At 41.2% G+C, this 144,179-nt stretch overlaps 1 protein-coding gene across 1 annotated transcript; it reads left to right on the top strand.

The window, feature by feature from the left end:
* The first annotated feature begins 24,167 nt into the window (after positions 1–24,167).
* On the top strand, positions 24,168–94,050 carry NLRP11 (NLR family pyrin domain containing 11). Its single transcript, XM_049902365.1, has 10 exons — positions 24,168–24,495; positions 24,950–26,487; positions 27,609–27,796; positions 29,975–30,142; positions 33,130–33,300; positions 34,076–34,246; positions 35,649–35,819; positions 36,091–36,261; positions 39,538–39,668; positions 93,968–94,050. Exons 1-10 carry the CDS (start codon positions 24,216–24,218, stop codon positions 94,048–94,050), a joined length of 3,072 nt encoding a protein of 1,023 aa, XP_049758322.1. The 5' UTR covers positions 24,168–24,215.
* Positions 94,051–144,179: the final 50,129 nt, after the last annotated feature.

Consider the following 144,179-nt stretch of genomic DNA (forward strand, 5'->3'; position numbering starts at 1 on the left):
CTCACAGATGAGGTGAGTCCTGGGAGACTGCAGGACCAAAGCAGATCTTCACGCCCTGTAGTGGGCAGGCAGAGGTTTTATAGTGGTGGTGGACAATTGTGGCTACAAACAAGGGGCTTACATAAGAATGGCTCAGCAAATGGTAGTGAACTAGTGGCCCAGGTGGGGGCATTCATGTTCAGACTCACAAAGCCTGTTTCCCGTATACTAGAAGAACAAACAAATAAGTTTTAGAAGAAACACAAGTGGAATGCTCCTTAGAAGCAAGAATGGGGAGACTTTAACTTACTTACTTTGGACATGTCATGAGAAAAGACCAATCACTAGAAAAGGACATCGTGGTTGGTAAAGAGGAGGGTCAGTGAAAATGAGGAAAACCCTCTATGAGATGGATTGACACAATAACCTCAACAATGGGCTCAAACATACCAACGATCATGAAGAATGGTGGAAGACCGGGCAACGTTCTATTCCGTTGTACATAAGGTCACCATGACTCACAGCTGACTCAATGGCAGCTGACAACCATAATGAAGAGAACAGATAGGTCACATTGAAGGTTATAGAAAAGACCATGAATCATGAACTGCATCAAACTAGTCTGAGAATCAACTCTGAGCTGAGTGTCTCCCATGTTATCTTGTTGTTGTTGTTGTTAGGTGCCATTGTGTCAGTTCTGACTCATAGCGACCCTGTGTACAACAAAATGAAGCACTGCCTGGTCCTGCGCCATTCTCACAATCTTTGCTATGTTTGAGTCCATTGTCACAGCCACTGTGTCAATCCATCTCATTGAGGGTCTTCTCCTCTTTAGCTGACCTTCTACTTTACCAAGCATCATGTCCTTCTCCAGGGACTGCACCCTCCTGATAACACGTCCAAAGTGCGTGAGATGAAGTCCTGCCATCTTTGCTTCAAAGAAGCATTCTGGCTGTACTTCCTCCAAGACAGATTTGTCTGTTCTTCTGGCAGTCCATGGTGTATTCAATATTCTTTGCCAACACTATAACAATGCTCAATTTACTCAGTGGAAAGCTCAATTTACTCCAGTGTAGTATGGCTTTTAATTAGAGCTCATCTCTGCCTTCTTTCTGTTAATGACTACCTAGATCTGGAGAAGGGGCTAGAGAGGATATTTAGCAACTGAGTCTGGTTCATTCTCAAATCATCTGGAGTTGTCCTGGAGGAGAGGGGGTGGAAGAGAGCCATGAGCTGGAAGCCCAGAAGCAGAACTGAGAGGAGGTAGAGTCTGATGAGCCAATCACAGTCCAGGACTGGGGGGAAGCAACTACTTCTCTGATGTTTCCTGAACAAACCACATCTGGAGGCTTGAGTAAAATTAGAAGTCTAGTTGGTAAGTGAGGTCTCCTTTTCTGCCCCAAACCTTCCTCTTTCCCTGGCCTCTCTCTCCCTGCTCAGTCCTGCTGGCTTTTTCTTCATCAGGAGCGAGAATTTGTTACATGCCCTTCCTTTTCTCATTAAGAGCTTTTGGTCTCCTACCAAACAATAGTGTAGCTTAACTAATAAAGAATGTCTGCCTTGAGCATTGTGCTGTTTTAAGATATGGGATCAAAAGGAGCCCTGGTTGTGTAGTGGTTAAGCAACTCGGTGGCTAACTGAAAGTTGGCATTTGAACCCACCAGCCACACTGAAGGAAAGAGATGTGACTGTCTACTTACATAAAAATTACAGCCTTGGGAACCCTATGAGGCAGTTCCACTCTGTCCTAAGGGTCACTATGAGTTGAAATCAACTCGAGGCGATGGGATATGGGGTCAAGTTGACAACAGCAAATTGAAACGTTAGCTAGGATGCTTGAGGGGGGCAGTGAGTTCATGTTAATAGGGGAGGAATAACTCGGAAAAGGAGGGTGAGAATGGTTGCACAACTTGAAGAATGTAATCAATGTCACTGAATGGTACATGCAGAAACTTGAATTGGTGCATGTTTTGCTGTGTATATTCTTAACAATGACAAAAAACGTTATAAAAAAAATCACAGTCTCTTGTGGGTAGTGCAAAGAGCTAACGCACTTGGCTGTTAACTGAAAGGATGGAAGTTTGTGTCCGCCCAGAGGAACCTTGGAAGAAAGACCTGGTGAGCTACATCAAAAACATCATCCACTGATAACCCTGTGGAGCACAGTTCTGCTCTGACACACATGGGGTTGCTGTGAGTCAGAGATGACTCCATGGCAACTTTTTTTTTTTTTTTTTTTGGCCTCCTATAACCAGGGAATTTCCCAGTTCCTTGAGATCTTCCAGCTGATTTTCTCCAATCTTGTATTTTCTCCTTCCGTGGCTTTTGCACTTGCTGTATTCACTGACCACTGCCCCTAGTCTTCTTTCCAATTTCCTTGGCTCAACCTGATGCATCCTTTGAATCTCAAGAAGCTGCCTTTCCTTGTGTAACTGACAGAGTTAAACTGTTGCCCCTCCTGGAATATAACGGACAGGATTAAACTGTTCCTCCTCCTTCCATCCACCTCGGGTCTGTGAGTTCCTGATAAGGCATCCTGTATAGCAGCCCAAGGCAGCTTCACTGCCCCCTTCCATTCATCCATGTGCAATAAGCTGCAAAGCTGTCTTTAGATGAGCTTCATGCGTCATACCCTGAAAAAAAAAAACACGCCCCCTAGCGGCCATACGGCACCCCTACTGCACCCCAATACATATTAATTATTTCCTGGAATTGCCTGCCTATTTTCAGGAGCTTCATGAATTACGCGTAAGTTCCCTATCCCAAACCCTATCACTGCCCTAGAATCCCCAACCTCAGGGAGCTTGATTTGAGAGTCTCCAAACTCCTTGCTTAACTGGCTTGCAAAAAAATTTACTTTCTCCTTCTCAAAGGCCTCGTGTCTCTCAATTGAATTGAGGGTCCTGCTGGGCAGGACCCACCCTCATCGAGTTGCAGTTGTCCCCCTTGCTGTGGAATCTCATGGTAACCTGTAGGTCCCCCCTCACACTCCGCACACTTAATGCTAGATACTTTCAACAGCAAAGTGACAGATACCTGTTGAGCATCTCACGTGTGCCACATACCATTCTAGGCCCCAAGAATGGAGAGCTGAACAAGACAGACAAAGACTTTTCTTTCTGTTTGCATTTCTTGTATTATGTTGTTGTTGTTGGTTGCCGTTGAGTTGACTTTGATTCACAGCGACCCCATCTGTGTCAGAGTAGAATTGCTACATAGAGCTTTTAAGGCTCTGACCTTTCAGAAGCAGGTTGACAGGACTTTCTTCCGAGGTGCCTCTGGGTAGGTTTGAACCATCGACCTTTCGGTTTGTAGTTGAACACTTAACTGTTTGCAGCACCCAGGGACTCTTTTGCTTTATTATAGTTACTTTTAAAACACTCTGTAATTCAGCCTTTATGTTAATTCTAATCCTCCTTTATTATTTCTAAAGCAATGTAGTTTTTTCTTTTTTTGGTCATGTATAGTAATTGATTTGGGAGTCCCTGAGTTAATGGTTAACATGTTGACTGCTAACAGAAAGCTTGGATGTTCAAGTCCTCCCCCTGCCAGGTCCCTTGGAAGAAAGGACTGGCAATCTACTTCCAAAAGGCCACAGGCTTGAAAACCCTTTGGAGCGCAATTCTGCTTTGACACACATGGGGGCTCCATGGATCAAAAAATAAGTGGATCCCAGACAGAGCTGGAGAAAAATGTAGAACAAAATTGTAACTCACAAAAAGAGACCAGACTTACTGGTCTGACAGAGACTGCAGAAACCCAAGAGTATGGTCTCCGGACACCCCTGAAGCTCAGAAATGAAGTCATTCCCGAAGATCACCCTTCAGCCAAAGATTAGACAGGCCCATAAAACAAAACGAGACTAAAGGGGCACACCAGCCCAGGGGCAAGGACTAGAAGGCAGGAGGGGACAGGAAAGCTCGAAATAGGGAACCCAAGGTTGGGAAGGGAGTGTATTGACATGTCGTGGGGTTGTTAACCAATGTTATAAAGCAATAGGTGTACTAACTGTTTAATGAGAAACTAGTTTGTTCTGTTAACCTTCAGTTAAAGTACAAAAAAAAAGTAGAGTAGAGGTGTAGACAGGACTATTTCAGAGGATGTGATAGCCATAGTTTATGATTTCAAATCTCTATCCCTTCTCTGCAGGTCTTATTTTTTTCTGTGGACATGACAGGTCTTTAGTGATGCTCAGAATCTTGCATGCTGGGCAAGAGGAGCTCTTTTGTCACTGGCACACCCACGATGGGCTCATGTTTCACCTGGTGGCCCTGAACCAGTATCAGGTGGAGGAATTCAAGCTTTGCCTCTAGTTGGAAGCCTTGCTGCTGAAGAACTTCTGGCAGACCCCCTGGACAGAGATGAAAGCTGTGGATCTCAGGAATCTGCTCTTTCTTCTGAATGCACACTTCCCAGGAGAGCAGGCATGGGAGATGGCCCTCAGCATCTTGGAGAACATGAATCTGTCCCCACTTGGTGAGACAGAGCAGAGATGGTCAGTGGGGCCATAGGGCTGCTGTGCTAGAAAGACAGAGTGAGGGAGGGACGGATGGATGGAGGAAAGAAGGGAGAGCTGCCTGGTGTTCATGAAAGCAAGCAGGTTGTGGCTGGATTTCTTTTTTCTTTCCCAGAGTCCATGGGCAGCTTTTATTTCTTTTTCTTTTCTTTGTTGCATTTTAAAAAAATTGTGGTAAATATATATGTAACTATATATACAAGTAGTCCCTGACTTACGACAGGCTTGGTGCCAAGGGCTCCATCATAAGTCAGCTCTGACATAAGTCGAATACCTCATTTTTTTAAAGTTTTCATTATTATTGCCTTTTATTATCAGTATCTTTATAAATCAAAACACTGAACATCTGTGAGTGAACATCTGAGAATGATAACGTCAGCAAACTACACGCTGCAACGTTGTATGTAGTACATATTACTAACGATAGGACTTGCCAAAGGGGGAAAAAAAGTCGTAAGTCCAGTTGGTCGTAACTCGAATACATGGTAAGTTGGGGACTACCTATGGATATGAAACAGATTTTTTGCTTCTTCAACATTCTTCAAATGTACACTTCAGTGACATTATTTATGTTTATCAAGTTGTTTGGCATCCCTGGGTGGTACAAACAGTTAATGTGCTTGGATGCTAACGGAAAGTTTGGTGGTTTGAGTCCACCCAGAGATGCCTCAGAAGGAAAGCCTGGCAATCTACTTCCAAAAAATCTGCAATGGAAAGCTCAGTGGAGCATAATTCTACTTTGACACACTTTGATTCTACAACAACCAGAAAAAAAAAAAAAAACAAACATGGCATTCAACCATTACCATTATCTCAAGTTTGTCAGAGAAATGGCTCTAGTGGGAGTTGCTGTCAGTATCCCAGTATCCCATCTCACTGTTTATTTCAGAGACTTCGCAGACCTGGGGAGCCTAAGATGCAAGTGAAGAGCCACCAGAGATGCCAACAGAAGAGACAGGTTTGTATAATACTTCACGATGATTGTGGCAAAATGGTTCAATGGGGTGGTTATACCACTGGGTCCCCATTTGCCACTTTCTTGGAAATTTTCTTGTGTTTATCATAGGCAAGACACTAAGAACTCTTCCCAACTGGCTCTTCTAGCCTTACTTATTGAATAGTAAGTCACCATAAATTAGACATTCTCCCTGATTCTGTTCTGAATTCTTAGATACAAGCATCTATTTCTGGACTTTATAATTTTGTTGCATTAATAAGCATCTCCATTTTGTACCAATGTGCTTTATTTTGATAAAATGATACACTGTAATAATTTTATTTTTAAAATATTTTACTTTTAAATATATTAAAATATGAATTTAATAAGTAAAACAAACTTATTTATTAAAATAATTAATATTTATTTTATTATCATTCAATAATATAATAATATGTACATTTAAGTATTATTTTTAGTTGTATCAAAGAAAAACTGTATATCTGTGTAATTCAAAAATACACAGCTAAATGTGACACAGGATCTTGGATTGGATCCTATAGCACAATGAGTAACACTCATGTTTGAGAATTAACCAAAACCAAACCCATTGCTACTGAGCCAATTCCAACTCCGAGTAACCCTGTTGGACAGAGTAGAACTGTCTCATAGGGCTTCCAAGGCTGTAAATCTTTATGAAAGCAGACTGCCACATCTTTCTCCCATGGAGCGGCTGGTGGGTTTAAATCTCCTATCTTTCAGTTAGCAGTCGAGTGCTTAACTCCCCTACACCATGGTGTACTGGGCCTTGTGCTCCTGTCTGAAGCAGCAGAGTGGGAAATGGTGGTATTCAGTTGGATGCTCAAACCATTGCTAGTCTATATGCCTATTTCTCCTCCAACTTGTTTGCAAGAGCAGATGTGAGCTTTGTGAATCCAAGCTGGCTGAAACAGTGGAGGGCCCTCTGCTCTCTGGCTGCAGAGGGGATGTGGTCTTTGACTTTTCCATTTTACAAAGGAGGGCATGCAGCATTGGTGTCTGGACACACCTGTTATCTGGTCTCTTGTCAAGGTGAACGTTCTTCGGAAAGTCTGCAACTGTGAGGCAGCGTCCTGTTCGCTCACCTGAGTTTCCAGGAGTTCTTCGCGGCTATGTTCTACATCCTTGAGGGGTTCCTTGGTGATTCCATGAGGAACCAGGAGATAAGGGCCCTGCTGAGTGCTGTCTTGACTGACATCAACAGCTACTGGGACTAAACGGCTCTTCTTCGGCCTTTTACAGAAAGTCCTAGCAGGAGACCTGGAGGACATTTTGCATTGTAAAACATCTTTCGGGATAAGGGAAGAGATATTGGAGTGGGCAGGAGAGCTAGCTAAGCCTGAAACTGCCTACATCCAATTCGAATGTCTACCATTCTTTCATAACCTCTGTGAGATTCAGGAGAAAGACTTTGCAAAGCGGATGCTGAACTATGTCTTAAAGCTGACCTTAATATTTCCAGGAAAATGGAAGTCCAAGTGGCTTTGCTTTCCCTAAAACATTGTTGAAGGTTAAATAATCTCAGGCTTTCTGTCCGCAATCCCATCTTTCAAAGCGAATTGAGTTCCGACTCAGAAACTCTGGAGCAGTATGAACCCATTTCTTTCCTAAATGCCTCCATTTTCACAGCGTCTGCCCATGTTCTTCCGCGAAGAGCTAGGGATCTGTTGTTATCACTATTGTTGTTGTAATCATTGTCATTATTTTGTCAACATTATGTTTGACCAAATGTTCTGGATAGCTCCAACCTGTGAAAATATGTTTCCTTGAAGTATCATGTGGGGTTCCCTGGCTGAGTTTGACTGATGTACTTACAGGTGAATCTTACATCTTAGGCACTGTATATTGAGGAACTTATGTGCCGGCATTGTGCTAAGACATCTGTTGTTGTTAGTTGCTGTTGAGTCAACTTCTACTCATGGCAACCCCATGTGTGCACAGTAGAACTGTGTTCCACAGATTTTCAAGGCTGTGACATTTCAGAAGCAGATCACCAGGTCTGTCTTCCCAGGAGCCTCTGGGTGTGTCTGAACTGCCAACCTTTCAGTTAGTAGTTCAGCACTTAATCATTTGCGCCACCCAGGGATTCCTCTAAGACGTCTAGTTGCACCTAAATTATGCTTGTCACTGAATGGAGGGGTGACTGTCATCACCCTTCACAGATGAGAAAGCTGAAAGATAAAACAATTTTCTATGTCTCTTAATTATCTAGTGCTGCTATCACAGAAATATCACAAGTGGGTGGCTTTAGCAAACAGACATTTTCTCACAGTTGAGGAGACTAGAAGTCTGACTTCAGGGCACTGGCTCTAGGGGAAGGCTTTTTCTCTTTTGGCTTTGGGGAAAGGTCCTTGTCTCTTTTCTGCTTCTATTCCTTGGCTCCTTGGCAATCTTCATGTGTTGTAGCATCTATCTTCCCCCATCTCTGCTTGATTCTCTATTCCTAATCTCTTTTTATATCTCAAAAGAAATTGACTCAAGACACTCCCTACACTAATACTGCATCATTAACATAACAAAGAAACCACATTACCAAATGGGACTATAACCACAGGTATAGGAGGATTTACAACATATATTTTTGGGGGACACAGTTCAATCCATAACAACAGCCCTAGAAAACTAAGACATGTGTATTCATGTCCAGAACTCCAGGGAACCCCTTCGCCTTTATGTAGAAGATCTTTACATCTTGTGGATCATACTCTGGGTGTTGACTGAGGTACATTATTCTCATCCATCTTCTCTCTCCCTTTCATGAACGACCAACAGTGTCAACTCCAGGCTGTGTCAGTGGCAAGATATTTGCTCTCTGTTTGGCACAAATGGGAACGTGAACCAACTGGACCTGAGTTGAGCATAATGGTTCATCCTTGAAGAGTCTCTGTGTCTAGCTGAGAAATCCAAGGTGCAAACTCCAAAAACTGACGTAAGTGTGAGGCCACTCACAGTTTAATGGAGTTCCAGAAGAGAATAACCTACCTTTCTGGGTGTATCTATTTGCCAGAAGTAAGCTAGGTGTGCAGGAGAATAGAAGAAATAAGCCATACATGGGGTCCCTGTGAGTTGGGGTTGACTCAATGGTAACTGGTACTGGTTCTGATACTAGCATTTTTCTAAAACAGATTTTGAGTAGCACCTTGAATTTGTCAAATCAATCTTGGGAATCTACGAAGGAGTTTAGTTTTTAACAACAGCAAAAAACAAACCCGTTGCCACTGAGTCGATTTTGACTCATAGGGACCCTATAGGACAGAATAGAACTGCCCCATAGGATTTCCAAGGCTGTAAATCTTTATGGAAGCAGACTGCCACACCTTTCTCCTGTGAGGTTGCCGGTGAGTTTGAACCCGTGACCTTTTACTTAGCAGCCAAGCACCACTGGACCTCTTTAAAAAAAAAAAAAAAAAACAAGGACCCCAGAAAATCATGATTTTTTGAGTCAGGCAGTTTCTGTGTCCCTATTGCCAGACATAGGAGTCCCTGGGTGGTGTAAACGTTCATGGCCAAATGAGATTCGAATCCATGTCCACATGGCTTCAGAACATGGGGTTTATCTCCCAGCTGCATTGAGACCATTTCCTTTTTTTTTTTTTTTAAACTAACCACTAACCACTAGCACGGAGGGCAATGGTCGTTCAATGGTAGAATTCTCACCTTCTGTGTATGAGGCCCGGGTTCAATTCCTGACCAATGTGCCTTAAGCACGGCCACCACCATCTGTCAGTGGAGGCTTGTGTGTTGCTGCAATGCTTGATATGGATTGAATTGTGTCCCCCCAAAATACTGTGTTGTAAATCATAACCTCTGTGCCTGTAGTTATGATCCCATTTGGAAATGGACTGTCTTTGTTATGTTAATGAGACAGGATTAGTGTAGGTTGTGTTTTGAGTCAATCTCTTACAAGATCTAAAAGGAGCAGACTAAGAAAGCAGAGATGGGAGAGATAGATGCCAAGCCACGTGGAGATCTCCAAGGTACCAGAAAACAGAGCTGAAGAGACAAGGACTTCCCCCAGAGTCAACAGAGAGAGAGTAGGCCTTCCCCTGGAGCCGTTGCCCTGAATTTGGACTTCTAGCCTCCTAAAAAGTGAAAAAATAAATTTCTCTTTGTTAAAGTTAGCCACCTGTGGTATTTCTGTTATAGCAGCACAAAATAACTAAGACAATGGTGAACAGGTTTCAGCAGAGTTTCCAGGCTAAGATGGACTAGGAAGAAAGGCCTGGTGATCTACTTCCAAAAATCAGCCAGTGAAAGCCCTCTGGAGCACAACCATCTAATCCCATTGTTCATGGGATCACCATGAGTCAGGGGCCCACTCAGTGGCAGCTAAAAACAACAAGGACAACAATGAGCACATTTTTGGTCCTGAAGTTGTATGAATCTGGAGTGGAAAGAGATAAGTGAGCATAGGAATTTAGTATATATAGGATTGGGACCCATAGAGTCCTGGTTTGGAAGGACAGGAGGTGTGGTCTAGGGAGACTTGGGGGGAGACCTGGGGCTCCCATTCTTGGAGCCTCTATTTGGGCACATCCCTGTCTCTGTGGTTGCTACTCCTCGGGCTGTGGTTCTACCAGCTTGGGCCAGCCTGCTGCGAGCACCTGTTGGGCATTCGCCTCCAGAACAAGGGCTTGACACACCTGAACCTGAGTAAGAACAGCCTGGATGATGAAGGGGTAAAGTTTCTGTGTGAGGTCCTGGATAGTATGAATTGCAGACTGGAGACCCTGAAGTGAGTTTGTTGCCTTCAGACTCAATCATAGTGTGAAGATGGTGGATCCTGGGAGGCATGATCTGCGGGATGATGGCATACAATGACTGTGTGAGGCTTGAGAACATTCGAGCTGTGTGCTGACCACACTTGGGTGAGTTGATACTGTTCTTGCAGGAACTACTCTTGGAGTGGGTAAAGTCTAAACACAGGGTCACCTGGGGGCAGGTAGAAGGGAGGAATGGTGAAACACAAAGTTTTCCTTTTGGAAATCTCTCCTGCCGGATGATAAGCTCAAAGTTTACGTAGAGAAGGTGTTTTTACTTTTGTTACGCTTGTCCTTGTCTCATCATAAATTTTCTTTCCCTCCATCAGTACACTAGGTGCTGGTGATGCAGCCTTCTTCCTGCCCTGTGAAGCCTTAACTATTTAAGGGGAAGATGGATTCCAAACACAATGTGATACAAGCTCAGCAAACTAAGTAATAGGATTAGGGTTTTTGGCCAAACGTGGCCTGAATGATAGAAACTTTTCACGTAGACAGTTCTGTTGTTGCTGTTGTTAGGTGCCATGAGTTGGTTCTGAACCATAATGACCCTATAGGACAGAGTAGAACTGCCCCATAGAGCTTCCAAGGAGCACCTGGTGGATTCAAACTGCTGACCTTTTGGTTAGCAGCCATAGCTCTTGACCACTATGCCACCAAGGTTTCCTTCCACAGCTGCGATACTATTTTATATTCCCACCAGCAGTGGAGGAAGGTTCCAGTTTCTCCACAACCTCTTCAACACCTATTGTTTTCCATTTTTTTGATCATTGCCATCCTAATGGGGTTGAGGAGGTATCTCATTGTGGTTTTGATTTGCATTTCCCTAATGGCTAATGAGGAAACTCTGGTGGCATAGCGGTTAAGTGCTGTGGCTGCCAGCCAAAGGGTTGGCAGTTCGAATCTGCCAGGCGCTCCCTGGAAACTCTATGGAGCAGTTCTACTCTTTCCTGTAGGGTCGCTATGAGTTGGAATCAACTCGACGGCACTGGGTTTGGGTTTTTTTGGAATGGCTAAAGAAGGAGCCCTGGTGGTACAATGATTAAGCACTTGGCCGCTAACCAAAAAGGTCATTGGTTCAAACCCACCAGCCACTCCTCGGGAGGAAGATGTAGCAGTCTGCTTTCGTAAAGATATACAGCCTTGGAAACTCTATGGGTAGTTCTACTCTGTCCTGTACAGTTACTATGAGTTGCTGTTGTCAATTTGATCCCATATAGATAGATCTTAAAAGTGTACAATGTTCAAGGCAGACATTTTTTACTAGTTAAGCTAAACTATTGTTTGGCTTTAAGAAGACTTTAGGGAATATTTTTGGTTTAAGGTTTAAAGGTTATCTCCGAGCAACAGTTTCAGGGGTTCATCCAGCCTTAATGGTTCCAGAACGTCTGGATTCCATGAGAATTTAAAATTCTGTTCTGCATCCTCCCCCTTTTGATCAGGATTATTCTACAGAATCTTTGATCAAAATGTTCAGTAATGGTAGCTGGGCACCCTCCAGTTCTTCTGCTGTCATAGCAAAGGAGGCAGCTGTTCATGGAGGCAATTAGCCACACATTTCATTTCCTCCTCCTATTCCTGACTCTCAGAAGGAGCTGTTTTGAATACACAATTATACCAATTAACCTCTAATTCAGTGTATAATCTACGATGAATGTTAATTTTTATTTCTAGGTCCTTCTCAAATGTCTGTTAAGATAATGGGCCAGATCCACAGTTCCTTTGGCACCACTTCATCTTAGAGAGAGGTTCTGACTTGGATGCAAGTTCTCAGCTTAGGGAAAATTATTGATACCATAGATGGAGGTACAATACAGGTTAGGACATGCTACCAAAAAAAAAAAAAAAAAATCAAACCAGTTACCCTCCAGTCAGTTCCAACTCTTGGTGACCCCATATGTGTCAGAGTTGCACTCCATAGGGTTTTCAGTGACTGTGATCTTTCAGAAATAGATTGCCAGGCCTCTATTCTGAGGTTCCTCGTGGTGGATTTAAACTGTCAAGCTTTTGGTTAAAGTGCTTAACCATTTGTGCCATCCAGGGACTTCATAGGACATGCCATCCACCCACATTTTACCACACATAACCACTACATCTAAATTAAACAGTTTCCTATCTTTAAGGATGACATTGTCCCTTAGTACATTCTGGCCCTGCTATACATAGGCGTAGAAGGGTCTATCAAAATGATGACACAATCTTCATTAAAAGAAGCCTTGTCTCCAACCCCCAGACTCACTCACCAGTACTCTCCCGCTTGGTCTTCACACAGAGATCCTTTCTATCAATCTTGTGAAAGATTCTGTAGGTCACATCCCATGCTTGCTGTTCCTGATAATGCTTGATCAGTAGGTTTGCAAGACCTTGCCGTGTTGCTCTCTTTGCTTCAGCCCAGGGAATTTACTCCAGTCCAAGTCACAAAGGCTGTTGCCTAAGGAGCTCCTTAAATCTTCTGAACTCCTCCTTTTTGAGCTCCCCCAGATACCACATAAGGCCAAAGTCAGAAAAGAAAGATGATGCCATCTTGTTCCAGGGCAGAGGTGTATCAATGTTCAGAGAGGGAATTTTGGGGAAGAAGGAATAAATAGAACCTGTGGAAAGTTAATACAACTTAGGAATTAAAATTCAGGTAAATACCAAGTTATTCAAGGAGCCCTGGTGGCCACAACAGTTAAGTGCTCGGCTGCTAACTGAAAGATCAGCAGTTCAAACCCATCCAGAACCTCTCCACAGGAGAAAGAACTCGGTGATCTGCTTTCATAAAGATTCCCGTTCCCATGGAGTTGATTCTGACTCACAGTGATCCTATAGGACAGAGTAGAATTGTCCCATAGGGCCTCCAAGGCTGTGATCTTTACGGAAGCAAACTGCCACATCTTTCTGCTGTGGAGTGGCTAGTAGGTTTGAAATGCTGATCGTAAAGATTATAGCCTAGGAACCCTATTAAAACCTACCAGCCACTCCACAGAACAAAGATGTGGCAGTCTGCTTCCATAAAGATTACAGGCTTGGAAGCCCTATGGGCAGTTCTACTCTGTCATATAAGGTTGCTATGAGTCAGAATCGACAGCACACAAGTGAAAGAAGCCAGTCTGAAAAGGCTACATGCTATATGATTCAATTTACGACATCTGGCAAAGAAAACAACAGAGACAGTAAACAGATCCAAGAGTTCAGGGGCAAGGGAGTTTACATAGGTGAAGCACCAAGGGCTTTTTAGGGCAGTGAAACTATTCTAATACTGTTAGTGCTAAGTGCATGGCACCATTCTTCTGTAAAAATCCATAGAACCCTGCACCGTAAAGAGTGAATCTTAATATATTCAAACCAAAGCAAAACAAACAAAAATTTTAGGAAATCGGGGGGCCCAGGATGGGATACAGACTGGGACAAAAAAAAATTTTTTTTAACTGTATTACAAGTGTATGACATCACCTCAGTGAAGGAGCCAATAGCATAGAAAACATTTTCTCCAATGCAACAAAATTAAGTATCAGTAAAACTTACTTGCAAAAGCCAGGACCTGTGTAAGGCAGAAACTTGTTAGAGAAGGAAAACTCAAATATTTCCCACTAAAATGAGAGAGAGAAAATCGGTAAGACCACACCCTGTCAAAGGTGGAAAACTTGCAAGATCTGGCAAAACTAGGCAGTCCCATCAAGTTCTGGCTCTCATATGTTTCACTGTATCAGTAAGAAAGTCAATAGAAGTCTCAAATTATTCATTGGAAAAGGAAGCTAAATAAAACCACATTATTCATGGGTAGCTAGGGTTTTCTGCATGATAGCAGACTAGGTGATTTGGAGAAAAATGAAAAATAATCTTAATAGCATCAAAAACCTAAGAAAATAGGAAAACTTAGTAAATAGTAAACTGTCTGAAGGAATCCAAGTAGCATAACGGTTCAGTGCTAGGCTGCTAACGAAAGGTTGGTGTTCAAACCCACCAGTGGATCTATGGGAAAAAGATGTGTCAGTCTGCTTCCATAAGGATTTATAGCTTTGGAAACCCTATGGAGCAGTTCTACTCCGGGGTCACCATGAGTACAAAATAGACAATGCATAAAAACAACAAATAGAATAAAAATACAATTACAGAAAGAGGACAATCAATGGCCCTCAGTGACTTCTGCCCTAAGGGTTTTGCCAGTAGTTTTAAAGAGGCTGCTTTTGGTAAAATCTTGAATCGTAGGGCAAATATAGCTGCTTCCCGAGGGCCATCAGAGGAACTGATTCTAAAGCAGTAGTTCTCCAAGAAGGTCTTTAAGCAACATTAGCATCACTGGGAAAATTGTTAGAAATGCAATCCCTAAGCCCCTCCCTGCTGTTGTTGTTAGTTGCGCTGGGGTTGACTCTGACTCACGGGAACTCATGTACAATAGAACAAAGTGTTGCCCAGTCCTGCACTATCCTCACAATTGCCAGCATGCCCAAGTCCATCTTGCAGCTTCTATGCCAACTCATCTCACTGCGGGCCTCCCTCGCCCTCGCTGGCCCTCTGCTTCTTTGAATATGATGTCCTCCCCTAGTGATTGATCCCTCCTGATGAGGTGACCAAAGCAAGTGAGTTTGGCAATGTTCTATTGTGATCCGTAGGGTTTTCATTGGCTAATTTTCGGAAGTAGACATCACCAGGCCCTTCCTTCTAGTCCGTCTTAGTCTGGAAGCTCTGCTGAAACCTGTCCATCATGAGTGACCCTGCTGGTATTTGAAATACTGGTGGTGTAGCTTCCAGCATCACAGCCACACGCAAGCCACCACAGTATGACAAAATGACAGATGGGTTGCATTGGCTGGGAATCGAATCTGGGTCTCCCTTGCGGAAGGTAAGAATTCCACCACTGAACCACCAGTGCCCCCATGAGACTCAAGTACTCCCATCATTTTCACAGGCCTCAGGCTCAACTGTTAGAGCTTATAAGCACATCTGCTCCACTACCCTTAGAATAGCAAAGACCAGGTGGACAGAGTAGAAATGTCCTGGCTATAGAATGTTTTGTATTTTGATATCTAGTGAAAATCAAAACCAGCTGCCTTTGAGTCGACACTGACTCATAGTGACCCCAGGTGTGTCAGAGTAGAACTGTGCTCCACAGAATTTTCAATGGGTGTGATCTTTCAGAAATAGATCGCCAGAGCTGTCTTCTGAGGTGCCTCTGGGTAGACTCTAACCTACAACCTTTTGGTTAGCAGTCGAGCGCATTAACTGTATCACCACTCAAGGACTCCTGGAATTTTAATACAGCATTCCTAAAAGTAGGAACGTTAGACATAGTCATTGCAATAATCTCTAAACTGATACGTAAACTGTTAATCAAATTTCAGGGCTATGGAGAGAGGGTATGCTGAACCCTTTCTGGTTGGTTAAGAAAGGAGGCAGGACAGAGGGGAAAACATAAAGACTCAAAAGAGCAAAGTCAATAAATGCATAAAAGAGAAGCACAGTGACTCACCACTCCAGGTCTTCCTGGTTGGTCCTTAAAAACGGTGGCTGGAACGGGGAGGAAAAAGGCTACGATGCCCTATGATTGGCCAGTGATTACTCCTTTCTCATTGGCTCAGGTGGGCCTTTGATGAACAGATCTAGAGACTATGGGAAACAAACCTTTTTATTTTTTTGGTAATTTTCCCACCTGGGGTGTTGGTCTAGCCCTCTGTCCTGGGTGTCCTACAGAATGGTAAATACTTCTGAGTGAGATTCTGATTTAGGATTCCCGGAGCTTCTGACTGTGAGAAGGCCTCTCCGTTCCCATAGACGTGGAGTTGATTCTGACTCACAGCAACCCCATGTGACAGAGTAGAACTGCTCCATAGGGCTTCCTAGGCTGTAATCTTTATGGGAGCAGAACACCAGGTCTTTTCTCCTTTGGAGTGGCTGGGTGGGTTTGATCCACCAACCTTTCAGTTAGCAGCCAAAGTTTAACCACTGTGCCACTAGGGTTCCCTTGAGGTTCCTACAGTCTTCCCAAAATGACTAATGTAGGGAGTAGGGGTGACTTGCTTCATAATCCAAACGTGGGTTCCTTTCTGCCTTCTAAGCTCCTTGAGGAATGTTAGTTTGTCAAAATCACCTTTTTGTCACCACTATCATTGTTGTTGTTAGCTGCCATCAAGTTGGCCCTGACTCATGACAATCCCATGTATAACAGAACAAAATGTTGCCCAGTCCTGTACCATCTTCAAGACTGTTGGTATCTTTGAGTCCATTATTGTGGCTACTGTGTCAATCTATCTCATTGAGGGTTTCCCTTGTTTTCGTTAACTCTCTACCAAACACGATGTCTTTTCCAAGTGACTGGTCTTTCCTGATGATGTGTCCACTATACCTAGCACTTAAGAGGAGCCCAATGAATATTGGCTAATGTTCTGAGTAGGTAGTACAGGTGTTAGGTTTTTCAGGTGTGAGGTCCATATTTTATCATTGAGCATGGTTTTTACTCTGCCCCTAACTTCCTTTTAACCATTAAAATCATTTCTGAAGTTCACTGAAAATTATAATGTACCAGGAACTGTACTTTCATAATCATGATCTTGTGTCCTTCTTACAAGAATCTTCTAAATTAAGTACTATTATCTTCTTTTCTCCTTGTGAAATATATTATGCATATGAAGGAGTATAGACAACATGATGAAAATTTTAAGGAATAACCATAGTCATAGTACAAACCTCTCTGGTCAGAACCCAGATTTAGAAATAAAAATTACCAGCACCTTGGCCGACTCTGGAAGCCCTGGTGGCGTAGTGGTTAAGTGCTACGGCTGCTAACCAAAAGGTAGGCACTTTGAATCTGCCAGGCTGTCCTTGGAAACTCTATAGGGCAGTTCTACTCTGTCCTCTAGGGTTGCTATGAGTCAGAATCGACTCGACAGCAGTAGGTTTGGTTTTTTTTGGTTGGCCGACTCTGTCTACTGTGCTGCCATCTAATGCCTGTTCTGCCCCCAGCGGTTGTAACTGAAGTAGTTTTGTGTTAACTATTCCTTGACTTTCCTTTTATTTTTCCCACTGATATATGTTCCCCTAAGATATCTTTAAATGAGATGGACTGACACAATATCCACAACAACGGGCTCAAACATACCAAGAATCATGAAGATGGCGCAGGATGGGACAATGCTTTATTCTGTTGTCCATAAGTTCACTGTGACTTGGAACTGACTCAACCACAGCTAATATTCACAACAAGAACCCCCTGGCTGATGCAAATAGTTAACGTGCTCAGCTGCTAATTGAAAGGTTGGAGGTTAAAGTCCACCCAGAGGCATCTTGGAAGGACTGGGGATCAACTGAAAAATCAGCCATTGAAAATCCTGAGGAGCACAGTTCTACTCTGACACGCACGGGGTCATCATGAGTCGGGGTTAACTTGATGGCAACTGGTTACTAGAAGATATATGTCTAGTTTCACTTGTTTTTAAATTATAGTGTATATGTCCTTCTGTGACATGTTTCTTTCAGTAACCATTATGTTTTAGAGATTTGTCAGTGTTAATTTGTTTTAGCTGCATTTCACTTATTCTACTGCCTTACGATATTTAAGAGTATGAATATATCACAATTTAAGTATCCATTTTACCACTAATGCACAGTTGGATTCATTCTCAATTTTTGCTAATATGAACCACTATTTCAAACATCCTTGCACGTGGTTTCTTAGTTTACATGCACAAGACTATTGGATTACCTAAGAGTGGAACTGTTGGGTCATGGAAGACTAAGGTGTGCCTGACCCAAGCCATGATATTTTCAGTCACTTCATATACATGGGAAAGCCAGACAATAAATAAGGAAGACAGAAGAATTGATGCATTTGAATTATGATATTGGCAAAGAATATTGAATATACCATGGACTGTCAGAAGAACAAACAAATCTGTCTTGAAGGAAGTACAGCCAGAATGCTCCTTAGATGTGAGGACTTTGTCTCATGTACTTTGGTCATGTTATCAGGAGGGATCAATCCCTGGAGAAGGACATCCTGCTTGGTAAAGTAGAGGGTCAGTGAAAAAGAAGAAGACTCAGTGAAATGGATTGACACAGTGGCTGCAACAATAGGTTCAAATACAGCAACGATTGTGAGAATGGTGCAGGACTGGGCAGTGTGTCGTTCTGTTGTATATAGGGTTGCTATGAGTTGCAACCTGACAGCACCTAACAACAAAGAGGATACACAAGTTAATTCCTAGGTAATGAGCAGCCTATTCCAAGTGGTTTTACCAAATTATATTACCATCACAAGTAGATGAATATTTCCCTGGCTGCATTTCACTCCCACACTCAGTATGATAAAAACTTGAAAATACTTGCCAAATATTGAGTGAGAAAAGAGATTTCATTGTTGCTTTCATTTACCTTTATATGATTACCAATAAAGTTGACCATTTTTCTCACATTAATGGGCCTTTTTTGACCTATTTTGTGAGACATCTTTTCATTGTTTTGCTCATATTTCTATCAGTTATTTTGATTAATTTGTGTGTAGAAGAGCTTTATGTATTTCGAATACTGTTCCTTTGTCAGTTATGTACAATGCGTATGTCTTCTCCCAGTTTGGTTTGTATTTTTTTTCTCCGTAAGAGTCATTTGCTGAATAGTTTTTATTTCTAATTAAATCAAAGTGATCAAGTTTTACTTTAAGACAACTGACTTGGTTCTTTAATTTTACTGGGTTAAGGAAATTCCTTTCACTCTTAATTCACAAAGTTACATTTAGGATCTTGAATAGATGATGAGTCTTATAGATTTATCTTCCTTTATCTATTAAGATGATCATTTTTCTTTTTTAATCTGTTAAATATGAGGTGTTACATTGATCAGCCATATCCATATCACCTTCCATACCATTACAGCAGAATCCCAGCAGCTGGGAGCCAGTCAGCAGTTAAAGACTTCCCAGTTGATTCCAGTGTGTAGCCAAGCTTGTGTACCACTGGGCTAAGAAAGTATGAAGTGCCTCTACAAAATCTGTCACCTGTTCGACATACTTATGATTGCATTCATCCTACCAATATTTATTGCATCCCTCATATTTGAGTGGATCTGTGCCAGGTGCTGATGTAGACTAAAAGAGTATTCCTATTATGGAATTTATGGTAGAGGTGGTTGCCTGAAGTTGAGATTGTTGTTGGACCACTTCTATTCCTTGGTCACTGACCAAATTAGTTGTTTTGGAGAGCCTATAGGAAGTTTTGGAAACCCTGGTGGCATAGTGGTTAAGTGCTACGGCTACTAATCAAAGATTTGGCAGCTCGAATCTGCCAGACGCTCCTTGGAAACTCTGTGGGGCAGTTCTACTCTGTCCTATAGGGTCGCTATGAGTCGGAATCGACTTGACGGCACTGGGTTTCACTGGATATAGGAAGTTTTAATCACTTCATATGCATGTGAAAGGTGGACAATGAAAAAGGAAGGCGGAAGAAGAATTGATGCTTTAGAACTGTGGTGTTGGCGAAGAATGTTGAATACACTGTGGACCTCAGAAGAATGATCAAATCTGTTTTAGAATAAAACCAGAATGCTCCTTAGAAGCTAGGATGGCAAAACTTCATCTTGCTTACTTTGGACACGTCTTTGGGAGAGACCAATCAATAGAAAAGAACATCATGTTTGGTAAAGTAGAGGGTTGGTGAAAATGAGGGAAACCCTCCATAAGGTGGATTGACACAATAGTCAGAACAATGGGTTCAAACATATCAAAGATCATGGAGGTGGTGCAGGACCAGGCAACTTTTCCTTCTGTTATATATAAGTTTGCCATTAGTTGGAGCCAGCTCCAAGGCAAACTACCAAAAGCAACATAGGAAGTTCTTGACCAAGTGCCTCAAGAGCTCCAACATCAGAAGTTGGGGCTGGACCATCTTCTCATCAGCAGACCCTGTGAAGGGCTGTGTGGAGGATAATTGGGCCACGGGAGCCTGGTGCAGAAAATCTCAGGTGAAGCAGTGTTTCCCTTCCTTTGTGAACTTGGTCATCAAGAACCTACTTTGACCAATAATAAAGAGGGAGGAAGTAATGCTGACCAATCACTGGGTGGGGATGGCCTTTTTCTTCCTGCTTCCTGGCTTGTTTGCTTTAGGAACTGGTTAAGGACACCTGTTGTTAGGATTGGTGAGTTACTTTTCTTGATGACTGAATGCTTTGGTTTTTAAGGTCCCTTTATTTACATTGTTACCTAAATTCTCTAATTTTCTTTCTCATGCTGTTTTTTCTAAACTAGAAAGTCATCATTGTGGCCTTACGATAGGCACTACTCTTTTTTTTGGTGTGCTAAATGTTAGAGAATGAAAGGATATTTTAAACGGTCAGGTATAGAATTCCCTGGTTTAAAAAAAAAAAAAAAAAGTAGTTGGCGTTGAGTAGATTCCAACATGTGGCGATCTCATGTGTATTTCAGAGTAGAACTCTGGTCCATTGTGTTTTCAATGGCTGATTTTTCAGAGGTAAATCACCAGGCCTTTCTCTCCCGGAAGAGTGGACTCCAACCTCTAGCCTTTCCGTTAGCAGCTGAGCACATTACCTCTCTGCACCACCCAGGGACTCCACACTATCATATAACCCATTGCCGTGGAGTTGAATCCGACTCGTTGTGACCCTACAGGACAGAGAAGAGCTGCCCATAGGGTTTCCAAGGCTGTAATTTTTGTGGAAACCAACTGTCCCCTCTTTCTCCCTTGAAGCAGCTAGTGGGTTCAAACTGATGACCTTTTGGTTAGCACCTGAGCAAGCACTTAACCACTCTGCCACCAGGGCTCCTCAGTATTATATAGAACACTTTACTCACTTTACTACTACATAAAATTTTACACCTAGTGGTTCTACTTCATAGATTCCTAAAAGCGAAATGCTGGGTCAGTGTGTTTAAACTTATTAAAAGCTTTGAAGACATTTTACTTTCCCCAAAGGATAAACCATTGTTTTATACCACCATTCTATATACCCATCTGACCACACTGCAAGACTTTTTTTATTGCTTGTTTGAATTTGCTTTTTTCTAAACTGTGAGATGAATTGCTTTGTATGTGCCTGTCTTAGCCGTTTAATATTTGTCTTTTCAACTTCTATATCTAATAGATTGTTGGTATTTCCTCAATGATTAACAGTTCCTGAATTAAGACTCATTTTTTCTTCCTGTGGTGACTATGTACGTAACAAAACATACGCCATCTCAACAATTTCTACATGTTTAATGACATTATGTTCTTCAAGTTGTGCAACCATTTTCCCTATCCTTTTTCAAATTGTTCTACCACCGTTAACATAAGCTCCATGACCCCCTAAGCAAAAACTCTGCCTTTTTAAGACTAATTTTTAGATTGGCCCTTATTTAAGTTTTATTTAAGCTTCTTACCTCTATGCCTACATTATTTTCTTACTTCAAAAGTCAGATATATGTGATGCTATATCTTTACTGTAAAGTCTGGATCATATTTCCTTTAAAGAATACAGCTATCTCATTTATCTGGAATTTGTATGTGGAGTAATGTGAAGCTTGCATTCTCACATCTGAGGAGTTAGTCTATTTTTCTCAGCATCATTTCTAAAATGCTGCTACAACTGTTACCGAAAATCTTCAGCCATGTCTACTCCGCTGTCTTGATGACTCTTCCACTTTTAAAATCTATTAAGAGTTTTAATTGATCTGGAAAGTCAGGTGTCAATTTGAGACCCTGCAATTCCTTTGTTTGGATTCAAATTTGTGATGATACTTTCATCAAGGGCATGATTAGGGTTGCACATGGGCACTTAGCTATACCACACACAGACATCAGTTGCTCTGTGTGTGTGTGTGTGTGTGGACTATTTAATTTGTTGTAACAAGTGTTCTTCATTAAGAGGTATAGTGACTATTTTAAGGAGAATTACTACTTTTGTAGTCAGGTTCTACTCTAAATCTTAGTTTTCAATTTTCCTTGCTATCCTCAGCCACGTAACTTTTTTTTTTGTTACTTATTTTTTTTGTTGTTGAATATACACAGCAGAACATATACCAGTTCAACAGTTCTCTACAGGTCCAATTTAGTGACATTGGTTACGTTCTTTGAGTTGTGCAACCATGCTCACCCTCCCTTTCTGAGTTGTTCCTCCTCCATTAACATAAACTCATTGCGCCCCTAAGCTTCCTATCTAACCTCTTGAGTTGCTGTTGTTAATATGATCCTATACAGATAGATCTTAAAAGAGTATAATGCTTAAGGCTGAGATTCTTTACTAGTTAAGCTAAACTATTGTTTGGTTTTTAAGAAGACTTAAGGGGATATTTTTGGTTTAAGGCTTAAAAGCCATGTAACTCTTCATGGACTTGAAATGTCACTTCCGAGTGAGGGCAGAGAAATCCCATTGAGATAATTAAGGCAATTTTATTAACTGTATAAACATGAAGAGAACTTAACTCTTAGCAAATGTACTATCAATTATGAGCCTAGAGACTCCTAATGTTGGGGAGAAAGAAACGCGTGGCCCTGCTATGATGGAAATTACAAATCAAGAGAACAATCAGAACTTAAAACAAAATTTACAACTAGTAATAAAATAGGAGCCCTATCACACAGTGGTTAAGCACTTAGCTGCTAACCGAAAGGTTGACAGTTCAAACCTACCCAGAGGCTCCATGGGAGAAAGACCTGATGATCTGCTTCCATAAAGATTACAGCCTAGGAGACCCTTACGGGGCAGTTCTACTCTGTCCTGTAGGGTCTCTATGAGTTAGAATTGACTTGATGGCAATGAGTTTAGTAATAAAATGGCAATGGTGCCACCTGCTGCAAAGAACAAGGAGAAGATAATCCAAGAGTTTATGTGGCATTTTTATAAACTAGGCTGTGAGGTTATTTCTTGTTGTCCTGTGTGTCAGGGGGAATCTCTGGGTGGTGCAAACAGTCTATGTGCTCAGCTGCTAACCGAAATGTTGGAGGTGTGAGTCTACCTAGAGGCACATTGGAAGAAAGGCCTGGCCATCTACTTCCCAACCATTAAAAACCCTGTGGAGCATAGTTCTGCTCTGACATACATGGGGTTACCATGAGTTGGAGTCGACTCCAGCAGCAACTGGTTTGCGTTTTGGGGTCCCCAAGATCACCCACAGGTGCAATAATTTTCAAGAGACGCAAAGCTATGATTTATTATAGCAAAGGGAAGCAAAAACAAAATCAGCAAAGGGAAAAGCTATAAAAGTCCAGAGGAATGAGGTTCAAGCTACTGAGAACCTTCTCCCAGGACATGCTTAATTCCTCCAGCAACAATTTGTGACAACGCATGTGAAATGTCCACCAGGGAAGCTGGTAGAAACTCAGGACCCTGAGTTCTTGTTGGGGGTTCTTGTTGCTGGAGCCAGTCACATAGGCACCCTCTGCCTGTCATGTACCAAAATTCCAGACTCCCAGCAGGAAAGCAGGTGTTCAACATAAATCACATTGTTCATACAAACAGTTTAAACTCAGTGAGTCTCTCCAGTCACTTAAAGGATGGTGGGTTCCCCCCAAAATCCCAGTCCCTTGATTGCAGCCCAGGGGAAACCTTGCAAGCAGGACTTTCCATGGAGAACAGTCAAGACTGCTATGTGAACTCCTTTCTGCACACCCTGAATACTGACTTAAACTGAGATGACATCTGTGCATACCTACGTGGAGACGTCTCTCCCATTCATTGCTTTTTCTCAACAGTAGATAATCATCTTTACAGGTCAGCAATTATAAACCCACAGCTGATTGTTATGATTGCATATTCTGCCTTATCCAATTAAAAAATGAGTTTTCTACTATGTCAATTACAAATGAGTAGATGCCACTGTGTAGTTTGATTCTCCAGTTCCATCTTGTGTTAGATTTATGCAACATTCTTTTAAAACAATGTGCTAGTGAATATTCTTGCACCTGTGTCTTTATGATGAATGGCAGTAAGCAGAAATACTAGGTGAGTTTTCCATCATTTATTTTCTAGATCCCACATTCCTTGTTCCTCAAGATCCTTTCCCTCTGAAGTCTGAAGCAAGATGGCAGCATCAAGTTCTACTGACTCCAACCTGCTATGGTACCTAGAGAAACTCAATAATAAGGAATTTCAGAGTGTTAAGGAACATCTTATACAAGCACCTTTGGAGTTTGAGCTGCCAGAGATTCCATGGCTTCAACTAAGGAAAGCCCAACGAGAAGATCTGGATAAGATATTGACAACAAATTATGAGGCACATATTACCTGGAATATGATGTTCAGCATCTTTCAAAAGATCAATCGTCAAGATCTCTGTGAGAAGATTGATGCTAGGCGGAACCGTGAGTGGGGTCATTAAGGAGGGTGGGTGGGGCCAAAGCACAGTTTGCAGGAAGCTCAGTTGCTTTGACAAGGAATTTCTCCAGCCCCCTTTTTTTTTTTAAAGAGCCAGTATTCCGTCCTGGAACCCATCAGTGGTAATGGTTTGGATGTGAGTTGTGTTCTGTCCTATGTCTTGCTGAGTCTACCCTTATTTTATGCCTTCGTGATAATTGGCTGTTATTAAAGTAGCTAGGCAAAAGATTGTTTTTAGTTGCTGTTGAGTCGATCCTGACTCACGGTGACCCTATGTGTTAGATTTATGCAATTTTTTTGAAAACGATGTGATTGTGAATACCCTTGCATCTGTGTCTTTTTGATGACTGGTTGAAAATAGAAAAACTAGGAAAGTTGTTTATGCGTTTTGAACTTTTATCTGTATTTTTCATTTCTTCTGCCCTGTACTCACTGGCTTAGGTAACAAAGAGGCACACAAAGTTCTAGTAAGTAAAAAACCCCTACTCCAATGGAAAGAAGGCATTTACCCAAAAGCTAATGACGAATTCTATAATTCAATTGCACCGGGACTTCTCCATGTATTTGACATGATCTTTGACCCTAGAAACAATCTGTCATCAGATAACTTCAATATGTTCCTGATGGGAGAGAGAGCAACTGGAAAAACGGTGCTTATAAAGACGGCAATGATACTGTGGCTACGTGGAGACATGTGGAAGGATACATTCTCATATGTTGTTCATCTCACGTCTCATGAGATAAACCAGATGGCCCGCAGTAGCTTTGTTGAGCTGCTTTCCAAGGACTGGCCTGACAGCCAGGCTCCTGTGGCAGATATCCTGTCTGATTCCCGGAAGCTCTTGTTCGTCCTTGAGGACTTAGACAACATAAAGTTCACCTTAAACATGGATGAATCTGCTTTGTGTAGTGATAGCAGAAATCAGGTGCCAGTATTGGTACTCCTGGTCAGTTTGTTGAAGAGAAAAATGGCTCCAGGTTCCTCATTCCTCATCTCAGCCAGGCCTGGGCATCAGGATGCCATGGATGTATTATTGAAGGAAACGGATTTCTCCATCATCCTGAATTTCTCTGATGAAATAAGGCAGGCGTATTTCTCTTCATTCTTTAAGGACAGTAGGAGGGCTACGATAGCCTTCAAGTTCATCCATGAGAATGAAATCCTTGTGGATCTGTGCAGCGTGCCCATCTTGTGCTGGGTTGTTTGCACAACCCTGAATCAGCAGATGCACGAGGCAGATGATGTCAGACTCGAGTTCCAAACATCCACTGACATATACTCCCATTTTCTCACCAACGCGTTGACATCTGAGGCTGGTGTGGTTGCTGGTCAGCATCGCCTGGTTCTACTAGAGCGTCTGTGTTGGCTGGCTTTAGAAGGACTGATGCAAGATGTATTAGACTTTAGTGACCAAGACCTCAGAAGTGTTGGGCTTACTGAGGCTGATGTCTCTGTGTTGCAGACCACAAATATTCTTATGCAGAGCAGCAACTGTGAAGACCATCGCACATTCGTACATCTACATGTCCAGGAGTTTTGTGCAGCCATAGCGATTATGAGGCCATTGGTTCAAACCGTGCTCCCCTCAACCTTTAAAGAAAAAGAGAGGAGGGCAGAATACAATGATTTGAGTCCAATAATGGCCTGTGTTTTTGGTCTTCTTAACAAGAAGACGAGAGACATTCTTGAGACATCCTTTGACTGTCCATTACTTTCGGGGATGCACCGGCGGTATTTCCTGGAGCAAATGGAATACTTGGGTGCTAATCCAAGAGTAATGGAACACCACATGCCCTTGTTTTATTGTCTTTTTGAGAACCAGGAGGAAGAATTTGTGAAACAGATAATGGGGTTTTTCGTAGAAGCCACTGTTCTCATCCGAGAAAACAAAGATCTGATGGTTTCATCATACTGTCTGAAGCGCTGCCATCCATTACAGAAACTTAGGTTGTGTGTTCAAGACATCTTTGAAAAAAAGGTCATTGTGGTGAAAACGTCTAGGTGAGCCTCTTTTAAGTTCTATTCTTCCCTGTATTTCTAAAACCCGCCCATAGTTTCACTGCACATTGGCCGTAAAGACTGAAACTGAAGACAACTAGAACTTGGTTTCCAATCTAATCAATACATGGACCAGAGATTTGAAATCTTTCTACTTCAGTTTAATCCAGGGTGTGGGGGTTAAACCGCAGCATTATGGACATTTGGGGTCAGATAATCCTTTGTTGTTGGACTATATTGTGCATTGTAGGATGTTGAGCAACTTCCCTGGCTCTTACTCACTAGATGCCAGTAGCACCTCACCCTCCCACTGGTTATGACAATGAAATGTCTTCAGACATTTCCGAGTGCCCCTTGGGGTCCAAAGTTGCCCCGAGTTGAGAACCACTGGTTCAACCTCATTTCCTTAGACTTGTTGTATGGACATCAAAGGAATCATCCTCAATCAGTTCTATCTGGCCTGACTGCAGAATCACCAACCACTTTCATGGGTCTGGGTGTTGTTTCTCATACCTGATCATACTTTATTTCTTCCCACCTAGTTCTAAGTCATGGCCCCTGTGTGCCGCAAACAGTTAAGCACTTGACTATTAACCTAAAGGTTAGTGGTTCAAAATCACCCAGTGGCACTATGGAAGAAAGGCCTGGGAATTTACTTCCATAAAGATTATAGCCAAGAAAAGCCTACAGAGAGCTCAGGTCTCCTGTGACACTTGTGGTTGCCATGAGTCAGAATCGACTTGATGGCAATGTTTTATTTATGTTTTAGTATTAAATCTGGGAGTTTCTGGGTGGTGTAAATGGTTAAGTGCTCAACTACCTAATCAAAACCTTGGCGGTTCAAGCCCACCCAGAGGTACCTCAGAAGAAAGGCCTGGTGACTAATTTTCAAAAGGTCACGCCCTTGAAAGCCTTATGGAGCAGTTGGTTCTACTCTGACATACATGGGGTTGCCATGAGTCGAAGCTGACTTGACAGCAACTGGCTTGGAATTTTTGGTTTCATGTAAAGTCTGTGTCAGGTAACAGGTCTTTTGAAAGAACACTTTAATATACTCACTGATCTTAAAATTACTAGAGTCAAATGTAAATCCCACTGGAGAATTGCATTTTTCTTCCTCTGTGCAGTCAAATGAGGAGCCTGGACCATTGGAGAGACTTCTGCTCTCTGTTGTACACCAAGAAGAACCTCCGAGAGCTGGAAATTTGTAACAGCAAACTTGACAGCACTTCAGAAAGGATCCTCTGTAAAGCGCTGAGACATCCCAGCTGTCAACTTCGAACACTCAAGTAGGTGTTAAAGATCAGTCTCTACCTGAAAGGTTCCCTCGGGAACAGTATTCCCCTCATCCCTTTCTGAGGAAGGAAAATAGACAAAAAAGTAATGACTACCACAGGGGATAAACGCAATGCTCGATGTGGGAATTAAGTAGGTAAATGTACGTACCACCATTGGGTGGAGGGAGAACCCCAATGTCCCTGATAATGTCTTGAGAAAATAAAAAACTGATTTTTTGTACAAACAAAAGAAAAAATGGTCAGTGAAGTCAATTAGAGTTAACAGGGTTTATAAGAAGCCCTGGTTAAGTGCTTGGCTGCCAACTAAAAGTTGGTGGTTTGAACCCATCTGCCACTCCGTGGAGGAAAGATATGGCAGTCTGCTTCCCTAAAGATTAAAGCCTTGGAAGTCTTATAGGGCATTCTACTTTGTCCTATAGGGTCACTGTGAGTTGGAATCAACTTGATGGCAGTGGATTTGAGTGAGTTGACTATTCACAAACAGAGCACCCAAGCTGAAAACAGCAAGGGGCCGGAGTTTACAGTTATAATGTGGCTTTATAAAGCTTCAGTGAGGAAGTATCTTGCCCTTTTGGGGGGAAGTTGGTCATTGAATGTTGTTGTTGTGTGCCACCAAGTCGATTCCAATTCATAGCGACCTTATAGGACAGAGTAGAACTGTCCCCATAGTTTCAAAGGCTGTAAATCTCTACTGGAACTCTCACAGAGTGCTAACCTTTGGTTAGCAGCTGAGCGTTTAACCGTTGTGCCACCAGTGCTCCTGCACTGAATGTTAAGCTGGTTTATTTTGATTGGATGAGTATTGCTAACTTAATGCTGACAAGTATTGCTAACTCATGGTGTTACAAAAAACTTGTTTAAAGTTTCCATTTTTCGCAGAGTTGTTGTTCCTTGTAAATGGCCTTATGATTAACTTTTGTTTGGCTCTTAGCCCAGGGAAGCCATTTTAACTCTTGCCTCTAAAAATTTTTTAACAATATGCTTATGAATCACAAGCTGTTCAAGTAAAAAGGAGGAAAGAAGATGTATCACTCTGGATTATGTTCAACTATATGTAACAGGATATGTTCCCCTGTCCCAAGAGTGACTTTTAAGTACCTATAGCTTAACTTTGCACTTGTGTGAAGTCTAGAAGGAAGCCTGGTGCAAATATACTCTGAGGTTCATCAAGGACCTGAGTCCCCTCTGCTCAGCCATCTTTCATGCACTCCTAGCTCTTCGCCCTACATGAGAGGCAATGACAAAAGCTATTGTCTTGACATTTCACTTCAGTTCTCCAGGGAATCATGAAAATCTCTGGGCTTTATCTTTGATTTCCATTCTTTCATATTCTACATGCAGTTCTTTAGCAACTCCTAATTAAAAAAAAAAAAAAAATCCATTGTTTTCAGTGAAATAAAGTTCACAAAGCAGTTTTGGTTCCCATTCAATTTCTGTGCAAGTTGTTCAGTGACATTGGTTACATTTCTCACAATATGCATGTTAAGCAATCATGTTTTGAAACATAAAAGCAGGTTAGGCGCAGAAGCAAGGAAGCACAAATGGAGAAAGAGAGATGCCACACAGAGATCACCAAGGAACCGAGGAAATCCAGGGCTAGAAAAGCTGGGACAAGGGCCTTTCCCTAGAACTGACGCCCTGAATTTGGACTTCTACTCTCCTGAAGTGAAAATCTATTCCTGTTCTTAAAGCCGTCCACTTGTGTTTTTTCTGTTACTGCAGCACTAGGTAACTAAGACACCCAGAATCTTTTTCTAAGGCGACAACCTGACATTGGGGCTAGCAGAGGACTGCAAACCTGACTGAACCTAAGGATCTTTGGTGGAGACCAAGTGTGTGAGAATGTGATCAAAGCTCAGAAAATCTGTTCTGGGATGAACAGGGGAAATTGCAGACGAGGCGTTCATACTGTCATGTGATGTTCGCTGTTTACTCTCCTATTTTTTTGTTGGGGAGGCTAGGTTGCACAATAGTTAAGCACTCAACTGCTAGCCAAAAGGGTGGCAGTTCAAACCCACTCAGGCACGTTCGAAAACAGGGCCTGGTGATCTTCCTAAAGGTCACAGCCTTGAAAACCCTATGGAGCTCAGTTCTACTTTACACACATGGGATCGTCATGAATCGGAATTGACTTCTCCAGCAACTAACAACAAATTTTGTGTTCTGCAGGCTGACATATTTTCCTGCTGATACCAGATTTGAAGACTTGTTCAAGGCCGTCGTTCACAGCCAGAATCTGACACACTTGAGTCTGACTTGTATGCCTGCTTCCGGAAGGGTGTTTCCACTTCTGCGTGAGGTTTTGGCCAATCCAATGTGCAACGTACAGCATCTGAGGCATGTTATTGCTGTTTGAATGTTGGGTGTGTCCAAGGCGAAGGGCTGGGTATTGGTGTGTACATGAGTAACCAGGTGCTGTCTAGTTGATTCCAACTCATGGTGCTCCCCATGTGTGCCAGAACTGTGCTTCGTAGGCTTTTTAATGGCTGGTTTTCCAAAAGTAGGTGGCCAAGCCTTTCTCCTTTCTTTCAAGGTGACTCTGGGTGATCTCGAATGTCCAACCTTTCGGTTAGCAGCCGAGCGTGTTAACTGCTTGTAATACCCAGAGACTCCAGTTGGTGTGTAGGGATGATCTTTTAGATAATACTACCTGCTGCCTCTCCTTGGTGCCCCTCATTCCGTGAAAATTTTGAGCACATGGCTTATTTCTCTCTCTCCAACATTATTCTTGTTGTTTTAGGTGGGCCTGGTTTCTATATGGATAATTCTTCCCACAATTTGCCTTATTCCCTTAATCTATAATTCCCTAATAATCTAGTCCCTCTGCTCATGTTCAGGCACAGACTACCCTAGTCAAACCCTAGAGCAATACCACCTAGTAGAAATACGGTATGAGAGACAAAGATAATCAAAAATTTTCCAGTAGCCACATTAAAAAAAGTAAAAAGAAACAGGTGAAATTAATCTTAATACGTAACTCAAATATATCAAAAATTGAATCAATGTTGTAATTGATAGTTGTGGGCGGGAGAGGGGGGACCCAAACTACTAATGCGATTTTAGGAGTCCCTTGGGTCATGCAAATAGTTAATGTGCTCAGCTGCTAACTAAACAGGTTGAAGCTCCAGTCCACCCAAAGGCACCTTGGAAGACAGACCTGGTGACCTACTTCCGAAAAATCAGTCATTGAAAACCCTGTGGAGCACAGTTCTACTCTGACACACATGGGAGTGCCACGAGTTGGAGTCAACTCAACAGCAACTGATTTTTTTTTTGTCTTATTAATGAGATTTTACGTTACTTTTTTTTGATAAGTCTTCAAGATCTACTCTTTATTTTATACTTACAGAGCATCTCCATTCAGATGCTAACTTTTCATCAGAAATACTTGATCTCTATTTTGACTTCATGAATTTTATAATTGAAAGTAAATTCACAGTCAAAATTGTTCTAAATGTACTTAAGTTTTCAATAACCTAATCAAATCAGTATTTTAACTTAAATTTGAATTAATGAAAAGTAAAAATTGAGAATTCATTGCCTCAGTCACACTAGACATTATCTCAAGTACTCAGTAGACACATGTGGCTAGTGCCTTCCATATTGGATAGTGCAGTTCTGGACCTTGTCAAGGAGTCCCTGGGTGGTGCAAATGCTTACACGCTCAACTACTTAGTGGAAAGACTGGTGGCTGTAACCCATCCAGAGTTGCCTTGGAAGACAGGCCTGATGATCTGCTTCCGAAAGGTCATGGCCTTGAAAACCCTATGGAAAAGCTCTATTCTGCACACGTGGGGCTGCCGCGAGTCAGAATCAACTAGATGGTGCTCAACAACAAGACCTTGCCATCTCCAATAATGGCAGACTGCCAGGCGTTACCTTCATTAGAGCCAATGGTGGGTTCGAACTGCTGACCATTTGGTTAGCAGCTGATTGGTTAACCACTGTATTCCCAGGGCTCCTTCCATAAAGATTACAGCCTAGAAAACCCTATTCTAGAAAACCCAGTTCTACTCTGTCACGTGGGGTCGCTATGAGTCTAAATAGACTCTGCAACACTTAAAAAGAAAATATCTTACAGGATCTTTTTTGTTTCTTTCTACATACCTTAAAACATACTCTCCCTTGACTTACCTATCTCTCAGGCTATTGCCCTACTTCTCTGCTTCACAGAGAAACTTGCCCAAAGTCATCCTTCTGTTGAAATCCATTTTCTTTCCTCACCTTTTCTCTTAAATCCAGTTAGACTTTTCTTTGCCAGCATCTTACCAAAATAATGCTCGTCAAGATTTGCAGATGCCCTCAATTAGCCAAATCCTGGTGGTCTACATGTTATTAGACTTTTCCCCAGTGCTCACTCCTTCCTGTCTTAAGTTATTTTTTTTTTAATACTGTGTTTTCAGTGAAGGTTTACACAGCAGTTTGGGTTCTCATTCAACAATTTGTATGCAAATTGTTCAGTGACATTGACCACATTCTTCACAATATGTGAACATTCTCATTTCTATTCTGGTTCTGTTTTACCTTAAATTATTCTTAAATTTACATCTACCAAAGTTCATTCTCTTTGGTATACAATTCAATGGGTTTTGATAAAGGCATAGAGTCACTTAACCACCACAACAAACCAACAACTTTACCCAAACTTGACCTTTGAGTACTGGTATAGGGCAAGATCAAAGTTCTGGGTGGCACAAATGGTTAAACACACCACTACTAACCGAAAAGTCGGTAGCTCAAATCCACCCAGAGGCGCCTGAAAAGAAAAGTCCTGGTGATCTGCTTTTGAAAGGTCACAGCCATGAAAACCGTATGTGCGCTGTTGTACTCTGCACGCATGAAGTTGCCATGAATTGGGATCAACTCAAAAGCAACTAGTCTGGTTTGGTTTAGGTTTATAGGGCAAGATTCGAAAAAGGATGCCTTTACTTCCCATTTGAAGTGTCAGCTTAACTTGGTTGGGGCTGATTTTATTTAAAAGAATGGTTTGACCAAACAATAGTTCAGCTTAATTAGTAAAGAATGTCTGCCTTAAGTATTGTATTCTTCTAAAGAACTATCTATATAAGATCCAATTGACAATGGCAACTGCAAAGATTACATAGGAAACTTGGGGGGCAGTGAGTTTATGTCAACGGGGGGAGAATCGTTGCACAACTTGAAGGATGTAGTCAATGTCACTGAATAGTACGTGCAGAAACTGTTGAATTGGTATGTTTTGCTATGTATGTTTTCAACAATAACAAAATAAAATAAATTATTGAGAAAAAGGTTGGTTTATAGAACCGGTCAGTCTCACTTTATCTGTATGGATTCCTTTATAGCTTGATGAAATGTGATCTGAAAATTAGCACGTGTGAAGAAATCTCTTTGCTCCTCACCAACAGCAAGAACCTGAAAAAACTGACCTTATCCAACAACCCACTGAGTAACGAGGGGATGAAAATCCTATGCGATGCCTTGCTCCACCCAGGCTGTGCTCTCGAGTCACTAGTGTAAGTTGGCGTGGGCAAGCCCACTACATAGTCACTTGGGCACAGGTTTGAGCATCTTAGGCATATGGTCAAAAGAAAACAACATAGGGGAAAAGTACAGCAAAGCATAGCAGCTGAAGGCATGGTCTTTAGAATTAGGCCTGGGTTAAAGATTCTGGAATGACAACTGATTGGCAGTATAGCACTAACAATTTATTTAGCTTTTCTCAACTTCCATTTTACAATCTGAAGAATGGGGTCATTATACAACCAACTTCACAGATTTGAAGAGAATTAAAGGTGGTGCTAAGAAGTTTCCATGGAGTCACTGGATGGTGCAAACGGTTAAACAGTCGAACACTAGTTGAAAGTTTGGCTTCCAAAAGGTCACAGCCTTGAAAACCCCATGGAACATAGTTCTACTGACACATATGAGTTGATTCTGACTCATGGCGACCCCAATAGCAACTAACAACAAGGAGGTTCCAAACAGCACCTGGGCCATAGCAACTGCCTTAATACAATTAGGGGACTGATATCACTACAAAATGAAAATAAGCAGCAATGCTCTGTGTTGTATGGAATGTGATATGATGGAGAGGACAAAGAAGAAAGCGAAGAGGTTGCCTTGAGTTGGAGTTGACCAGTACTGGTAGATATCTCTATCTACCAGTAGGAGAGTCACGGGGAGAGAGTCTGGGCTTTGGCAGCAGCATAAAACACTTGTAGATTTGGGATGGGTGTGAGTAAACTGTTATTGACTTCGTATTTTTTCTGTATTTGTGATCCCATGCAGGTTATTCCTCTGTTGCCTCACTGAAAGCTCTTGCAACTCCGTTGGGAGAGTTGCTATGCTCAGTAGAACTCTAAAACATCTAGATGTGAGTGTGAATTACCTACAAAATCATGGAGCATTGGTCTTAATTTTGTCCTTGATGGTGCCATCCTGTCACTTAGAGGAGCTAGAGTAAGTCCTGCTATTTTCTTGGATGACTGTGTCTTTACTGTGTTGGGTGGTAGAGTTGGCAACAGAAATGAGGAAAGACTTTAATGATGGTGTCCAGGTGAAAATTAGTGTGTAAAGGGTATAGAAACATGTGTTTCCAACAACACGTAGTGAAGGGGTCACCATTGCCACTACCACCAGTTGCCATCAAGTTGATTCCAACTCATGGAGACCCCATGTGTGTCAGAGTAGAACTGTGCTCTATAGGGTTTTCAATGTTTGTGATCTTTCAGAAGTAGATTTCCAGGACTTTCTTCTAAGGCACCTCTAGGTGGGTTTGAATCACCCTTTCAGTTAATAGCTGAGCACTTAATGGTTTGTGCCACCCAGGGATTCCCAGCATAGGAACAGTAAGTTTTTTTGGGGGGGGGAAGGGCAAATGTTCTAGTAGAGAAGCAAGTTTACAAAGTTCTGTGCTCTTACCAGTCCCAGCTGGACATTCAGCAGAAAAGTTCTGTAGGAGAGACCCTAAAGATTCCACTCTGGCCTGGATTACATGTTTATGGGGAAGGGAACATCTCCAGAGACAGGCATCTTTGTTGGGAAATGGTCTTGTTGGAAAAGGGGCAAGTTAGGAGCACAGCTGAGAAGAGATAGCATTATCAAAGCCACTTGTATGAATCCAAGGTCCTGTACCTCTGGTAAGCTAGCTTAATCATGATGGGATGGCCCTTAACAAAAATTCTAGGAAGAAATAAGTAAAATCAGGACAGTAACCAGCCTTGAGACTATACCCAGCAAGAGCCTGGAATATACGTGTATGCCAGTGTTCACTGCAGTGCTGTTCACAATAGCCAAAAGGTAGAAACAATCTAAATGCCCATTAACAGATGAATAGATAAACAAAACGTGATACATGCAAGAAATGAAGTCCTGATACATGCCACAACACAGACAAACCTAGAAAATATTATGCTGAGTCAAATAAGTCAGTCACAAAAGGACAAAAACTATATGATCTCATTTACATGAAATAAGAATAAGCAAATGTATAGAGACCAAAGTGTATTAGTGGTTACCAGGGAGTAGGAGGAAGGGAGAAAGGGGAGCCATTATTTAGGAAGCAGCGAGCTCCTGTTTATGGTGATGGGGAAATTTGGCAATGAGTATGGGTTGTGGTTACACATGACTGATACAATTGAAGCACTAAACTGTACACCTGAAAGAAAAAAAAAAAGAGTTTAGGATAGTGCCAGGCATATTATAGGCATTCTATAATGTTAGTAATCCTGTTCTTGTGTCCATGATGAATCCCATCTGTATGGACATCACAAGAAGAGAGGTCCAAGAACATTCACTGCTTCATGATATGAGATACTTGAACAAGGTTGTCTTGACTTTATCTCATGTTTATCTTTTGCAGGCTGTCGGGTTGTTTTTTTACTATTAATATCTGTCGAGACATTGCAACTGCTATTATTACTAATAAAAGGCTGAAGAGCCTAGAGCTTGGGAGCAATAATATAGGGGACGCAGGAGTGGAGCTGTTGTGTGACGCCTTGGAACACCCAACCTGCATTTTAGAGAATCTTGGGTAGGTACCTCGTGGGGAGGGTTCTTTTTTTTTTTTTTGAGTTTGGGAAAGCTCAAGAAGGGACAAATATAAAATGAAAGTAGGTTGGGAAATGGAACTGTTAGGCACAATGATCTGGTGTTTCAAATGCTTCTCTCTTGGGCTGTAAGTTCTTTCATCCAGAATTGGTGAGGTAGCCTTTTGGTAGCTATCTAGTTCATGCCCATCTACTCTGCCTGCCATTTTCTCCAAGGATGGGGTCCTGTGTCACCTGTGCACGTCCTTGTTGCAGGCTAGAAGAGTGTATGCTGACCAATGCCTGCTGTGAGACTCTTGCCTCTGTTCTTATCAACAACAAAACACTGAAAAAACTCAATCTGCTGGGAAACGACTTTGGTGAGGAAGGAATAGTGCAACTCCTTCGGGGCTTGGGGCACCCTGACTGTATACTTAAGGCAATTGGGTAAGTTGGATGCTATTTTATATGATGATGAGTCCCTGGGTGTTGGAAATGGTTAAGCACTTGGCTACAAACAGAAAGGCTGGTGGTTTGAGTCTACTCAGAGGTGCCTTGAAAGAAAGGCCTGGAGATCTATTTTTGAAACGTCTTTGAGAACCCTGTGGAATACAGTTATACCCTGAAACACATGGGGTCACCATGAGTCAGAATTGACTCGAGGGCAACTGTTAAGGTAAGAAGGAAATTCTGTGCTAAGATGGTTTAGGGTGTACGAGATGATAACAGACCACACTGCTGGCTTTAGCTCTCTAAAAATGAGAATACTCTTCCCTGTTGGGAGATTGAAAATGTGTGTAAAGGACTTAAAACAGAGTACATAGTCAATGCTGAGTAAATGGCGGCAATTGGTACATAATGCCAATTATCCTGTATTAAAGAATTTTCTATCTTACTTTCTACCTTCCTCCATTTGAATGTGTCCATCTTATACTACAGTAGAAAAAAAGGCCAATTCTCAGTCTACCATTTTGTGGTTCCCAACCCAGGGCCATTAAATTCCTTCTTGTAAAGCAAAGTTTCTCTTCCTTTCAGTTAACTGTTAGGTATCTAACAGATTAGGTATCTGTTGTCCATTGCTGTGTAATAAATTACCACAAATTTAGGACTTAAAACAACACATCTATTTCACAGTTGATGCCAGGGGTCCTGTCACAGCTGAGCTGGTTTTCTTCTTCAAGAGTCTCTGACAAGGCTGTGATCATGGTATCATCCAGGGTGGGGTCTTATCTGAAAGTTGCATTGGGAAAGGAACAGCTTCTGAGCTCATGTGGTTGTCAGCAGAATTCAGCTCCTGGAGGGCTGTTGGACTGAGGGACTTAGTCCTAGAAAGTTACTGGCCGGAGGCCACTCTCAGTTCCTTGCCATGTGGACCTCTCCAACACAGCAGCTCACATAATCAAAATGTGCAAGTCAAGAAGGCAATAGTCTATTAGCAAAGCAGAAGTGACACTCTTATGTAAATGACCATGGAAATAATATCCTATCCTTCTTGCCTATTGGTTAGAAGCAAATCACAGGCCATACTTACAGTCAAAGGGAGGGAGGGTTACCCAAGGGTGTGACCACCACAAGAGGAAATCACTGGACCATCTTAGAAACTGCCTAACACAATTCCCATTTTCATCTTGTCCACATATCTAGAAATCTCTGGCCATATTTAACATTTTCTTTCTACCTGCTTTATTTTCTTAAAGCCAAACAATATCTAGGTTAGTGATTATTTGTTTAGACTCAATGTACAAACATCTTGAATTTATCCACTGGTCATATATAAAAAAATAAAAATAAATTTTTTTTTCTTTATTCTCTGCCTTCAGTTTTCTCAAATGGAAAATGTGCATATTTATCTCAGAACTGTTAGAAAGATTGAATTAGATCACAAAGTCAATGTGCTTGGTACCCCACTATGAATTCTTTTCCCTTTTCTTTTCTATCCTCTGCTTTTCATGAATGTGGATATTGAGTTAAACTTTTAGATGCCTAAACCAAAACAAAACCCCTTGCTGTTGAGTCGATTCTGACATAGGGTTTCCAAGGAGCAGCTGGTGGATTCAAACTGCCGACCTTTTGGTTAACAGCCGAGCTCTTAACCACAGCGTAGAAAGACGCATTCAAACACTGCAAACTTTCCTGTATCTCTTCTCTTAATTCTTTCCCTATAGCTCTTCTCATCTTCTAATATACCATGTAGCACATTTATTGTGTTTATTGTCCATCTCCTTCCACTAGAACATGAGCTCCGAGATGGCAGCAATTTTTTTGAGTGTGGTAAAAATACACGTAACAAAACATATGCCAATTCAACAATGTCTACATGTGCAAATGAGTGGCATTGATTACATTCTTCAGTTTGTGTAAGTGTTTTTGCTATCCTCTTCTAAAAAAAAAAAAAGAAAAGAAAAAAATTTTTTCTTTTTTTTCTAATCATTCCACCACAATTAACATAAACTCAAGGTTCCCTAGTCAAAAACTCCATTTTTTCCCCCTCCCTCCCTACTACCCCTAGTAGTTGTTGTTGTTAGGTGTCGTGGATTCAGTTTCGACTCATAATGACCCCGTGTATAATAGAATGAAATGCTGCCCCTGGTAACTACTACTCCTCTTTGGTTTCTATGTATCTGCTTATTTCATATAAGTGAGATCATATAGTATTCTTTTGCGATTGACTTATTTTGCTCAGCTTGATGTTTTCAAGGTTCATCCATGTTGTGACATGCATCAGGACTTCATTTCTCTTTATGGCTGAGTAGTACTACATCGTATGTATGTATGGACCATATTTTGTTTATCCATTCATCTGTTGATGGACATTTTAATTGGTTCCATCTTCTGGCTGCTGTGAAAAGTACTGCAATGAGCATTGGTATACAGGGTTCTGTTTGTGTTCTGCCTTTACTTCTCCTGGGTAGATATACCTAGGATTGGGATTGCTGGGTTATAAGATAGTTCTGTGTTCAACTTTTTGAGTAACTGTTTCCACAGTGGCTGCACCATTTTACATTCCCACGAGCAGTGGATGAGGGTTTCCGTTTCTTCACAACCTTGCCAACACTTACTGTTTTCTGTGTTTTTTTTATTATAATGCCAGGGATTTTTTTCAATTTTGTATCCTAGTATCTAGGTGCTCAATAAAAGTAGATTAGAGATAAATACATTTTAGATTATAAAGGTATTTTTACCTAGATGCTAATGGAGGCACTCATATACAAAGAGGGCACAGGAGAAATCAAAGTGACTATGAACTCTCTTCCTTGATTTGAAGTTGTATCTAATGTTATGAACACAGGCTCTGGCATAAATGGCCCTCTGTTCTCTGGCCACATAAATGTATTTATGCTAAATTTTGACCCTCAGTCTTCTGTTCTATAAAATCATGGTATTAATGGTATCATCTGTAATAAGGATCTAATGATTTATGGATGTAAAATACTGAGTGGTTACTACTAATGTAGTACATGTAGTGGTTACTACTAATTTAAGGTCAGTCTGTTCTCCCAATAGAGTTTTTGGCTTATGCTCCAATGCTTAATGGGGAGTTTTCTATCTACTACAAGAATGAAGGTTTTTAGTCTAGAACAGACTTCCCTTTTTCATCAGATGCAGAACAAGAAATGCCCAGGAATGCCCAAAGAAGGGTGCATAAGGAAAGGGCCATCGATGCAGTGAAATAGAAATGTAACATGTAGAATTAACAGAATTTCCCCCTCTGTGCTTCCTCAGTCTTCAAACAAGTGATGTAGGTCCAGAGACCCTGGAGTTGCTGAGGACTATAAGTGAGAAAAATACTGAACTGATCTTCATGGACCAATCCTGGGCAATGAAGGAAGGCAGAAAACTCGATGAGAAGATTGGTCAACGACATTCTTCCTCTTTTGATGAAATTAGGCGTAACATAGCTTGGCATTTTATCACTTTACAAATGCCAAGAGTGTATAGGTCCAGGAGATGATGAACTACAGGTTCTTGACAATCCCTTTGATCATGCTCTACCTAAAATATGATCATGTTCTACCTAAAATGTATTCGATACAAACTACTGCCATGGCTGGGATGCAGGAAAACCAGGGTTATGGTTTCTCAATTTTTGTCTTTGTATTTGGTTTGTCATTTTGGCAAGTCAGCCACTTTCTCTGTAAAATTCCCATACTGTTACATAAGACTGTTGAAAGGATTGTGTCACGTATTAAAGGTGAAAATGCATTGGTGAAAAGTATAAAGCACGATTCCTTTATCAACGGGCTTTGCGGAATAACTGCTTGGATGGAGGGAGCCACAAACCTTTTATCATCCCTGTATAGGGAGAGATATCAGAAGGCTGATACCCATATCTCTCTCCTCCTTGATTCTTACTCTCATTCCAGCAGTATTCCAGCTGTGGTTGTGTGCTGTCTAGTTGATTCTAACACAGTAATTTTTATGGGAGCAGATTGTCAGGTCTTTTCTTCCATGGTGCTGCTAGCGGGTTCAGACCACTGACCCTGGTGGTTAGCAGCTGAGTGCTTAACTGTTGTGCCACTAGGGCTCATTCCAGCCACAGCTCCCCTTCACCAATCACTGTCTCAAGCTATGTACTCAAACTTAAGTCCAGTTCTTTCCGATGCTTGACTTATACATCAAACTCAACCAAGACTTGGCTGTGACCCTTACCTTAACCCTCCCTTGTCCTAATCTTCAGCTACAAACATAAGGTCTAACTCAATCCCAACCATAATTTTGCCAATCCATTCAGGAACATAGGTAGTCTAACAATACCTAAAAACCAGCCTTGAATGAAAGAGCTAGCTACAAGTCATTACTCCTGTAATGGAAGATGAGCCTAAAGGTTGGAAGGCACTCAGATATACAATGGTGGCAAGAAAATTTCAGAAATAATTTCTGAGGGGTTTGTGAGTAATAATCTGAGCACAGCCACTCTAGAGAACAGTTAAACAGTTTCTTATAAAACTAAACATGTTTAACCATATAACCCAGCAATTATACTCCTGGGCATTCATTCCAGAAAAATGAAAACATATTCAGACAAAAACCACATGCCTATTCATAGCAGCTCTATCTTTTATTGTGCTTTAAGTGAAAGTTTACAAATCAAGTCAGTCTTTCATACATAAGTTTATATACACTTTGCTGTGTACTCCTAGTTGCTCTCCCCAAAATGAGACAGCATGCTCTTCTCCACCCTGTATTTCCCCTGTCCATTCAGCCAGATGCTGTCCCCCTCTGCCTTTTCATCTCACCTCCAGACAGGAGCTGTCCATATAGTCTCATGTTTCTACTTGAGCCAAGAAGCTCACTCCTCACCAGTATCATTTCCTATCCCATAAAAAAACCACTGCTGTCGAGTCAATCCCATAGTCCAGTGCAATCCTTGTCTGAAGAGTTGACTTTGGGAATGGTTCCAGTCTTGGGCCCACAGAAGGTCTGAGAACCATGACCACTGGGGTCCTTCTAGTCACAGACCATTTAGTCTGGTCTTTTCATGAGAATTTGAGGTCTGCATCCCATTGTTCTCCTGCTTCATCAGGGATTCTCTGTTGTGTTCCCTATCAGGGCAGTCATCGGTTGTAGCCAGGCACTATATAGTTCTTCTGGTCTCAGGCTGATGTAATTTGATTGATGTGGCCCTTTCTGTCTCTTGGGCTCATAATTACCTTGTGTTTTTAGTGTTCTTCATTCTTCTTTGCTCCAGGTGGGTTGAGACCAATTGATGCTCTTAGATGGCTGCTTGCTAATGTTTAAGACCTCAGATGCCACTCACCAAAGTGGAATGCAGAATGTTTTCTTAATATATTTTGTATGCCAATTGACCTAGATGTCCCCTGAAACCGTGGTCCCCAGACCCTACCCCTGCTACTCTGGCCTTTGAAGCATTCGGTTGTACTTGGGAAACTGCTTTGCTTTTGGTTTGGTCCAGTTGTGCTGACCTCTCCTGTATCATGTGTTGTCCTTCGCTTACCTAAAATAGTTCTTGTCTATGACCTAATGACCTAGTTAGTGAACACCCCTCTCCCTCCCTCCCTCCCCATCGTTGTAACCATCAAAGAATATTTTCTTCTCTGTTTAAACTATTTCTTGAGTTCTTATAATAGTGGTCTTATACAATATTTGTCCTTTTGTAACTGACTAATTTCACTCGGCATAATGCCTTCCAGATTCCTCCATGTTATACTTCATGGGTTCAACATTGTTCTTTATCATTGTGTAGTATTCCATTGTGTGGATATACTATAATTTGTTTACCCATTCATCCGTTGACGGGCACCTTGGTTGCTTCCATCTTTTTGCTATTGTAAACAGTGCTGCAAAGAACATGGGTGTGTATATATCTGTTTGTGTGAAGGCTCTTATTTCTCTAGGATATATTCCAAGGAGTGGGATTGCTGGATTGTATGGTAGTTCTATTTCTAGCTTTTTAAGGAAGTGCCAAATGGATTTCCAAAGTGGTTATACCATTTTACATTCCCACCAGCAGTGTGCAAGTGTTCCAGTCTCTCCACAACCTCTCCAGCATTTATTATTTTGTGTTTTTTGGATTAATGCCAGTCTTGTTGGAGTGAGATGGTATCTCATTGTAGTTTTGATTTGCATTTCTCTAATGGCTAATGATCGGGAGCAATTCCTCATGTATGTATTAGCTGCCTGAATGTCTTCTTTGGTGAAATAACTGTTCATATCCTTTGCCCATTCTTTAATTGGGTTATTTGTCTTTTTGTTGTTGAATTTTTGCAGTATCATGTAGATTTTAGAGGTCAGAGACTGATCAGAAATGTCATAGCTAAAAACTTTTTCCCAGTCTGTATGCAATCTTTTTACTCCTTTGGTGAAGTCTTTGGATGAGCATAGGTGTTTGATTTTTAGGAGCTCCCAGTTATTTAGTTTCTCTTCTGGTGTTTGTGCATTGTTAGTAACGTTTTGTATACTGTTTTTGCCATGTATCAATGCTCCTAGCATTGTCCCTATTTCTTCTTCCATGATCTTTTTCATTTTAGATTTTGTATTTAGGTCTTTGATCCATCTTGATTTAGTTTTTGTGCATGCTGTGAGGTATAGGTCTTGTTTCATTTTTTTGCAGGTGGCTATCCAGTTATGCCAGCACCATTTGTTAAAGAAACTGTCTTTTCCCCGTTTAACAGACTTCTGGCCTTTGTCAAATATCAGCTGCTCATATGTGGATGGATTTATGTCTGGATTCTCAATTCTGTTCCATTGGTCTATGTATTTGTCGTTGTACCAGTACCAGGCTGTTTTGACTTCTGTGGCAGTATAATACGTTCTAAACTCAGGTAGAGTGAGGCCTCCCACTTTGTTCCTGTTTTTCAGTAATGCTTTTATCCGGGGCCTCTTTCCCTTCCATATGATGTTGGTGACTTGTTTCTCCATCTCATTAAAAGATGTCATTGGAATTTGGATTGGAATTACATTGTATCTGTAGAGCGCTTTGGGTAGAATAAACGTTTTTACAATGTTGAGTCTTCCTAACCATGAGCAAGGTGTGTTTTTCTACCTATGTGGGTCTCTTTTGGTTTCTTGCAGCAGTGTCTTGTAGTTTTCTTTGTCTAGGTCTTTCACATCTCTGGTAAGATTTATTCCTAAGCATTTTATCTTCTTGGGGGCTGTCGTAAGTGGTATTGATTTGGTGATTTCCTCTTGATGTTATCTTTGTTGGTGCAGAGGAATCCAACTGATTTTTGTATGTTTATCTTGTATCCTGATACTCTGCTGAACTCTTCTATTAGTTTCAGTAGTTTTCTTGAGGATTCTTTAGGGTTTTCTGTGCAGCTTTATTTTTAATAGCCTCAAACTGAAAGGATCCCAAAGGCCCATCAACAGGTGAATGGTTAAACTGTGATATATCCATACCACAAGGAAGGGACTATTGCTGTATGAAACAAGGATGAATATCAAGATCATTATGCTGAATGAAAAGTCAGCCTCAAAAGGTTGTATGCTTTCTGATTCCATCCATGTAACATTCTCAAAACAACAAAAGTCAAGAGATGAATAACAGATTAGTGGTTGTGAAGGGCTAAGGATGGGGAGGATCTGCATGGGCCAGGGGTGTGGTTATCAAGGGGTAGCACAAGGGACTCCAGTTGTGGTGGTGAAACAGTTCTGACTCTTGACTGTGATGGTGGCCTGCATGTTGCTGTGATGCTGGAAGCTATGCCACTGGTATTTCAAATACCAGCAGGGTCACCCATGGTAGAATTTCCAGACTAAAACATACTAGGAAGAAAGGCCTGGTGATCTACTTGTGAAAATTATTCAGTGAAATCCCTATAGATTACAACAGAATATTGTCTTATATAGTGCTGGAAGATGAGCCACCTAGGTTGGAAGACACTCAAAACACACATGGACATTTCAGTTGTTTTCTACCTTTTAGCTATTGTGAAAAGGAGCTGTGTGGTGCAGTGGTTAGGTCCTCGGCTGCTAACCAAAAGGTCAGCAGTTTGAACCCACTGGCCTCTCCTTGGGAGAAAGAGTGGCAGTCTGCTTCCATAAATATTACAGCCTTGGAAACCCTATGGGGACAGTTCTACTCTGTCCTATAGGGTCAGTATGAGTTGGAATTGATTCAATGGCAGTGAGCTTTTAGCTATTATGAAAAGTGCTGCAGTAAACATTGGTGAGCATGTGTCCGTTCATGTTGGTGCTTTCAAATCTCTAGGATCTATACCTAAGAGTGGAATAGCTGGATCATATGTAGCTGGAATTCTATGTCCAACTTTTTGAGGAACTGTCAAACTGTTTTCCACAGCAGCTACGCCATTTTACATTCCCACCTACAATGGATTATTCTGTTGGTTCTTAACTGCTACACACATTTGCTCCTGAGATAAAGTTGTTTTGGGGGGGGCGGGGGGAACATCAGAGGAGCTATAGATGCAAGGACATAACAGAGGAAAATTCAGGGGGTTGTTTCCCAGTGGAAAACAGACTATGTGCTTTTAGTGTCAAGTCACCCTGGAAGTAATTGAAGCAAAGACTCCTGACACTTAGGGGTAATGTCTCCATTGATTGTGAACCTTCCCAAGGCAAGGCAGTGGGATTGATCTATTGTCTTAAAGTCAAAGATGCCTGGAAAAGGGTGAGTAACCACTTCTGAGCTTCCGAAGCACCCCATTCTGTGGGTAGTTAGGAATCCCCAGGCTTGAATACAGGATCTTAAAGAGCAATCAAGTCAAAAAGGTGGATTCATCACAACCCTTTTGTTGGAGGTCTCCTTAGACTTTGCATGAGACAATATCAGTGAGGGTCCAATCAGAAAACAGAAACAATATCATGATTTAAAAACAGGAAGTTTGATATGAAAAAAATGATTAATTATTAAAGTCTTTTTATCATTTTTTAAATAATTTTTATTGTGCTTTAAGTGAAAGTTTACAAATCAAGTCAGTCTCTCACACAAAAACCCATATACACCTTGCTACACACTCCCAATTACTCTCCCCCTAATGAGAGAGCCCGCTGTCTCCCTCCACTCTCTCTTTCCGTGTCTCTTTCGCCAGCTTCTAACCCCCTCCACCCTCTCATCTCCCCTCCAGGCAGGAGATGCCAACATAGTCTCATGTGTCCACCTGATCCAAGAAGCTCACTCCTCGCCAGCATCCCTCTCCAACCCATTGTCCAGTCTAATCCATGTCTGAAGAGTTGGCTTTGGGAATGGTTCCTGTCCTGGGGCAACAGAAGATCTGGGGGCCATGACCACCGTGGTCCTTCTAGTCTCAGTCAAACCATTAAGTCTGGTCTTATGAGAATTTGGGGTCTGCATCCCACTGCTCTCCTGCTCTCTCAGGGGTTCTCTGTTGTGTTCCCTGTCAGGGCAGTCATCGGTTGTAGCCGGGCACCATCTAGTTCTTCTGGTCTCAGGATGATGTAGTCGCTGGTTCATGTGGCCCTTTCTGTCTCTTGGGTTCGTAATCGCCTTCTGTCCTTGGTGTTCTTCATTCTCCTTTGATCCAGGTAGGTTGAGACCAACTGATGCGTCTTAGATGGCTGCTTGCTAGTGTTTAAGACCCCAGACGCCACTCTTCAAAGTGGGATGCAGAATGTTTTCTTAATAGATTTTATTATGCCAATTGACTTAGATGTCCCCTGAAACCATGGTCCCCAGACCCCTGCTCCTGCTACGCTGGCCTTCAAAGCATTCGGTTTATTCAGGAAACTTCTTTGCTTTTGGCTTAGTCCAATTGTGCTGACCTCCCCTGTATTGTGTGCTGTCTTTCCCTTCACCTAAAGTAGTTTTTATCTACTATCTAATTAGTGAAAGTCCCTCTCCCACCCTCCCTCTCTCCCTCCCCCCTCTCATAACCACAAAAGAATGTTTTCTTCTTAGTTTAAATGATTTCTCAAGTTCTTATAATAGTGGTCTTATACAATATTTGTCCTTTTGTAACTGACTAATTTCACTCAGCATAATTCTTCCAGGTTCCTCCATGTTATGAAATGTTTCACAGATTCCTCACTGTTCTTTATCAATGCATAGTATTCCATTGTGTGAATATACCATAATTTATTTATCCATTCATCCATTGATGGGCACCTTGGTTGCTTCCATGTTTTTGCTATTGTAAACAGTGCTGCAATAAACACGGGTGTGCAAGTATCTGTTCGTGTAAAGGCTCTTATTTCTCTAGGATAGATTCCAAGAAGTGGGATTGCTGGATCCTATGGTAGTTCTATTTCTAGCTTTTGAAGGAAGTACCAAATCGATTTCCAAAGTGGTTGTACCATTTTGCATTCCCACCAGCAGTGTACAAGTGTTCCAATCTCTCCACAGCCTCTCCAGCATTTATTCTTTAGTGTTTTTTAGATTAATGCCAGCCTTGTTAGAGTGAGATGAAATCTCACTGTAGTTTTGATCTGCATTTCTCTCATGGCTAATGATCATGAACATTTCCTTATATATCTGTTAGCTACCTGAATGTCTTCTTTAGTGAAGTGTCTATTCATATCTTTTGCCCATTTTTTAATTGGGTTATTTGTCTCTTTGTTGTTGAGTTTTTGCAGTATCATGTAGATTTTAGAGGTCAGAGACTGACCAGAAATGTCATAGCTAAAAACTTTTTCCCAGTCTGTAGGTAGTCTTTTTACTCTTTTGGTGAAGTCTTTGGATGACCATAGGTGTTTGATTTTTTAGGAGGTCCCAGTTATCTAGTTTTTCTTCTATATTCTTTATAATGTTTTTTATACTGTTTATGCCATGTATAAAAAAAATTTTTTTTTTTATTAGAGCTACTAACGTCCCTGTTTTTTCTTCCATGATCTTTATCATTTTAGATTTTATATTTAGGTCTTTGATCCATTTTGAGTTAGTGTTTGTGCATGGAGTGAGGTATGGGTCTTGTTTCACTTTTTTGCAGATGGATATCCAGTTATGCGAGCACCATTTGTTAAAAAGACTGTCTTTTCCCCAGTTAACTGTTTTGGGGCCTTTGTCAAATATCAGCTGCTCATGTGTGGATGGATTTATGTCTGGATTCTCAATTCTGTTCCATTGGTCCATGTGTCTGTTGTACCAGTACCAGCCTGTTTTGACTACTGTGGCGGTATAATAGGTTCTAAAATCAGGTAAAGTAAGGCCTCCCACTTTGTTCTCCTTTTTCAGTAATGCCTTATTTATCTGGGGCCTCTTTCCCTTCCATATGAAGTTGGTGATTTGTTTCTCCATCTCCTTAAAGAATGTCCTTGGGATTTTGATCGGAATTGCATTAAATGTATAGATCGCTTTTGGTAGAATAGACATTTTTATAATGTTAAGGCTTCCTATCCACAAGCAAGGTATGTTCTTCCACTTATGTTAAGTCTCTTTTGGTTTCTTGCGGAAGTGTACTGTAGTTTTCTTTGTATAAGTCTTTTAGATGTCTGGTAAGATTTATTCCTAAGTATTTTATCTTCTTGGGGGCTACAGTAAATGGCATTGATTTGGTGATTTCCTCTTCGATGTTCTTTTTGTTGGTGTAGAGGAATCCAACTGATTTTTGTGTGTTTATCTTGTATCCTGATACTCTGCTGAACTCTTCTATTAGTTTCAGTAGTTTTCCTGAGGATTCCTTAGGGTTTCCTGTGTATAAGATCATGTCATCCGCAAATAGAGATACTTTTACTTCTTCCTTGCCAATCTGGATCCCCTTTATTTCTTTATCTAGCCTAATTGCTCTGGCTAGGACTTCCAGCACGATGTTGAATAAGAGTGGTGATAAAGGGCATCCTTGTCTGGTTCCCGATCTCAATGGGACTTTTTCAGGCTCTCTCCATTTAGGGTAGTGTTGGCTGTTGGCTTTGTATTAAAAAAAAATTTTTTTTTTTGTATAGATGCCCTTTATTATGTTGAGAAATTTTCCTTCTTTTCCTGTTTTGCTGAGAGTTTTTATCATGAATGAGTGCTGAACTTTGTCAAATGCCTTTTCTGCATCAATTGATAAAATCATGTGATTCTTGTCTTTTGTTTTATTTATGCGGAGGATTACATTAACTGTTTTTCTATTGTTGAACCATCCCTGCATAGCTGGTATGAATCCCAGTTGGTCATGGTGAATTATTTTTTTGATATGTTGTTGAATTCTATTGGCTAGAATTTTGTTGAGGATTTTTGCATCTACATTCATGAGGGATATACCCAGTGCCGTCAAGTGTAGATAAAGGTCTATAATTTTCTTTTCTTGTGGTGTCTTTACTTGGTTTTGGTATCAGGGATATGGTGGCTTCAAAGAATGAGTTTGGTAGTATTCCATCCTTTTCTATGGTCTGAAATACGTTTAGTAGTAGTGGTGTTAACTCTTCTCTGAAAGTTTGGTAGAACTCTGCAGTGAAGCCATCCAGACCAGGGCTTTTTTTGGGGGGGAGTTTTTTGATTACCTTTTCAATCTCTTCTTTTGTTATGGGTCTATTTAATTGTTCTACCTCTGTTTGTGTTAGTGTAGGTAGGTGGTGTGTTTCTGGGAATTCATCCATTTCTTCTAGGTTTTCAAATTTGAGTATAGTTTTTCATAGTAATCTGATACGGTCCTTTTAATTTCAGTTGGTTCTATTGTAATATCACCCATCTCATTTCTTATTCAGGTTATTTGCTTCCTGTTCTGTTTTTCTTTTGTCAGTTTGGCCAGTGGTTTATCAATTTTGTTGATTTTTTTCAAAAAACCAGCTTTTGGTCTTATTAATTCTTTCAATTGTTTTTCTGTTTTCTATTTCATTTAGTTCAGCTCTAATTTTTATTATTTGTTGTCTTCTGGTGCCTGTGGGTTTCTTTTGTTGTTCTCTTTCTATTTGTTCAAATTGTAGGGATAATTCTTTGATTTTGGCCCTTTCTTCTTTTCGGATATGTGCATTTATTGATATAAATTGGCCTCTGAGCCCTGCTTTTGCTGTGTACCAAAAGTTCTGATAAGAAGTGTTTTCATTCTCATTAGATTCTATGAATTCTTTATTCCATCCTTAATGTCTTGTATAATCCAGTCTTTTTTGAGCAGAGTATTGTTCAGTTTCCAAGTGTTTGATTTCTTTTCCCTGCTTTTCCTGTTATTGATTTCCACTTCTATGGCCTTATGGTCAGAGAAGATGCTTTATAACATTTCAGTGTTTTGGATTCTGCTAAGACTTGCTTTATGACCTAATATGTGGTCTATTCTAGAGAATGTTCCATGTGCACTAGAAAAGAAAGTATACTTGGTTGCTCTTGGGTGTAGTGTTCTGTGTATGCCCACGAGGTCAAGTTGGTTGATTGTGGCATTTAGATCTTCCGTGTCTTTATTGAGCTTCTTTCTGGATGTCCTGTCCTTCACCGAAAGTGGTGTGTTGAAGTCTCCTACTATTTTTGTGGAGCCGTCTATCTCACTTTTCAACGCTGCTAGAGTTTGTTTTATGTATCTTGCAGCCCTGTCCTTGGGTGCATAAATATTTAATATGGTTATATCTTCTTGGTGTATTGTCCCTTTAATCATCATATAGTGTCCTTCCTTATCCTTTCTGATGGATTTAACTTTAAAGTCTATTTTGTCAGAAATTAGTATTGCCACTCCTGCTCTTTTTTGATTGTTGTTTGCTTAATATATTTTTTTCCATCCTTTGAGTTTTAGTTTGTTTGTGTCTCTAAGTCTAAAGTGTGTCTCTTGTAGGCAGCATATAGATGGATCTTGTTTTTTAATCCACTCTGCCACTGTCTGTCTCTTTATTGGTGCATTTAGTCCATTTACATTCAGGGTAATTATGGATAGGTATGACCTTAGTGCTATCATTTTGATGTCTTTTTTTGTGTGCTGACAGTTTCTTTTTCCCACTTGATTTTATGTGCTGAGTAGATTTTCTTTATATATTGTCCTTTCCTCATATTTGTTGTTGTTGATTTTGTTTCTGCTGATCTTGTATTTTTCCCTTGTATTTTATTTTGATGAGTAGGATAGTTTGTCTCCTTTGTGGTTACCTTATTATTTACCCCTATTTTTCTAAATTTAAAACTAACTTTTATTTCTTTGTATCACCATATCTTCCTCTCCAGATGGGAGATGTATGATTACATTTCTTGGTCCCTCTTTATTATTTTAATGTTGTCTTCTTTTATATAATAACATCGCCGTTACCCTGTGTTGGGTTGTTTTTTTTTTTTAATCTTGCTTTGTGTTTTTGGATTTCCCTGTCCGGGTTGACTTCTGGCTACTCTGCCCAGTGTTCTAGTCTTGGTTTGATACCTGATATTATTGATTTTCTAACCAAAGAACTCCCTTTAGTATTTCTTGTAGTTTTGGTTTGGTTTTTACGAATTCCCTCAACTTGTGTTTATCTGCAAATGTCTTAATTTCACCTTCGTATTTAAGAGACAGTTTTGATGGATATATGATTCTTGGCAGGCAATTGTTTTCCTTCAATTTTTTAAATATGTCATCCTATTGCCTTCTTGCCTGCATGGTTTCTGCCGAGTAGTCCGAGCTTATTCTTATTGGCTGGCTTGCCTTTGTAGGTGACTTCTCTTTTATCCCTCGCTGCTCTTATAATTGTCTCTTTGGTTTTGGCAAGCTTGATTATAATACGTCTTGGTGACTTTCTTTTCAGATCTACCTTATGTGGAGTTCGATGAGCATCTTGGGTAGATATCTTCTCATCTTTCACAATATCAGGGAAATTTTCTGCCAACAAATCCTCAACATTTTTCTCTGTATTTTCTGTTATCCCTCCCTGTTCTGGTACTCCAATCACTCGTAGGTTATTTCTCTTTATAGAGTCCCACATGATTCTTAAGGTTTCTTCATTTTTTAAAAATTCTTCTATCTAATTTTTCTTCAAATGTATTAGTGCCAAGTGATTTACCTTCGAGTTCAGAAATTCTAGGTTCTACTTGCTCAATTCTGCTCCTCTGACTTTCTGTTGAGTTATCTAATTTTGTAATTTTATTGTTAATCTTCTGAATTTCTGATGGCTGTCTGTCTATGGATTTTTCCAGCTTATTAAACTTTTCATTATGTTCCGGAATAATCTTTCTAATTTCTTCAGTTACTTTATCTGTTGTTCCTTGGCTTGTTCTGCGTATTGCCTCATTTCCTTCCTGATGTCTTGAAGGGTTCTGTATATTAAACTTTTGTATTCTGCATCTGGTAATTCTAGGAATGTACTTTCATCTAGAAGATCCCTGGATTCTTTGTTTTGAGAGCCTGTTGAGGTGATCATGGTCCGTTCCTGTATGTGACTTGATATTGACTGTTGTCTCAGAGCCATATAGAAGTTATTGTATTAGTTTATACTTGCTTAGTGTGTCATAGCTGCTTGCTTTGTTTTGTTTTGGTATACCTCTATGGGTTGCTTGAGTGAGGTAGCTTGATTATTTTCACCTTTGGAGCTCTGGTGTCCTGTCCCTAGCTGGCTAGAGCTGTTATCAGGTATATATCAGTCCAGAAGTCCATTCAGTTTTCTTGTATGAATTCAGCTCAGATTTCCAGGTAGCTGATATCAAGTGTATGGTACAGGCTCTGTTGTACAGTCTTAGAGGGGCAGGGGTGATTGGCGTATATACCAGTATCTGATTACAGCAGGGGGTCACTCTCTGAACAAGGCAGGGGGCTGAGAACCGACCCCCAAGTGTCTCTGAGGAAAATGCATCTCTGTTCCCTCGAGAGTGCTGGTGCGTGGGCTCTGCAGAGGGACCATGGACCCCCAAAGTTTTTGGTTGTAAGGACTGGGAGGCACCAGTTATCTTTGGACAGCTGTCGCAGGTGCCTGGGTGACCTGAATGGGGCCACCAGTCCTTAGGTCCCTGATGTGAGTAGGTAAGGACCTGGTTTAATAGGTAAAGCAATGTCAAATGTCAAACACCCACCTCTCCAACGCACAGCTGAAATGGTTGGAGTTTGCCAACAAGGGCCTATTCTCCCGAAATGGGCCCATACAGGTCCATGCAGAAGGGAGAGGTGCTCAAGGTCCACGGACAGTTTATGCCTGGACAGGAGCTGCTTCTGTCCTGAGCTCCCCCAGTTAATGGAGCTAGCAAATTATCTTTTCCCCCCAGTTGCAAATTTTTTCCTTCCCCAAGGCCGGGAGGATGGCTATAGGTGCTCACCAGGGTCTATTTCAGGCCCAGGCATTCAGCCACTGAAGCCGGCTTGGGGGTGGGGGTGGGGGGGGCATGGTAAAATATACGCAAGTACTTAGCTTTTTTCCGAGAGCACTGTTCTCCTCAGGTTCCAGAGGTGTGAGTGGGCTGTGTGGCTGCTGCTTCTCCCTGAGGAAACTGCGGCCGAACGCTAGGACCAGCCTGCCGCCGCTCCCACCACTCCGGGAATGGTGCCTGAGGGCTCCCCGTGATTCAGGGCTGGTAACTCCTCTCCACTTCTGAATGGCCTCTTCCTCCCCCTGGTCCTCAGTTCATTGTCTAAGCTTACCTTTGATGCTCAGGGCTCCCAGCTTGTGACAAATATACTCATTTCACTTGTTTTTTTCAGGTCTTTGTTGTAAAGAGGGCTTGACGGAAGAGTCTGTCTATTCCGCCATCTTGGCTCCGCCTCCTTATCATTTTTTTAAAGCCCTGTCACACCCCCTTGTTGGCACAGAAACCAACATCATGTGGTAAGACAAATATCAAAGTCTAAATTTGGAAATTACACACTTAAGAACTGATAGAATGCATAGAATTTAGGAACACCTTACCAACTTATTTCTGTTACATTTTCATTTTGAAAATCTTAATGGTAATTATGAGTTATGTCATAGTTGTTTCTCAGCACATGGAAAAGCGTATCTTGGATTTGCTGATTTGCATAATCATTTTATCATAATCTTCTAGAAAGAGGCCACCATATGTCTGTCAGTTTGTCATACTGTGGTGGCTTGCATGTTGCTGTGATATTGGAAACTTTGCCAGGGGTATTTCAAATACCAGGAAGGTTACCCTTTGTGGACAGTTTTCAGTGGACTAAGACTAGGAAGAAGGACCTGGCAGTCTACTTCTGAAAAAATTGGCCAGCGAAAACCTTATGAATAGTAGCAAAACATTGTCTGATATAGTGCTGGAAGATGAGCCCCTCAGGTTAGAAGGCGCTCAAAATATGACTGAGGAAGAGATGCCTCCTCAAATCAGAGTGGACCTTAATGACACAGATGGAGTCAAGCTTTTAGGACCTTCATTTGCTGATGTGGCACTAACCAAAATGAGAAAAAACAGCTGCAAACATCCGTTAATAATCGAAATATGAAATGTACAAAATGTGAATCTAGGAAAATAGGAAGTTGTCAAAAATGAAATGGAATGCATAAAGATTGATATCCTAGGCATTAGTGAACTGAAATGAACTTGTATTGGCTATTTTGAATCAGACAATCATATGGCCTACTATGCCAGGAATGACAAATTGAAGAGGAATGGTGTACTTCTCATCATCAAAAAGACCATTTCAAACTCATTGCTGTTGAGTCAATTCTGACTCATGCCAACCTCATGTGTTACAGAGTAGAGCTGCCCCATTGGGTTTTCTTGGCTGCCGTCTTTATAGAAACAGGTCTGTCTTTCTCAGCCCTGCTGCATGAGTTCCAACTGCCAGCATTTAGGTTAGTAGTTGAGCACAAACCACTGGGACCACTCAGGAACATTTACCCCAGTGAGACCTACTGCAAGCTTCTGACCTCCAAAACTGTAAGAAAGGAGTATTAAGCCACTAAAAAAAATAATAAAATTCAAGTTCTAGCCTGAAATACAATGCTATCAGTGATAGGATAAGATCCATACACCTACAAGGAAGAGCAGTTAATATGATTATTATTCAAATATACACGCCAACGACAAAAATGAAGGATGAAGACACTGAAGATTTTTACTAACTTCTGCAGTCTGAAATTATCAAACATGCAATCAGGATGCATTGACAATTACTGGTGATTGGAATGCAAAAGTTGGAAACAAAGAAGAAGGATCAGTAGTTAGAAAATATAGCCTTGATGATAGAAATGATGCCAGAGATCACATGATAGAATTTTGGAAGACCAACAACTTCTTCAATGCAAGTACCTTTTTTCAACAACCTAAACAGTGACTGTACACATGAACCTCACCAGATGGAATACACAGGAATCACATCGACTACATCTGTGGAAATAGGTGATGGAAAAGCTCAATATCATCGGTCAGAACAAGACCAGGGACCAACTGAGGAACAGACCATCAATTGCTCATATGCAAGTTCAAGTTGAAGCTGAAGAAAATTAGAATGAATCCACTAGAGCCAAAGTATGACCTTGAGTACATCCCACCTGAATTTAGAGACTATCTCAAGAATAGATTTGACGCACTGAACCGAAGACAGACAAGTTGTGGAAAGACATCAAGGACATCATACACAAAGAAAGCAAAAGGTTGTTAAAAAGACAGGAAAGAAATAAAAGACCAGAATTGATGTCAGAAGAGACTTTGAAAGTTGCCCTTGAACATACAGTACCTGAAGTGAAAGGAAGAAATGATGAAGTAAAAGAGCTGACCAGAATATTTCAAAGGGTGGCTCAAGAAAACAAATTAGACTATTATAATGGCATGTACAAAAACTTGCGATTAGAAAACCAAAAGGGAAGAACACACTCAGCATTTCTCAAGCTGAAAGAAATGAAAAAATTCAAGCCTTGAGTTGCAATATTGAAGAATTCTATGAGGAAAATATTAAAATGAAACAGGAAGCATCAAAAGAAGATGTAAGGAATACACAGATTCACTGTACCAAAAAGAATTGGTCAATGCTCAACCATTTCAGGAGGTAGCATATGATCAGGAAATAGTGGTACTGAAGGAAGAGGTTTATACTGCACTGAAGGCATTGGTGACAAACAAGACTTCAGGAATTGATGGAATACCAATTGAGATCTTTCAACAAATGGATGCAGCTCTAGAAGCACTCAGTTTTCTATGCCAAGAAATTTGGAAGACAGCTACCTGCCCAAGCAACTGGGAAAAAATCCATATTTGTACCCATTCCAAAGAAAAGTGATCCAACAGAGTGCAGAAATTATCAAACAATATCATTAATTTCACATACAAGCAAGATCGTTCAGAAGGGGTTGCAGCAGTACATCAACAAGGAACTGCCAGAAATGTAAGCTGAATTCAGAAGAGGATGTGGGACCAGGGGTATCATTGCTGATGTCAGATGGATGTTGGCTGAAAGCAAAGAATACCAGAAAGATGTTTACCTGTAGTGGTTAAGTGCTACAGCTGCTAACCCAAAGGGTCAGCAGTTCAAATCCACCAGGCACTCCTTGGAAACTCTATGGGGCAGTTCTACTCTGTCCTATAGGGTCGCTACAAGTTGGAATTGACTCGACGGCACTGGGTTCTGTTTTGTTTTGGTATTGGCTATACAAGGGCACTTGACTGGATGGGTCATACAAGTTATGGATAACACTGTGAAGAGTAAGAATTCCAGAACACTTAATTGTGCTAATGAAGAACCTGTACTTAGACTAAGAGGCAGTCGTTTTGTCAGAACAAGGGCATGCTCCGTGGTTTAAAGTCAAGAAAGGTGTGTGTCAGAGTTGTGTCCTTTCACCATACTTATTAAACCTGTATGCTAAGCAAGAAATCTGAGAAGTTGGACTATATGAAGAGGAACATGGCATCAGGACTAGAGGAAGACTCATTAACAATCTTCAATATACAGATGACAAAACTTTGCTTGCTGAAAGTAAAGAGGGCTTGAAGCACTTACTGATGAAGATCAAAGACCACAGCCTTCAGTTTGGATTACACCTCAAAATAAAACAAAAATCCTCACAACTGGACCAATAAGCAACATCATGGTCAATGGAGAAAAGATTGAAGTTGTCAAGGATTTTGTTTTACTTGGATCCACAATCAACACCCAAGGAAGTGGCAGTCAAGACATCAAATGACGCATTGGGCAAATCTGCTGCAAAAGACCTCTTTAAAGGGTTAAAAAGAAAACATGTCACTTTAAGGACTAAGGTGCTTTCAATTGCCTTGTATGCATTTGAAAGCTCGGCAATGAATAAGGAAGACTGAAGAAGAACTGATGCCTTTGAATTATGGCGTTGGCAAAGAATATTGGATACACTGTGGGACTTACAGAAGAACGAAAAAATCTATCTTGGAAGAAGTGCAGCCAGAATGCTCCTTAGAAGGAATAATGGTCATACTTCTTCACACATACTTTGGACATGTCATCAGGAAGGATCAATCCCTGGAGAAGGACATCATGCTTGGTAAAGTAGAGGGTCAATGAAAAAGAGGAAGACCTTCAATGAGATGGATTGACACCATGGCTGCAATAATGGGCTCAAGCATAACAATTGTGAGGATGGTGCAGGACCAGGCATTGTTTCGTTCTGTTGTACATAGGGTCTGGTTTCTGTGAGTCAAAATGGACTTGATGGCACATAACAAGAGAAAGAGGAGCTAGTTCTCTTTCCCTGTATCACCAGTTGTTGTCGATTGAGTCAACTCTGACTCATGGAGACCCCATGTGTGCAGAGTAGAACTGTACTCCATAGGGTTTTTAATGGCTAGTTTTTCAGAAGTACATCACCAGGCCTTTTGTAGAAGGCACCTCTGGGTGGACTCGAGTCACCAACCTTTCTATTAGCAGCCAAAAGCTTAACTATTTGCACCGGTATATGCTTTAAAAAACAAACAAACCTGTGGCCATGGAGTCAATTCCAACTCAAGGCTACCCCTTAAAAAAAAAATTAGCACATGGAAATTGTTTATTTACACACAAAGCTGACTCCATCCTGACAACCCCCACATCTCAGCAACCTGAAGGCACCAATAATCAAACCCAACACGGGGACTGTCTTAGTTATCTGATGCTACTGTAACAGAAGTACCACAAGTGGGTGGCTTTAACAAAGAGAAATTTATTCTCTCACAGTCTAGGAGGCTAGGAGTCCCAATTCAGGGTGCCAGCTCCAGGGGAAGGCTTTTTCTGTCTGTCAGATCTGGGGGAAGGTCCTTGTCCTCAATCTTCCCATCTAGGACCTCCTCAGTGCAGGAACCCTGGGTCCAAAGGATGCCCTTTGCTCCCAGTGCTGCTTTCTTGGTGGTATGAGGTCCCCATTCTCCATGTGGCATCTGAGTGGCAAAGCCACCCTTTGAGGCTGAGGCAGCTTTTCTTCCTGTAGTCCTTGTCTCTTCATCTTCTGCTTCGTGGTTCCTTGATTTTTCAGCCCCTCAGACGCCTCCACCCACATCTGCCTTGCTGGGGCAGGTGTTCCCAAACTCTGTAATTCCACTGATAAGTGCCTGGAGGCTCCCAATTCTGCTAGGAAGCCTTCTCCACAAAGGCATTCCATCATTAAATGGAAGTGGTGTATACAGTTGGGCCTGAGCAGGACCCGAAGGCATAAGTAAGTTGCATGAGGAAGTGGTACAAATGCCCATGGTCTCCACTCCTGTCACATTACCTTTCATCTCCCAGTCTGAGCCTATGGCCTCATGGGGAGTTCTTTATGATCAGTTGTCTGAGGAAAAAAAACTTGTGCCTGGTTTACAGATGGTTCTGTGCAATATGCAGGCACCACTTGAAAGTAGACAGCAGCAACACTACAGCCCCTTTCTGGGACCTCTCTGCAGGACAGTGGTGAAGGAAATCCTCCCAGTGGGCAGAATTTCTAGCAGTACACCAGGTTGTGCACTTTGCTTGGGAGGAGAAATTGTCAGATTTGTGATTGTATACTGATTCATGGGCTGTGGCCAATTGTTTGCCTGGATAGTCAGGGACTTGGAAGGAACATAATTGGAAAATTGGAGACAGGAAGGTGTGGGGAAGAGGTATGTGGATAGACCTCTCTGAATGGGCCCAAGAAGTGAAGATATTTGTGTCCCATGTGAATGTTCACCAAATGGTGACCTTAGCAGAGGAGGATTTTAACAAGTGGATAGAATGGCATGTTGTGTGGACACTGGTCATCATCTTTCCCTCGCCACTCCCATCATTGCTCAATGGACTCATGAATAAAGTGGCCATGGTGGCAGGAATGGAGGTTGTGCATGGGCTCAGCAACATGGACTTCCACTCACCAAAACTGACTTGGCTACAGTCACTGCTGAGTGTCCAATCTGCAAGTAGCAGAGACCAACACTGAGTCGCCAATATAGCACCATCCCTCGAGGTGATCAGCCAGCAACCTGGTGGCAAGTTGATTACATTGGATCACTTTCATCATGGAGAGGGCAACATTTTATTCTTACTGGGATAGACACTTACTCTGAATATGGATTTGCCTTCACTGCATGCAATGCTTCTGCCAGAACTACCATTGGTGGTATCATGGATTGAATTTTGTCCCCCCAAAATGTGTGTCAACTTGGTTAGTCCATGAATCCCAGTATTGTGTGGTTGTCCTCCATTTTGTGATTGATGTGTGATTTTCCTACATGTTGTAAATCCTGATCTGTGCCTGTGGTTAATGGGGCAAGATCAGACTATGTTAAAGAGGATTAGAGCAGGATGTAAAAACCTTATTCAGGTCACATCCCTAGCCCAGTGTAAAGGGAGTTTCCCTGGAGTGTGGCCTGCATCATCTTTTATCTTACAAGAGATAAAAGGAAAGGGAAACGAGCAGATAGCGGGGAACCTCATACCACCAAGAAAGAAGCGCCAGGAGCAGAGCACGTCCTTTAGACTCGGGGTCCCTGCGTGTAGAAGCTCCTTGTCCCTGGGAGCATTGATGAAAAGGCCAACAGAGAGAGAAAGCCTCCCCCTGGAGCCAACACCCTTAATTTGGACTTGTAACCTACTAGACTGTGAGAAAATAAATTTGTCTTTGTTAAAGCCGTCTACTTGTGGTATTTCTGTTATGGCAGCACTAGATGACTGAGACAGAATTTGGTACTGAGGCAGTGGGGTGCTACTCTAACAAATACCTAAAATGTGGAAGCGATTTTGAAACTATGAATGAATAGAGTTGCGATAGCAGCAGAGGACCAGCACAGCAGAGAACCGGCAGTGGCAAAGAAGTGATAACGGCAGAGAACCAACAGCAGCAGAACCAGGAGGCCAGCGCGAGATGGTGCTGGAGGCCACCCATGGAGCAAGAGAGCTGAGTGCCTGTGCACAGGGCTTCCTGGCGGGGTGGGGTGCCTCTGGGCACTTATTGGTAGAGCTAGGCTTGCTGATCCACGGAGCCAGAGAACTAAGTGCCTGTGTGCAGGAGGCTTCCTGGCGGAGTGGGGTGCCTCCAGGCACTTATCAGTGGAGCTACAGAGCTTTGGAACACTTACCGCAGCAGGGCAGATGTGGGTGTGAAGCCCGAGGAGCTTCGAGAGGCCAAGAAACCAGGAAGTAGAAGCTGAAGAGAGAACACAAGAAGCAGAGCTGCCTCAGTCTCAAAAGGTATGGCCATGACCTCAGGGGTTACAAAGGGTGGAGCCATGGCCTCTGGTGTTTCTAAGGGTGGAATTGCCACTCAGATGGACTAGAAGAATTGTGCACCTAAAGCTGAGGGAGCAGAGTTGTGGGTCTGAGGGAGCCTGGAAGGCAGATCTGAAGCCCAGGGCTGGGAGGCCTCCACTCAGAATCCAGAGAGTGTGACCAATACCTAGAGGCTGGGAGGCAGGGTTATTGTGTAAATCATCTGAGAACAGAGGACTGTTTTCAGAGTTTTCAGGGCTAATGTATTCTGCTGACTTGCTTTATGCCTGTTACACCTTCTTTCCCTTCAGTTTCTCCCATCTGTAGTGGAAATGTCTAGTTTGTGCATGTCCTGCCATTTTACCCTTGGAAGCAGATACTTGTATTTTAGATTCCACAGATGAAGAGGAATTTTTGGATTTGGAGTTAAGACTCTTGCTACGATATGATGGGGTGAATATGTTTTGCATGTTGCAAGCCTGTGATTTTGGGGGGGCCAAAGGGTGGAAAGTTATGGATTGAATTATGTCCCCCCAAAAATGTGTGTATCAACTTGGTTAGGCCATGCTTCCCAGTATTGAGTGGTTGTCCTCCATTTTGTGATTGTAATTTTATGTTACAAGGATTAGGGTGGGATTGTAACACCACTTTGACTCAGGTCGCCTTCCTGATTCAAGGTAAAGGGAGTTTCCCTGGGGTGTGGCCTGTACCACCTTTTATCTCTCAAGAGATAAAAGGAAAGGGAAGCAAGCAGAGAGTGGGGGACCTCATACCACCAAGAAAGTAGCACCAGGAGCAGACTGTGTCCTTTGGACACGGGGTCCCTGCGCCTGAGAAGCTCCTCAACCAGGGGAAGATTGAGGACAAGGACCTTCCTCCAGAGCTAACAAAGACAGGAAGCTGACACCCTGAATTTGGACTTGTAACCTACTAGACTGTGAGAGAATAAATTTCTCTTTGTTAAAGCCATCCACTTGTGGTATTTCTGTTAAAGCAGCACTAGATGACAGACAGTGGCACAAAGATTAAGCATTTGACTCATAACTGAAGGGTGGCAGTTCAAACCCACCAGAGGCTCCTTGAAAGCAAGGCCTGGTGATCTGCTTTGAAAAGGTCACAGCCTTAGAAGACCTGCAGGGAGCACAGTTCTACTCTGCACATTCGAGATCTCCATGTGTTACTGGGTGGAAATCCCAGGTTCTTGCCTGGCATGACTCATATTGGCCAATAAGTAAGAGACCAAGGTGGGAGAAGAGGAAAGATACCTTTATTTTGTTGCATAAGGAAAAGGAGTCAGTCGGAGCTGCTGCTGCCAAGACTGCTTCCTAAAGGTGAGCAGACAGGTTGCTTTTAAAGGGTTTACAAGTGGTAAGTTTATACAAGTTATGTCAGCAACATGCTTAATCATACTAGACAGGTGCAATGGGGTTTACATATTAACCTCCAAAAGCAGGCTTCAAATGCAAAGCTGGGGGAGGAGGAAGCCAATCAGAGGAAACAGGATTTTTCATGCAACACTGTGAGGGAGGAAGACAAGCAAAGAAGGCAGGATTTTTCATGCAACACTGTGTGGGCTCTGTCTCACATGAGTTGGAATCGACTCTGCTGCAACTGGTTTGGTTTTGGTATACTTCCCTGATCCTCTAGGATCATCTAACACAATCATATACTGTAATAGAAGAGAACAAAATTGATCATGAATCATACGAAGAAGGAAACAAAATTTATCTGTGTTGTGGTCTGGCATTGAGAAGGGAAAATATTAAGATTATGTACAAATTATTCTTGATTTATTTTCCCAGATATAGAGATTGTAATTTTCATTATGCAAATTATACTTGTGTAATTTCAAATGTTTCCAAACTGGAGATAAGCAAATGAAAGAAAATATGAAACATAAAGTGCTAATAACCATTGGCAGTGGTTACATCTACCTGTGTAGTTTATCCTCCAATCTGCTGTAAAGGCACAAGGTTTATACTTTTGTCAAAGCACTAAAGGACTCTAAATGAATATACTCTACTAGGATAACAGAGAATGAAAATAATCAGTAAATTTAGCTTCTAGGTAAGAATTTTTATGTATCTGTGAGTTTAGGGCTTGGATAAAACATACAGTGGTGCAGTAGTTAAGACCTATGGCTGCTAAACAAAAGGTCTGCAGTTCGAATCCACCAGGAGCTCCTTGGAACCCATACGGGGCAGTTTTACTCTGTCCTATAGGGTTGCTATGAGTTGGGATAGACTCAATGGCAATGGGTTTTTTTTTTTTTTTGGCTTGTGATTAATTGCAATTTTGATGTTTTTACTTTTGTTATACATTTAGCAAAAAGGGTTTTTTTCTTATTGTACTTTAGATGAAAGTTTACAGAACAAACTAGTTTCTCATCATCTTTGACATTGGTTAACAACCCCATGACAGGTCAACACTCTCTCTTCTCAACCCTGGGTTCCCTGTTACCGGCTTTCCTGTTCCTTCCTGCCTTCTAGTCCCTGCCCCAGGGCTGGTGTGCCCCTTTAGTCTTGTTTTGTTACATTGGCCTGTTCAATCTTTGGCTGAAGGGTGAACCTCAAGAGTGACCTTGTTACTGAACTGAAAGGGTGTTGGGGGGCCATACTCTCAGGGTTTCTCCAGTCTCTGTCAGGCCAGCAAGTCTGCTCTTTCTTTTTGAGTTAGAATTTTGTTCTACATTTTTCTCCAGCTGTCTGGGACTCTCTATTGTGATCCCTGTCAGAGCAGTCAGTGGTGGTAGCCGGGTACCATCTAGTTTTACCGGACTCAGTCTGGTGGAGGCTGTGGTAGATGTGGTTTATTAGTCCTTTAGACTAACCTTTCCTTTGTATCTTTAGTTTTCTTCATTCTTCCTTATTCCTGAAGGGGTGAGACCAGTGGAGTATCCTAGATGGCAACTCACAGACTTTTAAGAACCCAGACGCTACTCACCAAAGTAGAATGTAGAACGTGTTCTTTATAAACTATGTTACGCCAATTGAGCTAGATGTTGCCTGAGACCATGGTCCCCACAGCCCTCAGCCCAGCAATTTTGTCCCTCAGGGAGTTTGGATGTGTCTTCGGAGCTACCATGACCTTGCCTTGTACAGGTTGTGCTGGCTTCCCCAGTGTTGTGTACTGTCTTGCCCTTCACCAAAGTTTCCACTTATCTATTGTCTATTAAGTGTTTTTCCAGCCCCACCACTCCCCTCCCTCTTAACCATCAAAGACTGTTTCTTTGTGTATGTGAACCTTTTCATGAGTTTTACAGTAGTAGTCTTATACAACATTTGTCCTTTTGTGATTCACTTATTTCACTCAGCATAATACCCTCCAGATTCATCCATGTTGTAAGATGCTTCACAGATTCATCCCTGCTCTTTATTATTGTGTAATACATTTAGCAAAAATTTTAAAAAAGAAAGGTGATTTCAGCCTCAGGTGGTCTCAAGATCAGTTCTAGTTTGTTTAACAAACCTATAAAACCATATCTTTTTATTGGGGAACTAGAATAAAAAACCAAAACTTACTTTTAACCCTGAAAAAACTCTCCACAAAAATATAAGAGATATAAATTTTTATGAGTAAATAAGCATTAACCCAGAAAGTGATGCATCACAGGCAATTCATTAAAGAGATGGCAGAGATAAAAAGGAATCTGATCCTTTCTATACCAGAGTAGATACAACCCATTACATTTGAGTTTTCAAGATAAAATTGCTACTTTTCTAGTAGTTTATTTTGGGATGCCTGAGTTTATGCTGATCACCTTCTGGGAAACTGGGAGGCAGGGGAGCATGACCTAAAGTTACTCTTTAAAAAGTTGGCTGCCAGATTCTTGAGTTAACACCTTAGCCTTGCATACTTTTCAAAGAGACAGACAAAGAATTTAAAATGGCAAGTTACCTAAAGTGAATTTTGAAAGAACAAAATTCCCTTATTTTCACACAAAGAATGGAAACCTCTTCCTTTCAATGTGTATTTGTCCTTCCATTTGCCATCATAGCCAAAAAAATATTTTGAGAGAGATGACTGTGTCCACTGAATAAGTTTTGATAGGTTTCACAGAAAGTATCATTTCTTTTTCTGATCTAAAAAAAGAAAAGATTTGTATTCCTTTTTCACCAACAGATTCTGTGACTACATTGTATATGGAGAGATATTGATTGTTAGTATTGGGTTGAACGAGACCAGAAGGAATCCCTATTTCTCCTAAATACACCTAATAGGCATGTTGTCAGCTAGGGTTTCTGAAGCTGGACATTCTTGACATTTTGGACAAGATGATCTTGTTGTTAAAACAAAAGCCATATTAAGCCAATAATTGAAGTTTTTTAATATACGATTTGCAATTTGGGGAAGTATTTTGACTAGGGAGTCAAAAATGTTCCAAAAAGGAAAGAATTTCAAAAAATTCTTATATACCACCTTATTCACATTGCCATGGAAAAGGGCCAGAACAATGTTTTCATAATAACAATTTACTGTAAAACACAGATTTCAGTCTGACCGTAGAGTTCCTGTTTCCTAAAGCTGACTGAACTCTCCAAAACACAATGCCCAAGGCAGAAGTGTCTTTATTAACGAGGAAAACTACTGTTTGACTTAGGTGACTTTTAGGAAGTTTGTTCTTGGCTAAAGGTTCTAAAGACCATCTCAGGGCAATGGACTCCAGAAATCTGTATTCAAAGAGAATTAAAACTGATTCTTATTGTGCAAGTCTGTCCTTTGCCTTGTAAGATGCTTAGAGGATCCCTGGCCACTCATTAACATCTTTTTTTTTAATATACAGATGACACAGCCTTGCTTGCCGAAAGAGAAGAGGACTTGAAGTACTTATTGATGATGATCAAAGACTACAACCTTCATTATGAATCACACCTCAACATAAAGAACAAAAATCCTCACAAATGGACCAATAAACAACATCACGATAAATGGAGAAAAGATTAAAATTGTCAAGGATTTCATTTTACTTGAATCCATAATCAACACCCATGGAAGCAGCAGTCATGAAAACAAATGATGTATTGCATTGGGCAAATCTGCTGCAAAAGACCTTTCAGAGTGTTAAAAAGCAAAGATGTTACTTTGAGGACTAATGTGCGCCAGACCCAACCATGGTATTTTCGATCACCTTATATGCATTGTGAAAGCTGGACAACGAATAAGGAAGACCAAAGAAGAATTAATGCCTGCAAATTAAGGTATTGGCAAAGAATATTAAATATACCATGGACTGCTAGAAGAATGATTAAATCTGTTTTGGAAGAAATACGGCCAGACTGCTCCTTACATGCAAGGGTGTAAGACTTCCTCTCACGTACTTTGGACATGTAGTAGAAGGGTATCATGCTTGGTAAAAGAGAGGGTCAGCAAAAGAAAGGAGACTCAACGAGATCTTTTGATGCAGTGGCTGCAATAATGGGCTCAAACACAGCAACGACTGTGAGGATGGCACAGGACTGGGCAGTGTTTTGCTCTGTTTACCTAGGATTGCTGTGAGTCTGAACAAACTAAATGGCACCAAATAACAACAACATCCCTGGCCTCCAGCCACTAGATGGCAGTAGCATCCAACTCACTTAGTGTAAACAAGTGAAAAAGTCTCCAGACGTTGTCAATTATGTCTTCTGTAGGGCAAAATGATCCCTGGTTGAGAACACCTTGAAGCCACATAATGTGTTCCAGTTACCTAAAAATGTTATTCCATGGTATGACATTTTACTTTGTGCTCTATTTAAAATAATATTGTATTAAAGAGGTATGGCAGGATGAGAGGAGAAAAACTGTCCAATGAAAGTTCATTGTGGGGTCATTTTGCACCAGAACTGAGCTGTGTGTCTTAGGCTGGGTTCTCTAGAGAAGCAAAACCAGTAAAGCGTATAAACATCTATATGGAGAGATTTATATAAAGGAAATGGCTCACACAGTTGTAGAGGCTGGAACATCCCATATTTGTGGGTCAGGCTGGAAGCTTCTGATTCACATAGGCACGTGGGCTGTTGAACCCAAGATTGGCAGGTCAGACAGCAGGGCTCTTGCTCACAGGCTGCAAAAACCAACGGATCCCAAGATTGCAGGCAATATGGTAGGTAAGCCCCTAGATCAAGTCTCAAGAACCAGAGGTGAGAAGAACCAGGAGCCAGCTGCAGGATCCAAGCTGGCAATGCCAGAATGTCCACTTTTATTCTATGCAATCCACACACCCAAAGAAACTCCCTTTCAATTGATTGGCTACTCACAACAGATCCCATCATGGAGGTGATGGCATTATATCAAATCTCATCATGGGAGTGATCACATCAGCATGTGATTGCCAATCTATGTCATAACTGCCAAACCACTGAGAATCCTGGCCCAGCCAAATTGACACACAACTGTAACCATCTCATTGTGTAAGCACCAGGGAGGCCAGAGATGATACAAAAAAAGGAGAGGTGAGTCCTCAATAGATTTATTATAAAAGGAATATCAAGTTCTAGAAAGTATGGCTAGGAGATAGGAGGATGGAGACTATAGACCTCCATAACTAGATACTGAGTACCAACTGTATGCCTGGGAATATGTATGTAAATTGTCACACATTGACTCTGCATTTCGGAGTAACAGGCATAAGATGTGATTTTCAATACCCTGCCCGAGGAAGTGGAATATTTTATTATTTTCATCAATCAGACTATTGATTAATGAAAGCCTGTCATATCCTGAATAGCACTGTCCGGTGGAAAGTTCCGTGATGGAAATAATCTATATCTGTGCTGTCTTATGTGGCTACTGGGCATGCGAAATGTGACTGATGCCATATGCAGAAATTATGATGTTAAATATAAATATTACTAAGATTTGTATGTTTTTTATTTTTCTAATGTGTTTATTAGAAAATTCAAAATGACGTATATTCCTTGCATTACACTATTATTGGAACATGTGGTTCAAGAAGATGGCAAACTGTGCCCCCCCGGACTCCTTAAGTGCTCAGCTGCTAAGAAAAGGTTGGAGATTCAAATTTACCCTGACACACAGGAAAAAATGCTTTGCTATCTCATTCTGAAAAACCAGCCTTGAAAACACTATGGAGCACACGGGTGTACTCTGCATCGCATGGGGTTGCCATGAGTTGAAATCCACTCAAAGTCTGCTTTATATTTTAAAAGGAATCTTAATTTTTTAATCTTATTATGTTAAATAGTTGAATTTATTTTATAACTACTTTTATAACATTTTTGCATTTTTTGTATGTTTTCTTCCGTTTGTAGTTTCATTGATTCTTTCTCATGGAAGATTTGATCCCAATGTATTTTCCACTGATTTTATTCTCTTTGGTACCACCAGGTGGCCTTGGTTGTGGAAAAGACCAACCCCAGTAGTTTGATTATGCCTCTACTAAAAAATTTATTGCCATCGAGTTGATTCTGACTCATAGCCGCCCTATAGGACAGAGTAGAACTGCCCCATAGTGTTTCCAAGGTGTGGCTGGCAGATTTGAACGGCTGAATTTTTGGTTAGCAGCCAAGCTTTTCGCCACTGAGCCACCAGGTCTCCTAAAAGGCCCCTGAAGAGTGCAAATTATTAGGTACTCAGCTTGGAAAGTTTGGAGGTTTGAGTCCACCCAGAAGTACCTTGGACGACAGGTCTAGTGATCTCCTTTGAAAAACTGGCCATTGAAATGTTGTAGAGTAGTTTTACTCTGACACACATGGGGGTTCCGTGGGTTTGAGTCCACTCAGTGGCAATTTGTGGTATGATCCTTATGTAGTAGAGTGTCTTTGTTGTATGAAAAATCACACTGGAGAAGTTAGGAATGGTGTGCACCATGTCAAATGGCTTGCTCTAAAGTAGCTTAGAAAAAGACTAATGATAATGGGATAGTATATAGAGAACAAAGGTGATGGACCGTATTAGGTTTCATGTTAATACCTGGAGCTTTTTAGTCAGGGGGCTATAGAACTTTTTGTACTACTCTTGCAATATTTCTATATACTTGGAATTACTTCATGTCAGTTATTTTAAACATTAATGATGATTTGTTGTCATTACTTTTCTTTGATTTTTAAAATGAAGTGGAAATACCTAAATAAAATTTTATAATTTGCTGTTCCTAAATGAATTTACACCATCTGCTTATAATCTTCACCCAATTTTCTATTGCATTCTGGCTCTTTTAATTACATCATATTACCAATAAAAAAAGAAAGATCTTTTGTCCAATTTGTTAGAAAAAAGGCAAGTGACGGTAAACAATTTTAAGATAAATAAGAGCTGAGAGAATTCAACAACAGAGGGCCTGCAGTGCAAGAAAAGCAAAAGGAAATCCTACTGAAGGTAAATGATGCCAAAGGTCAGCTTTTTACAGTAAATATTAATTAACAAGCCTTAGAAATGACAAACATGTGAGTAAAGGCGTAATCTACAATTTTGTCTCATTTCTAAGCGTCTGTAAAGGACACCTGACTCGTGAAAGTAAAACTAATAGTATTTATTATGAGCTAGATCACATATAGATTTAAAATATATAAAAACAATAGCATAAATCACTGGAGAAAGAATATGGAATTACACTATTCACAGGTTCTGATATATTCTGTCAAGTGGTTAATAGCAATGATCCATAGAATGGAATGTGTTAGGATGTATACTATATGACTACAACTGATAAAAAGACATTATACCTTAAAGCTATTAAATAAAAATAAAAGGAATAAAAAATATCAAACTCACCTAAAGGAAGGCAAAAGGAGATAGAGGGAAAAAAAGCAGATAGGAGAAATAGAAACCAAAGTCCCAGGTTTTTGTTCTTTAACGATGAAAAGTAAAAATCCAAGTGAGAAATGCATGAACGACAATTTCTCCAAACTTATTCATCTAATCAAGCATATTGACTGAGGGTTAACCAGTTAAAGTAAATCTGCAAGGTTCCTGGAGGAGGATCCCTTGGACACCATCTTCCAGGTATCTACATCTATGAAATAAAATCTCCACCCACTCTGGAGTAAAAATTATCTGGATCAATATTGAATTCTGCACTGATGTATGCTAAGCATTAGCCATACCCACATTGAGATAAAGAATATGGAAAATCTTCACAAGGATACCCTTGTAAGAAAGGAGATTTTTTCTCTACAGTGGTACTGGTAGAGGGGAAACTACTTTCCCCAAGAAGGTTGTGGATCCTTTTTATGAGCTTATAATTTGTCAATAGACTGTCAGGTACCCAATCCAGTGCAGATACCAAATTGACCTCCTGTCTTAGTTATCTAGTGCTGCTATAACAGGAATAACACAAGTGGGTGGCTTTAACAAATAGAAATTTATTTTCTCACAGTTTAGGAGGTAGAAGTACAAATTCATGGTTTCGGATCTAGGGGAAGGCCTTCTCTTTCTGCCTGCTCTGGAGGAAGGTACTTGTTCCTTGGCTCCTTGGTGATCTTTATGTGGTATGGTAACTACCTTCCCCCATCTCTGCTTGGTGGTTAAGAGCTAGGTTGCTAACCAAAAGGCAGCAGCTCAAATCCACCATCTGCTCCTCAGAAAGCCTATGGGGCAGTTCTTCTAGGTCCTGTAGGGTCTCTATGAGTCAGAATCGACTCGACGGCAATTTTTTTTTTTTTTTTTTTTGGTATGTCTCAAAAGAGATAGACTGAAGACACACTAATTAATCCTACATTAATCCTGCCTCATAAACATAACAAAGACAACCCATTCCCAAATGGGATTCTAACCACAGGCATAGAGGCCAGGATTTACAACACATAGTTTGGGGGAACACAATTCAAACCATAACAGCTCCTAAGATCATTGAGGAATTTTAAGTTGAAAATTGGCACTCAGTAAATTGTTGCTGAATACAATAATTGTGGATAAATAGAAACAGTGATATACAAAAATTCAAGAGCAGAACCTAGGAACTCTAGGATCCCTGATGATTAGCAGAAAGGGGCTGACTGTGGGAAAACATAAATCCAAAATATGAGCAGCATGTATGAAATACAGACGTAAATCTAGAAAAAGAGTTACGAAAAAGATACAAATAGAATCCAGTGTATAGAAGATGACAAAGGTGACCACCAGTATCTGAATGGTGTGGGTGGCGGTGGTCTCAGGGACACATTTCTGGGAGTGATTGGGGGTGTGTATATGCCGCACTTTCTTGTGGTGTCTGCGCAGGAGAAGCACCATGGAGCCACTGGCCCAGACCACGAGGCCAATAAACATGACATCCATGGCTGATAAAAAGGCGATAATACCTGCAGTGGGACCCAAGGATGAGCAGAACCAATTGTTGTGGGTGTAAGTATCATTGTGCATCTCCCGTGGACCAGAGATTTCCTTGGGAATGTAGCTATTTATCAAGACACTGAACATCCAGCAAGTGCAACAAGAAGGACCAATTGCCTTGGAGACTCTCCTTCGGATCGTCACCCACCCTGATCTCATGGAAATGAGAATTACAAGCTGATAGGTGCTCAGGACACAAATGGAGCACAGGCTGGTGCTGCGAGCCATTCGGTGGATGAAATAGGCAAGTTTACACCCAAGACTTGACAGGGGGTTCTTAAAACCAAAAGCTGCCATCGTGTAGGGAATCCCAGTGGAGAGAAGAACCAAGGAGTTGGCTACAGCCATGTGGACAAGAATCGTGTGTGTGAGCATCTGTATGGGGCCAAACAAGATTGGAGAGACATTATGGAAGAAGAGAAAGACATTGGCCAGAGTGCCAACCCCGATCAAGCAAACAGAGATGGTTTTCAGAGCCACTTTCCCACTGGTTCTTAGGGCACAATTCTGAAAAGATGTGGGAAGGATGCCAGAGTGGCCTGGAGGAAAAAGCTGGGCTATTGCAGTGCAGGGATCAGCAGACTTCCTGGTTACCCAACCTTGGGAATGTAATCTCAGCCTTTTCTTCTTCTGAAGAGGAAGACACAGTCATTTTGCAAAGGAGGGCTTCAACCTAGGGAACACAACACTGACATCAGTTTCACATTTCACAGTTATTATTTAGAATTTTTAAATTTATCTTAAATTTTGACCCCCCTCTAGAATGTTTTTTCTAGAATGTTGGGTCCATGCCCTCATTAACTATGTCTGTCTTGTTCCACAATATGGTTGACACAGAACAGGTGCTAAATAAACACGTACTGAATCAATGAATAAGTGAAAGACAAGGATTTGTTGTACCATGTTAAAATTCACAATCATCTGCCTGTCATCATAATTCATTAACTGAAGAAAATGAAATGGAAAAATCCCAAATAATATACAAATTAGAAGATCACGTAATTTAATAAAATTGCAAAATAATTAATTGCCAATCTTGGCAAATTCATTACGCATCAGAAAGATTAGATAAAAAAATACTCCAAAACGCCATAGCCCTCTGTATACACAAAGTAACCCTGAAATGTCCTAGATGTTCTGTTCAGTGTACAAAAGGGCCCCAGTCAAAACTTTTATAATTCATCATAACTTGTATTGCTGAGAAGTCATATCCCGGGCTCCAGCCCTCCTCAGTCCACACCAAAAATTAAACATCCCGATCATTAGACCCAGTATATAGTCAGATTGCTTTAATTCCTCGTTAGGTTTTGAGTGCCTACATTTTGTCTGAGTCTTTGCTTGATTCTTAGTCTTAAGAACAAGAATCAGGTTAGGTCTCTGAACTCAAAGGCACCCATAGCACACATGGAGTCACAGTGAAGTTTGATCAGAATCCTTATGCATGAGAAACAAGGTTCTGTGGGTACAGCACAAAGATTGACTTACCCTGCCTGGTAAGGTGTGACGTCTCTCAGGTGCCAAGGTTCTTAATTATTGCTGAGGATTCAAAACGCATTGTGAGGTAAAGAAGGAAGAAATGATTTCAAAAACACAGTTCACAGTTAACAAAATACTTTCTTCTTCAGGAAAATTGGGCCCAACTTATAAACTAATATGTAGACAACACAGGAAGCAGCACCGTAATGGATTCAGCTTTGAATTCACCAGATCTGAATCCCCATTCTGTGTCAATGAATCTTGTTTTATGTTTGGGATACTTGAGTCCTACCCCAAACACTGCACAAAATTTGTTCTCTTCATACCCAAGCCTCAATATGTTAGGTCTGAGACAATTAGCAGACTCTTTATTATACAAGTGAAGAGCTCAGTGTCTTTGGTGCCTAAAGCCGACAAAGATTCCAAAGAAACCACCTCTGTCTCTCTGTCTCAGAGGTAGGGCCTAGGGAACAGGGATGTGCAGGGATCCCCCACATTTCATCCCACCTGAGAGATTCTTTATCACAACCCACCCCTCCCAGGCTCAGCCAGAGCATGGATGCAGTTGATCATAATGAGGCAGGTTAGCCTCCCTCTGGCCCAATGTTTCACACAATCTCCACTCTGCCTTCCTCTCCTGTTTAACACCCCTCTGACCTGTTCTTACCCTGAGCTTAAACCTAAGGAAACACTCACCTGGCTACCTTTCACTCCAGAGCTCCATGCAGGGATATGTCATTCAGGATGAGCCCAGGACACCTGAGGCCATAGTTATAGGGACAGAGCTCCTAGACCTCAGCTCCTCACAGAGGTTCCATTATCATGTCACCTGTAGGACAAGTGACAGTGTCTGCATGAGGAGTCTGGGGCATCTCAAGTGAGGAGCAATTTTTATGCCAGTCAAGTCAGCATTAGCCAGCACTGGTGATTAAGTTCAACTCTTGGCCACTAATGAGAAGATTTTAATGAGCCACCCAACAGCTGGGACAGAAAGTTTTCTGTGTTCCCTATGGAAGATCCAAGTTCAGACTCAAAGTTCCATCAAGGGTGGAATGGTAGCTTGAAGGGGGGTTAAGGGCTCCTTTTACTTTAATTCCAGTTGGGTGTAATTTTCAACGCTCTTTCACATTTCCAACATCACATTGACCCCATGACTGATGCCTTCTGAGCATCACCTTTTATCTGGACCCTGACCTCTGCCAGGACTTTCAATGCACAAGTCTTGAGCTTGTGGAAGCAGGCCTTTAATTCCATGTATATTTTTACTCTTATTTTTTTTCCTAATTACTTTGAAAAGCAAGTAATATGTTGGGTAAATCCAAAGATTTATTTTGTTTATTACCTTTGTGTCACATTATGCTGGTTTTACAGGAGATAAAAAGGAAAATATTTGCAAATTGAACCGAAAGTTGAGGAGATATTTTTTAGAACATAAACTTCAGGTCCAAAGAAGTCAACCAGAGTATGTAATAATTGTCATTTGTTCTAATTAATCTCCTTCATTTATGTTCATAACTCCTGAAATGTTCCATATTTTTTGCTGTAACACTGTACCATGTGTGTACCAAGAGAACATTCTTAAGCTATGAGCACAAACGAATTTTCTAGAAATGTTTTTGGGGTCACATGTTTCTTCGCCTTGTTCAGAAAACACTGGAGGACCGGCAGTGGTGGATTCATCACAACTGAGACGCTCAGGAAGTTTTGATCATCACTAATTGGACTGCAACAACAAAAAATAGACTCAGGGCTCTGCAGCAGAAATTTCGATGAATGTAAAGATATGGAATCTATTGCTAATGTCACAAAAGAAAAAAATCTATATCCAGGAAAATTAACACAGAGCGTAGTCAGCGGCATTGTGCTGGCTGAATAAACCTCTCCATTCCTCACATCCATGGACTAGAAGCCAAGTTTCGAAGACAGAACTGTCCCTTGCCCACAAATTAGATCCTCTGAAAACTCACAGATTCCATTCTTTGCTTGTTCCCTTGTCCATCTCCTAGTAATGATGGCCAGAGGTGAACTTTGGGGAGCCCAGGACACAGATTGAGTAGTTGAATCTCTCAGTAAGTTGTTTCTGATTCTGTTTGAAATATCCACATTCAGAAAATGGGAAGGTCATAACATCCATTCATAAATTTTACATATACAAAATGTCTGCATTACAGAATGCTCAACAAAATTTGAGATTTTTTTGGGTAAATATTTTCAAAAATAATAAGGCTAGGTTTTAGTTTTTAAGTTACTATTGTAGACATAATGAATATATTTAACAACATTTGATTCTTGAAGTAATAATAAAAGTGCCTGTGTCATCTCACAGCCATAACAACCAGGGGGCTTTATGTTGATGTTTGCAAATGTCTGATCCGGATTTCCCGCCTCCATTTTACTTTCTGAAATGCCATCAGTGGCATTTCTAGGACTGCTTTTATCCTGTCCCTGCTCAGTTTCTGTCTCTTAATACCTAAGAAAATCCTAACTACCAGTAACTTACAGATTATTAAAATTTATAGCAGTTTAAATTCATAGGTAAATGTTCAGCCCTTCCTTCTGCCTGGAAACCTTTAAGCCTGATTGACCTTGCCTTGTACAAGTTGTGCTGGCTTCCCCAGGATTGTGTACTGTCTTACCCTTCATCAGAGTTTCCACCTATCTATTGTCTACTTAGTGTTTTTCCATCCCCACCATCCCCCTCCCTCATAACCATCAAAGATTTTTCTTTTTGTGCATGAATATTTTCATGAGTTTTACAGCAGTGGTCTCATACAATATTTGTCCTTTTGTGATTGACTTATTTCACTCAGCATAATGTCCTCCAGATTCATCCATGTTATGAGATGCTTTGCAGATTCGTCATTGTTCTTTAATCGTTGCATAATACTCTATTGTATGTACCATAGTTTGTTTATCCATTCATCTGTTGATGGGCATCTAGATTGTTTCTGTCTTTTTGCTATTGTAAACAATGCTGCAATGAACATGGGTATGCATATGTCTATTTGTGTGACAACTCCTATTTCTCTAAGATATATTACTAGGAGTAGGATTGCTGGATCATATGGTATTTCTATTTCTAGCTTTCTAAGGAAGCGCCATATCGTTTTCCAAAATGGCTGTATCATTTTGCATTCCCACCAGCAGGGCATAAGGGTTCCAATCTCCCTGCAGTCTCTCCAACATCTGTTATTTCCTGTTTTTTTGATTAGTGCCAGTAATGCCGGGGTGAGATGGTATCTCATTGTAGTTTTGATTTGCATTTCTCTAGTGTACAGTGTCACTATGAGTCGGAATCAACTTGATGGCAACGGTTTTTGTTTTTTTTTTTAGTGGCTAGTGGAAATCCTGGTGGTGTGGTGGTTAAGTGCTATGGTTGCTAACCAAAAGGTCAGCAGTTCAAATCCACCAGACCCTCCTTGGAAACTCTATGGGGCAGTTCTATTCTGCCCTATAGGTTTGCTGAGTCAGAATTGACTAATCGGTGCAACGGGGTTTTTTTTTGTTTGTTTGTTTTGAATGGCTAGACATTGCGGGCATTTCCTCGTGTGTCTGTTGGCTTCTTTAATATCTTCTTTGGTGAAGTGTCTGTTCATTTCCTTTGCCCATTTTTTAATTGGATTATATGTTTTTTTGTTGTAGAGGTGTTGGATTTTCCTGTAGATTTTAGAGATCAGACCATTGTCAGATTTGTAATAGCCAAAAATTTTTTCCCCAGTCTGTAGGTTCTTTTTTAACTCTTTTGGTGAAGTCTTTTGATGAGCATAATTGTTTAATTTTTAGAAGATCCCAGTTATCTAGCTTATCTTCTGGTGTTTGTGTGTTGTTGATTATGGTTTGTGTTCTGTTAATGTGGTGTATTATAGCCTTTTAGCATTGATCCTGTTTTTTCTTCTATGAACTTCATAGTTTTTGGCTTTATATTTAGGCCTTTGATCCATTTTGAGCTAGTTTTTGTGAATGGCGTGAGGTATGGGTCCTATTTCTTTTTTTTTTTTGCAGATGGACATCCAGCTTTGCCAACACCATTTGTTAAAAAGACAGTCTTTTCCCCATTTGATGGACTTTGGGTCCTTGTGGAATTTCATGTGACCATAGGTGGATGGATTTACATCTGGGCTCTCAATTTTGTTCCATTGGTCAATGTGTCAGTTGTTGCACCAGTACCAGGCTATTTTGAATACCAAGCTATATAGTAAGTCCTGAGGTCAGGTTGTGCAAGTCCTCCTACTTTATTCTTCTTCTTCAATAGTGCTTTACTTACTTGGGGGTTCATCCTTTTCCATGTAAAGTTAATGACTAGGTTTTCCTTCTCTTTAAAGAATGTTGTTGGTACTTGGATTGGACTTGCGTTGTATTTGTAAATTGCTGTGAGTAGAATTGTTATTTTCACAATGTTGATTCTACCTATCCATGGACATGGTATGCTTTTCCGTTTATGTAGATCTCTTTTGGTTTCTTGCAGTAGTGTTTTGTAGTTTTACATCCCTGGTTAGATTTATTCCTGTTTTACTTTTTTAGTGGCTATTATAAATTGCATTATTTTCTTGATTTCCTTTTTATCTTTCTCTTTATTGATGTATAGGAATCCAACTGATTTTTGTATGTTTATCTTGTATCCTGCTAGTCTGCCGAATCTTTCTATTAGTTCCAGTAGTTTTCTCGTGAAGTCTTTTGAGTTTTCTATGTATAATATAGCATCCACAAATAGGGACAGTTTTACTTCTTCATTACCAGTTTGGATGCCCTTTATTCCTTTTTCTTGCCTTATTGCTCTAGCTAGGACTTCCAGCACAATGTTAAATAGGAGTGGTGATAAAAGGCATCCTTGTGTTTTTCCTATTCTCAAGGGGAATGTTTTCAGCCTCTCTCCTTTAACAATGATTTTTGCATAAAAATGCCCTTTATTATATAGAGAAATTTCCCTTCAATACCTATTGAGAATTTTTATCAGGAATGGGTGTTGGACTTTGTTGAATGCCTTTTCTGCATCAATTGAAATGATCATGTGATTCTTTTCTTTCATTTTATTTATGTGGTGGATTACGTTGATTGATTTTCTAATGTCGAACCATTCTTACATACCTGGTATGAATCCTACTTGGTCATGGTGTATTATTTTTTTGATATGATGCTGAATTCTATCGGCTGGAATTTTGTTGAGAATTTTTGCCTCTATATTCATGAGAGATATTGGCCTGTAATTTTCTATTTTTGTGGTGTCTTTGCTGGCTTCATGGAGTGAATTTGAACGTATCACTTCCTTTTCTATGTTCTGAAATAGTTTGAGTGTATTGGTGTAAACTCTTCTCTGAATGTTTGGTAGAATTCTCCAGTGAAGCCATCTGGGCTAGGGCTTTTTTTTTATTGGGAGGTTTTTAAATTTCCTTTTCAATTTCTTCTCTCGTTATGAGTCTTTTCAGATTTTCAACATCATTTTGTGTTAGTTTGGGTAGGTAGTGTGTTTCTAGAAATTTGTCCATTTCCTCTAGGTTTTCAAATTTGTTGGAGTATAGTTCTTCATAATACTGTGTTATGATCCTTCTTATTTCAGTTGGGTCTGTTGTAATGTCCTCCATTTCGTTTCTTGGGTTATTTGGATCCTCTCCTGTATTTCTTTTGTCTGTTTGGCCAGTGTTTTGTTGATTTCGTTGATCCTTTCAAAGAACCAGCTATTGGTTTTGTTAACTCTATTGCTTCTCTATTTCATTTATTTCTGCTCTGATCTTCATTATTTCCTTTCTTCTGGTTGCTGTGGGCTTTTTTTTTTTTTTTTTTTTTTGCTGTTTTTCTATTGATTCGAGTTGTGTAGCTGATGTTTTGATTTTGTCCTTTCTTTTTTGATGTGTGCATCTATTGCTATAAATTGATCTCTGAGGACTGCCTTCGCTGTGTCCCAAAGGTTTTGGTATGATGTTTTCATTCTCTTTTGATTCTAGGAATTTTTTTTATTCCATCTCTGATGTCTTCTATTACCCAGTGGTTTTTAAGTAGGATGTTATTTGGTTTCCATGTAATTGTTTTTTTTTTCCTTCCTCTTCCTGTTGTTAATTTCTACTTTGACGGCATAGTAGTCAGAGAAGATACTTTGTATTATCTCCGTGTTTTGGATTTTGCTGAGGGTTGCTCTGTGGCCTAAGATGTGATCTATTGTGGAGAACATTCCATATGCATTGGAAAAGAATATGTACTTAGCAGCTGTTGAGTGTTCTATATATGTCTATGAGATCAAGTTGGCTAATTGTGCCCCTTAGCTCTTCTGTATCTTCACTGAGTATCCTTCTAGATGTTCTGTCCTTTACCAAGAGTGCTGTGTTGAAGTCTTCTACTATTATTGTGGAACTGTCAGTTTCTCTTTTTGGTGCTGTTAGAGTTTGTTTTATGTATTTTGGAGCACTGTCATTCAGTGCGTAGATGTTTATTATGGTTAAGTCTTCTTGATGGATCATTATATAGTGCCCTTCTTTGTCTTTTATGATAGATTTTGTTTTAAAGTCCATTTTATCTGAGATTAGTATTGCCACCCCTGCTCTTTTTTGGTAGCTGTTTGCTTGATATATTTTTTTCCATCATTTGATTTTTAATAAATTTACATCTTTGTTTTAAGGTGTGTCTCCTGTAGACAGCATATTGATGAATCCTGTTTTTTATCCATTCTGCCACTCTATCTCCTTACTGATCCCTTTAGGCCATTTACATTCAGTGTAATTATTGATAGGTGTGAGTTTATTGCTGTAATTTTGTAGTGCTTTTTTGTGTGTGTGTGCTGACTTTTTCTTCATTCCTCTTACTCTCCTGTGCTGAATTCCTTTTGTTTGTGGTTTTTTTTTTTCCATTTCTTTTGTTTTTTGTAGTTTTTTTTTTTTTTTTCACTGAGACTTTATGTTTTTCTCCGTTATTTTGATGTGTAGGTTTGTTACTTTCTTTGTGGTTACCTTGAAATTTACCCTTATCTTCCTAGGTTTGAACCAGTCATTACTTGGTATTACCTTGCCTTCCTCTCCATTAGGCAGTTCTATACCTATACCATTTATTCCCTCTTTTACTGTTCTGACATGGTTGTTTACAGATTAACCTCTCTGGTTCCCTGTTGTAATTCTTTAGGTTTTGGATGGTCCTTGACCGTTCATTTCCTAGGTTGGTATCTGGCTGGTACAATCTTGTGTCCTATATTCAGGCTGTAGTGATGTTGTTTGTTCTCAAATTTAAGGACTCCCTTTAATAATTCTTGTTAAATTTGGTTTGGTTTTCACATATTCCCTTAATTTCTGTTTATCCACAAGTGTCCTAATTTCACCACCATATCTGAATGAGAGTTTTGCAGGTTATATTATTCTTGTTTTACAATTTTTTTTCTTTCAAGGTTTTATGTATGTCATCCCTTTCCCTTCTTGCCAGCATGGTTTCTGCCTAATAGAGGTTAGTCTTATTGTTTTCCCTCTGTATGTGACTTTTCATTTTTCTCCAGCTGCTCTCAGGATTCTTTCTCTTTCTTTGGTTTTAATGAGTGTGATTTTCTTTTGGGGTCTATCCTATATGGGGTTTGTTGAGCTTCTTGGATGGTCAGCTTTTCCTCTTTCATGGTATTAGGGAAGTTTTCTGTCAGTGGTTCTTCAATGATCCTCTTTTCTGTTTTCTCCCCCTGTTCTGGAACTCTGAACACTCACAAATTTTTGCTTTTGATTGTATCCCACATAATTCTCTGGGTTTCTTCATTTTTCTTCATTCTTTTTTCTGGCTTTTCCTCAAAGTTGTAGCCAAGTGTTTGTCTTCAATTTCACTGATCTTATCTTCCATTGTTTCAGACTCACTCCTCAGCCCTTCTGTGACAGTGTCCAGTTCTGAAATCTTGCTCTTTATCTTTTGAATCTCTAATTGTTACTTTTGTATGATTTATAGTTGTGAATTTATTTTGGCGTTTTGTTCCTGAATTATTTATTTCTTTTTTCTGTATTTTCCATGAATTTGTCTGCCTTTTCCATGAATTTGTCTATTTTTTCCTCATTTTTGTCTGACTTTTGCTTCAGCTCTTGGATAGCTCTGAATATTAGAGATTTGGATTCCCTATCAGGTAGTTCTGGTGCCTTTTTTTCTACTGGAAAGTCATTTGATGTTTTATTTTGGATGCCTACTGGACCGCCCTGTCTCTTTTTTTTTTTTTTTTTTTTTTGGTATGTTTTGATATTGTCTGCTGTCTTTGGGACATTCAGTAATTGTTTTCTCATTTATTGATTGTAGATTTGTTTGTTTCATCCTGCTTTTTTATTTTATTTGGTTGTGTCTGAACAGGCAGGCTATGCATTCTTTGTTGTTTGGTTGTCTGTGAGAACAATACTTTTCACCTCCTTGTCCAATGGGCAGGGCCAATCACTCAGCTATGGTACAGCAGGACAGGTCCTGCTGAAGGGGAGGGGCTAGGATGGGTTGTTTGTGGCACATGCAAGGGCTGACAGGGCAGGCTGGGAGTCAGTGCAGGGCAGGTTCTGGTAGGCCATGCCTCTGCTGCTTCAGGGTGTGATGTTTAAGGCACAGTGGAGGTAGGCAGGAAGGAGGGGGGAGCCAGGGTGTGTATGAGAAAGTAAGAGAGAGAGGAGAAACAGGAGCAAAAAACAAACAAAAAAGAGTGCTAAGAGACTTGCCTTTGGAGTGTAGAAACAAGAAACTGAGAAATCTAGAAAAACAAAGAGGAAAAAAGAAAAAGAGAAGAAAAATAAATAAATAAAAATTAGGAAAGGAAAAAAAAAAAAGCCCCCAGGGATCCCACTGGTTCAGCTGCACAGACTGGGTAAGTGGCTACCAAGCTATATGGTACAACCCAGCTAGAAGCGGCTCCTAAGCCAAGAAAATAAATGAGCAAAACAAAACAAAACAAAATCCTCCGGGTTCCAACCAACATGTTGGCTCAGACCAGGGAACTAGTTCCCCAGCCGAGTGGCGCTTCACAGCCTATCAAGAAGAAGCAAAGGTGACACACAAAGCCAGGTGTTCAAGAGAAAGGAAGGGGAGGAGAGGCAAGGAAGAAACCAAAAGAAGCAGAAAAAAACAACACTGGCAACAAAGAAATGGCACTGAAGGAGTTGGCCAGTGTGGGCAGGGCAAATTCAAGTGGCAGAGAGCCAGAGCTGGTGCCTCCAGGCTAAGAGACTGTAGCTGGCAGGAAGCAGCAGAGGCCAAGTGGGGTGAAGAAGAGTGGGGGATGGGAAAGCATATATCACTGGTTACCGGGTGCTCTGTCTCCTGCTGGGAGCTCCATGAAGCTTCTTTGCCATACTTCCTGTCTGTTGGTCTCCAGTGTGGGTGGGGCAAATTCAAGCAGCACAGAGCCCACAACTCTCAGCTGGCCAAGTGACTGCAGCCAGCTAGAATGCAGCAGAGGCTGAGCAGGAGGGAGAAGGATGGGGTGTGGGAAAGCATATATTGCTGGTTACTGGTTGCTCTGTCTCCTCCTCGGAGCTCTGTGAAGCTGCTTTACTGTACTGCCTGCCCACCGATCTCTAACAGGAGTCTAAGATGGTGGATCCGTGCTTCATTAGCTGGTAGACCTCCCTATCTATCCTTGCTCTCTGTTCTCTGTCAGTTTCTTATTACATTCAGTGCTTGGCTGAGTTCTTTATCTCTTCATTTAATGCTTAGGATTCCAGGATTGATGTTTGTCTCTGTTTTACTTAGTTTTGGGGCCTTTGCTGTGGAGGGACTGGACGATGCTTCTGTCTATGACACCATGTTGGCTCTGTCTCAGTCTTACATTTTCTTTAATTAGACAACTTTAGTTGAGAGCTGGGACTGTGACCTTGATTTTGCATATAAAATACGAAGAGCATGAGGCAAAAAATAGGCAGCAGAATAAAATGACCATTGCATTGTTATACAATTTGAATGCACGCTTTGATATCAATCTGATTTCCTTCTTTTTTTCTCTTGATTTTCATCCGAATTGACTTGATGGCAATGAGTATACTTCCCTTGGCATCATGGGTTTTGCTGTTACCAAGCGGAAACCCCAGGTTCTGCTCGGTGTGACTTAAATTGGCCAATAAATGAGAGACCGAGGTGGGAGAGCAGAAAAGGCAACTTTATTTTGTTGCTCAAGGAAAGGAGTCAGTTGGAGCGGCTGCCACCAAGACTGCTTCCTGAGGGTGAGGGGAAAAGTTACTTTTAAGGGGTTTACAAGTAGGGAGTTCATACAAGTTACGTCAGCCACATACTTAATCATACTACAGAAGTGCAATGAGGTTTACATATAATTTTCAAGCAAAGAAAGCAGGATTCTAATGGAAAGGTGTGGGGGAGTAAGCCAAGCAAAAAATCAGGATTCTAATGCAAAATCTGCCCAGTGAGCTAAGCAAAAAATGCAGGATGCTGATGCAAAGCTGCTTGAGGTAGTGGAATTTTCCACAGCCTGGGGAATCTGTGCAAATGGTTAAGCAATTGTTATGGATTGAATTATATCCCCCCAAATATATGTTATACATGCTGATCTCTATGCCTGTGGTTATAATCCAATTTGGGAATGCATTGTCTTTGTTATGTTAATGAGGCAGGATTTGTGTAGAGAGTGTTTTGAGTCAATCTCTTTTGAGATATAAAAGGGATTAAACTAGTAGGCTTGCAAGCAGAGATGGGGGAAAATAGATGTCAAACCACATGGAAATCTCCAAGGAACCAGAAAACAAGCTGAAGAGACAAGGACCTTCCTCCAGAGCTGACAGAGAGAGAAGGGCTTCCCCTGGAGTCAGTACCCTAAATTTCGACTTCTAACCTTCTAGCCTTTGTGCGTTTTATTCTTTGAAGTTGTCAAGGATTTAATTTTACTTGGGTACACAATTAATGCCCATGGAAGCAGCAGTCAAGAAATCCAACAACATATTGCATTGGGCAAATCTGCTGCAAAAGATCTCTTTAAAGTGTCAAAAAGCAAAGGTGTCACTTTGAAGACTAAGGTACACCTGACCCAAGCTGTGGAATTTTCTATTGCTTCCTATGAATGCAAAATCTAGACAATGACTAAGGACGACCAAAGAAGAATTGATGCCTTTGAGTTATGATGTTGGTGAAGAATATTGACTATATCATAGACTTCCAGAGGAACGAACAAATCTGTCTTGGGAGAAGTATAGCCAGAATGCTCCTTAGAAGGATGGCAAAACTTCATCTCACATACTTTGGGCATGTTATTAGGAGGGACTAGTCCCTGGAAAAGGACATCATGCTTGGTAAAGTAAAGGGTCAGCAAAAAAGAGGAAGACTCTCAATGAGATGGATTGACACAGTGGCTGCAAAAATGGGCTCAAACATAGCAAGCATTGTGACGATGGCACAGGACCAGACAATGTTTCGTTCTGTTGTCCATAGGATTGATATAAGTTGGAAATGACTTGATGGTGCCTAGCAACAACAACAACTACAGCTTCCTAAACTGTGAAAGAATAAATCTCTGTTTAATGACATCCATTCGTGGTATTTCTGTTATAGCAGCACCGGATAACTAAGACGGCACTCACCTACTAATGAAAAGGGTGGCAATTCAAAACCAACCGGAGGAGACTCAGAAAACAGGCCCGGAAATTTGCTCCCAAGGTTCATGTCCTTGAAAACCGTATGAGCACAGTTCTACTCTGCAACACGTGGGATCATAATGCATTGGAATTGACTCAACCACAGCTGGTTTGGCTTTTGGTATACTTCCCTGATCCTCTGGGTGTCATGTAATACAATCATGTATCCTAACTGAATAGAGCCAAATTGAGCTTACATCATAGGAAGAATAATGGATAGGAAATTTATCTGAGTTGTTTTGTGGCATCAAGATGGAGAAATGTTAAGACTAAATACAAATTATTCTTGATTTCCTGTATCACATATAAAGATCACAAATCTCATTACAAAAATTATACCTGTGCATTTTCAAATGTTTCTAAATTTAAAATAAGCAAATGGAAGGAAATATGAAACACAAAAAATGCTCATAACAATTGGCATTGGTTACATCTGACTTTGAGGTACTTCTCCCAACCTGTTACAGATGCTTGCGGTTTACACCTGTGTCAAACCGCCAACAGAATCAACATGTGTAAACTCTACCAGCATTACCAAGGGATTAAAACATATGTGAAATTAGCTTCTAGGTAGTAGTTTTTATGTGGTTATGAGTTTAGGTCTTGGATAAAATACACAGGATATGATTGATTGCAGCTGTCAATGTCTTTACTTCATGTCTTTACACATTCTAAAATTTTTTTTACAAAACAAAGGTGACTGTTCAGCTTCAGATGGTCTCAGGACAGGTTCTACTTTGTTTAGCAAACTTCTGAAAATACATCCTTTTGTTGGGGAAATAGAATTAAAAACACATCTACTCCCAACCCAGAAAACTTCTCCACAAAAATAAAAGAGAAATTAATGTTTTATTATTGAATAAGCACTCAACCAGAATGTGATGCATCACAGGCAATCTGCTAAAGAAGTGGCAGAGACAGAAAAGAATCTGACCCTTTATGTAGCTGAGTGGATATAAGCCACTGTTGTTGTTAAGTGCCATCGAGTCAGTTCTGACTTATAGCTACCCTGTATACAACAGAACAAAACACTGCACAGTCCTGCGCCATCCTCACAATTGTTGCTATGTTTGAGCTCATCGTTGCAGCCACTGTGTGAATCCATCTCATTGAGGTTCTCCTCTTTTTCTATGACCCTCTACTTTATCAAACATGATGCCCTTCTCTAGGGACTAGTCCCTCCTGATAACACTTCCAACGTACACTTGCCATCATAGACAAAAATATTTGGGAGAATTAATGTGTCCATTTAGTGAGTTTTCAAAGAACACTTCTCAGTAGCTATCATTCCTTTTTCTGATCTAAATGTACAAAGATTTGTCTTCCTTTTTGCCAAAGGGATCTGTGATTACCTTTCATATAGAGAGATATTGACTGTTTAATATTTGGTTGAAAGAGATCAGAACGAATCCCCATTTCTCCTAAATACATCTAATAGGCATGTTGTTACCCAAGGTTTCTGAACTTTGTCAATACAGGTATGCATCGCTTAATGTCCATGTTATATTCTGTAAAATAGGACGTTATGAGATTTGGACATTGTGCAAACACCTGTGTCCTGGCCCAGGGTCCCAGAATGTGCATGGGGAGGAGATGGCAGGGGTCAAGGAGGCCGAGGGTACCCAAACCAGAGCTGGGGTACCCGGGGTGCATAACTTTCCATCAGCACCGTGAGGAACCACAACAGGCAAAATGCAGGGACTAGACCTGCTGGGTCCCAGGAGCCAAGGAGGATGGGGTTGGGAGTTTGGGCCTGGGCCTCCATAGTTGCAGTCTAGGTGGCTTCCAGGTAGCATGCAGCAGTCTGGCAGAAGTGGCACTTTGATCTCCAGACAAGGGTCTGGCATCCTGGCACTCAGACACCTAGATGCCCTGGCCCACAGATGTATATGAGGTTGGACATTGGCCGAACATTAAGGGATACATACCTGTATTGCTGTTTTCGGTAGGATGAATCTTATTTTGCAAGTCTGTCCTGTGATTGTAGGATGCTTAGTGGCATCCTTGGCCTGGAGCCACAAGATGGCAGTAGAACCCACCTCCCCCAGTGTTAATACGTAAAACTGTCTCCAGACATTGCCATCTGGAGGGCAAAATGGTCTCTGGCCAAGGATACCTGGAAGCCACATAATGTGTTTCAGTTACCTAGAAAATGTTAGTCCATGGCATACCATTCCACTTCGTATCTTAATTAAATCAAAATAATATTAAAGTTGTACAGCAGGGTGAGAGGAGAAATCTCTCTAATAAAAGCCCATTGTGGGGCTATTTTGCACCAGAAACGAGTTCAGTGTGTAAGCACCAGACAGCCAGAGATGACTCAAAGAGAGGAGAAGTGAGTCCTCAATAAGTTTATTTAAAAAAAAAAACTCAAGTTCTAGAAAATGTGGTGTGGAGATAGCAAGATGGAGACTGTAGATGCTCATATCCAAACCAATACTTACTGAGTACCAACTCTATGCCCAGCAGTATGTGTATAATTTGTCACATGTTGACTCTGTGGTTAGTAGTAGTGGACATAAATGTGATTTTCAAACCCATCCTGAGGAAGTAGAATATTTTATTTTTTTCATCAATCAAATTATATCGTAGGATATTGTTATAGATAGAATTGTGTCCACCCAAAATGTACATCAACTTGGCTAGGCCGTGATTCCCAGTATTTTTGGTTGTCCACCATTTTGTGATCTGACATGATTATCCTGTGAGCTGTAAGGAAACCCTGGTGGCGTAGCGGTTAAGGGCTATGGCTGCTAACCAAAAGGTCAGCAGTTCAAATCCACCAGGTGCTCCTTGGAAACTCTATGGGACAGTTCTACTTTGTCCTATAGGTTCGCTATGAGTCGGAATTAACTCAGTGACAATGGGTTTGGTTTGGTTTGTTTGTTTGTTTGTTTGTTTTTTGGTATGAGCTGTAGATCCTAACCTCTATGATGTTAATGAGGCAGGATTAAATGCAGTTATGTTAATAAGGCAGGACTTAATCTATGGGATGTGTTTGTATCTTGAGTCTATCTCTTTTGAGATATAAAAGGGTGAATCAAGGAGAGAGGATGGGGGACATCATGACACCAAGAATAGAGAACTAGGAATGCAGCACGTCCTTTGGACCCGGGGTTCCTGCATTGAGAAGCTCCTAGACCGGGGAAGATTGATAACAAGGACCTTCCTCCAGAGCCTTACAGAGAGAGAAAGGCTTCCTGGGAGCTGGCGCCATGAATTTGGACTTCTAGAGTCCTAAACTGTGAGGGAATAAATTTCTGTTTGTTAAAGCTATTCACTTGTGGTATTTCTGTTACAGCAGCACTAGATAACTAAGGCAGGTACCCTGAACAGCACTGTTTAGCTGAAACTTCTGTGATGGAAATGATCTATATCTGTACTGTCCATTTGAAAAGAGACAGGTGCCACATGCATAAATTATGACAATTTTGATATATTGAGTTAAACTGTATTATTAAAATTTATAACACCTTTCTTTTTTCTAATGTGTTTATCAGAAAATTCAAAATTACGTATATGCTTTGCATTATGCTTTTATTGGATTGTGCTGTCAAGAAGACGGCAGTTTGCAGCCCCCTTGACTCCTTAAGTGCTCAGCTGCTGATGAAAGGTTGGAGGTTCAATTTGATCCAGACGCCTTGGAAGAAAGGCCTGGGTGATCTCTTCTTAAAAAATCAGCCTTGAAAACACTACAGAGCACAGTTCTACTCTGCAACACACAAGGTAGCCATGTGTCACCATGAGGAACCCACTTAAAAAAAAAACGTTGCTGTCAAGTCGATTCCGACTCATAGTGACCCTATAGGACAGGGTAGAACTGCTCCATACAGTGTCCAAGGAGCACCTGGTGATTTCAAACTGCCAGTCTTTATGGTTAGCAGCTGTAGGTAGCTCTTAACCACTATGCTACCAGGGTTTCCAATCCACTCAAAACAACTGTTTTTCTTAAATGGAATCTTAATTTTTAATGTTATTATGTTAATGAGTTAACTTTATTTTTTAACTACTTTTACAATGCTTCTGTGTTTTTTTGTAAGTTTGTGTGTGTGTGTGTGTGTGTATTTGTAGTTTCATTGATTCTTTCTCATGGAGGATTGATCCCAGCGTGTTTTCCACTGATTTTTGGCTGATCATGAGCAGAGGTTGCATTTTCTTCGGTACTTCCAGGTGTCCTCAGTTATGGAAAAGACCAACCCCAATGGTTTGATTTTGTGCCTTTAGTAGGATCCCCTAAAGGAGCCCTGGTAGTGCGCAGCTGCCAACCAAAAGTTGGCAGGTTTAACCAACCAGCCACTCCTTGGGAGAAAGGTGTGTTAGTCTGCTTCCATAAAGATTTACAGTTCTTGGAAACCCAATGGGGCAATTCTACTTTGTCCTATAGGGTCGATATGGGTTGGAAACGACTCAAAGGCAATGGGTATGATTTGGTTTTTGGTTTAGGAACCCATAGAAGGCCCCTGGGTGGTGAAAATGGTTAAGTACTCAGCTGCTAACCAAAAGGTTAGCAGTTTGAGTCCACCCAAAGGCACCTTGGAAAACAGCCCTGGCAATCTCCTTCTAAAAAAAAAAAAAGTCATTTAAAACTGTATGGAGCACAGTTTAACGTTGACGCACATGGGGGTGCCATGAGTTCCACTCCACTTAATGGCAACTGTTGTTATGGTTCTTATGCTGTTGTTGTTAGGTGCCATCGAATCTGTTCTGACTCTATGCACAACAGAACGAAACACTGCCCGGTCCTGCGCCATCCTTACAATCATTGTTATGCTTGAGCTCATTGTTGCACCCACTGTGTCAATCCACCTCGTTGAGGGTCTTCCTCTTTTCCGCTGACCCTGTGCTCTGCCAAGCATCATGTCCTTCTCCAGGGACTCATCCCTCCTGACAACATGTCCAAAGTATGTAAGACGCAGTCTCGCCATCCTTGCCTCTAAGGAGCATTCTGGCCGCACTTCTTCCGAGACAGATTTGTTCGTTCTTTTGACAGTCCATGGTATATTCAATATTCTTTGCCAATACCACAATTCAAAGGCGTCGACTCTTCTTTGGTCTTTCTTATTCATTGTCCAGCTTTCACACGCATATGATGTGATTGAAAATACCATGGCTTGGGTCAGGTGCACCTTAGTCTTCAGGGTGACATCTTTGCTCTTCAACGCTTTGAAGAGGTCCTTTGCAGCAGATTTGCCCAATGCAATGCGTCTTTTGACTTCTTGACTGCTGCTTCCATGGCTGTTGGTGGTGGATCCAAGTAAAATGAAATCCTTGACAAATTCAATCTTTTTTCCGTTTATGATGATATTGCTCATTGGTCCAGTTGTGAGGATTTTTGTTTTCTTTATGTTGAGGTGTAATCCATACGGAAGGCTGTGGTCTTTGATCTTCATCAGTAAGTGCTTCAAGTCCGCTTTACTTTCAGCAAGCAAGGTTGTCCCATCTGCATATCGCAGGTTGTTAGTGAGTCTTCCTCCAATCCTGATGCCCCGTTCTTCTTCATATACTCCAGCTTCTTGTATTATTTGTTCAGCATACAGATTAAATAGGTATGGTGAAAGAATACAACCCTGACGCACACCTTTCCTGACTTCAAACCAATCAGTATCCCCTTATTCTGTCCGAACAACTGCCTCTTGATCAATGTAGAGGTTCCTCACGAGCACAATTAAGTGTTCTGGAATTCCCATTCTTCGCGGTGTTATCCATAGTTTGTTGTGATCCACACAGTCGAATGCCTTTGCATAGTTAATAAAACACAGGTAAACATCCTTCTGGTATTCTCTGCTTTCAGCCAGGATCCATCTGACATCAGCAATGATATTCCTGGTTCCACGTCCTCTTCTGAAACCGGCCTGACTTTCTGGCAGTTCCCTGTCAATATACTAGTGCAGCCGTTTTTTAATGATCTTCAGCAAAATTTTGCTTGCATGTGATATTAATGATATTGTTCTATAATTTCCACATTCAGTTGGATCACCTTTCTTGGGAATAGACATAAATATGGATCTCTTCCAGTCAGTTGGCCAGGAAGCTGTCTTCCATATTTCTTGGCATAGATGAGTGAGCACCTCCAGCGCTGCATCTGTTTGTTGAAACATCTCAATTGATATTCCATCAATTCCTGGAGCCTTGTTTTTCGCCAATGCCTTCAGAGCAGCTTGGACTTCTTCCTTCAGTACCATCGGTTCCTGATCATATGCCACCTCTTGAAATGGTTGAATATCGACTAATTCTTTTTGGTATAATGACTCTGGGTATTCCTTCCAACTTCTTTTGATGCTTCCTGTGTCGTTTAATATTTTCCTCATGGAATCCTTCACTATTGCAACTCGAGGCTTGAATTTTTTTCTGCAGTTCTTTCAGCTTGAGAAATGCCAAGTGTGTTCTTCCCCTTTGGTTTTCCATCTCCAGGTCTTCGCACGTGTCATTATAATACTTTACTTTGTCTTCTCGAGAGGCCCTTTGAAATCTTCTGTTCAGTTCTTTTACTTCATCAATTCTTCCTTTTGCTTTAGCTGCTTGACACTCAAGAGCAAGTTTCAGAGTCTCCTCTGACATCCATCTTGGTCTTTTCTTTCTTTCCTGTCTTTTCAATGACCTCTTGCTTTCTTCGTGGATGATGTCCTTGATGTCATTCCAGAACTCATCTGGTCTTCGGTCACTAGTGTTCAATGCGTCAAATCTATTCTTGAGATGGTCTCTAAATTCAGGTGGGATATACTCAAGGTCATATTTTGGCTCTTGTGGACTTGCTATGATTTTCTTCAGTTTCAGCTTGAACTTGCACATGAGCAATTGATGGTCTGTTCCACAGTCAGCCCCTGGCCTTGTTCTGTCTGATGATACTGAGCTTTTCCATCGTCTCTTTCCACAGATGTAGTCAATTTGATTTCTGTGTGTTCCATCTGGCGAGGTCCATGTGTATTAAAAAAAAAAAAAATTTATTTTTATAGTTGCCATTTATGTTGGTGAAAGAAGGTATTTGCAATGAAGAAGTCATTGGTCTTGGAAAATTCTATCATTCGATCTCTGGCATTGTTTCCATCACCAAGGCCATATTTTCCAACTACTGATCCTTCTTCTTTGTTCCAACTTTCACATTCCAATCACCAGTAATTATCAATGCATCTTGATTGCATGTTCGATCAATTTCAGACTGCAGCAGCTGATAAAAATCTTCTATTTCTTCATCTTTGGCCCTAGTGGTTGGTGTGTAAATTTCAATAATAGTCGTATTAACTGGTCTTCCTTGTAGGCGTATGGATATCATTCTATCACTGACAGCGATGTACTTCAGGATACGTCTTGAAACGTTCTTTTTGACGATGAATACAAAATTCCTCCTAAAAATCAGTATCCCTCTGATTATATACAAAATGACCAGAAAGTGTCCTCAGATATCTATTCTGTACAGAAAATATCCTCGGTGGTCAAAGAAGTCTAGATCTCAGTAATTCTCCAGATTTTAATATCTAATGCTGAGAAATCAGATCTGGGCAGCTTTTTCTGAGTGGTTTCTGCATGTCCTACATCCACCACAAAATTTAACCTGATCATTAGGCCCCATACACAGACAAATTGTTTTAATTCTTCATCAGGTTGTGGGTGCCTACGTTTTGTCTCACTGTTTGCTTGGTTCTGGATTTCACAAATGTGAATCATGGTAGGGACCTGAACCCAAAGTCACCCATAGCACACATGGCAGTCACATTAAAATAAAGTTTGATCAGGATTTTTATGAGTAAGAAGATTATGTAGGAAACAACAGAAGGATTGACTTATTCTTGTTGAAGGTATGACTTCTCCCAGAGGCAAAGGTCTTTACTCCTATAGGATCCAGAATCCACTGTCAGGTGCAGAAAGGAAAAAGTGAAGAGTCACCAAAACAGCATGCCCAGGGGTGGATTATCTGATAGGCAAGATAACCCCAGTGCTTACCCTGCTACAGATCATCTGCAGTGAACAAGTGCACATTTCTTCTCCACATCAGGGATTCTGCTTCTAGGCATGGCTAGTATCTTTCTCTCTCTCCCAACCGTACAGTACCTTCCTACAGAACCAAAGCCTCTTTTCAAATTTACGATCTCTGACAGGAAAGGATTACCCAGTAAGCAAGGTAAGCACAGGGAGCCCATGGTTACCTTGCTTACAGAATAACCCATCCTTGATTAACACCGCTCAAGAAAATTGAGACATCTTTTGAATCTACCATGTAGAGAACACAGGAAGCAGCACAGAGATGTGTTCAAAAGGATCAGCTTTAAATTCACCAGATCTGGGTCCCAGTCCTAACTCCCACTCATAGAGGCTGAGATATCAGGGCATACCCTTAACTTCTCAAAAGCTTGATTGCATTAATCGTAATGTGGAGATAATATTGGACCTTGGATTAAAGGAAGGAGAGCAGGTTGTTAAGAGTCCAGCTTCCCGAGCCAGAAGCTCTTATTTTGTCAGGATGACTACTTTTTAACTTAGTGAAACTGCACCACTGTTTTCTCATTTAAAAAGTAAAGCGAGAGTAAGGTCATCGAACATTCAGTGTGGATTGCTTACGACTCATGGATCACCATAGATGGAACAAAGTTAGTTTTCATTTGTTCTGAATAGAAGCTGTTGTTCTTGTTGACATCATTTATTTCCTTGTGCTGACTCCCTAGCAGTGTCAGAGAGGTGAGCAAAGGATCATAAAATCTAATAATGGGAAAATAGGTTAGTTATATTCCAACAGTCACACTCTTTTGTCAAATTTGGAAACTAACTGGAGTTTATCTCAGTAAAAATTGTTCCTCTCCCCTTGCTACCTCAGGCTGAAGAAGGAGAGAGGGGCTTTTCCCCATTCATGTAGGGAGATAAAAATAGGAGCAGTCATCTCACACCATACAGAATATACACAGAAAAGTGACCCAGGAAGTGTTTGGAGAAATATTGGGTCAACTGCATCATACTCCAGTGGGAGTTGAAAAAGGAAATATATGTTTTTCATTATACCATAGATTACATCTCTCTGTGTGTTTGTCTGCGTGCATATGTGCATATATCTCTGGTTCATATTTTCTGATTTAGAATTTTTAACTCTTGACCCAAAGTCTGCCCATCTATTTGTCTATAAATTTTCATTCCCAATCCTAAAGCTGTTAGGTCTTACAAGATGAGCAGACCCTTTTTTATATCAGCAAGGAGCCCAGCAGCTCTGCCTGTCCAAGCTTTCGCACAGATTCCAAAGAGACACCATCCCTCCTTCTTTACCATCAGCGTGTTCTGGACTCAGGCAGATATTTGCAGTGAACCTTACCCTCTCGGTCCCCCTCTGAGGCACTCCTCAGCACACATTCTCATCCCTCTGGCCCTACAGGAGGTTCGATGGGGCTACTCAGTGCAAGGCAGGATTGGTACCTGTGCTGCCCAAGGTTCTAGATAAACTCATCTCCCTTTTCCTCTCCTGTGGGAGGCCCCTTCTCACCTGTCTTTTTTGCCAGAGGATTGACTACAAGGCAGCACTCACCTGGCTCCTCTTTGCTGCAGATATTGGTGCAGAAATGTATTGTTCACCATGAGCCCAGGACACCTGAGGTGATAGTTATATGTAGAGTTCCTATAGAAACCATAACTATTTCTGTGGGCAAATCTGCTGCAAAAGACCTTTTAACATGTTAAAAAGTAAAATGTCACTTTGATGCCTAAGGTGTGCCTGACCCAGGCCATGGTATTTTCAATCACCTCATATGCATGTGAAAGCTGGACAATGAATAAGGAAGACCACAGAAGAATTTATGCCTTTGAATTATGATGCTGGTGAAGAATATTGAATACATCATGGACTGCCAGAAGAACAAACAAATGTATCTTGGAAGAAGTACAGCGAGAATGCTCTTTAGAAGTGAGAATGGTGAGACTTCGTCTCACATACTTTGGACATGTGATCAGGAAGGACCAGACCCTCAACAAGATGAACTGACATGGTGGCTGCAACGATGCGCTCAAGCATAGCAATGATTGTGAGGATGGCACAGGACCAGGCTATGTTTTGTTTCATTGTATATATAGGGTCGTTATGAGCCGGAACCGACACAATGGCATCTAACAACAACAACGTGTGTGCATCAATAGATCTTCTTTTATGTTTGTATATTTGAGTCCTAAACCAAACACTTGCACATCTATTTGTCCCCTGTACCCACACTCAACCCTCAGTCTGTTAGGTTTGAGACAAATAGTAGACTTTAAAATACCCCAGTGAAGAACTCAGTGGCTTTGGCATCTAAGGCTGAGCATTGATTCCAAAGAAACCGTATCCTTCTCTCCCTCTCAGAATCAGGATCTAGGGCACAGGTATTTGGAGGGATCCTCATATTTGCTCTTACCCTGGGAAAGCCTCCAGCATATGGGAAGGTCATAACATCTGCTCATAAATTCTATTTATGTAAAATATCTCTATTATAGAACCCTTAATGAATTTGAGGGTTTTGTGTTTGTTTAAATATTTTCCCACCGTTTAGGCTTTTATTCTTCAAATATAAAAAGCCCATTTTTTTAGTTTTTGAGTGACTATTGTAGACGTATTTAATAATATTTAAGTAATGAAATACAGGTATGTGTCACTTAACATCCATTCTGGCAATGTCTCATGGCATGGATTTATGTGTTCCCATAAGTTTTTTTTTTTTTTTTTTTAAGGAAAAGCACTTCTCTCTGTCTTTTTTTTTTTTTTTTTTGGTTATTTCTCCCTAATGGTTTTAAAGACTCCAAACCCAGATTCTTGCACCACTGGACCACAGGTGGGATACAGGCAGGTGAGGCAGAGGACATGGCTCTGGGAGAAAGTTCTCTGGTTTGTACAGCAGGCAGGTGGACAAAGGTCGCAGAGGCATGGGGGATGGGGGCGGGCTGCTCCTGCTGCTCAGGTGGGGGGATAAGTGGATGGGGCCTGGCATCCTTCACTCTTTCCTTGCTCGATTCCCCCCACTCTGTTCCTACCACCAGCCTCTCAGACACTGTGGCTGTCTGTTCCTCCCCTCTCAGCCACTGCAGCCACCTATCCCTCCAGCCTCTGCTGGCAGCTCCAGCACCAGCAGCAGCAGCAGCAGCAGCAGCAGCAGCATTGACAAGGATGACAGGAATCAAGCACCCATAAGGTTTTAATACGGTGTTTGCACAATGTCCAAATCACATCCTGTTTCACAGAATGTATCATGGACTTTAAGTGACACATACTTATATTAACAAAATTGCTTCTGGTTATCTAACCGCAGCCCCCCCGGGAGGCACTATGTCAGTAATTACAAACATATGATCTAGACTTCTGGCCACCATTTTACTTTCTGAAATGTCCACCAGAGGTCTAGGACTGATCTGATCCCATCATTGCTCACTTTAGTGAATGTTTCTCTCTTGATAGCTAAGGATGCCCTGACTGTAAGCTGCTAAGAGATTATTAAAAAATATAGCAATTCAAGCATTCCCCTTGAAAACAGGAACAAGACAAAGATGCTCTTTTTCACCACTCCTATTTAACATTGTGCTGGAAGTACTAGCTAGAGCAATAAAGCAAGAAAAAGGAAAAAAGGGCATCCAAATTGGAAAGGAAGAAGTAAAACTATCTCTCTATTCACAAATGATATGATCCCATATACAGAGATCCCCAAATATTCCACAAGAAAGCTACTGGAACTAATAGAAAGATTCAGAGGTAGAAGGATTTAAGATCAACATACAAAAATCAGTTGAATTCCAGAGGTGGGGCCAAGATGGCAAAATAGATGCTTCATGTCATCCCTCTTACAACAAAAACCCCCAAAAACAAGTGAATTGGATATATATGACAATCTAAGAACCCTAAGCATCAAAGACAAAGCTGAAGAATCGGACTGAACAACAGGTGGAAGGAGAGGCAATTCAAAAAACAGTGGAAATGAATTAGAGTTCGCCAGATCGCCAGCATCCTGTTAGCTGAATCTGCATAGCAAAGAGATATTAAGGCTAACAGTACCAGCTGAAGCCAAACCCACCCCATCTGGTGCAGCCAAGCAGGAGTGACTCTGCACACACCTCCAGAAGCAAATCAGAAGTGACACTAGACCTGCAAAAGTTAAGGGCAAGCTCCCAGCCCACCCTGTGCATACCACAGCTTCCCCCGACCAGAGCCCCATGGGCCAAGGAGAACTCCTTCCCCCTCGCTCATCCCCCTCCCACTTCCAACACTAGTCTGGTGGATTTCAACACCACCATGCCTCCTAAGTGGGGAACTTATGGCTCCAGTCAAGAGACACCCACCCCTTCACCCAGCTACAGGCACAGGGGATCCACAGGCCTGCAGCGACCTTTACTCCCTCCGATCACTACACCAGTGCCTTGCTGCCAACTCGGCATGGCACCCACACATTGGCATAAGGTGGGCAGAGTTCCCAGCTGAAGCCCATTTCCACTGGCAGCAGCCAAGTGGGAGCTGCATATCTGTGACACTTGACATCACCCCATCCCCTAAGCCTGTAGCTCTTGGCCCAGCCTAAGGCACCTACCCCTTAGCCTAGCCACTGGTGTATGGGGTTCACGGACTTGCAGCACTCTTTACCCCCACAGATCACCCACACCAGTGCCTTGTTGGCTAACCTGGCACAACATGCCCTCATTAGGACAAAGTGGGCAGGTTTCCCAGCTGAAGCCCATTTTCACCTGCAGCAGCTAAGTAGGAGTTGCAGATTTGTGGCATTTAACATCACCCCATCCCCTAAGAAGGGGCCTCAACCATCCATAGTGTGGGCCTGAGGGCTGGAGATATCACCCAGTCCATCCAGCTGCCCACAACAGGGGCCTGAGAAACAGTGGTGCTCCCCAACCTTTCCAGCCAAAGGCACTGGATGCCCAAAGACCACCTGCACTACCCTCCCCCACTACCTGCTATAGCGGAGGGGGCACACCCTCCATCCAGGCACCCAGGAGTAACTGAAAGCCCCCTTGCTCACCACCCACATCACACCCCCCACTGCAACCAAAGACCTGTGCTTGCTCTGAACACCTCCACACAGCCCTGCTGGCCCAGGACGGTAGGTGAGAGTCTCTGCATCACACACTTGGTGACTGATGACCCAGGAACCTGCATCCAACCAAATGGCAAGTGGCAGAGCACATACACGTCACACAACCCAACGACCAGGAAGAACACCCCCTGCACCCATAGGCAGTTGACCAGTGGGATAGATTCATCATCTCACTAAAAGTGCTACCTACATACTCAGCAGCCCCACAAGAACAGTGAACAGACTCCTGGGCTCACACACCTAGTAGCTGCTCTGACCACCTGAAGACAGGTGGTGAAAGCTTCAACATGGCCAGGTTAATGACCAGAGTAGCACACACACCCAGCCTACTTGGATATATCAAAACAAAACAAAAATTCAGGACACAGTAAACAAGCATAAAAAAAAAAATACAATAGTAAAAAATATATAACTTCTTTTTTTAAATTTTATTGTGTTTTAAGTTATAATAACTTCTTGATGCCTCAGAGACAACAGTCAATAACAAATCGCATAAAGAAGCAGAACATAATGGCTCCAGCAAGCAACCAAAATAAAGAATCAGAAAACCTTCCAAAGGAAGAAAATGTGACAGAGCTACATGATAAAGAATTCGAAAGACTAATATACAAAGCTCTCCAAGACATCAGAAAGGAGATCTGGGAAAACACAGACCAAACCAAAAAATGCACAGACAAAGCAAGAGAAGAATTCAGGAAAACAATACAAGAACAAAATGACAATAAGTAAGCTACCAGAAACTATACAAAAACAGCAACAAGAAACCCAGAAGATTAACAATAAAAGTTCAGAATTAAACAACTCAATAGAAGACCACAGGAGCAGAATTGAGACAATGGAAGTCAGAATTAATAAGTTTGAAGATAAATCCCTTGACACCAATTTGTTTGAGGAAAAAAAATGAAAGCCTAAGAATTATGTGGGATACTATCAAGAGGAAAAATCTATAGTGATTGGAGTTCCAGAATGGGGCCGGGGGGGGGGTGGGGCGAGAGAAGGGGAGCAGAAAACACAGAGAACTGTTGAAGATTTGATGGCAGAAACCTTCCCTAATGTCATGAAAGATGAGATGATATCTACTGAAGAAACTCAGTGAACCCCATACAGGACAGACCCCAAAAGAAAGTCACCAAGACATATCATAGTCAAACTTGCCAAAGCCAAAGCCAAAGAAAAAATCCTGAGAGCAGTTAGGGATAAATGAAAAGCCACCAACAAAGGAGAACCAATTAAGACTAAGCTCTGATTACTCAGCAGAAACCACGCACGTAGAAGGCAATGGGATGACATATATAAAGCCTTAAAGGAAAAAAATTGCCAGCCAAGAACTGTATATCAAGCAAAATTGTCTTTCAAATACAGTCGTCATTTCTAGATAAACAGAAGTTAAGGGAATATTGAGAAACAGACCAAAATTACAAGAAATATTAAAGGTAGTCCTCCAGTTAGAGAACCAGCATCATACAACAATCCAAGACTACAACACAGGACAGATCAACCAGATAACAACCTAGATAGAGAATTCACAAAAACAAAATAAAGCTAAAAGACTGAAAATAGGGAACCGGAGATGTCAATATGTGAACAACAACAATGTCAAAAGAAAAAAGAGAATAAACGGTGTAGACATAGAACTTCCAGAGATGGAGAGGAAATCAAGGTGATACCAAGGAATAAAAGACTAGTTTAAACTTAGAAAAATAAAGATAAATTTCAAGGTAACCACAAAGGAAGCTAACAAACCTACCCATCAAAACAAAAAAGTAGAAAAACGTAAGGACTTAGCAAACACAAAATCAACAATAATAACAGAAATGAAAAGAAAATCCATAAACAAAAAGAACTGAGCACAGAAAATTAAGCAGAACAAAGTAACTGCCAATCTCTCTCTCTCTCACACATACACAATTACAGCAGTAAATTCATACCTATCAATAATTACACTGAACGTAAATGGCCTAAATGCATTAGTAAAGAGATAGAGAGTGGCAGGATGGATTTTTAAAAAAAGCATGATTCGTCTATATGCTGTCTGCAAAAGACACACCTTAGACACAAAGATATAAACAAATTAAAAGTCAAAGGATGGAAAAAATATATCAACCAAACAATAACCAAAACAGAGCACGAGTGGCAATATTAATCTCCAATAAAATAGACTTTAAAGCAAAAGCCACCATAAAGGATAAGGAAGGATACTATGTAATGATGAAAGGGTCAATAAACCAGGAGGATACAACCATAATACATATATATGCAACCAATGACAGGGCTCCAAAATACACAAAAAAAACTCTAACTGCACTGAAAAGAGAAATAGACAGTTATGCAATAATAGTAGGAGACTTTAACACACCACTTTCGTGAAGGACAGGACATTCAGAAAGCAACTCAGTAATGATACAGAATAAATGCTGCAATCAACCAACTCAACCTCATAGAACATTCACCCAACAGCAGCAAAGTATACATTCTTTTCTAATGCACATGGAACGTTCTCCAGAATAGACCACAGTTTAGGCTGCAAAGCAAGCCTTCACAATATCCAAAACATCAAAATAATACAAATCATCTCTTCAGATTATAATGCCATGAAAGTAGAAATCAATAACAGAAGAAGCAACAAAAAAAAAAAAATCAAATACCTGGAAACTGAACAACATCTTGCTTAAAAACTACTGGGTTGTCCTGAATAAACTGAATGCTTCAAAGGCCAGTGTAGCAGGGGCAGGGGTCTGGGGACCATGGTTTTAGGGGACATCTAAGTCAATTGGCATAATAAAATCTATTAACAAAACATTCTGCATCCCACTTTGAAGAGTGGCATCTGGGGTCTTAAATGCTAGCAAGCAGCCATCTAAGGTGCATCAACTGGTCTCAACCCACCTGGATCAAAGAAGAATGAAGAACAGCAAGGACACAAGGTGATTACAAGCCCAAGAGACAGAAAGGGCCACATGAACCAGAGACAACATCATCCGGACACCAGAAAAACTAGATGGTGCCTGGCTACAACTGATGACTGCCCTGACAGGGAACACAACAGAGAACCCCTGAGTGAGCAGAAGAGCAGTGGGATGCAGACCCCAAATTCTCATAAGACCAGACTTAATGGTTTGACTGAGACTAGAAGGACCCCAGTGGTTATGGCCCCCGGACCTTCTGTTGGCCCAGGTCAGGAACCATTCCTGAAGCCAACTCTTCAGACATGGATTGGACTGGACAACGGGTTGGAGAGGGGTGCTGGTGAGGAGTGAGATTCTTGGATCAGGTGGACACTTGAGACTCTGTTGGGCATGTCCTGCCTGGAGGGGAGATGAGAGGGTGGAGGGGGTTGGAAGCTGGCGAAATGGACATGAAAAGAGAGAGTGGAGGGAGAGAGCGGGCTGTCTCATTAGGGGGAGAGTAATTGGGAGTGTCTAGCAAGGTGTATATGGGTTTTTTGTGTGAGAGACTGACTTGATTTGTAAACTTTCACTTAAAGCACAATAAAAATTATTTTTAAAAAACTACTGGGTTGTAGAAGACATTAAGTATGGAATAAAGGAATTCACAGAATCAAAAGAGAATGAAAACACATCCTACCAGAACCTTTGGGACGCAGCAAAAGCAGTGCTTTTGGTCAATTTCTAGAAATAAATGCACACACCCAAAAAGAAGAAAGGGTCAAATCACACCATTAACCCTACAACTAGAACAAATAGAAAGAGAGCAGCAAAAGGAGCCCTCAGACACCAGAAGACAGGAAATAGTAAAGATTAGAGCAAAAATAAATGAAATAAAGAACAGAAAAACAATAGAAAGAATCAATAAGACCAAAAGTTGGTTCTTTGAAAAGATCAACAAAATCAACAAATCATTGGCCAAACTGACAAAAGAAAAACAGGAGGGGAAGCAAATAACCCAAATAAGAAATGAGATGGGCAATATCACAGCTGACCCAACTGAAATAAAAAAGGATCATAACAGAACACTACAAAAAATTGTACTCCAACAAACTTGAAAACCTAGAGGAAATGGACAAATTTCTAGAACCACGCTACCTACCTAAACTAACACAAACTGAGGAAGAAGAGCTAAAAGAGCCATAACAAGAGATTAAAGAGGTAATAAAAGCCCCTGGCCCTGATAGCTTTACTGCAGAATTCTACCAAACTTTCAGAGAAGAGCTCGCACCAATACTACTAGTCATGGATTGAATTATGTCCCCCCCAAAAATGTGTGTATCAACTTGGTTAGGCCATGATTCCCAGTATTCTGAGGTTGTCCTCTGTTTCGTGATTGTAACTTTATGTTAAAGAGGATTAGCATAGGATTGTAACACCCTTACCAGGTCACATCCCTGATCCAACATAAAGGCAGTTTCCCTGGGGTGTGGCCTACACCACGTTTTATCTTTCAGAGATAAAAGGAAAGGGAAGTAAGCAGAGAGTTGCGAACCTCATACCTCCAAGAAAGCAGTGCCAGGAGCAGAGCGTGTCCTTTGGACCTGAGGTTCCTGCACTGAGTTGCCCCTAGACCAAAGGAAGACTGATGACAAGGACCTACAGAGCCAACAGAGACAGAAAGCCTTCCCCTGGAGCCAGTGCCCTGAATTCGGACTTCTAGCCTACTGGACTGTGAGAGAATAAACTTCTCTTTGTTAAAGCTATCCACTTGTGGTATTTCTTTTATAGCAGCACTAGTTGACTAACACACTACTCAAACTATGTCAGAGCACAGAAAAGGAAGGACTGCTCCCAGATTCATTCTATAAGAGCAGGATAACCCTGATACCAAAACTAGGCAAAGACGTCACAAAAAACAAAAACTAGAGACCAATACCCCTCATAAACATAGACACAAAAATTCTCAACAAAATTCTAGCCAATAGAATTCAGCAGCATATTAAAAAAATTATACCTCATGACGAAGTGAGATGCATACCAGGTATGCAGGGATGATGCAACATTAGGAAATCAATCAACGTAATTTACCACATAAGTAAAACAAAAGAATCACATGGTCATATCGACTGATGCAGAAAAGTCACTTGACAAAGTACAACACCCATTCCTGATAAAAATTCTCTTCAATATAGAAATAGAAGGGGAATTTCTCAACATAATAAAGAGCATTTATACAAAACCAGCAACCAGCATCATTCTAAACAGAGGGACTGAAAGCATTCCCCTTAAGAACGGGAAAGACAAACCAAACCAAACCCAGTGCCGTGGAGTCGATACCGACTCATAGCGACCCTATAGGACAGAGTGGAACTGCCCCATAGAGTTTCCAAGGAGCGCCTGGAGGATTCAAACTGCCGACCCTTTGGTTTGCAGCCATAGCACTTAACCACTACGCCACCACGGTTTCCGGGAAAGACAAGGATGCCCTTTATCAATACTCTTATTCAACATCGCACTGAAAGTCCTAGCTACAGCAATAAGTCGAGAAAAAGAAATAAAGGGCATCAAAATTGGTAAGGTTAGATTTACCTATTCTAACCCTATTCACAGATGATAGGGTCTTATACACAGAAAAGCCCAAAGAATCCACAAGAAAACTACTGGAACTAATAGAAGGTTTCAGCAAAGTAGTGGGATATAAGATTAACATACCAAAATTACTTGGATTCCTCTACATCAACAAAGAAAACTTCAAAAAGGAAATCACCAAATCTATACCATTTACAATAGCCCCCAAGAAGATAAAGTACTTAGGAATAAATCTAACTAGCTACGTAAAAGACCTATACAAAGAAAACTACAAAACACTACTGCAAGAAACCAAAAGAATCCTGCATAAGTCAAAAAACATACCAAATTCATGGATAGGAAGACTCAACATTTTGAAAGTTTCAGTATTACCCAAAGCTATCTACAGATATAAAAAAAATGCAATGCTAATCCAAATAACAACAGCATTCTTTAATGAGATGGAGAAACAAATGACCAACTTTATATGGAAAGGGAAGAGGCCCCGAAGAAGTAAAGCATTACTGAAGAAGAACAAAGTGGGAGGCCTCACACTACCTGATCTTAGAACCTATTATACAGCCATAGTAGTCAAAACAGCCTGGTACTGGTACAGCAGACACGTAGACCAATGGAACAGTATTGAGAATCCAGATGTAAATCCATCTGTCTATGAGCAGCTGATATTTGACAAAGGACCAAAGTCTGTTAAATGGGGAGAACAGAGTTTCTTTAACAAATGGTGCTGGCATAAAGGCATGTTCATCTGTAGAAAAATGAAACAAGATCCATACCTCACGCTGTACACAAAATCTAATTCAAATGGATCAAAGACCTAAATATAAAATCTAACATAATAAACATCATGGAAGAAAAAACAGGGGCAATGCTAGGGGCCATAATACATGGCATAAATAGTATACAAACCATAACTAACAATGTATAAACACGAGAAGAGAAAATAGATAACTGGGAGCTCTTAAAAATTAAACACTTATGCTCATCGGAATCGACTCGATGGCATGGGATGCTCATCAAGACTTCACCAAAAGAATAAAAAAAGAACCTACAGACCGAAAAAAATTTTGTGGCTACTACATATCAGACAAGGCCCTAATCTCTAAAATCTACAAAATACTTCAACACTTCAACAACAAAAAGACAATCCAATTAAAAAATGGGCAAAGGATATGCACAGACACTTCACCAAAGAAGACAGTCAGGCAGCTAACAAACACAAGAGGAAATGCTTGCGATCATTAACCATTAGAGAAATACAAATCACAACTACAACGAGATACCATTTCATCCCGACAATACTAGTACTAATCCAAAAAACAGAACATAACAAACGTTGGAGCGGTTGCGTGGAGATTGGAACTCCTATGCACTGCTCGTGGGCATGTAAAATGGTAAAACCACTTTGGAAGACGGTACGGCACCTCCTTAAAAAGCTAGAAATAGACATACTATATGATCCAGCAATCCCACTCCTAGGGATATATCCTAGAGAAATACAAGTCTTCACACGAATAGATACACGCCACACCCATGTTCACTGCAGCATTGTTCACAATAGCGAAAAGATGCAAACAACCTAAAAGCCCATAAACAGACTAATGGATAAACAAATTATGGTACATACACATGATGGAATCCTACACAACAGTAAAGAACAATGACGAATCCTTGAAACATCTGGCAACATGGATGAATCTGGAGGGTATTCTACTGAGTAAAATAAATCAGTCACAATAGGGCAACCATTGTATGAGGCCACTATTACAAGAACTCAAGAAAAGATTTACATTCAGAAAAAAAAAACATTCTTTGATTGTTAGGAGGGTGGGAAGGGAAGAGGAGGGGAAATCACTAACTAGATAGTAGACAAGTGTTAGCTTTGGTGGAGGGAAAGACAATGCACAATATATGGGAAGTCAGCATAACCTGACCGAAGCAAAGGCATAGAAGTTTCCTAGACACATCCAAACACCTTAAGGGACTGAGTTGCTGGGGATGGGAGCTGGGGACCATAGTCTCCGGGGACATCTAGGTCAATTGGCATAACATAGGTCATATAGAAAATGTTCTACATCCCACTTTGGTGAGTAGCGTCTGGGGTCTTAAAAGCTTGTGAGCAGCTATCTAAGATACATCTATTGGTCCCTTCCTGTCCAGAGCAAAGGAGAATGGAAAAAAAAAACAAAGACACAAGAAAATTAGCCCAAAGAACCTAAAGGACCACAGGAACCAGAGCCTCCACCAGCCTGAGCCCAGAACTAGAAGGTGCCTGGCTACCACTGACAGCTCTGACAGAGATCACAACAGAGAGGCCCAGACAGAGTGTGAGAAAAATATAGAACAAAATTCAAATTCATGAGAAAAGACCAGACTTACCGGTCTGACAAAGATTAGAGGAACCCCCAAGAAAATGACCCCTGGATATTCTGCTAACTCAGAACTGAAACCACTCCTGAAGCCCACTTTTCAGGTCAAGATTAGACAGGCCTATAAAGCAACACACTTGAGAAACATGCTTCTTAGTTCAGTCAAATATATAAGACTAAATGGGCAACTCCTGCTCAAAAGAAAAGACGAGAAGGCAGGAAGTCACAGGAAACCTGGAATAATGGCCAGGGGGAACCCTGGGTGTAAATGGAAAAGGGGAGACTGCTGACACATTGCATGGATTGCAACCAATGTCACAAAACAATTTGTGTATAAATTTTTGAATAAGAAACTAATTTGCACTGTAAATTTTACCTAAAACATAACTGTACAAGTATATATAGCAGTTCAAAATCATAGGTGAATGTTCAGCCCTTGCTTCTGCCTGGCAAACTTTAAGCACGATCGACCTGGTAAAACTCCACGAAACTCAAAGCCCCTCAGGCTTCCCGGAGGAACCTTTCCTCTTGTCTCAAGACAAATTGTTTGTCTGTATTGTTCTGCTAGGACAATTTGGAAACACTTGTAAAGGAATTGATTTTTATTTTTATTTAGATTTGTGCGGTCTTGTATTTTCTTTAAAGAGACCACCTTAATTGAGAACTGAGACTATGACCTTGATTTTGCATATTAAATACAAAGTGTATCATGCAAAACGTAGACACCTGTTAATTACAATTGAATTGTTACGCAATTTAAATGAGGACTTTGGAATCTGTTATGTATGTTTTCTGTATGCTCTCAAGTATCATCTGATTACCCGTAATGTTCTTTACACACGTATGTGTAAGTTACTATTTTGTATGCTTCAATAATACTTTTTATAATCCATGTTTGTGACCATTCCAAAGAAAGGTGATGCAACACAAACACAGAAATTATTGAACAATATCATTAATATTGCACACAAGAAAAATTTTGCTCAAGATCATTCAAAATGGCTGCAGAAGTACATCAACAGGGAACTTCCAGAAATTCAGGCCAGATTCAGAAGAGGACGTGGAACTGGATCCTGGCTGAAAGCACAGAATACCAGAAAGATGTTTACTTGTGTTTCACTGTGGATCATAACAAATTATGGATAACATTGTGAAGAATGGGAATTCCAGAGCACTTAATTGTGCTCATAAGGAACCTGCACATAGACTAAGAAGCAGTCAACTGAACAGAACAAGGTGATACTGCATGGTTTCAAATCAGGAAAGGTGCGTGTCAGGGTTGCATCATTTCACAGTACTTGTTCAACCTGTATCCTGAGAAAATAATCTGAGAGCCTGGACTATATGAAGGAGACTAGAGCATCAGGATTGGAGGAAGACTCATTAACAACCTACAATATACAGATGATACAACCTTGCTTGCTGAAAGCGAAGTGGGTTTGAAGAACTTATTGATGAAGATCAATGATTAAAGCCTTCAGTATGTAATCCGTACATAAAGAAAAGAAAATTCTCACAACTGGGCCAATAAGCAATATCGTGATAAATGGAGAAAATATTGAAGTTGTCAAGGATTTCATTGCGTTTGGATTCACGCTCAATGCCCTTGGAAGCAGCAGTCAAGAAATCAAATGAACTATTGCATTGGGCACATGTGCTGCAAAAGACCTCTTTAAAGTGTTAAAAAGCAAACATATCACTCCGAGGAATCAGGTGTGACTGACCCAGGCCATGGTATTTTCAATTGCCTCATATGCATGTGAAAGCTGGACAATGAATAAGGAAGACTGAAGAAGATGCTTTGAATTACGATGTTGGAAAGAATATTAACTATTCTATGGACTGGCAGAAAAATGAACAAATCTGTCTTCGAAGAAGTACAGCCAGAATGCTCCTTAGAAGGGAGGATGGCAAGACTTTATCTCACATACTTCGGATATGTTATCAGGAAGGACCAGTCACTGGAGAACATCATGCTTCAATTTATCTTATAACTATTTTTATAATGCTTTTGTATTTTTTGTAAGATTTCTTGTGTTTGTAGTTTCACTGATTCTTTTGTCATGAAGGATTGATCCCAATGTGTTTTCCATTGATTTTAAGCTGCTCATGCGCCGAGGTTATATTCTCTTTGGTACAACCAGGTGGCCTTCGTTATGACAAAGACAAACCCCAGTGGTTTGATTTTGCATTTAGTAGGATCCCCTAAAAAGCCCCCGGGTAGTGCAAATGGTTAAGCATTCAATGGCTAACTGAAAGCTTAGAGGTTCAAGTCTACCCGGAGGTACCTCAGAAGACACATCTGGTGTTCTCCTTTGAAAAACTGGCCATTTAAATTCTACGGAGCACAGTTTTTCTCCGACACACATGAGGTACCATGAGTTCGAGTCCACGTAATGGCAAGTAGTCATATGGTTCTTACGTGCTAGATTGTTGTATGAAAAATCACGCTGCAGAAGTTAAGGATGGTGTGCACCATACAAAATTGCTTGCTCTAACATAACTCAGAAAAAGACTAATGGTAATGGGATAGTATAGATACAACAAAGGTGATGGACCAAGTTAGCCTGAACATTAACACCTGGGGCATTTTAGTCAGGAGGCTATGAAAATTTTTGTACTACTCTTGCGATATTTCTATATACTTGAAATTATATCAAATAACTTATTTTAAACACTAATAATGATTTGTTGACACTGCATTTCTTTGATTTTTAAAATGAAGTGGAAATACCCAAATAAATTTTTACAATTTGCTTTTCCTAAATAAATTTACACCATCTGCTTATAATCTTCACCCAATTTTCTATTGCATTCTGGCTATTTTAATTACATTGTATTACCATAAAAAAAATCTTTTGTCCAGTTAGCCAGAAAAAAATGCAAGTGATGGTAAACAATTTTAAGATAAATAAGAGCTGAGATAATTCAACAACAGAGGGCCTACACTGCAAGAAAAACGAAAGGAAATCCTTCCTACTGAAAGCAAATTATATCCGAGGTCAACTTTTTACAATAAACATTAACGAACACTAGAAATGACAAACACGTGAATAAAGGTGTAATCTACAATTTTGTCTCATTTCTTAATGTCCGTGAAGGACACCTGAATCATGAAAGCAAAACTAATAGCATTTATTATATATCATGTACAGATTTAAAATATATAAAGTCAATAGCATGAATCACTGAAGAAAGAATATGGAATTATATTATTCAAAGGTTCTGATATATTATGTGAAGTGGTCAATTGCAATGGTACGTAGAATGGAATCTGTTAGGGAAGTATACAATATGACTACAACATACCCTGCTAAGAATTGTTATACCTTACAGCTATTACGTAAGAATTATAGGAATAAAAAATATCAGACTAACCTAAAAGAAGGCCAAGTATATATATATATATATATATATATGGGGAAAAAAGCAGATAGAACAAATAGAAACCAAACTTTCTGGTTTCTGTTCTTTAATAATGAAAAGTAAAAATCCAAATGAGAAATGGATGAATGGAAGCTTTTCCAACCTCCCTAATATTTTTTAATTCATCTAATCAAGCATATTGTCTGAGGATCAACCAGTTAAAGTAAATCTGCAAGATTCCTGGAGGAGGATCCCTTGGGCATCTTTACTTTCGTGTACAACACCAGAGCATTTTGGAGGAAATATAAATGAAATAAAGACACACAATACTATAGAAAAAAAATTCTCCATCTTCCACATTTCTTACCATCATCTATGAAATAAAAGGCACTCTGCAGTCGAAATAATCTGCTCCAATGTATTGAATTCTGCACTAATGGAAAACAACCATATTCACATTGAGATAAAGCCGAAGGAAACTCTTTATAAGGACACTCTTAAAGAAGTTTCCTTCTATGCAGTGGCAATGGTAGAGTGGGAAACTAGTTTCCTCCATAATGTTATGGATTTCTTTAAGCTCATAATTTCATCAATAGACTGTTGGATCCCCCAGTAAAAAATTGACCTTGTAAGACTGCTGAGGAATTTTTTTTTTTTTTTTTTTTTTTTTTATAATAACTTTTATTAAGCTTCAAGTGAACGTTTACAAATCCAATCAGTCTGTCACATATAAGTTTACATACATCTCACTCCCTACTCCCACTTACTCTCCCCGTCTTGAGTCAGCCCTTTCAGTCTCTCCTTTCTTGACAATTTTGCCGGCTTCCCTCTCTCTCTATCCTCCCATCCCCCCTCCAGACAAGAGTTGCCAACACAATCTCAAGTGTACACCTGATATAATTAGCTCACTCTTCATCAGCGTCTCTCTCCCACCCGCTGACCAGTCCCTTTCATGTCTGATGAGTTGTCTTCAGGGATGGTTCCTGTCCTGTGTCAACAGAAGGTCTGGAGAGCATGACCGCCGGGATTCCTCCAGTCTCAGTCAGACCATTAAGTTTGGTCTTCTTATGAGAATTTGGGGTCTGCATCCCACTGCTCTCCTGCTCCCTCAGGGGTCCTCTGCTGAGCTCCCTGTCAGGGCAGTCATCGATTGTGGCCGGGCACCAACTAGTTCTTCTGGTCTCAGGATGATGTAGGTCTCTGGTTCATGTGGCCCTTTCTGTCTCTTGGGCTCTTAGTTGTCATGTGGGCTTGGTGTTCTTCATTTTCCTTTGCTCCAGGTGGGTTGAGACCAATTGCTGCATCTTAGATGGCTGCTTGTTAGCATTTAAGACCCCAGACGCCACATTTCAAAGTGGGATGCAGAATGATTTCATAATAGAATTATTTTGCCAATTGACTTAGAAGTCCCCGCAAACCATGTTCCCCAGACCCCCGCGCTTGCTCCGCTGACCTTTGAAGCATTCATTTTATCCCGGAAACTTCTTTGCTTTTGGTCCAGTCCAATTGAGCTGACCTTCCATGTATTGAGTGTTGTCTTTCCCTTCACCTAAAGCAGTTCTTATCTACTGATTAATCAATAAAAAACCCTCTCCCACCCTCCCTCCCTCCCCCCCTCGTAACCACAAAAGTATGTGTTCTTCTCAGGTTTACTATTTCTCAAGATCTTATAATAGTGGTCTTATACAGTATTTGTCCTTTTGCCTCTGACTCATTTCGCTCAGCATAATGCCTTCCAGGTTCCTCCATGTTATGAAATGTTTCAGAGATTCGTCACTGTTCTTTATCGATGCGTAGTATTCCATTGTGTGAATATACCACAATTTATTTACCCATTCATCCGTTGATGGACACCTTGGTTGCTTCCAACTTTTTGCTATTGTAAACAGAGCTGCAATAAACATGGGTGTGCATATATCTGTTTGTATGAAGGCTCTTGTATCTCTAGGGTATATTCCGAGGAGTGGGATTTCTGGGTTGTATGGTAGTTCTATTTCTAACTGTTTAAGATAACGCCAGATAGATTTCCAAAGTGGTTGTACCATTTTACATTCCCACCAGCAGTGTATGAGAGTTCCAATCTCTCCACAGCCTCTCCAACATTTATTCTTTTGTGTTTTTTGGATTAATGCCAGCCTTGCTGGTGTGAGATGGAATCTCATCGTAGTTTTAATTTGCATTTCTCTAATGGCTAATGATCGAGAGCATTTTCTCATGTATCTGTTGGCTGCCTGAATATCTTCTTTAGAGAAATGTGTGTTCATATCCTTTGCCCACTTCTTGATTGGGTTGTTTGTCTTTTTGTAGTTGAGTTTTGACAGAATCATGTTGATTTTAGAGATCAGGCGCTGGTCGGAGATGTCATAGCTGAAAATTCTTTCCCAATCTGTAGGTGGTCTTTTTACTCTTTTGGTGAAGTCTTTAGATGAGCATAGGTGTTTGATTTTTAGGAGCTCCCAGTTATCGGGTTTCTCTTCATCATTTTTGGTAATGTTTTGTATTCTGTTTATACCTTGTATTAGGGCTCCTAGGGTTGTCCCAATTTTTTCTTCCATGATCTTTATCGTTTTAGTCTTTATGTTTAGGTCTTTGATCCACTTGGAGTTAGTTTTTGTGCATGGTGTGAGGTATGGGTCCTGTTTCATTTTTTTGCAAATGGATATCCAGTTATGCCAGCACCATTTGTTAAAAAGGCTGTCTTTTCCCCAGTTAATTGACACTGGTCCTTTGTCAAATATCAGCTGCTCATACATGGATGGATCTATGTCTGGGTTCTCAATTCTGTTCCATTGGTCTATGTGTCTGTTGTTGTACCAATACCAGGCTGTTTTGACTACTGTGGCTGTATAATAGGTTCTGAAGTCAGGTAAGGTGAGGCCTCCCACTTTCTTCTTCTTTTTCAGTAGTGCTTTGCTTATCCGGGGCTTCTTTCCCTTCCATATGAAATTGGTGATTTGTTTCTCTATCCCCTTAAAATATGACATTGGAATTTGGATCGGAAGTGCGTTAAATGTATAGATGGCTTTTGGTAGAATAGACATTTTTACTATGTTAAGTCTTCCTATCCATGAGCAAGGTATGTTTTTCCACTTAAGTATGTCCTTTTGAATTTCTTGTAGTAGAGCTTTGTAGTTTTCTTTGTATAGGTCTTTTACATCCTTGGTAAGATTTATCCCTAAGTATCTTATCTTCTTGGGGGCTACTGTGAATGGTATTGATTTGGTTATTTCCTCTTCGGTGTTCTTTTTGTTGATGTAGATGCTGAGGAATTTTAAACTAAAAACGATCACTGATAGGTTGTCGGTAAATAATCACTGAATAGAATAATCATGGAGAGTATAGAAGGTGTGAGTTTTAACAATTCAAGGGCAGAACCTAGGTGTTCTAGGATCCCTGAGCACAGGGTGGTGCCCTATGTAGAGCAACTTGTTCTCAGGTGGCCCAGAAAACAACTAACGATAATGTGATACCAGATAGACAACAAAGGTGATGGAGCAAATGAGGTAACATGTCACAAGCTGGGGCATCTGGGTAAGTAGAATATGAGAGTCTTTGTACTATCTTGAAATATTTGTATATATTTGAAGTTACTTCAAATCACTTTAAAATTAATAGCAATTTGTTGGTATTCCATTTCCTTTATTTTTAAAATGTGGTGGAAATACCTAAATAAATTTTTGCAATTTGTTTTCCTAAATAAATTTGAATCATCTGCCTACGATCTGCAACCAACTAAAAACTGGGGATTCTGGCTAACTTAATGACACTGTATTACCATTAACAAACAATCAAAAAGGCCTTTTGTACAATTTTTCAGAAAAAAAATGCAAGTGTAGTTATTTTAAGGAAAGTTTAAGTTGAGAAAATTCAAGAACAGAGGGCCTGCACTGCAAGAAGAGTAAAAGGAAGTCCTTCATAATGAAGGCAAATGACACCCAACTTCAAATTTTTTACAATAAATATTAACGAGCACGAAAAATGACAAACGTGAATAAATTTGTAATCTAATCTGTATGTTATTTTAATTTCATCTCACGTACTTCGGACAGGTTATCAGGAGGGATCAGTCCCTGGAGAAGGGCATCATGCTTGGTAGAGGGTCAGCGAAAAAAAGAAGACCCTCAGCTAGATGGATTGACATGGTGGCCACAACAATGGGCTCAAGCATAATCAATGATTGTGAAGATGGTGCAGGACCAAGCACTGTTTCGTTCTGTTGTGCATAGAATCACTATGAGTCAGAACCAACTCGATGGCACCTAACAACAACAATTTTTGTAAGGACACATGACTAATGAAAGCAAAATTAATATTTATTGTAGGCATATGTATATTTTAAATATAAAAAATAAAAGCATAAATCATTGGAGGAGATATATGGAGTTATACTATTTATGGTTCTGATATATTCTGTGAAGTGGTGATAGTAATTCTAAATGCAATGTAATATGTTAGGTATGGATACTTATAATGGCTACTACAACCACTATTAAGAATTATAGCTTAAAAAATTAAATAAAAATATAAGAAATTAAAATAAACGAGACTAAACTAAAGAAAGGCAAAAAGAGATAAAGGGGAAAAGAGAAGAAGATAGGACAAATAGAGCCAAAGTCTCTGTTTTCTGTTTTTTTAATAATGAAAAGTAAAAATCCAAATGACACATTCATGAATGGCACTTTCTTCAAACTCTGTAACATTCCTTCATCCATGTAATCAATAATATTGACTGAGAATCAACCAGTTCAAGAAAATCTGCAAGGGTCTTTGAGGAGGATCCATCGGACACCAATGCTTTCCTGTATTACACCCCAGCGTATTGAAAGAAATATGAGTGAAATAGATACAAAATACCGTATATTAACACATTCTCCATCTTCCAGGTATCCATATCTATGAAATAAAATCTCCACCCACTCTGGAGTGAAAGTTATCTGGATCAATATTGAATTCTGAACCAATGTATGTCAGGCATTAGCCATATCCACGTTGAGATAACGAATTTGGAAACTCTTTATGCGGAAACTCTCGTAAGAAAGGAGGTTTCTTCTCTACAGTGGTACTGGTAGAGGGGAAACTAGTTTTCCCAAAAAAAGGCTGTGGATGTTTTTTACGAGCTCATAATTGCATCAATAGACTGTCAGACCCCCAGTACAGCACAAATATCAAATTGCCCTCCTGTCTTTGTTATCTAGTGCTGCTATAACAGAAATTCCACAAGCGGGTGGCTTTAACAAACAGAAATTTATTTTCTCACAGTTTATGAGGCTAGAAGTGCAAATTCAGGGTGACAGATCTAGGGGAAGGCCCTCTCTCTCTCTGCCTGCTTTAGAGGAAGGTCCTTGTTCCTTGGCATCAACTTTCCCCATCTCCGCTTGTTCACTTGTTTGATTTAATCTGTTTTATATCACAAAAGAGATTGATTCAAGACACACCCTACACTAATCCTGTCACATTAACATAACAAAGACAAGACATTCCCAAATGAGATTCTAACCACAGGCATAGAGGTTAGGATTTGCCACACATTTTGAGGGGCAGCACAGTTCAAGCCAAAACACCTCCTAAATCATTGAGGAATTTTAAATTAAAAATTGGGACTCAGTTAAAGATCACTGATTACAGTGATTGTGGCTACCTAGAAGCAGTGATTCACAAAAATTCAAGAGCAGAACCTAGGAGCTCTAGGATCCCTGAGGATCAGCAGTAAGGGGCTGACAGCAGGAAAACATGAATCCAAAATATGAGCAGCATGTATGAAATATAGACGTAAGTCTACAAAAGTACTTGCATAAAAGACACAAATAGAACCCAGTGTATAGAAGATGACAAAGGTGACCACAAGCATCTGGATGGTATGGGTGGCTCTGGTCTCAGGGACGCATTTCTGGGAGAGGTTGAGGGTATGAATATGCTGCACTCTCTGAAGATGTCTCTGGAGGAGAAGCACCATAGAGCCACTGGCCCAGACCATGAGGCCAATAAACATGGCATCCATGGCTGATGAAAAAGCGATAAGGCCCGCACTGGGACCCGACGATGAGCAGAACCACTTGCCGTGGGTGTGAGTATCATTGTGCATCTCCCGTGGACCAGTGATTTTCATGGGGATATAGCAATTTATCAGGACACTGAACATCCAGCAGGTGCAACAAGAAGGACCAATAATCTCGTGGGCTTTCCTTCGGATCAATGCCCACCTTGGTGTCATGGAGATGAGAGTAACAAGCTGATAGATGCTCCGGACACAGGTGGAGCACAGGCTGGTGCTGCGAGCCATTCGGTGGATGAAATAGAGAAGTTTACAGCCAAGACTTGACAGGGGGTTCCTAAAATCAAAAGCTGCCATCGTGTAGGGAATCCCAGTGGAAAGGAGAGCCAAGGAGTTGGCCACGGCCATGTGGGCAAGAATCATGTGTGTGAGCATCTGTATGCGGCCAAGCAATTTTGGAGAGACATGGAAAAAGAGAATGACATTGGCCAGAGTCCCAAACCCGGTCAAACAAACAAAGATAGCTTGCAGTGCCACTTTCCTAGTGGTTCTGAGGGCAGCTTCTGAAAAGATACCGGGCGGATGCCAGAGTGGCCTGGAGGGAAAACAGGGCTATTGCAGGCAGCAGCAGACTTCCTGGTTACCTAAATTGGGGCTGTAACTTCAGCCTTTTCTTCTCCTGAAGAAAAGTCGTATTTCACAGGCGGGGCTCAGCTTAGAGAACATAAACCTGAGGTCAGTTTCACATTTCACAGTTACTATTTTGATTTTAAAATATACATTAAATTTTGACTTCCCTCCAGAATATAAGGTCCATGCACTCATTAACTATGTCTGTCTTATTCTCTAATATGGTTGACATAGAACAGGTGCTAAATAAACATGTACTGAGTCGTCAATGAATAAGTGATTCTCTGTACCATGGTTAGAATTCATGATCATCTGCCTGCCATAATAACTTATTGATCTGTGAAAGTGAAATGAAAAAATCTCAATGTGCAGATTAGATCATATACTGAATAAAATCGCAAAATAATCAATTGTCAATCTTGATGGACTCATAATATTATTCATCAGAATGATTAGATATAAAATGCTTTTCAAAAATGCCACAGTCCTCTGAATACACAAGGTAATCCTTAAATGTCCTATTCTATTCAGTGTAGAAAAGATTCCCAGTCACTCACTATTAGAATTCTTCGTAATTTCCTGGATCTTAACTTGTAGTGCTGAGAACTCAGATCTCGGTCTCCACTCTCCTCAGTTCACACGAAAAATTAAATGCCTGATCATTCTGCCCAGTACATAGTCAGGTTGTTTTAATTCTTAGTCAAGTTTTGAGTGCCTACATTTTGTCTGACTCTTTGCTTGGTTCTTAGTCTTACAAGCAAGAATCAGGTTAGGTCTCTGAACTCAAAGTCATCCATGACACACATGGAGTCACACTAAAGTTTGGTCAGGATACCTATGAGTCAGTAACAAGGTTCTATGTGTATAACACAGAGATTGACTTACCCTGGTAAGGTGTGATGTCTCTCAGGTGCCAAGGTCCTTAATTATTGCTGAGAATTCAAAAGGCATTGTAAGGTGCAGAGGGAGAAATGATTTCAAAAGCAAAGCTCAGAGTTAACAAAATACTCTCTTCTTCAGGATAATTGAGCCCAACTCCTAAACTGCTATGCAGACAACACAGGAAGCAGCCCCATAATGGGTTTCATAGCATCAGCTTTGAATTCACCAGATCTGGGTCCCCGTCCTAATTGCCACTTACTGGCGCTGAGACATTAGAACACGGCCTGGACTCCTCAGGACCTTGGTCACCTCATTTGTAACATCGGGAGAAAATCAGGACTTCAGTGAGAGGCAGGAGAGCAGGTTGTCAGGAGTCCAACCTTTGGAGTCAGAAAGCTCTTATCTGGTGTCAAGATCATCTTTCTATAACTTAGAGTAACATGGGGAATTTTACTAATCTGGGTTGTTTTCTGTTTTATCATTGAAAACATGAAGTACAAATTAAAAGAGAATATTAGTCATAAAGCAGTATGACCATATAATGGGGCTATCGTGTTAATTGTTGATCACAGTGGCTGGAAGAATGTTCTCGTTTAGTAGAATTAGAAAGTAGTGTTATTGTAGAGATAATTTGTTTACTTGTTTTGATGTCTTATCATACCATGTATATCAGGGGAGAAGAATAATGTAAAAATGCTTGATCAGTCATATTCCAGTGGTGACACTATTTTGTCAGACACAAAATTAGCTAGAGTTCATCCCACTAACATTTTTTTTTTCCTCTTTCTGCCACAGGTGAAAGAAGGAGAGAGGGTATTTCCTACTCACATAAAAAAACTCACATAGATAGGTATAAATATGAGCAACGCTCACACACAGAATGCAGAAAAAACACAGGAAGGACCCAGAATATCTTCCCAGAAATACTGGGAAGATTGCATCGTCCTGCAATGGCATTAGGGAAAGGAAAACTAAGTATGTTCTTATACCCTAGGCTAGCTCTCCACGTATTTCAGTTTGTACATTTTGTGTGTGTGTCTGTGCCAATGAATCTTGTTTTATGTTTGGGATGCCTGAGTCCTACTCCAAACACTGCACAAGATTTGTTCTCCTATATTCATACCCAAGCCTCAGTATGTAGAATTGTTGTTGTTAGGTGCCATTGAGTCAGTTTGGACTCATAGCAACCCTATGTGCAACAGAACATGGCATAGTTTCCAGCCTCACAGCAACATGCAAGCTGCCAGAGTACGAAAAACTGACATGCCTGGGGCACTATGTTACGTCTGAGGCCATTAGCAGGCTCTTTATCTCATGAGTGAAGAGCTTACTGTCTTTGGCATCTAAAGCCGGCAAGGATTCCAAAGAGTCCACCCCTGTCTCTCTGTCTCAGAGTCAGGGTCTAGGGAATAGGGATTTGCAGGGGTTCCCATATTTTGTTCCACCTGAAAGAGTTCCTAGCACAACCCTCCCCTGGCAGGCTCTGCCGAGCATGGATGGGGCCACTTTTAATGAGGCACATCAGCTCCTGTCCTGCCCACTGTCCTACACAGCCTGCACTCTGAATCCCTTTCCTGTTGGATACCCCTCTGTCCTGTTCTTTCCCTGAGCTTAAACCTAAGGAAACGCTCACCTGGCTGCTCTTTGCTCCAGAGTTCCATGCAGGGAAGTGTCATTCAGGATGAGCCTAGCACACCGGAGACTATATTTCTAGGGACAGGACTCGTGGACCTGGTCTCCCCACAGGGATTCCATTATCATGTCACCTGTAAGACAAGTGACAATGTCTGCATGGGGAGTCTGGGGCATCTCCAATGAGGAGTAATTTTTACATCCAGTCAAGTCAGCATGAGCCACCTCTGGTGATTAAGGACAACTCTTGTCTGTTAATGAGAAGATGCTAAAGAGCAGTCCGACAGTTGGGAAAGTTTCCTGTGCTCCCTATGGAAGTATTCAAGTTCAGAATCAAAGTTCCATCAAGGGTGGAAGGGTACCTTGAAGGGGGGTCAAGGGTTTCTTTTACTTTTTTTCCCAAATGGGCATTCTCCTCAATGTTCTTTCACATTTCCAGAGTCACACTGACCCCATGATTGTTTTCTATTGAACATCACCATTTGATCTGGAATTTAGTCTCTCCCAGGACTTTGATCCACAGCTCTTGCTGTGTGTGGCAACAGGTCTTTAATTCTATACATTTTTTTACTTTTTTCCCCCTTATTATTTAGAAAAGCAAATAATTTGCTGGGTATCCAAAGATTTATTTATAAAGTTTATAACCTCCATAACACATTAAGTTGGTGTTACGGAAAATATTTGGAAATTGAACTGTAAACCTCAAAGAAGAGAACCAGAGTACATAACAACTATAATTTTTCGTAATTCACCTACTGCTTTTATGCTCTTGACTCATAAAGTGTTCCATATTTTTCTGCTATAACTTTGTACCAGCGTGTACCAAGAGAACACTTTTAAACTGTGAATATAATGAAGTATTTTAGAAATTTTTTTTTGGTCAGTGGTTTATTTTCCTTGCTCAGGATACACCGGAAGACCGGCCACACCCAGATCCATCATATCCGAGACAGTCAGGAAGCCTTGATCATTTTTAATTTGTATTTCCAGAAACAAAAAATGTGCCCAGGGCTTCACAGCAGAAATTTTGTGTATGCGAAGGTATGGGATCTATCACTAACGTTACCAAGGAAAACGTTCCCAATGTCTATATCCAGGAAAATCTGTATTTGGTATGACCAGGGTTCACCCAGAGGTTAGTTAAAAACATCACGCTGGCTGAGTAGACCTCCCCATTCTTCAAATCTACAGTCCAGAATCCAGCCTCTGATGACAAAAGAACAGTCCAATGTCTACTAACAGAGTCTCACAAATGTCAGATCCATTTTTTGCTTGTTCCCGTGTCCACCTTCCAGTAATGGCAACCAGAGGTGAACCAAGGGGAGCCCAGGACACAGATGGAGTAGTTTAATCTGTCAGCTATTTTCAGTTCTGTTTGAAATACTCACATTCAAAAAATGGGAAGGTCTTAACATCCATTCATAAATTCTGCGTATCTAAAACGTCCCCATTACAAAACTCTACTGAAATTTGAGATTTTTTTGCTTAAATGTGTTCCCGCTTATTTTGGTCTTTTTTCTTCAAATATAAAAAGCCCAGGTTTTAATTTTTAGGTGACTGTCGTAGATATAAGGAGCCCTGGTTGTACAGTGGAGTGCTAACTGAAAGGTCATCGGTTAGAACCCACCAGGAGAAAGATGTGGCAGTTGGCTTCCTCAAAGACTATATCCTTAAAATAATAAAATATATATATATATATATATTATTTCCTTGGAAACATTATAAAGGCAGTTTAAAATGTCCAATAAGGTCACTATGAGTAGGAATCTACTTGACGGCAACAGGTTGCGTTTCGTTTTGTTTTTAAATTGTACACATATTTAACAATATTTAATTCATGAAGTAACAATGAAACTGGCTTGGGGTCATCTTACAGCTCTTCCCCAGGTGGCGCTATGTCCAAGTTTACAAATGTGTGATCTGGACTTATGCCCTCCATTTTACTTGCTGAAATGCCCACCAGGGTCTGGGACTGACGATCCTGTTACGTCTCAGTTTGTAAACATTTCAGTCTCTTGGTACCTAAAGGACATTCTGACTACCAAGTCCTCACAAACTATTAAAAATGATAGCAGTTTAAAATCACAGGTAAATGTTCAGCCCTTCTTTCTGCTTGGAAATATTTAAGCCTGACTGACCTAGAGAAACTCCACCAAACTCAGGGCCCTGACCAATTGTTCCTTCATGCAGGAACCTTTCCTTTTTCTCAAGACAAATCATATCTCTATATTGCTCTCATAGGACAACTTGTAAACACTTCTAAAAGAACTGGTCACTATTTTTATTTACATTTGTGTGGCCTTAAATTTCTTTCTTTCTTTTTTTTTAATCCACAAACATTTATTTAATGTCTTTTTTTTTTTTTTTTTTTATACCAGTAACAGAGTATGATGATATGGTGCTCAAAAACAGTTTGCTTATTCAAGGAGACTCATCCATTAACCATAATGGGAACTGTGGCCACTGAGAGCCCTAAGGCAGTCTGTACCAGAGCACATACTGGTTGATCCCCATTGCTCCCACTGAGCTGCTATTGTGCCCTTCAACATGGAGGGACATGATCTTACCCCAGTTTTCCCCTGCATTGAACAGCTACTGGGTACGTTTTGTCTGCCCTCTCCCAGCAGGCTTGGCTCAGTGATAACTATGCTCTGTAGATGCCACCTCTGCAGAGCCAAATTTAAAGAATGCTTTGAAGATCCCAAAGGAGAAAGTGAAGTTCACTGTGCCTAGACCAACTTTATCCTGCAGTGCAAGGGAGAAATGCCACTCAGATGCCAGGAATAGCCAACATTGCCATTGTCTCACCAGACAGTATGTGAATTGCCTAGACTCAGCACCCAGTACTCATTTCCACATGGCAGTCATGGGCTCTTGTATTTAGTTACTGGGCAATCCCATTCGACCCGGTTCTCACCACTTTCTTCTAATTTACATCTGTCTGTCCTTACCCATTCACCTCAACTACCTGTCCCCTGGCATATTTGTCTATGTGACTTCTGTCTTTGGAATGAAAGTCCAACACTGTAAGACTGAGTTCCACCATCTCTGTACACTGGGCCTTCCCATTCTCTTCAGCCCAAGCTCCTTCCACATACTGATCTCCACTGGAAGAAATCTGTATTCCTTGTAGAAATGACTAAAATCAGGCCTCCTTGTGCAATGGTACAAGATAAACCTGAAACATCTTCTGTGTAAGAATTTGGCCACTGGACAAATCTTGGACATGATCATGAAAATAAATAATGTTTGTATCAGTTGCAACTAATTTATAATATAGGTATTTATTTATTAATAAGAATGAATAAATAAACAAATGGAGACAAAGGGAGGTAGTTGACAACTAATGAAATTTGAGAGCAGCAATTAGGCAACCACCATGACGTTGGTTGATTTAGATGAAAGTTTTCAATAGAAGTTAAACCTGGTTAGTGGAAGTGTAAGGAGGACCAGCATGTTAGCACCATCTCAGAATATTTCACCATGAAATATTAGTACAGCAAAAAGAGGATATTATAAAATCAATGTGGAAAGATTTAGCAGAGCCAGCTTCACTAGGTAACCTTCATTTGCTGAGGTGGCACAACTCAAAATGAGAAGAAACAGCTGCAAACGTCCGTTAATAATCGGAATGTAGAATGTACGAAGTATGAATCTAGGATAATTGGAAGTATTCAAAATGAAATGGAACATATAACCATCAATATCTTAGGCATTAGTGACCTGAAATGGACTGGTATTGGCCATTTTAATCAGATAATCATGTGGTCTACTATGCCAGGAATGACAAGTTGAGGAGGAATGGTGTTGAATTCATTAAAAAGAACATTTCAAGATCTATCCTGAAGTACAATGCTGTCAGTGACAGGATAATATCCATATACCTACAAGGAAGACCAGTTAATATGACTGTTATTCAAATTTATGCACCAACCGCGAGGGTAAAAGTTGAAGAAACTGAAGATTTTTACCAACTTCTGCAGTCTGAAATTGACTGAACATGCAATCAGGGTACATTTATAATTACTGGTGATTGGAATGTGAAAGTTGGAAACAAAGAAGAAGGGTTGATCTTTGGAAAATATGGCCTTGGTGATAGAGACAATACCAAACATCTCGTGATAGAATTTTGCAAGACCACCGACTTCTTCATTGCAAATACTTTTCTCGACAACATAAAAGGCAACTATGCACCTGGACCTCACCAGGTGGAATACACAGGAATGAAACTGACTACGTCTGTGGAAAGAAATGATAGAAAAGCTCAATATCATCAGTCAGAACAAGGCCAGGGCTGACTGTGGAACAGACTATTAATTGCTAATATGCAAGTTCAAGTTCAAGCTGAAGAAAATTAAACAAAGTCCATGAGAGCTGAAGTACAACCTTGGGTATATCACACCCGAATTCAGAGACCATCTCAAGAATAGATTTGACACATTGAACACTAATGACCGAAGACCAGACAAGTTGTGGAATGACATCAAGGACATCATACATGAAGAAAGCAAGAGGTCATTAAAAAGACAGGAAATAAAGAAGAGACCAAAATTGGATGTCAGAAGAGACTCTAAAACTTGTCCTTGAACATAGAGTAGCTAAAGCAAGTGGAAGAAATGATGAAATAAAAGAGCTGAACAGAATATTTCAAAGGGCAGCTCAAGAAGACAGTAAAGTATTACAATGAATGTGAAAACAACTGGAGTTAGAAAACCAAAAGGGAAGAACATGTTCTCATTCCTTAAGCTGAAAGAACTGCAGAAAAAATTCAAGCCTCGACTTGCAACAGTGAAGGATTCTATGGGCAAAATACTGAACAACACAGGAAGCACCAAAATGGAAGAAATACACTGAGTCACAGTACCAAAAAGAATTAATGACGTTTAGTCATTTTGGGAGGTAGCATATGATCAGGAACTGATGATTCTGAAGGAAGAAGTCCAAGCTGCACTGAAGACTTCGGCGAAGAACAAGGCCCCAGGAATTAACAGAATACCAAATGAGATCTTTCAACAAACGGATGCAGAGTATGCCAAGAAATTTGGAAGACTGCTACCTGGGCCAACCTACTGTAAGAGACCCATAGTTTGCCTGTTCCAAAGAAAGATGATCCAGTCAAATGTGGAAATTATCAAATAATATCATTAATATCACACAAGTAAAATTTTGCTAAAGATCATTCAAAAGCAGTTGCAGCAGCACATGATAGGGGACTGCCAGAAATTCAGGATAGATTCAGAAGAGGACATGGAACGAGGGACCGTCATTGCTGATGTCAGCTGGATCCTGGCTGAAAGCAGAGAATACTAGGAACACCTGTGTTTTATTGACTATGCAAAGGCGTTCGACTGTGTGGATCCTAAGAAATTATGGATAACATTTCAAGGAATGGGAATTCTGGAATATTTAATTGTGCTCATGAGGAACCTGTATATAGTTCAAGGGGAAGCCTTTCAAACAGAGCAAGGGGGATACTGCATGGTTTCAAGTCCAGAAAGGCATGCATCAGGGTTGTATCCTTTCACTGCAATTATTCAGTCTGTATGCTGAGCCAGTGGTCTGAGAACCTGGACTACATGAAGAATGGGGCATCAGGATTGGAGGAAGACTCATTAACAGCCTATGCTATGCAGATGAATAAAACAGCTGAAGAAGAATTTATGCCTTTGGATTATGGTGTTGGCAAAGAATATTGCATATACCATGGATTACAGGAAGAACAAACAAATCTGTCTTAGAAGAAGTACAGCCAGAATACTCCTTAGAAGCAAGGATGGCAAGACTATGTCATACATGCTTTGGACATGTGATCAGGAGGGATCAATCCCTGGAGAATGACATCATGCTTAGTAAAGTAGAGGGTCAGCAAAAAAGAGGAAGACCCACAACAAGATGGATTGACACAGTGGCTGCAACAATGAGCTCAAGCATAACAACAATTGGGAGGATGGCACAGGACCGGGCAGTGTTTCTTTCTGTTGCACATAGGGTCCCTATAAGTCAGAACAAACTCGAAGGCACCTAACAACAACAACAACAATAAAACAATAATGCACATAGTTCATCCATGTATACGAGACTAAAGGGGCACACAAGCCCAAAAGCAAAGACAAGAAGGCAGGAAGGGACAAGAGAACTGGACAAATATAAATGGGGAAACTGAGGTCAAGAGGGGGAGAGTGTTGACACATCGAGGTGCTGGCAACCAATGTCGCAAAACAATTTACCTATTAATTGTTCAATAAGAAACTAATGTAATGTGCTCAGTAAACTTAAACCTGAAGCATGATTTAAAAAAGAAAAGATTATCCAAAACAATATTTTCCCCAAGTTACTAGGGAAAAAAAAAAAATTAGTTCTCATGAAAGAAGCTAGTTTGAAACAGTTTTTGCTCGCAAAAGTAAAACCTCCTCATGTTTAGATCAAGGAAAAAAATTAAAACTACTCAGAAGTCTTTCAAAAATCACACTTTTCCTCCAAAATTGTGAAGATCCACTTTTAGAGATTTGGTAAATAAACTCCCAAACTGTCTCCCACCAATCAGTCAGCGAAGGCTCTGTTTTTTTTTTGTTGTTGTTGTTGTTTTTTCAAATGACAGCATCAAAATTATTTTTATAATTTATTTCCCTTACATTACAATTAATAATCTAACAAAATTGATTTTTTAATAAAATATTTACCTTGTTTTCTGAGGACTCATAGGTCATAATAAAATACCAGCTAGACTAAGGGGAAAAAAGAAACAAACAGACAAAAAACAGAGAATACAAATTATCCAGATCAGAAATGAAAGCATGCTGCTTAATACAGATCCTACACATATGACAAAAGAATAGGATACTGGGCTATTTCATGTCAATGAATTTGACAACTTAGATGAAATGGACAATTTCATTAAAAAAAAAAAATTCTGAGACAGATACGGAATGAAGTAGGAAATAGCCCTGTTTTTTGAAGAGGGAGTAGATGGCATTTAGGTGATTAGATTAAACTGCCTTTCATTTCTCTGACTGACTTTCATTACCATGGTCTTCACTTCCCGGTTTTTGTTGGAAACTCTTTTTTCAAGTCCAAAGCAAAGGCACACCCCCACTGTTGTTTCCCTGAGGCAAGCCAAAAAACACATAACTCCAACTAATAATTGTGAGCAATATTTTCTTAGAAGTCCTTTTGCATTGCATTTTTCCACTGATTTGGAGCTGCAAAAATGATATATATATATATGTATATATGTCAAAAAGTCTATTATTTTGTTATTTTTTTAGTTTTACTTACTTTATAACTTTAACAACATTCACACATTTTTGTGAATGTTCTTGCATTTGTACTTAATTGACTCTTGCACACTGGAGGATTGATCCCTAACGTGTATTCCATTTATTTATTTGAAGCCGATCATGAGCAGAGGTGATATTCTCTTTGGTACCAGCAGGTAGTCTCAGATGTGGAAAAGACCCACCCCAGTGGATTGATTTTGCCTCTACTAGCTTCTCCCTGAAGGAGCCCTAGTGGCACAGTGGTTGAAGTGCTTGGCTGCTAACCAAAAGGTCAGCAGTTTGAACCCACCAGCCACTCTCTGTTCCATAAGGGTTTACAGCATTGGAAACCCTATGGGGCAGTTATGTTCTGTCCTACAGGGTCTCTATGAGTCGCAAACAACTAAACCGCAATATGTTTGGTTTCGTGTCTGGAGGTTCTCGCTGGAGCCCCTGGGTGATGCAAACAGTTTAGGAAGACCTAGCAATCTACTTCCAAATGGTCACTGTCATGAAAACCCCATGGAGCAGTTTTGAAACACATGGGGTCACCACAAGTTGGGTATGCTCCACAGCACCTGGTAAGGTTCCCCCAAAAAGCTTTACACACACATCTTACTGTGAATAAGTGTTGTTTCCCTAACATTTAGAAAGTCACATAATGTGTTCTTCCATATCCAAATATCTATTTAATTCACAACCTCCTCAATATGCTAGTCAAGCTTAAATAAAAATTCATCACAGGACAGATACTCAGGGAGCCCGGATCATTATTACTTGGATTTGAAGGAGCAAAAAAGTGGGCATAGTCTCCACAGCAGAAATCTTGGTGAATGTGAAGACATGGGATCCATCACTCATGTTGAAAAAGAACAGTCTTCCCACGTCCATATCCAGGAAAATGCCCACTTGGCGCAAATTGGAGTCCACACAGAGTTCCAAGGCGGTGTGATGCTGGCAAAGAAGTAGCCCCCCTTTCTCAAACCCACTGTCCAGAGTCCACGTTCTGTAGACAGCTGAATGTTTCCTCGTCGATGAGTGGATTTTCTGCAAATGCCCAGATCCCATTCTTGGCTTGTTCTCATGACACCTCCCAGTAATGGCGGCCGGAGGCGAACCAAGTGGAGCCCAGGACACACAAGGCATAGTCAAACCTCTCCACACACCCAGTCAGCTGGTGTTTGAAACACCTACAGCTGACTGTCCTCAGGTCAGCAGAAATGGAGAGGAGGCTATTGGCTGTATTCACATCCAAGGTCATGGCCACCGCGGAGAGTAAAATAGATCAGGAAATGGACAAACAATGGGCCCATTCCTCTCTCCTACTGCAAAGGCCTAATAACTCATTCACTTGAGTTTCTTTTTTCACTCTTCTTCCTTAAACCAGGATTTTTTCTGGGGAAATTTCCTTGGCCTCCCTGACTAGTTCAAATTATCCTAGGTAAGTTTTGTAGCAATATGGGACTCTTTTCCATACTGGGGTGTCCCTGGGTGGTGCAAATGGTGAATGTGCTCAGGTGCTAACTGAAAGGTTGGAGGTTTGAGTCCACTCAGAGGTGCTTTGGAAGAAAGGCCTGGCAATCTACTTCTGAAAAATCAGCCATTGCGAACTCTACGGAGCACAGTACTACTGACGCACATGGGGTTGCCATGAGCTAGAGTGGACTCCACAGCAAGTGATTTGGTTTGGGGTTTTTGTGGGGGCGGGGAGGGGGCAGGGCTGTACAGATTCCTCACCCTGGAACTTCAGCATCCTTGGGTTCATCTTCAGAATCTTTTTCACCTGGGGCTCCAGTTCCATGATCTTGGAGACTAGCTTCCCCAGCTGGAGACTGGGCCTGATGTCATCCTTCTGGGAGACCACAGGCCAGACAGGGCACAGCACGCCCTCTCCATGGGGCTCCTTCTGCAGAGAGTTGATGCACTGGAGGCAGCAGACGTATCAGCATTTCAGGTACACGGGGTTCTCATTATAGGCTGGGCACATGGAATGTCTGCTTGCTTCTTTAAAGTGCTCATCCATGTTCATTGCCAGGGTAAAATGAATACGGTAAGTGAATTTCCAGAGTCCCTGGAGGGTGCAAATGATTAATGCCTTAAGCTGCTAGCCAAAAGGTTAGAGACTCAAGTTCACCCAGAGGTGCCTCAGAAGAAAAGCTGGTGGACCTATTTTTGAAAAATCAGCATTGAAAGCCCTATGGAGCACAGTTCTACTCTGATACACATGGGGTCAACATGAGTTGGAGTTGACTGGATGGCAAAAGGTAATGGTAAGCGAATTTCCAAGAGATGAATGACTACTAGTTCTGACAAGTGACAACTTGGACATGCCTATGGTTATTGTGTCCCAACTGTGGTCATCCCTAGAACAAGGCATTGAGAGTATAAGTATAAAAGTTACATGGCTCCTATTTCAGAGATCTGATCTTCTAACCAAAAGAAAGGCACAAATCATCATTGTGCTTTGAGTGGAGTGAAGAAAGGGTCCCTGGTCATGGAGAGTGTCCACCTCTTCAGCCCTAGCCTGGCCGTGTTACACAGCGATATGTGGAACATCTGAAGCAGTGAAAGGGGCTGCAATTTCATCATCTCTTAAAGGGACCCAAGTTACAATTTGATTTCCAAAAATAAATGTCATTCCTGGGACTGAACATCTAATTGTTGCCTACCCATTTTAGACTTGCAGGATCCAGTGAGACTAATTTTCAACATTGTGCTTGGCATTGAGTTGGCACTCAGAGGCCACTCATTAAATCAATAATTACTAAATCCTTCTTATCCTTCTATATCACAACTGCCATTTCTAGACACCTGAGAGGTGAAAAAAAGAATATGCATGAGGTTAGACTCACCTCTCCTGCTCCCGACTCTCCTCGGCTCCAGCCGCTTCCACCAGTAGCTCAGCTCTTGTGGGAAGTAGACACAAAAGAGCCTTTATGGGGGAGGTTCCTCTTCCTTGTTCACATCCTGCCTCGCCTCTTTAATCCAGTTAGATGCTGATTTAATTCTTGTAGCCTATGATATTGTTACTGGTGACGTAGTCAGGGTTTATATTAAACTAGGTGAAATCTTTAATCCTGAGAGTATGTTTTTTCTTAAATATGAAGGTAGGATTACATTACTATCATTTTAAATTAGATGAGACCTAACGAGCTAATTTCACAAGCTTATCTTATATATTTTTCCGTCAGTTGTTAGTACTATGGTTCCTCTGGTATATATTATACCATTAAAGCTTTGCTTATAATACTAAATAAGATTAGTCAGTATGATTGGATTTTGGTTTCAACAGAATGATGGAAACTCATTTTATGTTCATTGCAATCAGCTGTAATTAGTGTTGCCATCTGGTGGATGAAACTTTAGGTAGTCTTTATTTACTTCAATTTGTTTATCTATGTTCCAGAAAAATGTTGAGAATTCATAGGAATAATTTAGAAGTGTGAAAAATGTGCCATTCATGTCTTCATCTATATTAGGCACTTTACAAACTATCAGGACGAAGACCAGGGTTCATCAGGAGCTATCTCCTCAAGTAGTTGATGCTCTCAAGTGGAGTTTGCTAGCAGTCCAAAAAAGTAATTTCTTCTCTTTGTATCATTCTTGATCTTTTTGTTTTAAATCTTCTTTTCCTTCCTCCAGGATTCTAAAGATCCCAGATGGAATGGATTCAACAATGGACTCAAACATACCAATGACTATGAAGATGGTGAGGGGGCAGGCAACATATTATTTTGTTGTACGTGGGGTTGCCATGAGTCAGAGACGACTGGATAGCAACTAACAACAGCAACCAACATAAACATATGAAACAGGATTTCATCTAACAGCTATGCCCATTGACTTCATTTTGATATTGCTGTGCAAATAAGTCTATACTTTCTTTTTGAGTCTATACATTTTTATAATCCCACTAATGTAATACGGAAACCCTGGTGGCGTGGTGGGTAAGTGCTATAGCAAGAGGTCAGCAGTTTGAATCCACCAGGTGCTGCTTGCAAACTCTATGGGGCAGTTCTATTCTGTTTTATAGGGCCGCTATGAGTCGGAATCGACTCAATGGCAGTGGGTTTAATGTAATAGTCAGCATCCTCCTTAGAGGCAAGGATGGTGACACTAAGCGTCACATACTTTGGACATACTAACAGGAGGGAACACTCCCTGGAGAAGGACATCACGCTTGGTAAAGTAGAGGGTCAGTGAAAAAGAGGAAGCCCCTCAACAACATGGATTGACACAGTGGCTGCTACAATGGGCTCAAGCATAACAACAATTATGAGGATGGCCCAGGAAGGGGCAGTGTTTTGTTCTGTTGTAGGTAGGGTCGCTGTGAGTCGATTAGACCACATCTAAAAACAATAATGTAATATTATCCAGTAATCTGGCTCAGCATAAAAATGAATGCATTTTTCTTGTAATCTATTTCAGAGGAATGATTCCTAAAGTGAACCAATGGGGGCAAGAGGGGGAATTCCTGACATAAGGTTTCATCTAATTTTTGAGCGGTAGCAAGCTCATATTTTGCCCAATCAAATAGAATATAAAAGAGCCCTGGTGATCTGCTCCAGTAGAGATTCCAAGCAAAACCAAATTCGTTGCCACCCAGTCAGATCCGAATCACAGCGACCCTACAGGACTGAGTAGAACTGCCGGAGTTTCCAAAGAGCGGCTGGTGGATTCGAACTGCGGGTCTTCTGGTTAGGAGCCAAGCTTTTAACCACTACTCACCAGGGCTCCTTTTCACAACACTGGGCACTCGCCCTGGCCGGGGGGCAGAGTCTCGGGGAGAGGGGAGGACAGGCCTCCGAACTCCCTGCGGCTCGCTGCCCTGAACCACAGCCGACAGGCGACCCGCGAGGGTCTTTAAACCTCCGCGCGGGGACGCGCTAAGTACCTGACCTGGGTGGTGGGCGGGACGGGGGCGGGGGTAAGTCAGGTGGTCGCCTGGACGCGGACCCCCGGCCGAGGCCGCCCGCGGGATGCACCACCGCGGCTCTGCGGCCCAGCGACTGGGAAAAGCTCCCGCCACCCGCCTTCGGCGCCGGGACCCGTCCTTCCGGGCGCGGCCACCCCCACCGGCTCCTCCCAACCGCGCCCCTCTCTTTCCCACCCCGACACCGGACGGGCGGTGCTCGGGACCTACCCGCGTCCCTCTCAGCACCCGAGCGGACCAGGCCCCGAGCCAAGGAGGGCGCGGGGCGACGGCGGGACGATGCGGGGTCGAGGGCTGGCAGGGGGAGGCAGGGCAAGGGCCCAGATGTGCCGGGAGGTCAGAGAAGGCAGTGTCGGAAAGGGGGGAGGGAAGGTGGCCGTCCTCCGGGGCGGACGGAGGGAGAGCCGGGTTCCCCTGCCAGGGTGGGTGCCGGGAGACGGCGAGCAGCGGGCAACCCCCTCGACCACCACCACTACGACCCCCAACCCCGAGGGCTCGACGGTGCTGGGGAAGGCATAGTGGGGAAGCAGGGCCCGTTGTGCCGCGCGCCCCCCGAGACAAGCTGGGGATGCCTGGTCGGCGGGTGAGTAGCCACGGGGACACAGGCGCCGAAGACGGGGTGCGACCCCCTAGAAAATCCTATGGGCCAGTTCTACTCTGTCACATGGGGTTGCTCTGAGTTGGAATCGACCCAAAGGCACCCAACAACAAATAGAATATACACTCTCAGGATAAAATAAACTATATTTCAACAGTAGGCTTCTCAATCCCTTAGATAGCTACATCACAATAGGATTGCATTAAGAGGAGTGGCCCTGAACGATTAAGGGGGGAGGAGGGAAGGTGCGATGGTTTATGTGACGTGTCAATTTGATTAAGTTATGATTCTCAGTGGTTTTGCAGATATTAGACTGATTGCTCTTCCATAAGTAATATAATGCCATCACCTCCATGATGCAACGTGATGTGATAAGCCAGTCAGTTGTAAGGGGAGTTTTCTCCTGGGTATAGCCTGCATTCAATGTATATATATGGACATTCTGGCAAAACTCTGGGCTTTGCTCTGGCTCCTGCATGTGACCTCTGGTTCTTGAGACTAGAGCCAGCAGGCTGCCCTCTGACCTTCCCTTGCCAAGATAGCCAGCTTCCACAGCCCTGTGAGCCAGCCAGCAGCCTGCCCTTGGAACTGCTGATGTGGAATTTATCAGCCCCTGCTTTTTTTTTTTTTTTTTGCCACTGCATGAGTCAGGGAAGCCTCCTGTCTGATGCATGACCCACAGATTTGGGACTTGCCAACCTCCACAACCCTGTTAGCCATTTCTGAGATAAATAAATACATATATATGTATATTAAAAAAAAAGCCGTTGCCATTGAATATACATATACACACACACACTTCATTGGTTTTGTTTCTCTAGAGAACCTAGCCTAAGACAGGAGGTAACAGCCAATTTCTCAGCAATACCAAGCTGCCTGTGGAAGCAGCTAAAGGCCAAAGGAGAACCCAAGTAAAGGAGAGGTGAGTGCAATATTCAAGAATTTCTTTTAACACTTCTCGGACTTCTAAAATTGCAGCTGCTATTAGTTGCCATTGGATCATTCAGACTCATGGCAACCCTGTGTGTGTCAGAGTAGAACTGTGATCCATAGGGTTTCAAGGCTGTGACCTTCAGAATCAGATTGCCAGGTCTTTGTTTTGTGTCGCCTCTAGGTGGGTTTGAAGCACCAACCTTTCAGTTATTTGTTGTTGTTAGGTGCCGTAAAGTCAGTTCGGACTCATAGCAACCCCATGTACAACAAGACGAAACACTGCCCGGTCCTGTGCCACCCTCACAATCGTTATGCTTGAGCCCATTGTTGCAGCCACTGTGTCAACCCATCCTGTTAAGGGTCTTCCTATTTTCTGTTGGCCCTGTACTTCAGCAAGCATGATGCTCTTCTCCAGGGACTGGTACTTCGTGACAGCACGTCCAAAGTACATGAGATGTAGTCTCACCATCCTTGTGTCTCAGGAGCATTTCTGGCTGTATTTCTTCCAAGACAGATTTATTTGTTGTTTTGGCAGTCCATGGTGTATTCAGTGTTCTTCGCCCACACTATAATTCAAAGGCATCAGTTCTTCGGTCTTTCTTATTCATTGTACAGCTTTCTCATGCATATGAAAACACCATGGCTTGGGTCAGGTTCACCATAGCCTCCAAGGTAACGTCTGTTCTTGTTAACACTTTAAAATGGTCTTTTGCAGCAGATTTACCCAATGCAATGCATCCTTGGATTTCTTGACTGCTGCTTCCATTGGTGTTGATTCTGGATCCTGGTAAAATGAAATCCTTGACAACTTCAATCTTTTCTCCATTGATCAAGATATTGCTTATTGGTCCAGTTGTGAGGAATTTTGTTTTTTTTTTTTGTTGAGATCTTTGATCTTCATCAGTATGGGCTTTAAGTCCTATCTTAGTCATCTAGTGCTGCTATAACAGGAATACCACAAGTGGATGGCTTTAACAAACAAGTTTATTCTCTCAGAGTCTAGAAGTCCAAATTCAAGGTGTTTGCTCCAAGGGAAGGCTTTCTTTGTCAGCTGTGGAGGAAGGTCCTTGTCATCAATCTTCCCCTGGACTAGTAGCTTCTCCATGTAGAAACCCCGGGTCCAAAGGATGTGCTCTGCTCCTGGTCTGCATTCTTGGTTGTATGAGGTCACCCTGTCTCTCTGCTCGCCTCCCTCCTTTCTATCTCAAGAGATTGGCTCAAGACACAATCCAATCTTGTAGATTGAGTCCTGCCTCATTAACATAACTGCCACCTATCCCACCTCACTAGCATCATAGAGGTAGGATTTACAACACGTAGGAAAACATCAGATGACAAAATAGTGGACAATCATACAATACTGGGAATCATGGCCTAGCCAAATTGATACACATATTTTTGGGGGACACAATTCAATCCATGATAAGACCTCTTCACTTTCAGCAAGCAAGTTTGTGTCATCTGCATAAGGCAGGTTGATGAGTCTTCCTCCAATCCTGATGCTCCATTTTTCCACATATAGTCCAGCTTCTCAGATTATTTGCTCAGTATACAGATTGAATAGGTATGGTGCAAGGATACAACCCTGACGCACACCTTTCCTGACTTTAAACCACGCAGCATCCCCTCGTTCTGTTCAAACAACTTCCTCTTGATTGATGTACAAGTTCCTCATGAGCACAATTAAGTGCTCTAGGGTTCCCATTCTTCACAATGTGATCCGTATTTTGTTATGATCTACACAGCCAAATGCCTTTGCGTAGTCAATGAAACACAAGTAAACACCTTTCTGGTATTCTCTGCTTTCAGCCAGGATCCATCTGACATCAGCAATGATATCCCTGGTTCCATGTCCTCTCTGAATCTGGCTTAAATAGCTGGCAGTTCTTTGTTGATGTACTTCTGCAGCCGCTTTTGAATGCTCTTCTGCAAAATTTTACTGGCATGTGATATTAATGATATTGTTTGATAATTTCTGCATTTGGTTGGATCACCTTTCTTTGGAATAGGCATAAATATGGATCTCTTTTAGTCAGTTGACCAGGAATCTGTCTTCCAAATTTCTTGGCATAGGTGAGTGAGCACTTCTGGTGCTGCACCCATTTGTTGAAACATCTCAATTGGTATTCCATCACTTCTTGGAGCCTTGTTTTTCAACAATGCCTTCAGTGCAGCTTGAACCTCTTCCTTCGGTACCACAGGTTCCTGATCATATGCTACCTCCTGAAATGGTTGAACACTGACCAATTCTTTTTGGTATAGTGACTCTTTGTATTCCTTCCACCTTCTTTTGATGCTTCCTGCATTGTTTAATATTTTTTCTGTAGAATCCGTCAATATTGCAACTCGAGGCTTGAATTTTTTCTTCAGTTCCTTTAGCTTGAGAACTGCCAAGCATGTTTCTCCTTTTTGGTTTTCTAACTCCAGGTCTTTGCACATGTCATTATAATACTTTAGTTTGTCTTCTTAAGTCGCCCTTTGAAATCTCCTGTTCAGCTCTTTTACTTCATCATTTCTTCCATTTGTTTTAGCTACTTGATGTTCCAGAGCAAGTTTCAGAGTCTCCTCTGACATCGGTTTTGGTCTTTTCTTTCTTTTCCTGTTGTTTTGATGACCTCTTGCTTCTTCAAGTATGATGTCATTCCACAACTCGCCTGGTATTCAGCAATTAGTATTCAAAGTGTCAAGTCTATTTTTGAGATGGCCTCTAAATTCAGGTGGGGTATACTCGAGGTCATACTTTGTCTCTCTTGGACTTGTTCTGATTTTTTTCAGCTTCAGCTTGGACTTGCTTATGAACACTTGATGGTCTGTTCCACAGTCAGGATGATCAGTTAGCAGTCGAGCACTTAACATTTTGTTACCACCCAGGAACTCCTTAAAATTGCAGTTAAGAGGCAGCAAATGAGGTAATGAGGTGATTTATTCTATCCATGACTCTTTGGGCGACAAGATGCGGTGCAGTGAATTACTTAATATGGCCTTTCTAGCCATAGCATTTCTGACTCCCACACAATGATTGGGTGGAACTATGCACATAAGGTGCTTATGGCCCACCAAGGGGATTGGACAGCTTGCTGCTAATGTAAATACAGTCTCTGGAACCTGTGATGGTTAAAGTTACGTGTGAACTTGGCTGGGCCATGATTTTTGGTGGTTTGGCAGTTACATAATGATGTACTTTGGCAGTTGTATAATGATAGCTACATTACACACCTGCCAAATGAAGTAGTCATCATCATACAACTGCCAAATTACATCCTTCATTTTGTGATCTGATGCAATTATCCTCCATTTTGTGACATGCTCTTATGGTCCCAGTTGGGAGTGAGTTGTCTGTGATGTTAATGAGGCAGGGTTAGGGTGGGATGTATCTTGAGTCACCACCTTACAAGAGGGTATGACTCGACTCACCACCTTTATTCCAGTCAGCACCCCTACCACCTTTATTCAAGCCACAATTTTGCTCAAGTAAATGGAGTTTCCTTGAGGATATGATCTGTGTCCAATATATATGTAAATGCTCTGGTAGCACTCTCTCTTTTGCTCTGAATCCTGCATCTGGCTTGTCATCATGTGACTTCTGATTCTTGGAACTTAAGCCAGCAACCTATCATCTGACCTGATTTCCCAGCTTTCACAGCTTTGTGAACCAGGGCAGCTGGCCTGTCAATTTGGGCTTGTCAGCCCCTGCAACCACATGAGTCAGGAGAAGCCTCAGCCTGAAGCCTGGCCCACAGATTTAGGACTTGCCAGCTTCCACAACCTTATAAGCCATTTTCTTGACACTTCGTGAGTTCTGTGAGATGTTGCAGCAAATTATGGAACCCAAAAATGGGAGGGAGAGTACTGAGGGCAGGAAGAGTAATTGATGGTAGGGATGATGGGGTGGTACAGCAGTTCGGAAAAGCTGAACGTTTGGGACATCTTTAAACTTCACCTCATAGGAATCAGTTTTGTGCTGATCCTTAGAAATTATTCATTTACAAGTACATGCCTGCCAAAATGTCCGACATTTATTCGTATTTTGTCCCTCCACTCTGGGATGTTATACTGTTGTTAGCTGCCATCTAGTTAGCCCCCAACTCATGGTAATTCTATATACAATGAGATCAGACCACTGTGGTCCATAGGGTTTTCACTGGATGATTTTCTGAGTCTGTCTTAGTCTGGTAACTCCACCGAAACCTGTTCAGATCATATCAACATGTAAGCCTCCACTGTTAGTCGGGTGGTAGCTGTGTATGAGGTGCATTGGCCAGTAATAAAACCTGAGTCTCCAGCTTGGAGGGCAAGAATTCACCATGGTCCCCCAACTCTATGATTATTGAGCATAAACTTGATTTCTTCCCTCAGGCTAAAGAAGTAGATGTCTTAGTTATCTAGTGATGCTGTAAGAGAAGTACACAAGTTGATGGCTTTAACAAACAAATTTATTCTCTCACAGTTTCAGAGGCTAAAAGTCTGAATTCAGGGTGCCAGCCCTAGGGGAATGTTTTCTCTTGCTCTTGGCTCTGGGGAAAGTCCTTATCTCTTTTCAAAATCTGTGGGCTGTGCGTCCCTTGGAGACCTCCTTATGTCTTGGCATCAGTTTTCACCTAGGACTAGTAGGTTCTCAGCATAGGGACTCTGGGTCCAAAGGACATGCTCTGCTCCTGCTCTTCTTTCTTGGTGGTACTGAGGTCCCTCCTTTCTGCTCACTTCTCTTTCCTTTTCACTTGTAAGACAAAAGGTGTGACTCAAGCAAGGGTGGTATATCCCACCCTAATTACATTAACCTAACCTAATCATGTCTCATTAACCGAACAAGCAACTCACTCCCAAATGGAACCATAACCACAGGCATAGGGCTAGGATTTACAACACATAATTACATCAGATCACAAAAAGGAGGACAAGCACGCAATACTGGGAATCATGGCCTAGTCGAGTTGACAGGAATTTTTGGGAGACATAGTTCAATTCAGGACAGTGGCGTATTTTTATATTTTTCTAAATCAAATTATAGCCTCTGTTATCCTAGATCAGGGTTTTTCAATCTTGGCACTGTTGACATTTGGGGCAGGATAATTCTTAGTGGCTGTTCTCTGTATTGTAGATAGCTTGTGTATTTAGCAACATCCCTTGTACCTACTCACTAGATGCTAGTAGTACCCCCCAGTTGTGACAAGCAAAAAGTGTCTCCAGATATTGCCAAATGTCCCATGGGTAGTGAAGTTGTCACCAGTTGAGAATCAATACTCTTGTTATTAGTTACCATCAAGTTGGCTCTACTCATGGTGACCTTGTGTATACCAGAATGAAACATTGCCCAGTCCCATTCAATCTTCATGATCATAGGTAGCTAGTGCTCTAGGAGATAGCAAGTTGAAAGCTCTTCTTGATTTCTCTAACTTCTCATTCCCTGCTATTGTTTCACAACACAGCCTTGTTGGACTGGTGGGTGTTGTGTAGCTTACATGTTAGCCTACATCCTTGCTCTACTCAACTCAAAGTCCAATGACGGCCATTGTTTCTCACTCCAACCAGCCCTTCAAATTTCTGAACATATGGGTCATGTGCTCTTTATAATTGTATTCCCAGTGCCCACTACTAGGGGTGGAGGCTAATTGATTCTTAGTAATGCTTTGCTTGTAAATGATGAGAAATTTCCAGAAAATAATATACGTTCAACTCATAACGTCTGTCATTACTGTGCCCATCTTCCCCCAGGCAGTCACTATGGGGCTGAACTATTTCAAGGGGCAAGCCAATATCCTGTCTGCCTGGACTATTTTGAGAAACCCGTGTACTTGAAATGTGGATATATTTGCTGCCTCCACTGCATCACTGTGCTTGCAAAGGAGCCCCAGGGAGGAGATTTTGTCATGCACCAAATACCTTCAACCTTGTCTGAAGAGTGAGATCAGACCCAGGTGGCTACTGGGGAAGCTGGTCTCCAAGTTCAAAGGAACCAGAGCCCCAGATGAGAGTGACTCTGCAGATGAGCCCAAGGATGCTCAAGTTCCAAGGTAAGAAATGTATACTATCACGCTTCTCCTCTCTAAGGCCACAGTAATATCCATCCTTGTAATTGGCTCTCCAGTCAACGTGAAGGTTATCTGAATTAAATTAAGAGTATCCGATTAAAGAGGTCTCTGGGTAGATAACATCTATATACCATCCTTTGCTTGGGATAAATTTAATCAATTTATTTTTGGGTGCTGTAGAGTCAATTTTTGACTCCTAGTGATCCCATGTAACAGAGTAGAACTTCCCCATAGGGTTTCCCAGACTGTGTAATCTTTACAGAGAGGAGCCCTGGTTGCTGAATTGTTAAGTGCTCAGTTTTTTAGTAACCGAAAGGTCAGTGGTTTGAACTCACCTTCTACTGCATGGGGGGAAAGACTTGGTGATCTGTTCCCATAAAGATTACTACCAGAACACACTATGGAGCAATTCTACTCTGTCATATAGGGTTTCCCTGAGTTGGAATCAACTCAATGGCACACAACAAAATCTTTATGGAAGCAGATTCCTAGGTCTTTCTCCCGTGGAGCCATTGGGTGGGTTTGACTACCAACCTCTAGGTTAGAAGTTAGAGGCAAACTATTTGAGCCACCTATGGGGCATCTTCAATGCTTAACTTGGGTAATTTTTTCTAGACAGGAAGGTCAGAAAATTGTTCCCTGAACTCTTCTAGGGGAAGGATAGAATTAAAGTAGTTGAGAAAAATAGGAGATATTTGGCATTTGCAGTAGAATTGAAGAATGGACGTATAATCTATCCATTTGCCGAGTTACTTTTCTTGTATAGTAGACATGACCTTAGATGATGACAAAGCCAGTGAATTCTTCATCATTTCTGATGACCTGAGGAGCATCCGAAGTGAGCATATCAGACAGAATCAGTAAAAGCACGATGAGAGATTCAACAATGCATTAGGTGTCCTGGGCTCCCTGAGGTTCACCTCTGGTCACCAATGCTGGGAGATGGATGTGGAATCAAGCCAAAAATGGGATCTGGGCATTTGCAGAGAATCTGTTGACTGAAAAGGACACACTATACTGAATACAGAACTTGCATTCTGGACTGCGAGTTTGAGAAAGGGAGAGATCTCTGCCAGCATTGTGCCTTGCACCGTTTTCTGGATGAAACTCAAATTACACCAAGTGGGCATTTTCCTGGATATGGACTTGGAAACCTGTCCTTTTTCAACATGAGTGATGGATCCCATGTCTTCACATTCACCAAGATTTCTGCTACAGAGACACTGTGTCCATTCTTTGGTCTTTCAAAACCAAATAATGGTGGTTCACAATTCCTAAGTATTTGTACCCTGAAGAATCCAGGTATTGGAATTCCTCTGGAAAAGCCTGGAAAAACTTATAAACCTGGTCAGGAAAAAACTTATAAAGAAAAATTCTGTGTACCTGTAGACAAAGAATTTTCTGTTGTGTATACACCTTGTGAGGAGCCCTGCTGTTGCAGTGGTTAAGCGCTTGGCTGAAAACCAAAATTTGGGGGGTTTGAACTCACCAGCCACTCCACAGGAGAAAGATGTGGCAGTCTGCTTCTGTAAAGATTTACAGCCTTGGAAACCCTATGGGGTAGTTCTACTCTGTTCTATATGGTCACTATGCATGGACTGCAATAGGTTTTGTTTTGTTATATACCTGGTAAAATTTTAAAACAATTCTACACTACTAAACAATAAATAAAAAGCCCAAACTTTGGGAAGATTTGTGTTTTCATAAAACAGACAAATCATTTATATATATACACATACACATTGTCCCTGGGTGGTGCAAGCGGTTTGCCCTCGCTGAACTTCTAAAGGTTGGTTCGAACCCACCCAGCCACACCATGGAAAAAGGCCTGGTGATGCACTTCCAAAACTACTACAGCCAAGACCCTGCTTCGTAGAAAGAAGCAAACAGAGAGATAGGGACCTCGCTTCACCAAGAAGCATTGGGAGTGGAGCATACCTTTTGGACCTGTGGTCCCTGCACTGAGAAGCTGCTAGACCAGAGGAAGATTGATGACAAGGACCTTCCCCCAGAACTGACAGAGAGAGAAAGCCTTCCCTTGGAGCTGGCACCCTGAATTCAGACCTTTAACCTCCTAGACTGTGAGAGCACAAACTTCTGTTTGTTAAAGTCATCCACTCATGGTATTTCTGTTATAGTAGCACTGGATAACTAAAACAATCTCCATCATCATCATCACCACCACCATCACCATGACCATCTTCATTATTACTATCATCACCATCATCTCAATCATTATCACCACCAATTGTCATCATTATCACTATTACCATTCCCTCATTTTACAGAAGAGGAATATTCAGTGAAGTAGACACTTCACCATGGCCACACAATGAGCATAGAATAGAGGTCGACCTGGTGCTCTAGCTCACATGCTTAACCACTTTTTAACCTTCTCTGGCAGATACCTGGACATTTCGTTGTTGTTGTTAGGTGTCATCCAGTCAGCTCCAACTCATAGTGGCCGCATGTATAACAGATCAAAACATTGCCCAGTTCTGTACCATCCTTTCATTCGTTGGTATGTTTGAGCCCATTGTTACAGCCACTGTCAAACCTTCTCATTGAGCGTCTCCCTCTTTTTCACTGACCCTCTGCTTTACCAAGCATGATGTCCTTCTGCAGGGATTGATCCCTCCTGATAACATGTCCAAAGTAAGTGAAACAAAGCCTCACAATCCTCGCTTCTAAGGAGCATTCTGGCTGTACTTCCTCCGGGACAGATTTGTTCGTTATTCTGGCAGTCTATAGTGTATATTCAATATTCTTGACCAAGACTATAATTCAAGTATGTCAGTTCCTCAGTTTTCCTTTTTCATTTTCCAGCTTCCCCATGAATATGAGGCAATTGAAAATACCATGGATTGGGTCAGGGACTCCTTAGTCATCAAAATAACATCTTTGCTTTTTAAGATTTAAAGAGGTCTTTTGCAGCAGATTTGCCCAATGCAATGCAGCCTTTGATTTCTTAACTGCTGCCTCCATGGGTATTGATTGTTGATCCAGGAATGAAATCTTTTACAACCTCAATATTTTTTTAAAAAGGGGAAACCAAGACACAGTTTCCTGATGTGTGAACTAAGGCCCAGCTAAGCGTTGTTCAGACAGTCAGGGTGAGGAGGTCAGGTCAGAAGCAGAATGTTAATCAAGGATGTCTGTGTTCACCAATAATCAAGGTTTGGGAAAGAATATATTCATTGCGTCTCTTACCTCAGCCTCCTTAGGCAAAACCAAGCCACAACTGCCCACCAACCCAATACAGATCCCCGTATGCCCCACTGGGATCAGAGCTGCCCAAGAATCAGCCAAGTAAAATAGCTAAAAGTTTGGGCTGACCAAGCAGTTTTCAATGCTAGCCCCCACTCTGATGGCCTCCAGTATCCTTAAAAATGGGAGTAACAAATAAAATCCTCGTATTTCAGAGGATGGCTGAGAGAAGCAAATCAGATCTTGCATGAAATGCCTTTAGCAGTAAATACTTAGATCATACGAATTCGACTAATGTCGGAGATTGTAGGGGTAATGATAACAGCGGAAGTTGGGGAATGGTGATTAAAGAAGGGACAGAGCTCACACAGGTTTCAAAGATGAGAGTAATAGTTTAATTATTGCTAGTTGCTGTGAAGTCGATTCTGATTCATGGTGACCCCACCTGTGCAGAGTAGAACTGTTCCATAGGACTCTCAAGGCTGCAACCTTTCAGAAGCAGATCACCAGGCCTGTCTTCCAAGGCTCCTCTGGGTGGATTCAAACCACCTGCCTTTGTGTTAGTAGTCCAGTGCTTAACCATTTGTACCACCCAGGGATATGCATGATGAGAGTAATGGAGTGTTAGTTGTTGTTAGTTGCAGTCAAGTTGGCTCTGACTCATGGCAACTCCAAGCACAACAGAACAAAATGCTACCCAGTCCATGTTAGCCTAATGATCACTGGCATGCTTGAGTCCTTTGTTGCCTTCCAACCTAGGGGGCTTGTTTTCCAGTACTGTGTCACACAGTGTTCTGTTGTGACCCACAGGGTTTTCACTGGCAAATTTTTGGAAGTAGATCTCTAGGCCTTTCTTCTTCACCTGTCTTAGTCTGGAAGCTCTGCTGAATCCTGTCCACCAGGGGTGACACTACCGGTATTTGAAATACTGGTGGCATATCTTCCAACAGCACAGAAGGCAAACTAATAGATGCATTGTGGGGGGCTGTTAACCCAAAAAATCAAACCAAACCCGTTGCTGTCGAGCTGATTCTGACTCATAGCAACACTATAGGACAGAGTAGAACTGCCCACATAGGGTTTCCAAGGAGCAGCTGGTAGATTTGAGCTACCGTCCTTTTGGTTAAAAGCCAAGCTCTTAAACACTGTGCTACCAGGGCTCCAGGTTGTTAATAGACATCTGTACATTGTAATTTTTGTTCTTCATATCCAGAGCTTGTTATTCAAGAATACTCATAGATTTTCTTATACACGAATGATCCATTTTAGGTGCTGCTATGAGACAATTTTTTATGAGACAGGGAAGAACACACTTAGCATTTCTCAAGCTGAAAGAAGTGAAGAAAAAATTCAGGCCTCCAGTTGCAATATTGAAGGATTTTATGGGGAAAATATTAAAAGACTCAGGAAGCATCAAAAGAAGAAGGAAAGAATACACAGAGTCACTATACTAAACAGAACTGGTAGAGGTTCAACCATTTCCAGACGTAGCATATGATCAGGAACTGATGGTACTGAGGGAAGAGTTCCAAGCTGCACTGAAGGTGTTGTCAAAAAAACAAGGCTCCAGGAATTGATGCAATACCAATTGAGATGTTTCAACAAATTGGTACAACACTAGAAGTGCTTACTACTATGCCAAGAAATTTGGAAGACAGCTACCTAGCCATACGACTGGAAGAGACCCATATTTACACCTATTCCAAAGAAAAGTGATCCAACTGAATGCAGAAATTATCAAACAATATCATTAATAACACACACAAATAAAATTTTGCTGAAGATCTTTCAAAAGTGGCTATAGCAGTACATCAACAGGGAACTGCCAGAAATTTGAGCTGGACTCAGAAGAAGATGTGGAACCAGGGATATCATTGCTGATGTCAGATGGATCCTGCCTGAAAGCAGAGAATACCAGAAAGATGTTTACCTGTGTTTCATTGACTATGCAAAGACATTTGACTGTGTGGATCATAACAAATTATGGATAACATTTTGAAGAATGGGAATACAGAATATTTAATTGTGCTCATAAGGAACCTGTATATAGACCAATAGGCAATCTTTCGAACAGAACAAGGTGATACTACATGGTTTTAAGTCAGGAAAGGTGTGTGTCAGCGTTATATCCTTTCACCATACCTATTTCATCTGTATGCTGAGCAAATAATCTGAGAAGCTGGACTGTATGAAAAAGAGCATGGCATTAAGATTGGAGGAAAACTCACTAACAACCAGCAATATGCAGATGACACAACCTTGCTTGCTGAAAATGAAGAGGACTTGAAGCAATTACTGATGAAGATCAAAGACCATAGCCTTCAGTATGGATTGCACCTCAACATAAAGAAAACAAAAATCCTCACAACTGGACCAATAAGCAACATCATGATAAATGGTGAAAAGATTGAAGCTGTCAAGGATTTCATTTTACTTGGATCCATAATCAACACTCATGGAAGCAGCAGTCAAGAAATCAAAGAATGCATTGCACTGGGCAAATCTGCTGCAAAAGACCTCTTTAAAGTGTTAAAAAGCAAAGATTTTACCTTGCAGACTAAGGCATGCCTGACTCAATCCATGGTGTTTTCAATCACCTCATGCATGTGAAAGTTCTACAAAGAATAAGGAAGTCTGAAGAAGAATTGATACCTTTGAATTTTGGTGCTGGTGAAGAATATTGAATATACTGTGGACTGCCAAAAGAAGAAACAAATCTGTCTTGGACGAAGGACAGCCAGAATGCTCATTAGAAGTGAGAATGGTGAGACTTCATCTCACATACTTTGAACATGTTATTAGGAGGGATCATTTCCTGGAGAAGGACTTCATGCCTGGTAAAGTAGAGGGTTAGTGAAAAAGAGGAACACCTTCAGGAAGGTGGATTGACACCATGGCTGCAACAATGGGCTCGAGCATAACAACGACTGTGAAGATGGCACAGGACCGGGCAGTGTTTCATTCTGTTGTACATAGTGTCGCTGTGAGCTGGAACTGTGTTGAAGGCACCTGACAAAAACAACATGAACATTGAGACGCTTGGAAAGCTTGGAGTATAGGGGAAGTCAGACCTTCAGATTGTAAGTAGAGTGGTTCCCATAACCAGTCTCCAAGTTAGCCATCATGGGTGGCAGGTGTCCCTGAGTGGTGCAAAGGGTTAATATACTTGGCTGCCAGCCGAAAGTTTGGAGGTGACTCCACACAGAGAGGAACCTCTGAAGAAAGACCTGGCAAACTACTTTTGAAAAATCAGCCACTGAAACCCTTATGGAGCTCAGTTCTACTCTGACACACATGGGATCACCATGAGATGGCGTCAACTTGAAGACAACTGTTTTCTATTTTGGCTTGTTTTTGCTTTTGGTAGCAGGTGAAGATTGTCCACAGAAGTCTTTGGAGACCTTATGTTATCACCCACATTGAATATTCAGTGGTCGGCAGCCCCCAACAATACTTGCAGGAAGATAATTCACACCTGAGGTAGAAAAACCAGGGCTAAGGAGTTTCGCATCACCTGCTTGGTTTAGTCATCCAGAGCCTTGGCAGCCAGTATAAGGGAAGGAACTCCTCACCAATCAAACGGCAGGCAGGACCTTTTATTCCTCATTTCCACAGCTGTTTTTTGATGGGCACCAGCCAGGAGGACCAGGGGCCAGATTAGGTGAGCAAGTCTTTTCACTGAACTTTTTCTTTTTGCATTTTCCCCTCATTGCTTACGATGGGTCTGAATTGCATAAAGAACAAGGAAGAGGAGAACCAGAAATGAGCATGTTTAGTCTCTGTGTTTTGACAATAATTTAACTTCTTGGAGGGATTATGTATCCAGCTTCTTTTGCCCTCGGTGTTTCCCAACTCTAGATTAGGCAAGAGCATGGGACTCCCCCAGGCTGAATGGAGGCTCCCTAAATTTTTCTACTAGGAGTCCTGGTGGCTCAAGGGTTAAGCCCTTGGCCTCTAATTGAAACGTCTGAGGTTCAAATCCTCCAGCCTCTCCTTGAGGAGAAAAGACCTGGTGATGTGCTCCTGTAGATTACACCCTCTGAAGCCCTGTGGAGCAGTTCTACTCTGTCCTCTAGGGTTGCTATTTTTCATAATCAATCAACTTGACAGCATACACCAACACTTTTTTCTAAGTCTCCTTGTGTGGTACAAATGATTAAGCACTCAACTGCTAGCTGAAAAGTTGGCAGTTTGAACCTGCCCGGAGGTGTGTTGGAAAACAGGCCTGGTGAGCTTCCAAAAGATCACAGCCTTGAAAACCCTACGAAGCACAATCCTAGTCTGACACACATGGGGTTGCCATGAGTCAGAATCGACTCACTGGCAACTAACAACAACTTTTTTTCCTAAAATTGAGTATGTGACATGAGAATTGGAAAGGACCTGAGGTACTGGAGCACTGAGGAGAAATGACAAAAATACCAAAAGTCAAAAGCAACGGGCTGTTTTTCAGAGTTGGTGGGTCTGTTGGTTCTGTGGTAGGAAAGTCGTGTCACCCGGGGAGTTGAATGAAAAACAGAGTTGTTGGCAATGAGAAATCCGAAAAGGAAAAGAAAGCAAAGGGGAAGACTGAAGTTTGAGACCCGGTACTATGGTAACTTAATTGACTGGCTTTATATTCATTTACATCCAGAAGTTCTAGGATGTCATAATTTTACGCTAACCCAAAACCAAACCCATTGCCATCGAGTGGATTCCGACTCATAGCAACCCTACAGGACAGAGCAGAACTGCCCCCATAGAGTTTCCACGGAGCACCTGGTGGATTCAAACTGCCGACCTTTTGGTTAGCAGCTGAAGCTCTTGACCACTTAACCATGGTTTCCAATTTTATACAAAGTTATATGTAAATAACTTTGGTGTTAATGTTTGTTTTGTGTGATCACAATAGTGTTA

Source organism: Elephas maximus, chromosome 11, assembly GCF_024166365.1.
Source record: "Elephas maximus indicus isolate mEleMax1 chromosome 11, mEleMax1 primary haplotype, whole genome shotgun sequence".
Taxonomy (NCBI): domain Eukaryota; kingdom Metazoa; phylum Chordata; class Mammalia; order Proboscidea; family Elephantidae; genus Elephas; species Elephas maximus.

What these genes read in the sequence shown, in the direction of transcription:
- NLRP11 (XM_049902365.1), top strand. Translation starts at nt 24,216, where the DNA reads ATGGCAGCATCAAGTTCTACTGACTCCAACCTGCTATGGTACCTAGAG. An exon ending in AAGACATCTTTGAAAAAAAG is followed by an intron (nt 26,488 to 27,608) that starts GTCATTGTGGTG and finishes ATCCCACTGGAG; the next exon opens with AATTGCATTTTTCTTCCTCT. An exon ending in TGCATTTTAGAGAATCTTGG is followed by an intron (nt 35,820 to 36,090) that starts GTAGGTACCTCG and finishes TCCTTGTTGCAG; the next exon opens with GCTAGAAGAGTGTATGCTGA.